Source organism: Mastacembelus armatus, chromosome 5 (genome assembly GCF_900324485.2).
Source record: "Mastacembelus armatus chromosome 5, fMasArm1.2, whole genome shotgun sequence".
Classification (NCBI taxonomy): Eukaryota; Metazoa; Chordata; class Actinopteri; order Synbranchiformes; family Mastacembelidae; genus Mastacembelus; species Mastacembelus armatus.
In genome coordinates this window covers 15,063,357-15,207,535 of record NC_046637.1, presented here as the reverse complement: position 1 = coordinate 15,207,535, position 144,179 = coordinate 15,063,357, and the positions used below count along the sequence as shown (strand labels likewise).

The 144,179-nt window shown below is 42.3% G+C and overlaps 3 protein-coding genes across 10 annotated transcripts; all 3 read left to right on the top strand.

Moving 5' to 3' along the window:
- The first annotated feature begins 60,710 nt into the window (after window positions 1-60,710).
- Window positions 60,711-97,853, top strand: LOC113130231 (helicase with zinc finger domain 2). 4 transcript variants are annotated; one of them, XM_026306681.1, is made up of 20 exons: window positions 60,711-60,813; window positions 62,067-63,467; window positions 64,983-65,166; window positions 65,781-65,888; window positions 83,975-84,489; window positions 84,580-85,218; window positions 85,440-86,232; window positions 86,353-86,428; window positions 89,482-89,974; window positions 90,104-90,189; window positions 90,334-90,459; window positions 90,550-90,705; window positions 90,789-90,933; window positions 91,021-91,149; window positions 94,298-94,490; window positions 95,425-95,571; window positions 95,728-95,949; window positions 96,065-96,221; window positions 96,576-96,743; window positions 96,842-97,853. In XM_026306681.1, exons 2-20 carry the CDS (start codon window positions 62,116-62,118, stop codon window positions 96,952-96,954), a joined length of 5,802 nt encoding a protein of 1,933 aa, XP_026162466.1. In that variant the 5' UTR covers window positions 60,711-60,813; window positions 62,067-62,115; the 3' UTR covers window positions 96,955-97,853. The 4 variants fall into 4 exon arrangements, with proteins under 4 accessions (XP_026162466.1, XP_026162464.1, XP_026162463.1 ...); XM_026306679.1 differs by having other exon boundaries at window positions 86,560-89,974; window positions 95,728-95,937; XM_026306678.1 differs by having other exon boundaries at window positions 86,560-89,974.
- A 1,365-nt stretch (window positions 97,854-99,218) lies between these two features.
- On the top strand, window positions 99,219-121,428 carry LOC113129873 (serine/threonine-protein kinase 35-like). 5 transcript variants are annotated; one of them, XR_003295654.2, is made up of 4 exons: window positions 99,219-99,877; window positions 101,146-101,887; window positions 105,127-105,171; window positions 116,886-120,120. XR_003295654.2 is itself a non-coding variant. In XM_026306053.2 (3 exons), exons 1-2 carry the CDS (start codon window positions 99,367-99,369, stop codon window positions 101,862-101,864), a joined length of 1,230 nt encoding a protein of 409 aa, XP_026161838.1. In that variant the 5' UTR covers window positions 99,219-99,366; the 3' UTR covers window positions 101,865-101,887; window positions 120,572-121,428. The 5 variants fall into 5 exon arrangements, 4 of the variants coding, with proteins under 4 accessions (XP_026161838.1, XP_026161839.1, XP_026161840.1 ...); XM_026306053.2 differs by lacking the exons at window positions 105,127-105,171; window positions 116,886-120,120 and adding an exon at window positions 120,572-121,428; XM_026306054.2 differs by lacking the exon at window positions 105,127-105,171.
- Window positions 121,429-121,679: 251 nt separating this feature from the next.
- On the top strand, window positions 121,680-127,520 carry LOC117152652 (uncharacterized). The gene is made up of 2 exons (XM_033325186.1): window positions 121,680-125,389; window positions 125,456-127,520. Exons 1-2 carry the CDS (start codon window positions 125,093-125,095, stop codon window positions 125,900-125,902), a joined length of 744 nt encoding a protein of 247 aa, XP_033181077.1. The 5' UTR covers window positions 121,680-125,092; the 3' UTR covers window positions 125,903-127,520.
- The last annotated feature ends 16,659 nt before the right edge of the window (window positions 127,521-144,179 follow it).

The window sequence follows — 144,179 nt, the reverse complement described above, 5'->3', positions numbered from 1 at the left end:
TCCTTCTTGCACTGTCACCTCCGCCCCATCTCTAAACTACCTTTCATTTCCAAAATACTAGAAAAAATAGTCGCCACTCAACTCCACTCCCATTTAATTCAAAACAACCTCTATGAACAATTCCAGTCCGGTTTCTGGCCCCGTCACAGTACAGAAACAGCTCTCATCAAAATCACAAACGACCTCCTCATGGCAGCTGATTCTGGTTTAGTCACTATCCTCATCCTCCTTGATGTGAGTGCAGCCTATTACTCACTCCATCCTCCTCAACAGATTATCTTCCATCAGCATCACTCACACCCTCCTCGACTCGTTTCACTCATATCTTTCAGGTCACATGTTCATCCAACTCAAAACTTTCAGATCCCAGCCCTCCCTCGTCACCATAGGTGTTCCCCAGGGCTCAGTCCTCAGTCCAAATTCAGAGTTGAGTTCAAAATCCTCCTCCATACATTCAAGGCCATACATAACTTTGCCCTAAATGTCAGACCTCCTCCATATCACCACCTCCTCCCTCTCCCTTAGATCCTCCTCCTCTATCCACCTCATCGTGCTCTCTGCTCACCTCAGCACCATGGAGAGCAGAGCTTTCAGTCGCTCTGTTCCCAAACTATGGAACTCACTACTCCGGACATCCGCAACATCAACTCTCTTCCATTATTCAAATTCAGACTCAAAACTCACCTGTTCAAAATATCATATTCCCTGTAACTGCACTGCTCCGTGTTTACTGTTCTTTTATTGTGTTTTATCATTGTTCCTTATTGTCTTTGTTTTGTAAAGCGACTGAGTTTTTTGACAGGCACTTCAAATAAAATGTATCATTATTATTATTATTATTATTATTATTATTACTCAGTTTTTGAAGACAGTCTGCTGAGGTGATTGGATCTTCCAGGTAGAGGTGTAGTTAAACAGTTACTTAAAACACATTAACTGCACACAGGCCCTCTGCATTTATCAAACTGTGTTACTTTTTAAAATCAGGTGGCTGCAACAGAGATGATTTAAGGGAGTGACTGTAAATGGGGTAGATATTTATTTCATCAGTTTTCTGTTTATTTTTTATGATTTAGATTACGTTGAAGGAAATCTGTTTTACTTTGAAAATCAGCGTCAATACAAAATTAAATTGACCATGATTTAGTGTGATAAAATAAAAGGTTGAAAACATCCCAGGAGTTGAATATTTTTTATTGTCATGGATAGTGTATGATCTGAACCAAATGGTACCTAATAATCCCAGTTGTCTGTCAAGAAGGGTTTTATGGTACCCAGAATTGAAGGCTGCATTTAGATCAAACACAGAAACTGATCTTTACTAAAGTTTATATTTTAACATTCTTAATCAGTGCCGCAGTCTTGTTTGAAGATAAACTGAATACTGTCCTCAAGACCATTTATATTTAAAAAGAAATTAGTCTGTAATTATTTAATATTGGAGGCAGTCTGATGATTTTTTTTTTTTTGCAAAGCAAACTCATTATTTTGAAATAGGAAGAGAGTGACTAACCCATGGTGGCAGTTAGTTTTTAAGCAGTGATAAACAAGACCTGAAAATGGTTGCTATTCCTATTGAAGAAAAAAGCTTGTCGGGAACACACAAACCAATGTTCAAATGTTGCTATAGTATAACCACTAATAAATTTATTTACAATGACAGATAAAGATTGACTTTATGACACCATCTAACATCTACTGCTGTACTGCAGGGACCGCAACAACAAGCCCTGGATCATGAGTGACATCAAGGGCCTTCTGAACAAGAAGAGGCCTTTAAAGATGGTGATCAGCAAAGCATAAGAGCATGCAGAGTGAACTCTGAGAACTCAGAGTGAACAGGAAGGCAAAGGAGCAGTACAGGAGGAAGTTGGAGCATAAATTGCAGATTAACAGCATGATGAAGGAGTGGGATGAGATGAAGATCATCACTGGCTGCAGCTCGAAGCATGGTACCACCAGGGGTGGTGTGGGGGATGTGAGGAGAGTGAACCAATTGAACAACTTCTTTAACAGGTTTGATCTCCCCAAATCATTCTCACCTCAGAACAATGCATCTCCCACCCACCCTACCACTCTGTCACTCTCCCCATGTCCCTGTATTCACAATCACGGTAGCACAGCTGAGCTGAGGAGGCTTCATCCCAGCAAAGTAGCGTGTCCAGATGGAGTATCCCCATGACTGCTGAAGGCCTGCGCGTTGGAGCTGAGACATCCTCTATAGTGCATCTTCAACCTGAGCTTGAAACAGGGCAGGGTCCCTCACCTGTGGAAAACATCCATTGCATCATCCCAGTCATGAAGAAACCACATCCCAGAGAACTGAATGACTTCAGGCCAGTCGCCCTCACTTTACACATGATGAAGACCATGGAGTGGCTGCTGCGCCACCCCCTGAAGCCACAGGTCTACCACGGCCTAGACCTTTGCAGTTTGCATACCATGAGAATGTGGGTGTGGAGGATGCCATCGGGTAAATGCTACACCGATCCCTTTCTCACTTGAACAGGGACAGTGGTGTGTTGAGAATTATTTTGAGAAACATTTTTGGACTTCTCCAGTACCTTCAACATCTTCCAGCCCCTGCTCCTCAGAGACAAACTGACAAAGATGGGAGTAGGCTCACACCTGGTGGCATGGATAGCGGACTACCTAGCAGGCAGACCTCAGTATGTATGACTGGGGGATTGCAGGTCTAACACTGTGGTCAGCAGCATGTGAGCACCAAAGGGGACCGTGCTCTCTCTGGTCCTGTTCACCCTGTACACACCATCCCACTTTGAATGGTGCAGCTCTCATCTCTAGAAATTTGGCCAAGTTTATTAGCCAACCTAAAGCCTGACAATCCAGAGTGGGGATCGGGACGCAGAGACTCAGTTTAAAAACGCCTCTGCAGTTTCCTTAGAGTCGTTGCCCTCCCTCATACCACATAGAGAACATATAAATCAAATAAATCAAAAGTTGGTAAAATTGATAAAAGAACACAAGATGAGTTATTCATAAAAACCTAATAATAATTAAGACTACTCCTCTTATTGAACAGAAAACAGAACAGTCAGATGTGGATTATTAAATATTAGGTCTCTTTCATCTAAATCTCTGTTAATAAATGATTTGATAACTGATCACCAAATTGACTTACTCTGTCTTACTGAAACCTTGTCATGATCCGCACTTTTGGACTTCCTGTTTCTTTTATTTTGGAAAGGATCATGACAGGATCTAGTTTTGTTTCATTTTTGTTCACTTTACTTTGACCTGATTAGTTGATTTGTCTCACCTGTTCCTTGTTTTGTCTTTCTGTTCATATACCTCTGTTGAGTCACTGTTTCCTTGCCAGGTCATCTGCCAATCACTGCCAATCACTGCCAATGATAAAGAGTTTTCTAGTTTGCCTTGCCTTCGTTGTTTCACATTTTGGATTTCCTTCCTGGGTTTTCGTTCTTGGATTTTCACCTTGTGTTAAGTGTTCTGGTTTTTTGTCTGTGCTCTCACCATGTCTTGTGTGCTCATATGTTCCAGTTTTGCCTTGTTACCTTGTCTATGTTAACTCCCTTCGTTCATGTCTTGTTCCCCTTGTGTTCCATGTTCATGCCTTGATTCCCCTTCATGTTCATGTTCCCCTTTTGGTCTGGTGCGTCCCCTCAGTGTGTGTGACCCAGACCCTCAAGCCTTGTTCCCTCTTATTTCATGTTCATGTTCCCCTTTTGGTCTGGTGCGTCCCCTCAGTGTGTGTGACCCAGATCCTCAAGCCTTGTTTCCCTTACTTCATGTTTGTGTTCCTTTTCATGTTTCATGTTCCCTTGATGTCTGGTGTGTTCCTGGTGTGTCTGAACCCCTGCCTCGTCTCCCTGTCCTTGTAGGCCTGTGTGACCCCAGTGTGTGTGTTCTAGGTCCCACGTCTTGTCCCCTCTGTGTTCCCGTGCTCACGTTTCTGGTATTACCTTGTTTTCTGTTATCTGTTTTTTTTTGGTTGAAGATCTCGTCTTCTGTTTATTCCTTGTTCTTGTTTTGGTTAAATAAAGTGTGGTTTCAGACCTTGAGTACCAGAGTGGGCGCATTATTGGTCCTAAACTAATTTTATAACCCAAATTGTGACAGAACGACCTGGCCACAGATTGAAACGAACCATGCCCTTTTTCCACCTCCCTGGTACAAGTTTTGCCCAGTAGTTTTTTTGGATCACCACCAAGTTTTCTTTACCACGTAGACAGACCCAGGAGTTTTTTTTCCCACCATGCCTTCCCAATGCCACAGACAAACCCCAGCCAAGGACTGTCTGAGGATGGGGTCCTTCCTTACCAGTCCTTTTCCTGTCTCGCCATGCTCACAGCATCACGTTCCCACCTTTGACCAGGTGCAAGCCAGGAGACAAGAGCCGCGATACGCCATAGGGTCCTGTTTAGAGGACCCCCTAGATAGTGAGTACTCATCAGACGGCTCCATGGATGATCCCTGGACCCCACCTGCTTCGCAGTCTCCAGCACCGCAGTCTCCAGCACTGCGACAGCCCGAATCTCCACCCTGGCCGCTTAAGAAGAAACGATGTCGACAACATCGAGCTGAAGTGGCACCCAATCCAATCTTGCCCTCAGAACCACAGCAAACGGAGCCCCCTCTTCCAAACACACAGCCAGCGGTTCCGTCTCACGTCCCCATAGCCCAAGTAACCCAGGCAGTCCGAATTTTGGCTAGGGTAATGCAAGATCCGGACAATTACACCCAAGCCATCTCTGCCTGCGAGCTACTCCTACAAGCCATGAAATCATCTCCACCCAACAACTGTAAAGACATCTTGCCCCAACTTCTCACGATAGTGTCATCACTCATCTCTCTAATACAGGAATGCCAGGAGCTATCCCCAGGCCGCAGCGGCAGCCAGTGGGGCCGGTGTCGTCCCCTTGGCCAGCGCCAGGGCCTTCTACCCTGAGATGTCCCGGGATCCACGTTGGCCGAAGGGTCTACCATTTGGACCGGCCTGGAGACCACGCCTGCTGGAGAGGCCGCCCGCCAGAGCGGTCTCGGACCCACGCCCGCCGGAGAGGCCGCCCACCAGAGCGGTCTCGGACCTTCGCCCGCCGGAGAGGCCGCCCGCCAGAGCGGTCTCGGACATTCGCCCGCCGGAGAGGCCGCCCGCCAGAGCGGTCTTGGACCCTTGTTTTTATTTGGAGAACCGAGTGGTTCCGAAATTTTGTTTTTGCTTTTCACCAGGACTTGGACTAAATAGACTCCTGATTTTCGTTTTGCCCGCCCTCTTTTCCAGACTTCCTGTCTGATTTAGTGCTTAGTTCAAATAAAGTCATTATAGTGGAAGATTATCACATTCATGTAAATGTTGAAAATAACAGTCTCAGCACTGCATTTAATTCTATATTAGATTCAATTGGTTTCACTCAAAATGTTAATAAACCCACCCACTGTTTTAATCACCCTTGATCTTGTTCTGACCTATGCTATCGAAATTGAACATTTAATAGTTTTCCCCCAAAATCCTGTTTTTGGATCATGCAGCATTTGGAAGAAAATTCCACTACAGCAGATGTTTATCTGACTATGCTGTTAATAAATTTAAGAAAATGATTCCATCTTGATTTACATCTATGCCAAGTACGAACATAGTGGAGATGCAGCTGTCTCAATCCCACTCCCTACCAAACTGATCATATTGTTGACAATGCTGTAGCCTCACTGCATGAAACAATTGATACTGTGGCCCCTCTGAAAAAGAAGTTAGTGAATCAGAGGATATTAGCCCCATGGTATGATTTACATATCCGTACCTTAAAGCAGACATCACGAAGGCTGGAAAGGAAGTGGCGTTCCACAAATTTAGAGGAAATTTTTCTAGCCTGGAAAAACAGTCTATTAACATTGTCAGGATCTGTGTTTTTGACTTCCTGTTTCTTTTATTTTGTAGGATCCTGACAGGAACTGATTTTTGTTTTATTTTGTTCACTTTTCTTTGACCTAATTAGTTATTGTTTTCACCTGTTCCTTGTTTGTTCCTTTTCCTTTATATGCCTTTGTTGATCCACAGTTTAGTTGCCAGGTTGTCTGTTAATGCATTGTTTTGAGTCCTGCTAAGACATCGTTTTGAGCCCTGTCGATACACTTTTGGAATTTTGATCATGGACTACCTTTTGTTCCCCAGGTTTAAGTTAAGTATTCTGCCTCTTTTTGTATTAGTTTTCTGGTCTTTTCCCATGTCCTCTGTTCATGTGTCTTTGTCTCGTGTCATGTTTCATGCCCTTGTGTTTCCCCAGTTGTGTGTGACCCAGACTACTCCATGCCTTGACTCCCTTCTTGTGTTCACGTGTCTGTGTGGTCTGGTGCGTCTCTCCAGGTGTGTGTGACCCAGACCCTCATGCCTTGTTCCCTGGTGTCCTTGTCTTCGTTCCATGTTCATGTTTCATGTCCTTGTGTTTCCATCCCCACTTAGCCAAGTGTTTTGTTTCCTGTTTTGCCTAGTTCAGTTAAGCAGTAACTCCAGCAGTGCCAAATTTCTCTGCATACAGAGCGACATTGTTACTTTAGCTTTCTAGGGATGTAGACAACCTGCTGTGTGGAGAGCAGATTCGATCTGAGTCTCAGACAGTCGGGTGTTTTGGCTTTATAATCAATGAGTAAGTAACCATAAGGGGCAGCTGTGGCATCGTTGAAAGCCTCTAAAAAGTATTTGGTGTTACCGGGATACATCTGACGGGCTATCAATGTTATCTGGAATTTGTCTCTGGGGTTCTTAAATAACACTAGGTAATTGGTGTTTAGACTAATTGTGCGACTGACCTTGCCCTGTATGAACAAATTCTGTACTAGATAGATACAACTAAGATTTCTATGATGTACATATTTTGTAAAAACATTTTGAACTTCCAAATTACCGCTGGCATCATTCATCAGATCATCAATAATCAGGAGGTTAATTTTGTCTGGAGGTAGGAGGGTGTCGTCCCCCAGTGATTCCGGCAGGCCATTGACAAAGTTTATATCTCTAATCTTTAGGAGCTGATTATACAGAGGCTGCCAGCATGAATATATATATACGATGTTATCAATTTTGTGTGAAATAAGCCACTGTGCATTTTCAATAATGTTTTTGACAAAAAAGGTTTTTCCACTATTCGACGGCCCGCTCACGATCATGCTGAACGGGTGTAAAAGATGGCTGTCAAACTCTATTTCAGAAGCCATAAGGTAATGTGGTAAAATCAGACAAGACCCTACGCTTGTTGTACACGACCCGGACTTTCTTCACAACAGTGTCGTTCTTCAAATGAAACTTGGTTTTATTCCTTTTGATGGTGTCTGCTACAGCTGTGAGATGTATGTTTGTTTTCTGGTCAGCTACAAATGCCTTGACAAGACCCACCAGTGACTCATGAGTCACAGCGGTCGCATTAGTAGAATTCAGTGTGACTCCTTTACATTTTACCTGTCTCTTGCCTCTATGTGTATGGTAAGCATAACACTTGGGACCCCCGGATACAAAGTTTGTGATGAAATCATCCTCCTCACCGCCCAGCTCATCTGTTAAATCCCCTAGGTAAGGACCTAAGGGAGGCATCCACTCCCCGGGTCTAGATGTAAAGATTACAGAATCTGTGTCACAATACAAGACCCTCTGTTGCAGCTTATCCAGTAATTCGTACAACATAAGCCTTGCATGAGCCGTCGTCACTGCACCTATGAAAACATTCACATCAGCCACCCTAGCGTCTCGGCCATCAGCATTTCTCCACTGCACCATAGCAATTTCATCAGAAATGAAGCAGAATTGTCTGACATCGATACAATCATTAAACATCAGCTCTGTGAACCTCTCAGGCTCTGTAATCAACTCACACGACCCCTGATTGGTTCTCATACTAAAACGCCCCCATAGGGAGTTTAAAAGTAACTTGTTACAGCTCCTGACTGCCTTGTTGACGGTTATCTTGTCAGGATCGAGTTTGATGTCTTCATGAATGAAATAGTCTTGTACATATTTCTGCTTTTCCTCCTCAGTTCTGACGTGCTTTGGATAGCCAGACGCTTCTTGCTTACATTTTAGAAATGTCTTGACATAGGCTTTAAAGAGAGTGTTGCTCTTTTTTGGAAAATGCCAGACCTCATCAATGCAAAGAACCCGATAGCCCTTTTCAATAGCTTTTTCAAGCTCAAAAGACACCCAGGTACCAGACAACTGCCTCTCACCGTCGCTGTGCATACACTCGGCATCCTGATTCAGAGCCTCAGCACATGTTCGGCAGAGAGGAAACATTAGTTTGTGGTGGCATCTGTAGGGCAAAACAGGATGGAAGAGCCCTCTAGGCGGCAAGACAGTGCATTTAACAAGACCAAAATAATTCTCAATACTGTCGAAATTACCCACAATCACCTCAGGGTGGCCTATTGGATAATCTTTCTTGGATTGAACAGTAGGATAAAGACTTGTGAAATCGTAGTAGTGGACTTTTTCCTCAGCTGCACAGTCTGTCACATGCAGGAGCTTCATAGCATTTGTCCTACCTCCAAAAAGGGCGTCCCTAGGATTCAGCCGTTCAGGTTTCTTGTAATTGGCTAGAAAGGCCTGAACAGCTGGATCTGATTGTGTCAACTGCTTCCACTCACACTCCCACATCACAACCACACATAGACCGTGTCGCTTCCTCAGAGCATCCACCTTGTTGATAAACTGTGCATAAACACCAGTATTATCGGCAGAGGCCTGTGGATAGCACTTTATACATCTATGATAGTAACACCCTGCAAATTCAAAACACGTGTTTGAAGCCTCATCAAACCCATCCACACAGTAACTTCCTACCTTATGCTCACCGCCTCTGAGTGCGTGTCTAATGACTCGCTTTTCAGAATAAGCCACAAATTCCAACCACTGGATAGATACATCTGAAAATGCTTTATTGCACTCCAGATACATTCCATCGTACGTGAGAGCAAGAGTATTGTAAGGCAGGAACAGCGTCTTAAACACACCCATACAGCTTGATGCCAGTGTAGTGAAAGCAAAAGGGTCTACCTGGGTGCACTGCATGAATGCATCGCGATAGATCTCGCAGGCCTTACGCAGCACATTAACATCATTGCGACAGTAACGGGCCATCTCAGCCTGCATGTCAAAGCGTGTGTCTTTAACAATATCGTACCAGCTCATGAATTTCACCTGTTCACTCTGGGACATTTGCTCATAACCATAGAATTTGGGCTCAGGGTAAGATCCTACATAAAACTCATTCTCTACAGTGTTGAATTTGTGTGGGAAGTAGCCCTTCCCTATTTCATTCTCAAAACCAAGAGCTGCAGGTGTTTTAGACAGACTCATAGGCAGGAAGCTGAAGGAATCAATCCACCGTTGACTATAGTCATTGTCATACATCAGAATTACTCTGCTCCCTTTCATAATCACAAAAGGAGTTATGCGCTGCCGTACAAAATATTCAAGCACTAGATAGTTGTCAAAACCCGAGGCATTGTGTGCTATAAAAGTATAACCTCTATATCTTTTACGGCGATAAGATCTGACAAACCCTTCCACACAATCAACACCTCTGAAACAAGACGGAAACGGATCCACCTCATCCATCACAGTGGCACATGCCATAACGGCTTCATGTTTACCATCCCAGTATCTAGTTTCAAAGTCGTACAGAATATATTTAGGAGGGAATGTCTCATCATCATCTTCTTTAGGCGGTGTAGGTTGTAAGAAACACATGTGTACCCCGTCTCCTATGAGGGCTCTACAGTGATCACATCGAGGCTTTATACATTTGTGCTTTTCGGCTTTTTGACGGTTGCGTCTGTATATCATACCACACTCATCACAGTAACGCATAGTGTCACAAGGTATGATACCGTGAACTGGGTCTTGTAATTTGTGGTTATCAAAACACTGCTGGGATTTACAGATTCGTTTACAGTCATCACATTTAACAGTAGGGCCTGGATGCTGTATGCATAGTGTAAAGCAAACATTACACAGGTGTTTACAACAATGTTTTAGCGGGGTTTCATATGTTTTATAACAATACTCACAAACATACGATGCTCCAAAAAAACCCCTAGGATTTGCTATCAAATGATAATGCTCATTATAAAGATACAGCCATATAGTCTCTGGATGAGGAGCCACGTGTGTCTGAAAACAGTCTGGTTGTTTTCTACCCCCACTATGATGGAAAATTATAATTTTCACCCCTAATTCTCTCTCAAATTTAGCAACATGGCTAAACGATACCTGCTGTGTGTGGTGAAGCCCTACTGATTTGTGTAGTTCTTTAGCATTGTGTAAGATTTCAGCATCTACCATAGAGGGATTTTTTGAACGAATAACACACATGCTGAAACATAAATTATTGTCTGCGCCGTCATTATTTGGTGTGTACAAATGACTACCCTTTCTTGCCAAAATTTCATCATAGGGAACACTACCGAGCTTCAACCTAGTGCCGCCGCTACGTTGCTGCGCCACACTCACAACAAACTCGAGGCCATCATCAGTCAGCGACTCATCATTACTCTGTATCACCTGACTTACCTCATCTGTAAAATGGTCAATGTCATAACCATTTTCTGACCTCAAAATAACTTGCACATCGTTAATCAATGATGGACCCCTCAATACAATGTTTAAGACACTGCCCTCTCGCGATACATCAATAGCTCTATTTATCACTTCAACCAACCTCTCCCTGATTAAAGCTGGCACACCCTGTGGATTGTCGTCTATGTCAATATCGCTGAAATTAATCGGTTGTCTTAGCTCCAAGGCATCATACATAGGAATGTTCCTAACACTGATGGATCCTGCTCCACACTGTGAACTATCGACTGCTGACCCAGCACAACAACCACTAGATGAAGGGAGCTGTGAGCTTGCTGTACCGACCAAACCAACACAACCATCAGAGCTGCTGCTGCTCTGATCAAGCACATCCACACTCTGTTCACTAGCTAATGATGCTGAGGCTAATGTTGTGACATCCACAGGTGTAGCTGTGGAAGCTGATGTTGTGGCTAATGTTGTGGCATCCACAGGTGAAGCTGTGGAAGCTGATGTTGTGGCTAATGTTGTGGCATCCACAGGTGAAGCTGTGGAAGCTGATGTTGTGGCTAATGTTGTGGCATCCACAGGTGGAGCTGTGGTAGCTGCTAAGACCCCCCGTTTAGCCAGAGAAGCCTGATGGTATTGTTTGATTTTTCTTTTGAGTTGCTCTGTTTTCATACGTGTATTTTCAGACCAATTGAGGAATTCAGATGATGATAGTACAATGTTACGATATTCAGAGTGTGGTGGTGATGGTGGGATGTTCAATAGTTGTCTGAAATAAGCATCTTTCTCACGAATCTCTGCAGCCCTGTGTTGGAATCTAGCATGTAATATGGGCCAGTTAGGGTATTCACTATCTGCAGACATGTTCAAATTAGGGTGTTCACTATGTGCAGACATGGTGTTGTCGTTCTGGTTGATGACCCTGTCCATTTTAAGAAATTATTGTGTTTTGTCTAAAAAAGTAGTCATTACTTTATGTGTATTGTTCATGTATGATAGGCATACAAAATATAAGCCTAACTGTGCACCCTCTGACCGAGTCTGCACTATCTCTCTATGTATACAATCAAGCTTTTTACCATTCTCTCTGAGAGTATCCCTGATGTCTGACAGCAGGTCTATACAGGGCTGTGCCAGAAAGAAAGTGTGTTCACCGGCACTAGGCTGTGATGCTATGTCGGTGTAAACAACAGCAGTATTTGTCTCAGATGAAGAAGTGTGTTCACCGGCACTAGGCTGTGATGCTATGTCTGTGTAAACACCAGCAGTATTTGTCTCAGATGAAGAAGAAGAAGAAGAAGATTCTGAGCTGGCAGCCCCACTGGTTGTAGCTGTATTTCGTAAGGAGGACAAATAATCATCTAGAATATCAAATAACTCTATACCAGCACCAAAACCACCACCATCGGCCGAGTCATGAGTGTCTGCTGCTGCTGCTGTATGTACAAAGTTATGTCCTGACCCACTGTATAACAGACTTGAAGATATCAAATCCACATCACCTTGAGTTGCTCCTGATGATGATGAATAGATGTCCTGCAGTTCGTGAGCTTGTGCAGCGTTCAGATTCTCCAGGAGCTGTGTTGCTTGAAAGGTCTCAGAAGCAGACTGTTTGTGCTCATCAGTACCGGGTGTTGTAGAGTATCTCAGTCTTTTAAAGCCCAGCAAATCTTCAAACACACACACACATATATATTTAAAAATACAGTATATAAATATATATATATATATATACACATTGTATTTAGATAGCATTGAAATACATTATTTCATCCTACCTCCATCATCATTATGCTGCTCACTGATGAATATTGTACTATTCAATGGTACCTGTGGCTCCCTCTGCTGGACACCTATGGATATTGCACGCTTCCTGGGTACCTGTGGCTCCCTCTGCCGGCCACCCCTAGTTGTTGTACGGTTCCTGGGTACCTGTGGCTCCCTCTGCTGGACACCCTTGGATGTTGCACGGTTCCTGGGTACCTGTGGCTCCCTCTGCTGGATACCTATGGGTATAGCACTGTTCCTGGGTACCTGTGGCCCCCTCTGCTGGACACCCCTGGATGTTGCACGCTTCCTGGGTACCTGCGGCTCCCTCTGCTGACCTGGTGGTGCAAGCGCTCCCTGTCGTGAGCTGATCGTTACAGCTGGGACGTGTCTTGTATGAACTCCACCCTCCTCTGTAGATTAACCCTCAAACGTTAAAAAACCAGTTAAACATCGAATGTTCTATATTAGCATTTTACCTACCTGCTAGCAGCTCTATGGGTCTTTTTTTTAGACTTTTTCTGGCCCGCTGACTCGTCGGTACATTTTCTGTAAAAATAAACACGTCATTAGGCGCCATTTTTTAAAAGGACGATCTTGTATTTTGGCCTAAATGCCTCGTATAACATCACATACAACGTCTATATTCACCTTAAAACGTCCCCGTTTTTACAACACTCTAGACTCACGACTACATAAAAGAAACATTTACAAAAATAATCTCTCACCTTTATTAACGTCATCAACCACATGCTCATTTACCAAACCCGTCACTGCATTTTCATCACCTGGCGAAAACACGTATTTCGTTTTTTTTTTTTCATTATCACTACATGTATTAATGTTAAGAACATTGCTAATGATTGAAAAGTAAAGAAAACTACACACCAGGTTTAGACAATGACTTGCTCTCGCGCAGGCTGGTTGCATCGTCACCTGTCAGATGTTAAGCTTTTTTTTCCAATTATGCCAACATTAATTTTCGTTCAATACAAAAGATACCACTCTCTCTATAATGCTAAAATGGTATATAGACAAGACTTACCTCTGTGAAAGATGAACATGATTCTCCGCTGTTTTACGCGATTCAGTGTAGCACAAACGGTGTGAACGACAATGCGGTCTGAATGCTAATGCATTGCTAACGGTAGCGAGGCACGCTCATACCTACCGACGTCACTATGACGTGGCACTAAAATGGCGTCTACGAGATTTTTAAAAAGGAGTAGCAGAAATTATTTTAATGGTTTATATGTTTTTTAATGTAAATTAGTAGGAGAAATTATGTAATGGTCTATAATTCCAACGGCAAGGTCACTCCCCTTTCGCCCTATACGTCACACACACACACCCAACAGCAAAACGAACTTTTACTTATCTTTAAAAAACACTCGCATTACTGCATCGTTATAGGTAACACCCTTCAGTCCTCCCTAATATTTTTTATTTTAAAATAAAAACTACACCCATTATTATCATGGGAGGCTACTTTTATTTACTTATTATTAAGGGAACATCATTTATTAGATTGACACCCTTTATTGGGCGTAGGCTATATTTAATAGGGTATTAAATACACTCATTTTAAACTACACCCATTATTAATATGGGAGGCTACTTTTATTTATTTATTATTAAGGGAGCATCATTTATTAGGGTTGAAACCCTTTATTGGGCGTAGGCTATATTTAATAGGGTATTAAATACACTCATTTTAAACTACACCCTTTATTAATATGGGAGGCAACTTTTATTTATTTATTTATTAAGGGAACCATCATTTATTAGGGGTAACGCCTTTAATTGGGCGTAGGCTATATTTTTAATAGGGAAACACCCTTTATTATGGGAGGGGCCCTTAATTATTAACTTCATATCAAATTATAGATCTTATCAGCAAAAGGGACCAGTATATTACTACTATCATGCAGCGTTTGGAAGAAAATTCCACTACAGCAGATGTTTATCCGACAACGCTGTTAATAACTTTAAGAAAATGATTCCATCTTTATTTACATCTATGCCAAGTATAAACATAGTGGAGGGCAGTTGCTTCAATCCCACTCCCTACCAAATTGATCATGTTGTTGACAGCGCTGTAACCTCACTGCGTGAAATGCTTGATTCTGTAGCCCCTCTGAAAAAGAAGTTAGTGAATCAGAGAAGACAAGCTCCATGGTATAATTTACATATTCGTACCTTAATTTAAAGCAGGCATCACGAAGGCTGGAAAGGAAGTGGCGTTCCACAAACTTAGAGGAAATTTTTCTAGCCTGGAAAAACAGTCTACTAACATATAAAAAAGCTCTCCGTAAAGCCAGAACTGCATACTATTCATCACTAATCGAGGAAAATAAGAACAATCCCAGGTTTCTTTTCAGCACTGTAGCCAGGCTGACAAAAAGTCACAGCTCTGTTGAGCCCAGTGTTCCCTTAGCTCTCAGCAGTGATGAATTTATGAGTTTCTTTACAAATAAAATCACAACTATTAGAGATAAAATTCAGCAGATGCTTCCTATACCTGCAATAAATGAATCTTCTACTACAGTAGCTCTTGAATCATCTGTAGGACCTCAGTTATGTTTAGACTGCTTCTCTCCCATAGATCTCTCTGAATTTACATCAGTAGTTGCTTCATCGAAATCATCAACGTGTCTCTTAGACCACATCCCAACTAGACTGCTTAAAGACACCCTGCCATTAATCAACTCATCTTTATTGGACTTGGTAAATTTATCTCTAGTATCAGGCTACGTACCACAGGCCTTTAAGACTGCAGTAATCAAACCTTTACTCAAAAAGCCTAGTCTTGATCCAGGAGCTAATTATAGACCAATATCCAACCTGCCATTTATTTCTAAAATCCTAGAAAAAGCTGTTGCTAAGCAGCTATCAGACCACTTACACAGGAATGAACTATTTGAAGATTTTCAATCAGGATTTAGAGCACATAGTACAGAAACAGCACTGTTGAAAGTTACCAACGATCTTCTCTTAGCCTCAGATAATGGACTTGTTTCGATACTTGTCCTCCTAGACCTTAGTGCAGCATTCGACACCATTGACCACAACATCTTATTACAGAGACTGGAGCATGTGATTGGTATCAGAGGAACAGCGTTAAAGTGGTTCCAATCCTATTTATCGGACAGATTCCAATTTGTTCATGTCCATGATGAACCTTCCACACGAACAAAAGTTAGTTATGGAGTTCCACAAGGCTCCATGCTAGGACCGATTCTGTTCACCCTGTACATGCTTCCTTTAGGATATGTCATTAGGAAGCACTCTATTAATTACCACTGCTATGCAGATGACACTCAGTTATATCTATCTATTAAACCTGTTAACACAAACCAGTTAACCAGACTTCAAGCCTGTCTAACTGACATAAAGGCCTGGATGACCAGTAACTTTTTACTTTTAAACTCGGAGAAAACAGAAGTCATTATATTTGGGCCAAAAAATCTCAGAAATAACTTTTCTCAAATAATAGCTACTCTAGATGGCATAACCCTGGCCTCTAGCACTACTGTAAAAAACCTTGGAGGTATTTTTGACCAGGACATGTCCTTTAACTCACACATAAAACAAATCTCTAGAACTGCATTCTTTCACCTGCGCAACATTTCCAAAATTAGGAACATCCTGTCTCAAAATGATGCAGAAAAACTAGTCCATGCATTTGTTACCTCAAGGCTAGATTACTGTAACTCATTACTATCTGGATGTCCCAATATCTCCATAAAAAGCCTCCAATTAATCCAGAATGCCACAGCCAGAGTCCTGACAGGAACTAGCAGGAAAGATCATATTTCTCCTATATTGGCTTCTCTTCATTGGCTCCCTGTAAAATATAGAATAGAATTTAAAATCCTTCTTCTCACATACAAATCCCTTCATAATCAAGCTCCTTCATACCTTAAAGACCTCATAGTACCATATTATCCCAATAGACCACTTCGCTCTTTGTTGTTTATTGTTGCTGTTCTTTTCTCTCTGCTCTATCCACTCACCCCAACCGGTCGAGGCAGATGGCCGCCCAAACTGAGCCCGGTTCTGCTGGAGGTTTTTTCTTCCGTTAAAGGGAGTTTTTTCCTCTCCACTGTCGCCAAGTGCTTGCTCATAAGGGAATTGTTGGGTTTTTAATTTTAAGTTTTTGTAAAGTGCCTTGAGATGATTTGTATTGTGATTTGGCGCTATACAAATAAAATTGAATTGAAAATTGAATTGAATTGAAGGGTGTGTGGGGTCACCCACAATTCTAGTGACTTTGTGGATGCAGCGTTGGTAGAGGGAAGACAGATCCTGATGATCTTCTCAGTTGTCCTAACTATCCGATGCACGGTCTTGCGATCCAAGATGGTGCAATTCCCAAACCAGGCAGTGATGCAGCTGCTCAGGATGCTCTTGATAGTCCCTCTGTAGAACATGGTGAGGATGGGGGGTGAGAGATGTGCTTTCATCAGCCTTTGCAGAAAGTATAGGCGCTGCTGGGCTTTCTTTGTTATGGAACTGGTGTTGAGCGACCATGAGGTTCTCCACCAAGTGAACACCAAGAAACTTGGTGCTCTTGACGATCTCCACAGAGGACGCGCCGATGTTCAGCGGAGAGTGGTCGCTTTGGGCTCTTCTAAAGTCAACAACCATCTCTTTTGTTTTGTCCACGTTCAGAGACAGGTTGTTGGCTCTGCACCAGTCTGTTAGTAGCTCCACCTCCTCTCTGTATGCTGACTCGTCGTTCTTGCTGATGAGACCCACTACAGTCATCGGCGAACTTGATGATGTGATTCGAGCTGTGCATTGCTACACAGTTGTGAGTCAGCAAAGTGAACAGCAATGGACTGAGCACACAGTCCTGTGGGGCCCCAGTGCTCAGTGTGGTGGTGTTGGAGATGCTGTTCCCGATCTGGACTGACTGAGGTCTCCCAGTCAGGACGTCCAGGATCCAGTTACAGAGGCAGGTGTTCAGCCGCAGCAGGTACAGCTTTCTAATCAAGTGCTGATTGTGTTGAATGCTAAGGACAGCATTTGAACATATGTGTCTTTATTGTCCAGGTGGGTGAGGGCCATATGGAGGGTGGTGGTGATGGCATCATCTGTTGAGCGGTTGGGGCGGTAAGCAAATTGCAGGGGGTCCAGTGAGGAGGGCAGCATGATGAGCCTCTCAAAGTTAGTTCAGTTATGTCTAGTCAGAGTTAAATATTTAACCCACAGTCAAGCCAAGCCTCACTGCCAGTTTGTCTGTCTTGTTACTTTACGTATGGTCAGCTTACCAGCTATTTCACAGCAAATTCATGTTATGTGTTGTATGTGTATGAACCTTGCCAGTCTTTGGATTATGAACCTGCTCTGCGTTTTGGGTACGCCTGTCTGTGAACTGATTCTTGGATTTTGACTTATTGCTAGTAATTGACCACGAGTTGCCTAACCCTGATCATCAATTAAAACACCTCTAAGTGTCAAGCTGTTGTTTGTACTGTGCATTTGGGTCCACCTCTGACATCAGCCCTTACAAGGTGAGATCGATTTTCAAGGGAAGGGCTAAGGGATGCAGAATAAACCAATCAGAGAAACGAATGATATGACGCAAGCAAAGCGACAGTGATACCAGTGAAAGGTGTGCGGTAGAGTAGAGACGGTAATGAATGACTGTTGTCGTTTGTCAGACTGTTGTAAAGACATGAGTATACACGGTGTTATCACCAGTTCCGTGCATATTTTTGAGCGGAGTAAACAGCAAAAGCCAGTTGTTGAAACATTTGCCGACTTGGGACTGGCACTGAGAAATGTTAAAAACAACTCGCATAAAGCCTGCCCCATTGCAGATAAGCTAAACAGCTATGATTGAACTGATGCTTTTGAATCTGGAGGAAAAGACCCCTATGCCTGGCCAGCCAGACCCATATTCTTTCACTAAGAAAGTAGTGGGTCTGGCTGGCCAGAGTACTAAAACCATACTGGTGGTCATTAAATTAATAAATCACATTTGTTGATAAAAGCAACAAAGGACTAATAAAACACAGATGAAACCAATACAAATAATGAAACATAAAGCCACCTATGATCAATCTAGGAGAAGAACAGGAACTCAGGCACAAAAATTAAAGTCCATAACCAGAAACAGAAAACCCACTCCATTACAGGGACATATCAATATTATTTAAATAAGTAGATGTATTTATTTTTAAACTTTCTAACTACTTCTAGCAAATCAGTCACAAACTCGGTATATTGTATTGTTGTTATTAAAAGTAGTATCAAACTTTTTACGTTAACAAAAAATGGTTGAAAACATTAACAATTACATCTTCAATCTCAATAATTGTATTTCCATTCTTAATACATGTTGGAAAATACCTGTTGTTAGAATAAGGGCATTGTAAATTGCTAACTGTGTTATGAGAATTGTCATTTTGCAGATTTATGTAAAGGGTGTAACCAGGCATGTCATAGTTGAGGAAACCCAGATTTTCTGTGCAAATCACCAAGACATGTAAATGTATGGATGTGAACTTTGTATGAACTCTGAAGTTAACCTATGTTTCAACTCTCCCCTATTGTGTAAAGTGAGACGGTGCCTGGAAGTCATGTAACCACCTCCAGATATAAATTAAAGTGTTCTGAGCGGGCTCGAGGCTGCAGCCGGAGATAGCAACAAGTTTGTATCTCCTAATAGTCACGAGCTCAACCTAGAACAAAGAAAAGAAAGTCTCTGTGTAAATGTTTGATTAGAACCAACATTTATTGGTGTTTCCGCCCGGTTTCCAATACAGCATCAACGGTGAAGAGGAGGACGAGGACGCTGGAAAACTGCGCGCAGTCGGTCCCATAGGGGATCGAGGAAAATCCACCCTCGTGAATTCGACGGGAGGTCGGTGTCTACTCGCCTGAAAAGATCCTCTTCACTTCTGCTGCTTGACGGAAGCCGGACAAGAGACGTATCTGCAGAAATAGGTGAGCTGCGTTGACTTCTATGTCTGGGACATAGCAGTGTCAGGGACACTAGAAAGCAGCTGCAGAGTTCGTCAGGGACGAAACCTATGTCAGGGACATAGTAGTGTCAGGGACACTAGAAAGCAGCTGTAAGTTCGTCAGGGACGAAACCTATGTCAGGGACATAGCAGTGTCAGGGACACTAGAAAGCAGCTGTAAGTTCGTCAGGGATGAAACCTATGTCAGGGACATAGCAGTGTCAGGGACACTAGAAAGCAGCTGTAAGTTCGTCAGGGACGAAACCTATGTCAGGGACATAGTAGTGTCAGGGACACTTGAAAAGTAAAAGCGCTATTCGTCAGGGACGAAAAGAAAAGTATCAGGGATACTGAAACACATGTGAGTGAATGAGAGCGTGTGAGTGAATGAGAACGTGTGATTGATGGTAGTTGACGGACTATTGTCGGCTGAATAGAGCAGCGTCACTACCTATAAAAACTGTGTATTTTGTTGGGCACAAGTAAAAATTGAAAAGTTGAGTGTGGTGGACGGCTGTATCCGCAGGTACTTAGCACCTGTAGAAGCTTGATACAGTGGACGATCCCCGCGCTGTTGTGACTGATCGTTTGCTTGTGCCAAAGTTGCAACTATGGGAAAGGGAAACAGTAAACCCCAATTAATAGGGGATCCTAAATTTATGAACACTTATTCTCCTGGATCAGCGAGATATTTAGGAGAATGGAAGAAAAAGTATGAGTTTCCTGGAAAATTGGAAACCTGCGCATGCGATAAATTGGTAACTCAGTTAAAAGCAGAAATGGCCATAGTAGAACCTAGGAAAATTGATAAATTTAAACTGCAGCTCATTGAGGCAGTAAAGTGGCAAGAGCAAGCTGAAAAGAGAAGAGATAAAAGTCCCTCATAGCAGCCCTCTAAGAGGACCCAGCTGATTTTGTAGGGCGCCCACAAGCGTTAATTCAACAAGAAGAAGCAGCGGCTGCTGCAGCTGCTGCGGCTGCCGCACCTGTGACGGGGGCAGCGAAGGCAGCCGCGATCCCGCCTCCTACGGCTGGACCTGCCCTAATCAGTCCTAGCCACACTAGATCAGGAAATCTGTATGGTCCTTTAATTGATGAGGTCCAAGGACTGGCAGAGGCCATGTCAAAATTAAGCCCGTTTAGGGACCTCCAGGGCGATGGGGCCCCGTCCTGATCCGCCGCCCTGGCCACCATTGACTGACCCAGCCAGCATCTTTCCAGCCATAGAGGTGCCTAATCCTCATTTTGGAGTAGGGAATGATAACAGGCCCCTTCTCCTGGTAAGGAGACCGTGGTCTTGTAAGGAGCTGGAGGATGCAGTAAAAGGGCTAGGGGACCCCTTTGCTAATGTTCGTCAATGGATTGTAAATCTGCAGCAACTTAGACAAACTTACAATTTGGACGGGCAGGAGATTGACTCAGTGTGCAGGAAAGCTTTAGGACACAGATATGGAGGAGTGAGGGGAGGATATACAGGGCGGACTCCAGCGGGGGAGGTTTTGCCCCCTGGAGACCCAGTCTTAGACAACCAAGTTGCATTACTGACAGATAGAGTAAAAAATGCATTTGTTAAACCTCCTGATTACCAGGCTATTGCCCAATGTAAACAAAAAGAAGGTGAGGATGTGCAGGACTATAGAGGACGGCTAGAGGAAGTGTTTAAAGCAAACAGTGGTTTGGACCCCTCTGACACTGTCGCTTCCCCCTATCAGCAACAACTGAAACAGGCCTTGCTGAGTGGGTTTCTTCCGTCCATCACTCACCACATCCGAAAGCTAAATATTAATACACCCACAGATGGAGTGACTCAAATAATGAATTATGCACAGCATGCCCAAGACTTACAGAAACATAAATCAGAACAACAATCAAAAGCTGCAGTGTTTGCACTACTGGATGTCATGAGTGACAGGGGAGGAGGAGGTCCTTCACAGTACAACAGGAGAGGATTCAGAGGAAGAGGCAGAGGCAGAACCAGAGCTCAGGGAGAGATGAAGGCAGACGATCAGAAGAGTATAGGAGACCAGGACCCTTTAACCCCCAAGCATGACTAGGCCCTACTGTAGATGAAATGCTGGACCTTGAAGAAATTGTAGACACTTATTATAATGCAGAAGGGAATAAGGTAATGCCCATTAGAATGCTAAAAATTAACGGAGTGAAAATAAAGTTTTTGTGTGACACAGGAGCAGATAGAACAGTTTTGAGGGATAAAGTTCCTGGAGTGACAAGAGGTGATAAAAATATTTTTGTAAAATCAGCAAATGGACAGGTCACCCCTTGCAATTTCTCCCAAAGTTTTATGATTGAGGATGAGGCATCTGGCTTTCAGGAAAAGGTAATGGCAGTTTTGTGTCCTAACTGTCCTGTGAACTTATTGGGCAGAGATTTGTTGAGTAAGTTAAAAATATCTCTAGTACCTACTATAAACGGGATGGCAGCCATAGGCCCGGGGGAGGAGATCCCCTCTTATGTAGTGCTGAAACAAGGGGCGCCACATTACTGGTGGTCCCTAGATCTGCCCATGCCTGACCCTGGACGCACAGGAGAGCAGCTCCTGCGCCTGCTGCCTGATCCTCAACCACCACACTCAGAAAGCCTCTCCCCAGAGCAGATGCATGTCACTCTCTATTGTAAACATACCCCAGGTCCAGATTTTGACTATGTACGGAAATTTGAGAAGTTAGGGCCACAGAGAATAACGCTTAAGACCCTTTATACTGATAGGGAAGGAAAGGCAGTCTGCTCTGTTAAGTCTTCCTCCAGAAGCTAAGCGCCTCATGAAGGGATGGTCACCTGATCCTCATTTGTCAGTGTCTAAGACGAATGACATGCAGTGGGAGGAGTTGAAGCAGTTTTTGAATAAAGCTGAGAGTATTTGTGATTGGCATGAAGAAGAAGGAGGCTGGTTTAGTAACAGTGTGGGAAGCTGTTTTTACAAAAACTTAAATTGGGTTGTAACGGCCACTCCCCGTGCTCACATGGGGGAGGATGACCGAGAATGAGTGTTACTTCTGGAGGAGTTAGATCCGTGTTTGGCTGAGGTGCCTGACAGTTTCTGGTCTCGTAGCAAAACTGATGTAGGCCTAATGACCACAGCTCCAGAAGTTATTATTAAGGCCAAATCTGATTATAGACCTAGGATAAAGCAGTATCCCCTTAAACCAGACGCGCTTCAGGGAATCAGGCCTGTGGTACAAGAGATGCTTGATGCAGGGATCCTGGTGAGGGCACCAGAGGCTCAGTGTAACACCCCTATATTCCCAGTGAAAAAGGCTGATGGGAGGAGTTGGAGGATGATCCAAGACTTAAGGGAAATAAATAAAGCAGTTGAAAGTAGGGCCCCGTGTGTCCCAGATCCTCACACTCTGCTGAACCATATAAAACCTGAAATGAAGTGGTTCACGGTTGTGGATCTCAGTAATGCTTTTTTCTCTATCCCAGTACATCCAGACTCACAGGGATGGTTTGGGTTCACCTTTGAGGGAAAGAAACTCACCTACACCAGGTTGCCACAGGGTTATGTTGATAGCCCCACTATATTTGCATCAGAATTGGAAAATTGCTTATCTACATTCCATGTGCCCTCACATAGCCAAATTTTGACCTATGTGGATGATATCTTAATTACATCAGACACTCAGCAGCACAACAAAGACACGGCGATAGCACTGTTCAAACATTTAGAAAGAACAGGTAACAAAGCATCTCCAAAAAAGCTACAGTGGGCTGCCTCTGAAGTTGTATTCCTGGGTCATAAACTAACACCAGAAGGCAGAGCCCTGACTGAATCCAGGAAAGCAGCTGTTCAACAAGCCTGTAAGCCTATCACTAAGCAACAGATGATGCAATTCTTAGGGCTGTGTAACTATTGTCGACAGTGGATTCCAGATTATGCTCAAGTAACACAACCACTGTTAGATCTGATTTATGAAACACCGATGGCCATGAAGCAGGAAATAAAGTGGACTCCAGAAGGTGAGAAGGCTTTCTGTGAGTTAAAAGCACAGTTAGTGACCACACCTGTCTTGAGTCTTCCAGATTATAGTAAACCCCGTAGTGATTTGAAAGATGTAGCCTTAGCTGAAGGGGAAGTGTGGTTTGTAGATGGTTCTTGTTTTAAAAATGACAAAGGAGAAAATATGTGTGGGTTCGCAGTAGTGTCACTACAGGATGTCTGTGCAGCAGGGCAACTTCCTTCACATTTCTCAGCACAAGCTGCAGAAATAATAGCCTTAACGCAAGCATGCAGGCTAGCAGAGGGGAAGAGTGTTACAATTTATACAGACAGCCAGTATGCTTTCTCAACTCTTCATTTCTTTGCTGCACAATGGGCTCGCAGAGGAATGAAGACAGCTGGAGGACAGTCAGTCAGACATGCCCCACTCTTAAAAGAGTTATTACAAGCTGTCATGTTACCAAAACAACTTGCTGTCTGTAAATGTAATGCACATATGAGGAATATAGATCCAGTGTCCCAAGGAAACAATAGAGCAGATGCTATAGCAAAAGCAGCAGCGCAGGGACAGTTTGGAAAATGTAACCTATACCTCATGGAAGAAGTGAAACAGCCTATAGACCATGAAGTGCTTTCAGACATGCAGAAAAGAGCCCCACCGGCTGAACAGCAGCTTTGGCTCAAAGAAGGAGCCATAATAGAGCAAGACCTTTTTAAGATTAAAGACAAACTTTGCCTGCCTAGAAGTCTTTATCATACGGCAGCTATTTTGACACATGGGCCTTGCCATGTGTCAACAGGAGGGATGGTATATGCAGTGGAAAAGTATTTTCACGCACCAGGTTTCAATAACTACTCAAAAAATTTTTGTAAATCCTGTTTGACTTGCTGTAAACACAACCCACAGGGAAAACTCAGACCAAAGAGAGGGAGATTCCCCAATCCGGACTATCCATTCCAAGTTATTCACATGGATTTTATAGAGTTGTCACAATGTCAGACATACAAGTACTGTCTTGTTTTGATAGATGCATACTCTAAGTGGGTTGAGATTGTGCCTAGCAAAAGTGCCGATGCACTGACGGTGGCTAAAGCGCTGTGTAAAAGTATAATCCCAGATCATGGAATCCCACAGCGAGTCTACAGTGATAATGGTCCACATTTTGTAAATGAAGTAGTTACGCAGATGTCTAAACATCTGGGTTTTGAATTGAAAAACCACTGTTCATGCCACCCCCAAAGTGCAGGCCTGGTAGAAAGAACTAATGGCACTATAAAGATGAGACTGAGGAAAACTATGGAGCAAACGGGAAGGACTTGGGTGGAATGTCTCCCCCTGGTGAAAATGTATATGAGGGTCACGCCAACAGACAGAGGCCTGACCCCGTTTGAAATCCTTTATGGAAGATCTTTTACACTTCCCATTTGTGAAAATGTGTGTGAAAAACCTCAAAGAGAAACTACTCTAGCTGAATGGATGAGCAAGATGTTGCAAACTAGAGAAGTTATGAGTGCAAATAATCTGCCAAGAGATGTTTTGTCTCCACAGGTGCAGAGAGTCAAACCTGGTGACCAAGTTCTGATAAAGGTCATCAAGAGGAAGACCTGGTCCACTCCCAAGTGGGAGGGGCCCTATACAGTGATCCTGACCACTCCCACTCCAGTGAAGATTCAGGAGAGACCTACGTGGATTCATCAGAGCCACTGCAAGATACTACAGCCACTAGGAGCCGAGTAAGGTGGAAGTCAGCCAGTATCAAAACCCTTGGCTGCCGAAGAGACCATCTGATCCTTACTCCCAGCTATGGCTCTCCATTGGCTGATTCTGTGTCTAGGGACACTAAGTATTGTCTGTTATGTAAGCACAGAGGTGACTGTAAATACCACTTGCTCCCTGGTCGAACGCCTAATACAGCGAGCGTTGGGCCCAGTGGAGCAACAGGTGGATCAGCTATACCCTCTCCTCACAGCCATGGACCACTCTGATGAAGACGATGATGAACAGGCTGTGTAAATACTGATTATGTGTAACTGTTTGTGCTCTGATAGAGGACCAGAGGTGGTCGCCCAGGAGCCTGGGGGCCGGTTGGGAATTTTTCCTTTACAGAAGGTTTTCGCCCAACCCCTCACAGAGCCTTGCTTCTCCAAATCTTGTTTAGTCATAATGACAAGTTTCCAGAAAATCCCAAAAGGAAGATGGAAAACTCTGATACTATGGTGAAAATGACAAACAGGAGGGAAATGTTAGAATAAGGGCATTGTAAATTGCTAACTGTGTTATGAGAATTGTCATTTTGCAGTCAGATTTATGTAAAGGGTGTAACCAGGCATGTCATAGTTGAGGAAACCCAGATTTTCTGTGCAAATCACCAAGACATGTAAATGTATGGATGTGAACTTTGTATGAACTCTGAAGTTAACCTATGTTTCAACTCTCCCCTATTGTGTAAAGTGAGACGGTGCCTGGAAGTCATGTAACCACCTCCAGATATAAATTAAAGTGTTCTGAGCGGGCTCGAGGCTGCAGCCGGAGATAGCAACAAGTTTGTATCTCCTAATAGTCACGAGCTCAACCTAGAACAAAGAAAAGAAAGTCTCTGTGTAAATGTTTGATTAGAACCAACACCTGTTAATACTTTATTACCCTCCAAGTACCCTTAATATTATATTTATATTTTTGCAACAACTCATTAATGCGAATTTTTAGATTTCTTATACTGTTCCTCCTTTACCTTTGTTCGAAATTTGATATTCATCCATCCATCCATCCATCTTCTATACCCGCTTTTTCCTGAAAGCCAGGGTCACGGGGATCTGCTGGAGCCTATCCCAATTTGATATTCATATATAAGTTATTATTTTTTTACTGTTATGGATTGCAGTAATAGGAATTTCGTTGGACCCAAGGTTGCTAGACAGAGACTTTATCTTGAATGCTGAAGGAACTAAGTTCAACTCAGGAATGCAGGAACAGAACAGGAAACTCAGGAATGCAGGAGAAACAGGAACTGGGGTATTGGGCATGGGATCAGGGAAGCTGGAGACTGGCGACGAGGAACTGGGAATAGAGACAGAGAAACAGGAGAGAGTGGCCCTCTCACAACAGGACGGAAGGCACCTAATTCAGGGACCAGGAAGGTACCATGTAAAGCAGAAGCGTGTGGCCACGAACTGAGATTTGGCAGGTAACTGGTCGCAGCTCACAGCACTAAGAGACGGAACACAACTCGCAGTCATGCAGTAGGAGGACACGGACATAGTACGACAGTAACAGTTGCAGGGACACAGTACAATCTGGCAATGAGGTGAAGAGCAGTGCCGGAACATATAGCTCTCTCCTACTGGCAACAAGGCACAGGAGAAATCAATGAAAAACAGGGAGCGCTGCCAGAGTGCTGATCAACCTGGAGCTAAACCAGGCAAGACAGAATCTACAAACTAAAATTAACAGTCCAACAAAGGAGGTCCAATAATAGGCCAATAGACTGTAACAAGAGTATGGGGCTGTTCAAGAGGACGACCCCTCAGGTGAACTGGAGTCCAGGGCGGCACCAGGGGATGGCCACTCAGGCGAACTGGAGTTTGGGGTGGTTTTGGAGGATGGCCCCTCGGGAGATCAGGAGTCTGGGGCAATTCCAGAGGATGGCCCCTCAGGAGAGCAGGGATCCAGGGCCGATGTGGAGAACGGGTCCTCAGTGGGCAGCAGGGTCAGCAGGACCAACTGACCCACTGGGGAGAAAACAAGGATCAGGAGATGCAGTGACAACGGTGGGATCAGCCAACCCACTGGGAAGACTTGGAACAGGAGCGCTGGTATCGTCAGCCAGCCCACTGGGAGGACCAGAAACAGGAGTGGGGACCTCAGTGGGAAGGCCGTCTTCGACACACTGGGGCCCAGGAAGAAGGGAAGGAGCTTGGAGCTTGGGCAGAGTCTCAGACTGGGGAGCTGGAGACTAAGTCGTGCTTCTCTGGCGATGGAGTTGTCGTCGTTGAGGCTGAGGGACTGGAGACTCTGGCAGGCTAGCTGAAGACTCTGGCAGACTAGCTGGAGACTGTAGCATGTACATCTCCTTGAGCTTGTCTGTGTAGGCTGTTACAGAAAGATCTAAGAAAAAATAAAGTTACAACTGAAACTCTGTCAACTGATGTCATTGAATAAAGCATGAGTTACCACTAATTTAGTAATTTAGGAGAAACAATTAAAATACAGTATATAACTTTAAGTAAAAAATGTAACAAGAGGGGAAAAGAAGAAGGTTAATTTGACCGGACATAACTAAGGAAGGCCTTATCACACGAGTGCAGTTGTATGGGCAAAGTGGAATGAATAGAAACAGACATATCTTGGTACCAAGGACACAGGAGAAGCTCACCCTTTTGCATCCTCTAATGATGTAAGGGTTTAACATAAAGATGTTTCCAGTTATCATCAGCAAACTTTTGCACTTGGCAGGACTTTGTAAGACAAGGCAAGGCAAGTTTATTTATATGCCACAATTCATACACAGAGACTGGCGCTATCACTGTAAATTGCTTTACAGAAATAAAAGACAAGTTAAAAGTACATATGCAAAAATCAAAACAGGAAACAGCAACTAGTAAAAAATTAACTTGAAATTGTGAACGTGTCTGTTTATTGGAAATTAGCAGAGGAGAAATTCTTCTGGTTCACACACAAGTTTTAATTGAAATTCCAAACTCTTGTACAAGGACCCCTTCCTAGTCAGAAAATCACAGTCTGCAAGCAGTTAGCTGCAACCAGCTTCGCAGGAAAGAGATGCAAAACAAAGGAAAACATGACATTATATGTTAGCCAAAAATCACATCTTATTGGTTAACTACAGGTGGGGGTTTTCCCAGTTTAGACTTGATTCCCCTTCGTTGGTGCTCAGACTCAGTCCTGGGCTCTTGGCACTTGTCTCCTCCAATCCCTGGGGGCCAGTGCCCTGTTGTGAGAATCTAGGAAGTTAGAAGCCTCAGTCTTATCTGTCATTCCTACAGTCTTATCTGTCCCTCCCTTATTTGGAGTTATTCATCACTCGGCAGTGTCAAGGTACAGTCTCTTGAGTCACAACACATTCTTAACCCGCTATTCATATCTACATCTACATATGTATATTACTATGCAATATTAGTGTGAGTGTAAGCAGTGTGTTCCCTCTGCAGAAACCTACACTCTTTTCAATACCTTGTGTGTCTCTTCACACCATGGAGACAATGCTTTTAACCTTCTTTCTTTAGTGTGTCAGGTTTGTATAACTCTTTGCAACCATGTGTGCATATACAATATTTAACAAGCTAAATGGACTGTAACTGCTAATAATATTTTCCCAACAAAATAAAATTAAAGAAGTGCAGATAAAATACTCTAGATAAAACACTTTCAGTTGACATATGCCAAGCAGAAGGCCTGTCCCTGATTTTCTCAGAGTCCAAGATGGTTCGTATAGAACCAACATGTCAGAAATGTACTGTGGTGCTGAGCCATGAAGAGACTTATACACACGCAGTGCTGTTTTAAAGTGTATTCTCTGAGCGACAGTAAGCCAGTGCAGAGATCTGAGAACAGGAGTAATGTGGACTATTTCAGTCTTGTCACTGTTTATTTGGAGAGAGTTGCTTTGCATCCACAAAGTGGTCTGTTCAATGCAGTGACACAGCGAATCGACTGGTCCATATTCATCTGCCATGAGTGATATGTAAATCTGAGGACACATTTTCGCTGCGTATTAATTCGCCTAAAGGAAACATATAAAGACTGAACAAAGGGGGTCCCAAGATGCACCCTTGGGGGAATCCACATGTCAACGCCATTTGGTCTGAGACACAGTTACCAATTTCAATGAAGTACTTCCTGTCTTCAAGAGATGTTATCTGCGTTGTGCAGTTTATTGCTTGTTTAATACCCAGTTTAATACCCTGAACCTTGTCATTAAAAAATTGACTGATTGATTGATAGTTTAGTGCAAACTTATTGCATTTAGATGGTGAAATTAGTTCTGATAGCAATGGAGACAGAGGGTTTGTTAATCGATTCACTGTAGCAAACAAGACGTGAGTTGTTACTGCTGTTGTTGAATATTTCAGAAAAATACATTTCTTTTTTTCTACGTAGAGTTTCATTGAACACACACATCTGCTTAAAAATGTCATAACGAATCTGGAACTTTGATTTACACCACTTTCGTTCGGCCTTCCGTCACTCCCTTTTCTGTGCCCCATCATTTCTCCATGGCGCCTTTTGCCTGTTCCATCCATCCATCCATTTTCTATACCCACTTTTTCCTGGATCAGGGTCACACTGATCTCTGGAGCGTCTCCCAGCAATCTCTCGGGTGGAAGGAAGGGGTACACCCTGGACAGGTCACCAGTCCATCGCAGGGCCACATATAAACACACAAAGACAGACAACCTCGGGCAATTTTAGAGTCACCAATCAACCTAACATGCATGTTTTTGGACTGTGGGAGGAAACCGGAGTACCCGGAGTAAACCCACGCAAGCACAGGGAGAACATGCAAACTCCACACAGAAAGGCCGGGATGCGAACCCACGACCTTCTTGCTGTGAGGCAACAGTGCTAACCAGCCACCATGCTGCCCCTTTTGCCTGTTCTTGATCACTTTATCTTTAACAGGAGCAATCACATTCATGACATTTAGAACACTTGTGTATATGAATTCAACAAATCTTCAACATGAGAAAAAGTGGTATTTTCAAACCTAATCATCTCAGTAAACAGTGTCCTGGTGTTGCCATTTCTGTGTCTTTTCCCAACAAATGTAGGTCCAGCTGCATCTTTGGGAATTATAGACAAATTAAAAAAGACACAAAAATGATCAGACAAATCAACATCAATCACAGTGACATTTGAAATGTTAAAACCCTTAGTGATGACTAGGTCCAGAGTGTGACCTCTCGTATGGGTCGACTCACTAACATGATGTAGGTTTTGAGGACAGCAGAAAGTTCTTTGGCATTTCTGTCACAGACCTTATCAACGTGAACATTAAAATCACCTGTAATAACTAAACAGTCAAACTCTGTGAGGACAACTGAAAGCATCTCAGTACAATCATCAATAAAATTTTGGCAACATTTGGGAGGTTTGTAAATGATTATGTAGAGTACAGAGGAAGATAATTTTAGCTTCATTTTAAAAGATAAATACTCAAATGATGAAAACTCCCCAAATGACAGCCTGTGGGTAACAATATTATCCCCCAAAAAGGCACAGATGCCCCCACCCTTTTTGTTTTCTTGTGTTTCTGACGGAAATATAAAATTAGGTGGGGTGTATTCAATAAGAACTGTATTTCCTGTCCTGCTATCTAACCAAGTCTCTATTAAAAACATAAAATCAAGATTGTAAGAGGAAATAAAATTACTGATTAAAAATTATTTGTTATATAAAGATCTGATATTGAGCACTGCAAGTTTAACTAACGGGTGCTCCGCGGAAAGACAGGTGTGAGTGTTGGCCAAGCAAGGTGGTAGAGGTGGTGGAGTTTTAATTGATCGAGGGACAGAGGTTGTGCTCCTGGGTGGCAAAAGGGGTGGTGTTGGCTGGAGCAATGGCTCCAGCACTACTGATAATACTGAAGGTATTATTTGTATAGCGCCAAATCACAATACAAATCATCAAGGCACTTTACAAAAACTAAAACTAAAAACCCAACAAATTCCTTATGAGCAAGAACTTGGCGACAGTGGAGAGGAAAAACTCCCTTTAACAGAAGAAAAAACCTCCAGCAGAACGGGGCTCAGTTTGGGCGGCCATCTGCCTCGACCTGTTGGGGTGAGTGGATAGAGCAGAGAGAAAAGAACAGCAACAATAAAAAACAAACAAACAAACAGACACTGCAAGTTGGTGGGGCCAGTAACTGCACATCAGCGATATACAGCTTCAGGACCAGGGACACCTGCAAAAGGTATAGAGAGAGAGAACAGAGAGAGAGGGAGCACAAACTAGGGGAGAGAGAGAGCACAAGGTTAGTGACATTCAATGGTGGAATATACACGTGAGGTGGGAGGAGAGGAAGAGAGGGGAAGGGAAGGGATGGGGGGGTTAGGGTAGGGGAGCTCAGTGCACCGATGGTCCTCGGGCAGTCTAGGCCTATAGCAGCATAACTAAGGGATGGTTCAGGTTTACCTGAAGCCAGCCCTAACTATACGCTTTGTCAAAGAGGAAGGTTTTAAGTCTAGCCTTAAAAGTATAGAGTGTCTGCCTAATGAACCCAGGCTGGGAGCTGGTTCCACAGGAGAGGAGCTTGATAGCTAAAGGCTCTGCCTCCCATTCTGCTTTTAGAAATTCTGGGAACCACAAGTAGACCTGCACTCTGAGAGCGAAGTGGTCTATTGGGATAATATGGTACTATGAGGTCTTTAAGGTATGAAGGAGCTTGATCATGAAGGGATTTGTATGTGTGGAGAAGGATTTTAAATTCTATTCTGTATTTTACAGGGAGCCAATGAAGAGAAGCTAATATAGGAGAAATATGATCTCTCTTGCTAGTTCCTGTCAGGACTCTGGCTGCGGCATTGTGGATTAACTGGAGGCTTTTTATGGAGATACTGGGACATCCAGATAGTAATGAGTTACAGTAATCTAGCCTTGAGGTAACAAATGCATGGACTAGTTTTACTCCATCATTTTGAGACAGGATGTTCCTAATTTTGGCAATGTTGCGCAGGTGAAAGAAGGCATTTCTAGAGATTTGTTTTATGTGTGAGTTAAAGGACATGTCCTGGTCAAAAATAACTCCAAGGTTTTTCACAGTAGTGCTGGAGGCCAAGGCTATGCCATCTAAAGTAGCTATAATTTTAGAAAAGGTTCTGAGGTTTTTAACCCCAAATACAATAAATTCTGTTTTCTCTGAATTTAAAAGTAGAAAGTTACTGGTCAACCAGGCCTTTATATCAGTTAGACAGGCTTGAAGTCTGGTTAACTGGTTTGTGTTAACAGGTTTAATAGATAGGTACATCTGAGTGTCATCTGCATAGCTTCCTAATGACATTCCTAAAGGAAGCATGTACAGCAAGGGTGTCAAACTCATTTTCACCAAGGGCCACATCAGCATAATGGCTGTCCTCAAAGGGCCAGATGTAACTTATAAATGTAACTAAATGTAACCGAATGTAATGTAAAATAAATGTAACTACTCCTTAATGTTAAATAACTTATTCAAGTTACAAGCATAACAGTTGCACAGAAAAAATATGTTTGCTCGTTCCTCTGTTATAAATCCTTTTAATTTGTCAGGTTATGAAACCCAGATAACTCCATCAATCAAGGATCAAACTTTCCAAGTGAATAAAGAAAAATAAAATCAAACACAAGTTATGACATTAACTTTGTTCAAACGTTCAACAGCTCCTCAGTGACAGAGAGATCCGACTTCACCCCTCTAATAAAAATTGATAACTGCGCTGTATCCGTGTTATCTGTGCTTTCATCACCAGCTAATGAAAAAGCTGTGTAGCTGCGTCTCCTCGGCCAGCTGTGTTGCAAGGCTTTCTGCTAGTTCCGTAACTCGGTCCGCGATGGTGTTTCTTGATAAACTGACATTTTTAAAAGTCTGTATCTGGTCGGTACACACCTGCTCACAGACCTTCAGCATGCACTGCTTCAAAAACGCTCCCTCTGAAAAAGACTTAGAAGCGTGGGCGATTTCTTCAGCCACAATAAAGCTAGCTTTCACTGCCGCATTGTTTTTGGCTGTGGATTTCGTGAACACACTCTGCTGCGACCGCAGTTTGCCTTTTAATTCTTGGGCAAGTTGTTGCTTTTCTTGAAGGCTAGCTTTGGCATACTTAGCACCATGTTTGGTGTCAAAATGCCGGCGCAGATTATACTCTTTGACAACCGACACCGCCTATGTTGCACCCTTGGACAGACAAGACTGAATCAGACTTCGTCTCCCTTTTTTCCTTTTCTCTGCAACGTTTTATTCTCCTGATTCACTGTTGGAGTTTTTCTTTAGCGTTACACACAGTTCTTACCCACACACTGCTAATACATGCACTGCACTCTCTCGCTCTCTGCGCATACTAAAAAAAATGACGTCATCAAAATCCCTGACCTCTTAGCCGTAAAATAAATCTGAAAAATATTTAAACTAATTGCAAAATAGTAATTAAATTGATTATGTTCCCCTCGTAAAACTTAGCTTATACATTGTCAAAGCAAAGAATTTCTAACATATTTCCAGGTCGCAACACTACTACTAAATAGGAATACCCCACTAAAAAAAAAATGTTACCGATTATTTTTTTTTTCCATAACAGAATCAACAATGTTTTAACAATTAGACAATTGGTGGAAGGTGGGTGAACTGGTAAGTATTTTCATACACATCACACATTATAGAGTGGTTGGATCACATCCATCCATCCATCCATTTTCTATACCCGCTTTTTCCTGGGTTGGATCACAGTGTCTCTTGTGGAATGCAGACGCACCTATGGGGACTTCACATAAGATAAAGGAAGTAACTGCCTTAGTTTGTTCAAGCGACCCCCACTCAGAACACATAGAAGACAGTTGGCAATAACAACTCCATATAAGGTAATATCATAAATTCCTTTTGGTGGGGCGCTGCCCAACAGTTTAAACATTGTATAGTTTCCATCTATTGTTTAGATCTCTCTGCCTGCGTGTGTGAGTGGATCTCCGGAGACGTCTCTGTACTTTTACAATAAACCGGTGTGTCGATTCCTAACTTCCATTCCGTCCTTCTTTTATCCCTACATTAATGAACCCGGGGAAAGTCATAAGGTAAGGTTTTCCAACAATTTGGAGGCTCGTCCGGTCTTTGAGAGGGAATGAATTGGAGTGACGAACCGTCCGAAAGACCACATTGACAGTTTCTCAGGCGCCACACAAAAGGTAAGGCAGAAACCTATTATATTAAATTCTGCTGAATTGAATACCACTAAAATGGATACTGTCGATGTGTATTTCGGATTGGTTATAAATTCTGACAGATTGAAAGTTATAAATCGAACGTAAAATATATAAAGAAAATACAATAAAAGGGAAAGTAAACTCCGGGCGTGTACGATCGGCGGAGTATTTAAGTATTTAACTCTCGGATTGTGGTGAATCCCACCCAGTACTCGACGGGGGCTGGGTAAAAACTGGATTGAAACACCCGGGAGCTGGGGAGACCCCGAAAAAGAAATTCTTCAGCCATGTTCGATTGGGGAGAATAGAGTGAGTGAATATCTCAGCCTTGTTCGATAGGGAGATATGAGTATGAATCTGAAATTGTGTGAATGGCAAGTAATATTGCATTTTTTGATGTAGTTATTGTTATTAGACAAAGGGTCTAAAGTGTCTCTAACCGTATGAATATTATGGAATAAGATGCATAAATTGTTATAAGGTGTATAAGTATAATATCTGTTATAACAAGAATATAGACATATGTATGATATTAACTATCAACTGAGTGACGAGGTAAGTATGAACAGGAAGTGTCTCTGAGGGGACCTTGATTCAGACTGAGCAGAGAAGCAGGAAGTAGAGGTGTAGTGATTCAAAGGTTGCTCCTCCCACTATTTGGCTCCCTCTAGTGGCGCCGAGCAGACTTGCAGGAGACGCTGCTGACACCCGCAGGAGGCGGGAGGTACTGCAACAGGAATTGGAAAATTGCGCCATCTGGTGGAGGAAACACCGAATTAGAACTAAATACAAATAAATAAAGAAAAGATCAAAATGGATGGAGAATTTGATCATGAGATGAATAATGACAGATGGGGCCCACCAGAAAAATGGGTCAATCTGGGGATTCAAGTTGAATCTATTTTAAAGGCAAGGAAGACTGGGATGTGGAGAACAGAGGACCGAGCTGTGCGGGACCGAGGTCCCAGAATGATGTGTTGATGTTCCCCTTGATGGCCACCGGAGGTGGGTTTAAATACCAGCCTTACGGGTTGGGGGATGTGCAGGCTTTGGTGGATCAACTTCCCCCAGTGGCAGAGGGGGGAGGCCTGTGGCTCGGCAAATTGGACTCGCTGACCGCAGGACAGAGACTAGCTCTTGGGGATTTTAGAGCCGTGATTCAGAGATGCCTGACCAGCATGGATGCAAGAGATATAGAGAAGGCTGCGGGAACCCTCCGCAGACCAGATGAAGAGCTGTTCGCCCGGTGGGCTGGTGACCTGAGCAAGGCAATCCGCGAAAAATATCCGCTGCCAAATTCAGCAGCGGTCCCAAAGGTGACTTGGAACATTAAAGACAACCCCAGAGTCTTCTTAGACCAGAGTAAAGAGTTGTGGATCCGACAGACAGGGTGTCACCCAGGTAAATCGGGTCCCGAAAGGGAGTGGTACCGACAGGCAGTATTGGAGGGGGTCCCAGAAAAGGTCAAAACGGCCATGATTGATAATCCAGATTTGCAGGGGGCTGATTCAGTGGTGTGGGAGAGACATTTGGTGCATCACCTCACCCGTGTCCAGCAGCAGATGCTGAAGGAAGGAGAGCAAAATCAGGAGCTCCAGACCCAGCTGCTGAAGCTCCAGTTAGCGGAAGCAAGGCAGAAGGTCAATGCCGAAAAGAAAAAAAAGAAAAAAGAGGAGGCCAAGAAGGTTATGTGGCAGTGGGGCGTGGATGCTCCGGATACTCCTGATCTGTTCCCAGTACCTCCTTGGGAGCCGCAACATTACTCTCCAGGAAATAGGGGAGGATACAAGGGAGCTCCGAGGGGAGGCCGTGGGTGGAGAGGACGCGGTGGTCGTGGGGGCCCACCTGGTAGGGACTCAGCCCTATGTTTCCTCTGCAACGGAAACGATCATTGGATCAAGGACTGTCCATACAGGGGCTGTATGGCTCGAGACCGAGCTCAAGGAGGGCAGGGAGTGCACCTGCAACGTGGTAGGGGTGGTCCCACACCGGCTCACAACATGCCTGTGATGGATTGGGGTCCTCCATCCAGTTAGGAGGACTCCTACAAAGAATGACACACCCCGCCGAGAGGTCTGGACAGCGGAACGAACACGGCAGATCCACTGCTGTCCATGAAGGTGAACCATACGAATCTGTCGTTTTTGGTCGACACAGGGACTACGTGTTCTACTCTAAACACCACCCCTGCTTCCACCTTGTTGAACCATAAGACCACCATCATGGGCTTCTTGGGGGAGAAATGGACTCTGCCAGTAACTCGACCTCTGCTCACTCAGGTGGGCAGTCAGCAGGTACGCCACCCCTACATTTATTCACCTGACACTCCTGTCAACCTCCTCGGCCGGGACTTATTGATTAAGCTTGGGGCCACTATTCTGTGTGCCCCAAGCTTACTGTCACTCTGCCAGATGGCCTGCGACTACCATGTTGGACACATTTAGACGGGACACAAAAACAATGCTTGTTGAAGCCGCTGGCGGACGAGGTAGCCGACATCTACTGGGCTAGGTTGTGCCCGGAGAGTCCGGGACACAAGGGAATATGGTCCGCGTATCAGTCTTGGCGCCAGGGCACAGGTATGTACTGATGTGTGTGTATGCGTATTCAGGGTGGCCAGAAGCGGGGCCCGCCAAAAGGGAAGATGGTAAAACGGTTATTAAATGTTCGATAAATTATTACATCCCCAACCATGGTTTCCCAGAGAACATTAGATCAGATAATGGGACACATTTCAAGAATCAGGATTTGCAGAAGGTGGAGGCCATGATGGGGTTGAAACATGGGTTTGGAACGGTGTATCATCCACAGTCTCAAGGAAAGGTGGAAAGGATGAATCAAACTGTAAAAACCAAATTGGCAAAAATCTGTGCACAGACCAAATTGAACTGGGTTGATGCATTGCCATTGGCACTCATGTCCATTCGCTGTTCTGTTAACCAATCGACTGGGTTTACCCCTTTCGAACTCCAAACGGAGACCTTTTCCAGGGCCCCACACCACTGGCCCAGTAACCATTGTAGAGAATGAGGGTCTGTCAGCCAAAGCATATTTTAACTTTCTTCAAGCTCTCGTTTCAGCTTTCTCACATCGGGTGGCGGACCAGCACGGCGACAGAACACCAACTTCACCCGACGCCGACTGGGTGCTGTTGAAGGTGATCAAAAGGAAGTGGGCAGAGCCACGGTGGACAGGACCCTACCAGGTGACAGAAAGAACATCACACGCAGTGAGGTTAAAGGGAGAAGGAGACACCTGGTATCACTGGTCGCAGTGTGCACCAGGAGAACCGCCATCCAGATCTTTGACCGAGGTCCAGGAGGACCTGCAACAACATACCTCTGTCTAGGCTGAGGCAGAGAAGGACCCTCCTCAGAAAGGGGCAGAATAATCCCCGGGGAGCGAGTCAGGTACTGAGGTAGTCCACCCCCAGTCCAAAGAAAGAAGAAGCTGTCCGAGAGGGAGGGTGTGAAAAAGAGCGCCCCTCTCCAACAAGAGGTGTGCCAAGCCTCCAGCCGACGAATCAGAGCGCAGAGGGAGGCAACGTCGAGGGATTGTTGGTTGTGATTTTGAGTGGTAGTTTTAGCCTTGATTTATTTAGTTTATTGTGTATGCTTAGCCATTATTAGATAGTTTAGTTAACAATTAGGGAGTTAAAGCGGAGATGTTTGGATTTGGGAAGGTATTGGGGGTCCTTACGACCCTGACTGTAATGATTGTTGTTTTGTGTTTGGTTAGTGGAAAAATCTCATTATGTCTGTAGTAGTTTCTATTGCTGTCTTTGTAGGGGTCTTAGTCACCTGTGGGTGCTGCTTCATTCCATGCCTGCGTTCCCTCGCAGTTAGGCTTATATCGTCTACTATAGAGAAACACGACCCGAAAGCTCTGATGCCTTTATTGGCCCAGGGCTCAGATGATGACAGTGATGACCTAGACGGGGTACAGCTCCGAGAGATGTGATCTCCTAAGGGAGATCAAGAGAGGGATAGCATAATTCCATTTTGTTTAGATGGGCTCTTAGGAGAGCCCAAAAGGGGGACTTGTGGAATGCAGATGCACCTATGGGGACTTCACATAAGATAAAGGAAGTAACTGGCCTGAGTTTGCTCAAGCGACCCCCACTCAGAACACATAGAAGACAGTTGGCAATAACAACTCCATATAAGGTAATATCATAAATTCCTTTTGGTGGGGCGCTGCCCAACAGTTTAAACATTGTATAGTTTCCATCTATTGTTTAGATCTCTCTGCATGCGTGTGTGAGTGGATCTCCGGAGACGTCTCTGTACTTTTACAATAAACCGGTGTGTCGATTCCTAACTTCCATTCCGTCCTCCTTCTTCTTGTTGCTACTGTTCAAAGCCAGGACTTACTACTCTTATAGTATTCCACCCCTGTACTTATCACTTAAATAACTGTACAGGTCACCTGTAAACACTAATGTTTTCACTACCACATCACCGTGAACTATAACCAATGCCCAAATTTAACACTAAACTAACATAAAATATTATCTAAGTGTTTTGTTAATGATAAAAGGATACATAAATGATGAGCTGCTGGAGGGTTCACAGTTGACTTCTGGAGGCCTTCCCACACTGATAAGGGCAGGTTTTCAGCTGCTGAAAGGTCGGCTGGCCAAGCTGATCATAGGTGTAGACACATCTGGGCTGTCTGACTCTCTTCGGCCTGTCCCTCCACGTCTTTGCTTCATGCTCATCCTCTGTGTCAACCACCTGAGTTTCCTCCTCTCTCTCCATGCTGTCTCCCTGCTCAGCGTGTTCCTCTTCAGAGTGTTCTGCAGGTGCTTCTGTCCTCTCAGACACATCCCTGGGTGTTTCTATCCTCGGCTGGAACTCTTCTGCCTCTACATTGAGGGGTTGGCTGGCATGTCTTACAGCTGTCTGCAAGTAACATTCTCCCTCACTAGAGCTATCTGTATCTGTTGACCGAGCATCACACTTATCTTTACGATTTCTTCTCACTGTTTGTTTTGCTTGGCTTTGGTTGCTTTTCAGGCTAGGTTGCCGAAACTCTGAACCTTCCACCAAGTAAGGGCATGGCAGGAGTAGGTTACGATGCAGCACACGTTTTCTCCCTGACCCTAACAATGATTCGACCACGTAGACAGGACTATCAGGGCCTTTTTTTTCCTTAACCACATGAACTGCATCTTCCCAATAACTGTGCAGTTTCCTGGGACCACCTCTGGGAGTGAGATTCCTCACCAGCAGGTGGTCACCTGGCTTCAGGACTGAACTCCATGTTCGTTGATTGTAGTTTTTGTTAATGATAAAAGGGGCACTTCCGGGCACTTTTCTTCATATTTTGTATTGCTGTGGTATAAGCTTCTTGCATGACCTCTCTCCACTTCTCTGCATAGCCCGCCTGTGACTCGTGCCGTTCTTCTCTTTGGGAACCTTAGGTCGATAGGTAACGTTGGCTCACGGCCAAAGAGGAGGAAAAATGGTGAGAACCCTGTGGCTTCATTCACCGTAGAGTTATAAGCATGAACCACTTTATTGAGGTGCTCTTTCCACCTAGATTTCTGAGACTCCTCGAGTGTGCACAACATACCAAGCTGTGTCCTATTGAAGCATTCCGCAGGGTTAGATTGCGGGTGATATGGAAAGGTACGTGAACGGCGAATACCACAGTAATCTTGGAGCTTGCGAAACAGTGTGTTTTCAAACTCTTTTCCCTGATCATGATGTATCTTGGAGGGGAAACCAAAGCGCATGATGAAGTCATCAAAGGGCTTTCTGGCTGCAGTCTTCCCAGACTTATCTTTGGTCGCATATGCCTGCGCATATTTTGTGAAATGGTCTACAACCACAAGTATGTATTCTTCACTGCCCTTACACTTGTTTAAGTGGAGGTAGTCAATTGAAATCAGCTCAAAAGGTGCGGAGGTCTCAATGCTCTGAATAGGTGTTCTGGTTATCCTATTAGGTTTTTTTCTCTTGATGCAATGACACACTTGTGTGACATAGTGTTCCATGTCTTGTCTCATCTTAGGCCAAAAGAAGCGTTCCCTTGCAAGGGCCACCATTCGATCTGTACCTAAGTGTCCCATTTCCTCATGTAAGTTTTTGTAGATAATACGTTTCAGGGATTCGGGAACAACCAGCTGTTTTCTTGTGACTCTCTCTCTTCTGAGGATGCCATCCTCATCAATCTGCAGATGAGGCCATTCCCTGAGCATCTGTTGGACAGTTCTGTTTTCTGCCTTTTTTTCTTTATGTTTTAGGAAGGTGTGTGTTCTTTTCAGGGTCAAAGTTCTGCTTATGACAAGGTCTGCACTTTGAGCTACTCTGATGCCTTCTGATGAAAATGGCTGGATAAGCTCTGAAACATTGCAACCCTCTGGTAGAGCATCTATATTACAGGTGACAGCAGAAATACAATTAACCTCCCCTGTTTTATCTATCTCTAGGGCTGTCATGATGCATTCAGTGACATCCTGTTGGCATTCCTCTGTGCACTCACGCATGATCTCTTCGATGGGCCTTGGTCGTCGTGACAGGAAATCTGCATCTCAGTTTACTACTTCAGGTCTGTATTTTAGGGTGAACCAATAATCCGCCAACTCTGACACCCAGCGGTGTCCAGCTGCATTCAGTTTCGCAGACTTAGTTACATAGGTCAGTGGATTATTGTCACTATATACAGTGAAATGAGGTGCATGAAATAGATAATCCCGAAAGCATTCTGTCACGGCCCACTTTAGCGCGAGGAATTCTAGCTTGCCAGAATGTAGCTTGTAGTTAAGTTCTACTGCTGTCAATGTCCGTGACCCATAGGCAATGACTCTAAGAACACCTTCTTGACGCTGATACAAAACTGCACCCAGGCCCTCTTCTGAGGCATCCACATGGAGGACAAAGGGCCTCTCTAGATCTGGATATGCCATTACCGGCAGTTTGGTCAGCTGATCTACAATCTGGTTCAGTATCTCTTGAAGGGTTGCCATCCACTGGACCGGGTGGGACGGTGGCAGCTGGCCAGATCCCCCGTTTTTCTTCAGCCCTGACTTCGGCTTTGCTAACAACTCATAAAGGGGCTTAGCTATCCAGGAAAAGTTTTGTATATAGGCTCTGTAATAACTGAGGAAGCCCATTAACTTTCTCACCTCTCTCACAGTTGTTGGTCTCTCATGTTTCAATGCTTGAACAGCTTCCACCTCTTTGGGATTCATTTTGTATCCATCTGCAGAGATTACTCGACCCACATAGCAGACTTCACTTTTGAAGAAGTCACATTTTTTTGGTCTTAGTTTAATACCACATTCTCTTTGGCGATGTAGGACCTGTCTTACATGCTGGATGTGTTGTTGGAAGCTGGGGCTGAACACCAGGACATCATCCAGGTACGGGACACAGGTTTCATCCCGGAGGCCTCCCAGGCATCCCTCCATGTAGCGCTGAAACGCGGCCGGGGCATTAGTCAGCCCAAATGGGATCCTAACCCATTCATAAAGTCCCCAGGGTGTTATGAATGCTGTGCAAGGTCTGCTTTTCTCACTCATGAAGCCCTGGTGATAGGCTTTTCCCTGATCCAACACTGTGAACCAGGAGTTGCTCCCGAGGTTCTCCAAGATCTCCTGTATCCTGGGGATTGGATGACGGTCAGGGACTGTCTTCCCATTCAGCAGCCTGTAGTCTATGCACAAGCGAAGACCCCCATCTTTCTTCCTTACGCACACAACAGGCGAGGAATATGAAGAACATGACTTCTGGATCCAACCTCGTTTAAGTAGGTCCTGAATATGTGCTTTTACTTCTTGATAAAGGTGTCTAGGAATTGCATTATATGTTCTTTGCACAGGCACATTGTCCTTTAATTGTATGTCCATCTCCAAATCTTTAATGCATCCTGTATCCCAGTCATCCTTCGCAAAAACATCACATTCCTCTCTGAGCATCAGCTGTACCTGTTGCCGCTCGTCATCAGGCAGGTGGCTCAGGTCCACAGGTGGATCCCAGGGCTCCGCCTTTTGCATTGGACTGGACAGCTGCGCAGGTAAGGTGTCACTCTTGTCTGGTATCTGGGGTTTCTGACCCCCTGCGTGCTTTGTCTGCAGTGGGTATGTGGCATCAACGCCGTACAGCCAGCCAAGCGTAGTACGGCTGCCAAGTGAAATATTATTGTCAGTCATATTTTCAACAGTCACTTCTATTTTACCCTTCTCTTCTTCAGGTAGTTGGATTAACTGTTCCCGAATGACTAGACCTGTTGGCCATGGTGCTTCATGGATTGGCTCCAGCACTACCTGTGACCTACTACCTGTATTCAGCCGGCCACATTGTATTGTCGTCACCATATTTCTAGGGATGGTCACGGACTGTCTGCCCACTCTGGCGATGTGCGGTTGACTTTCAGGTTTTTGCTTCTTTAGAACAGACAGAACAGCTCTTGCAGTTTTGCGTCCTACCTCTAGTGCTGAGCATAATCTTTTCACCATGGGACCGGATAGGGTATAGTCTCTGGCTATGCCATTTGTCAGTGCTAGCTCTTCAATTACATTGAAGCCAATGATGGGACGCTCAATGTCACTGTTGGAGACCAGGATCGGGACCAGGACAGGTCTATCACTCATTCCAGCTACCGCATCCTTAGACAGAGTGAATTCAATATCCATCCAACCTTCATATGGGATTTCTGTGCCATTGGCAGCTGAGAGCTCCAGTGCTCCTTCATCAAGTAGCTCCTTCACTGGTCTCACCTCTGCGTCAGGTAGGTGCTTCTTTTTCCTGTTCATTCCCACTATTGATATCTGTGAGCCAGTGTCCCAGAGTATCGTAGTGTCAACTCCTCCTAGACAGGCTCGGACTAGACATCTCTTTCCAATCAGCTTGGCTGTCTGCCTCTGCTTCCCTGTGAGTGGTACGCTTGAACTGAACAGATCCACCTGGTCTTCTGTGGGGTGAAGCTCAATTTCTATCTTATTCGTGCTGGCTGAGGCATTCTTCTGCACTACCAGACTTTTGTTTCTGCACACTTGTTCTGCACTACCACACAACTGACACTGCTGACAATGTCGGACATTTACAGTGTTTGGCTGTGGTCGATACTTTCGGGTTGGCTGTTCACTCATCCTCCTGGGTTGGGACGTAGGGGTCTGTTGAAGGCTTGCTATTTGGCTAGCAAGGTTCTGAATAGCTTCACATATTGCTTTATTACCTTGGTCAACCATTTCCATCAGTGTGTCACGTCTGTTTGTCTCACCGTGCTTGGTCTTATTGTTTGATTTGTGTATTTGGCTTTCTTGACCTTTTTCCTCATTTTCTTCACCAATTGCTGCTATTCTAATCATCTTTGCTTTTGATGTAGCTGATAACTTGCTCTTTCTCTCCATTTCTAGATTGTATGCAGCTGTCATTTTCTCCAATAGGACTTCATCTTTAACTTTTGGATCTTGTAAATATGACTTGATATCTGCACGGATGGTGTCATTATGGAGACCAGTGAGGACTGTTTGGAGAAGCTGATTTTGAATTAACTCTGCCCCATACTTCAAACCAGACTTGACTCTGTCTGACGCAAAGACAGTTTGTTGTCTTAGGTCCATAGCTCGCACCAAGAACTGGATTGGAGTTTCTTTTGGTTCTTGAACAGCACGTGTGAGGGAGTGGTACAGTTCTGTAGCATCCTTCTCAATGTAATGAGTCCGTAGTATCTGTCTGAGGGCATGCAATGTCAGATCAACTCTGCTTTCAAGATAACTCTTCAGTTTTGTTCCTGGAGCTATTGCCTGAATTACAGCTTCAACTACTTATTCTTCATCATATCCCTTTTTCAGTGCCCTTTGTATTTGTCTTTCCAAACTATTGCCAATTTATCCTTTTGATTTGGTTCTCCAATTTGTCCAATTATTTTCAAATCTCTTCGATATAATGGTTGAGCAAAAACAACACCTTGGCCTGGGACAGAGACAGCTTCAGCAACTTTCAAAACAGGAACACTGTCTCCTTGTTCATTCACTTTACTGGGTGCCGTTACAATTTTGTCCACCCGGTGGTGCCCATGCCCTATTTGCTGAGGTTGGGGATAATCACCATCATCCTTTTTCTCTTTTAGTTCGTCAATTTTAGCATTAAGTTGCAGTAACACAGACATTCCCTCATCTTCCCGTGAAGTAATTTCTTCGCCCTCTAAATACTGAAGAATGAGCCTCCTTAGCTTACGAGGTGAGTCCTTGTCACTTTTATCCACAGGTAGGCCCAATGTCATTCAACTCCAATGTCGACAACGTTAGCAACTTCTCTTCTATCTCCGACAGAACATTTTCCCACTCAGACGACATCTGCTGTGTTTTAGACATGGTTAGGAACTTTTACCTTCACTGCTTTATTTGTAGCACCGCCGTTTTTGCGACGTCGGTATGCTTTGCTAGCCGTTGGCTCCGGGCTAATCACTGGTCACTCGTCCTTTTTCGTTATGTTACAAACTCCAACCGGGCGGAAACACCAAGTTTTAAGTTGCACCCTTGGACAGACAAGACTGAATCAGACTTCGTCTCCCTTTTTTCCTTTTCTCTGCAACGTTTTATTCTCCTGATTCACTGTTGGAGTTTTTCTTTAGCGTTACACACAGATCTTACCCACACACTGCTAATACATCCACTGCGCTCTCTCGCTCTCTGCGCATACTAAAAAAAATGACTTCATCAAAATGATTACCCCTGACCTCTTAGCCGTAAAACAAATCTGAAAAATATTTAAACTAATTGCAAAATAGTAATTAAATTCATTATGTTCCCCTCGTAAAACTTAACTTATACATTGTCAAAGCAAAGAATTTCTAACATATTTCCAGGTCGCAACACCTAGTAACACAAAAGACATACCGGTCTTTCTCCTTGAAGCACAAACAAGTATTCGCCTTCCCATCTTTCTTGAAACAGTCTTCTATCTCCATCAACTTTTCTCTTTCTGGACATTTTGGGGTCATTATTTAACTCTCAATTCCACTTGTTGGCATTGACGTGGAAACACTGCTGTGTAGAGGTGGGGAGCCGTTACCTCGCGGGTATCACAGTCGACAGGCATTGTGGGAAATGTAGTTTTTGGTCAAAGCACGCTTTTGACCTATTTTTTTAGACACTCAGACCTTTTATGCTCTCGCGGGCCACATTAAATGATGTGGCGGGCCTTGAGTTTGACACATGATGTACAGGGTGAACAGAATCGGTCCTAGCACAGAACCTCGTGGAACTCCATAACTAACTTTTGTTCATGTGGAAGGTTCATCATGGACATGAACAAACTGGAATCTGTCCGATAAATAGGATTAGAACCATTTTAACTCTGTTCCTCTGATACCAGTCATATGCTCCAGTCTCTGTAATAAGATGTTGTGGTCAATAGTGTTGAATGCAGCACTAAGGTCTAGGAGAACAAGTATAGAAACAAGTCCATTATCTGAGGCTAAGAGAAGATCATTGGTGACTTTTAACAGTGCTGTTTCTGTATTATGATGTGCTCTAAATCCTGATTGAAAATATTCAAATAGTTCATTCCTGTGTAAGTGGTCTGCTAGCTGCTTAGCAACAGCTTTTTCAAGGATTTTAGAAATAAATGGTAGGTTGGATATTAGTCTATAATTAGCCAAGACTCCTGGATCAAGACTGAGCTTTTCGAGTAAGGGTTTGATTACTGCACTCTTAAAGGCCTGTGGTACGTAGCCTGATACTAGAGATAAATTTACTAAGTCTAATAAAGATAAGTTAATTAATGGCAGGGTGTCTTTAAGCAGTCTAGTCGGGATGGGGTCTAAGAGACACTGATGATTTCGATGAAGCAACTACTGATGTAAATTCAGAGAGATCTATGGGAGAGAAGCAGTCTAAACATAACTGAGGTCTTACAGATGATTCAAGAGCTACTGTAGTAGAAGATTCATTTATTGCAGGTATAGGAAGCATCTGCTGAACTTTATCTCTAATAAATCGGGGATGTCTTGTATGTCTTGGACACTCGGTGTAAAGAAACTCAAATTCATCACTGCTGAGAGCTAAGGGAACACTGGGCTCAACAGAGCTGTGACTTTTTGTCAGCCGGGCTACAGTGCTGAAAAGAAACCTGGGATTGTTCTTATTTTCCTCTATTAGTGATGAATAGTATGCAGTTCTGGCTTTACGGAGAGCTTTTGTATATGTTTGTCAGGATTCGGGAAATTATTATTTAATTTTAGGACCAATGAGTACGCCCACTCTGGTACTCCGTGGTTCAAAACAAGACTTTATTTAAATCAGGACCAAAACAGCGTAGACTCATCATAACTAACAGCGCCGACGATTTTATAAAAGCATTGTGTGAAATAGCTCTCAACGTGTTGAGGGGCCATATTCCACTCAGTGACCAGCAGTATAAGCAGCTGAAAAAGCGGAAATCTGTCATCAGACGCATAGCAGATAGAAAATTGACTAGTTTTAGAAAAAGAAAGCTCATCAATCAGTCTGGTGGTTTTCTACTCCCCTTACTAGGAGCCGCTTTACCCTTTATAATCAGCCTTATTAATAACAGAAGATAGATATGGAGCATACACACAAAATGTATCTGGTGCCACACAATCAACTGGAAATGCTAAAGCAGCAGCAGCAGCAGAGCAACAAGACCATAAGACAGACGGCACAGAATGAGCTCGACAGGGAAATGTCACGTGTTACAATTACCAGACACTGATGTTCACGAGAAAGCTAAAAAGTATACAGCTATTCTACAGAGATATTTATCACTGGTGAAACAGGGGGAGCGTGAAAAGAATGTACTGACACTGTCTCTACCACCATCACCACCACCACCACCAGGAATTGCTGCTGGTGATGCAGGTAATGAGGGTAGTGTGAAAGATTTGGTTGTGCAGGATGTATTGAATCATATCCCCCACAGACAGAGGAAAAATGCAGAACACATTTTGTCAGCCCTGGCCAGGGCTGGAGATGCAGTTTCATGGACGGACCAGGGTGAGCTCACTATCAATAAGCAGACAATTAGGGGCACGCATGTATTTGATTTGATTAAAAGAGTTACAGCCCCGTACCGGGTGTCTGCAAGCATGGTGCCACAGGGATGGACTCAATTTTTAAAAACACTGGCAAACCTAAATGTACCATTATCTGCTGTAACAAACACTCAGGCCCGTAGAGATATTGAAGAGATTAAATCTGGTAAGAACTATAGTCCTCCTCCTCCTCCACACCACAAACACAGTCACCACCATCATCATCATATCATTTCCAGTAAAGCAAAAAAAAGCAGCCCTGACATACTTGTACATAGATCTAGGAGGGGTGCTCAACACAAAACTAACCGTACATTCTGGGCACAATACTAATTTTTGCTGTGACTTTTTTTTTTTAAAAATAACTTTATGTCTATGACATTATTGAATGTAGTATATGAATGTTTATTGATCTGATGAATTTATTTGTACAATGATTATTTTCATGCATTATGAATAACAAAACACACACACACACACACAGTACAATGATTATTTTCATGCGTTATGAATAACAAAAAGTATTTTTACTTTTTCTTTTTTTAAATAACTTTATATATGTATGACATTATTGAATGTTTATTGATCTGATGAATTTATTTGTACAATGATTATTTTCATGCATTATGAATAATAAAACACACTATGGCAACATGTATATTGAAATGTCTTTTTTATTACTAATATTTTATACGTGTCATAATTGCACATTGTACACATGTAAAATGTTGCTGTACAGGTACAGGACTGATTCTATTGACAAAGCGTAAAACCATGGCATCATTGCGGGTAAGATCAGAGCTATATTTGTCGATAAATTTTTTGTAAGAAATCCTCTTTTGTACATGCCAGAGAAAAAATACACAGTGTTGCCCGCACATTATGGAGAGGGGCGACTGTACCTGGGCGTGTGAGTATAACACTCTGCGGGCATTTTTAATGAGAAAGTTGGATATATATGTTTGAAATTTATCTGGAGCATTGCCATAACTGTCAAAAAACCAGGCCTGATGATCGACTGTGAAATATACGGCCAACCAGTGCTCGCCTGGCAGGTAAGATGGGTCTGTGTTGACGACCAAGGCAGCAGGTCGTCGTGAAATTTTGAGTTTGGCCAGCTGATCGCACGGTAACACACCCAGAAAATGAACATTTTTACTAATTATCCTTCTGATGACACAAGTCAACTCAATTGTGCTCATATCCTGCTGCTGCTGCTGTGACTCAATAGTAGTCCACCAACACCTGTCTGCTGTTTGATATCTCGATGACTGAATCAAACACTGCATAACAGATCATGTTAACGGTGCGTGGGAGAGTCGTTCGGAACCTCACTTCCATCCTCACATTCCCGGTCTTGATCAGGGACACATTACTACCACCACCGCCGTCTGGTTCAAGGTTGAAACAATACAGAGTGTAACCGTTTCCAAATGCTTCTCTTGAAATGGCTAAGGGCCTGTCTTTAAGATGTCTGCCTGTGGCTTGTATCATTTGATAATATTCCCTGACATACTGTCTTCTGGGAAAGTGTGGCTGCAGCGGCTTTGCTGGGTACGTGTGTCCGTCAACATAGAGACTGACAAACTCTGCATCCAAATGTTCAAAATTAAACGGATTTCTGGCATAGCTTCCTGTGTACGATTCGTTGTCGACGAATGTTACCACGATAAATTTCGGCACCTGCCCTATGTAGAGATTCTCCTGGTTGTAGACTCTTGTTCCTGCAGGGACTGAGAGTGTTTTCAAGGTCACTCTGTCTACAGCATATTTTACGTTACTATGTTGAAGTACACGCCCATGTGCCAGCCTTAGAGCTGGAGAGATTGAGACTTTCTTCACAAAAAGGCTGGCTGTCAGGATTTTCACGGCATATTGGGTATTAGGCGCTGCCATTAGACAGAATTCATCTTTTGAACGTATAAATTTCATAGAGATGTCGATACCGTTAAGCAACAATTTCTCCTGAAAGAACAGATCAGCGTGTATGGGAGCTATTAATTCCACAATCCTGCTGTTTTCTGTATATGTGCCCCTAGTGTTCAGTCCTGTATTGTTCCCATCCAGGGCCACGGCGTTCATGTGGCCGGGCGTGTCCACAGCAAATAGTGCAGTACCAAACTGTGTGGCCAGGCTATCCGGGCCATAATTAATTAAACATTCTATAATTCCTCTGTAGGGATAAGTATTAGACGCTTGGGTAATTAACCTATCTCCGAGCATTACATCAACCTGGGAGAATAACGTACAGCCTGGGTAATTAACCAGCCCCACATCCGCGCCGTTTGCAATATTGGTTCCGTCTGGATTTGTGATCTTTATACGCAGATACAAATGGGTGTCGTTCAAATCCAAATAGTCTTCTCCACTTGCGCTTATGAAAAATTCCAGCGGCCCTGAATCGGTGAGGGCTGATACCGGCGGTATTTCAACATAGCTGGATCTCTCAATGGATGTCTGTGTGCATGGAACTGTGAAGAGGTCGAGTTCTGATTTTACACACTCGGCTGATTGTTTGTGGATGAGCGACATGTTTTAAAATATGTCTTGATGCGTAGCTCTGTGCTTCTGTCCGCTTGTTTTCTTTCTGACGGTGGTACAGCGTCTACCGGACTTTTTAACCTCATTCTTCTTCTTCTTCTTAGCTCTGTATTTCACAGCGAGAACCCCTGGTGGTCTCTTAATCCCCCTGCTTGTGTAGACACTCACCCCGCCCCCCTCCTGCTGCTGCTGCGGCCCGTTCATAATTCTGCGGCTGACCTTTGACACCACCTCTCCCGCAATATTTGCTGCAGCCGTTTTAAGGTGCGGTCTTGCAATAGCGAAACCGCTTTTAAATAACGGGACAGCCATCCTGAAAAGGCTACGAAACAGACCTCCCAGGCCGTTTCCATATTGCATTCGTGAGCCTATAAACCCTGGTAAATCGCCACCTGCTTGTGCGTTGTAATATCTGAGAAGTCTCTCACTATTGTCAGAGTTGTAAGGCACGCGCATCGCCATCTTTTCTGTCTATTTCACAACCCTACAGGTCTGAAGTGAAGTTTTACTACTGCCTTCCCATAGAGAAATGAGATATATTCGTTTTGGTCGTCCTTTAATGTTATCTGTATAGTGTCTAACACTGGGTTTGTCAGCTGTACGTAGTGTGGCTTGTCAAAAGACAATGTGCGTATTTTGGCATTGCTGGCCCCTGATATGTTGACGCATCTGAGTAAGGGCACATATGAAACCCCAACCAACTGATAATCTATGATGTCTGAATATATGAAAATATTATATAGTCCTGCATGTATGTCTGCTGCGTATGGGGCTATAAATGACTTATTATTATTAGGAATAGTCACTTGTTTGTCCGCCTCAAATCCTAGTATTTCAGCGAGGCGTCCTTTAAATCTCACAACAGTCCCCGCTGTGCCTGTTATGGAAATTCTGTCGGTATGGTTATTATACCACATTTTTAGGCCCACCGCATGCGATAATTGTGTCCTACATGCAGTATTGAATTCATGGACGAGTGCATCTATGGTCTCATAGTGAGCCATAGGTATTGATATTTTAACATGTTCGGTACTCTGTCTCTCTTTTATCCATACTTCTGCATCGTCTTGGAGAAAGCGGAGCCATGTAGCCGGATATTGCACCTCGCTGATCCCTACCTCGTAAGGTCCATCTAAATATATGGTCTTGGCCAGTTTTGTTCTATAGTTCCATATTTTATTGTTTGGATAGATGTGGGGTGATGCGTTGCTGGGGAGCGTTATATAAAAACCACTATTTCTCTTATTCATTCTCTCTCTCTCTCGTCTTCACCCTTAGTTAGTTATGTCTCTTTTGAGAGTTTAACTCTTTCTCCCTGCTTTTTGAATCCCTCTTTTCTCACTACATTATATATCCACGACGTCTTTTGCAGCTACCCATGTATTAAATTTTTCAGGCCAGCCCACCCATTTAACCAGCATTTTTTTCCCACGTTTGGCCAATATTTTCTCTATTTTATAGGGTTTGTTTTTATTTATGATTACAGGCTGCAACTCTTTATGATAAAACGATCCTCTCACAACCTCCCCAGCCAGGTCACACAATTTGTATACAGTAGGCACCGTGGACAGTCGCTCTTTGATGGTGAAATATTCATCCGTGAAAGTTTGCTTATAGCCTTTGCTAAACAATCCTCTGTGCTTTGAAATTCTAACTGTGTCGCCCACGTTGAATCTAGCACGGGTTGTTTCAACCTGTGGCTGGTACAGCGTTTTACGCACCAGCATCTCATTGTTTTTATCCACACTAGCGGGTGTTCTTTTTATTGACCTGTGATATGAATTATTATATGCTAAGAGCATATCATCAATACAGTCAATGTATCTCTGTGAATTGACAGCTGTCAAATAACGCCACATTTTGCTCTTCAGCGTGCGGTTAAAACGTTTCGACCACACTGGCTTTAGTCTCATTCATGGTAGAGAAATGTTTAATGTTATATTCTTTCATCAGCGTCTTAAAGTGTTTATTATAAAATTCTCCACCGTAGTCCGTTTGTAGCTTTACAGGTACACGTCCTTCAGATAATATGTCCCTGAATGCCTTGGTGACAGCAAGGCCCGATTTTGTCTTAAGGCATCTGACCCATGCATACTTTGAAAACACATCGATACATGTCAAAAGATATCTAATATCATCATTTGCAGATGAGTATTCGCTCATGTCGACGATGTCTGCTTGAAACTGTTTATCAATACCGGGGACCAACACTCTTCTTCTGCTAAAATTCTTAAATGCAGGGGCATGTAGAGTATACGCGTCTTGGGAAATTAGAAATTTTTTAACATCAGATAATGCAGGACTTACTCCTGTTTGCTCCTTCACGGCTTCACGAAGCTTGTTAATACCGGCTAAGCTTCCAGGATTGGCCGGATCATAATATATTTTATCCATCAATCGTTCCATGGTGGGTGTCGATAAAACAATAATGCTTTTCTTCTCAGTACTTGATTTTTATTCATATAAACACTAGGTATACTGTCGTGCAATGATATGAATATGGAAAAACTCAGAATGATTTAATGACGAAAACATACAGCTTGTTTATAAAATTCTTGATATAGAATGAAAACATACACTTGTTGAAGTTTTAATACAGAATGATTTAATGATGATGATGAAAAAGCATACAGGTTTGATGAAGTTTATAAAACTCTTGATACAGAATGATGAAAACATGCAGCTTGTTGTTGAAGTTTATAAAACTCTTGATACAGAATGATGAAAACATGCAGCTTGTTGAAGTGGGTCAATCATTGATACAGAATGAATTAATCATGATGATGGTCATAATGGTGTTTTTTAAAAAACAGACAAAGAATGCTGTATTATCACTCACTCACTCACTCACTCACTCATGACCGGGCCTCCATGTATCGACAAGTACAGCCAGCTGTTTCTGTCGGTTAGTTTTGTCGACCATCCATATTGGCTCTATGGCGCTACGGTTTTTCTCAGATTTTAAGGTGTGCAAGATGACTTCAGCTGCTCCTCGAATTCTAGCATCGTCAGCCTCGATGCCACCAGACTTGAGGAATGCAGAAAGCGCAGGAATAAAGCGCTCCGTCCACAATCTCCTCAGCAGTAGGCCGAAGCGTCTCGCCAGGAACCCCGTGGGGAATTCCCACAAACAGTCGTGGCCATCCTGAGACGGGGCATCTATCTCGCACGCGTAGCACCATTCTTCACGGTCTTCCCAGCACAGCCCAAGCGCTCGAGATGCCAGATGTTGAATGGCAGTTTGGAGCAGCTCCACAAAGGCATCGTCTGGGTTTCCGGGTTCATCGGCCATTTTTTCTGGTGTTGTGTTTCCGGGGTGAGTGGGCATGTCTTCATCAGTACTTCCGGGTTGACCATAGGTGGCTTTGTACAGTTGTAGTCGTTCTGATGCTGTCAGCGGTCCGTCGATTTCTGGTTTTTTGACAAAAATACACTCTGTCAAGTCATAGAATGGTGATTGAAAAAAAAATACCAGATACGTACATACATGCATGCATACAAGCAAACAAACACATCGTCACATACCGTAGAGCATTACAGCGTCTGTTCCGCTGCTGCTTGATTCGGAGCCATGTTGTTGTCACCAGTTTCAGAATCATTAAAAGATAAACGCCTTCTAACACCTTCAAATTCCCTACCGACATTGTCCTGCATGATCGCATCGTCAATCTTCCTAAACACCCCCTGCATGCCCACCCAATCGCACCACTGAATGAACATCCACTCTGTGAAATACCGAGAACAGGCGATGTGAGTCACGGGGTACGGGTGGTCTGGACGTTCTGTTTTCAGGTCTTCAGCGGAGATGCGTGTACGGTCACTGCAGACTCTTAAAAATATAAACTCATCAGGCGGAGCCTCATATCGGTCTGCTAACACCCTGTACAGGCCAGGACCGTCAATGCTCGACCATTGCATCACATAGACACGATCATCCGGCACTTTACAATTCAGGTCCCTGCACACCACATCACGGAACAGCCACCAGTCTCTCACACCCATCTTGTGAGAACGCCCGAGACCCCATTCCTCCTCACTTGCAACCTCTATCGCCCACATCTGCACCACCCCCCCACTATATTTTACCTTATAGTTGTACCCCCCACCCCCTTCGTATAGACGCTCACACGGGGGCGCTTGCTCCCCCACCACACGTCTATGTTCAACGTTGTGTGCAGCCGGAGCTGGAGGTGTCTGGCCCTCATAAGACATACCTAACTTCCCTCCACGACCCGCACCGCGGCAGTACAATGTGAACTCGCTGGCACTGCTGTCTCCTGAGCTGGAACCGTAACCCCCCGAACCGCTACCCACGCCACTGCTGCTGCTGCTGCTGCGGCTGCTGCTGGGGCTACTGGGGTCGCTATCACCGGACCTCGGCGTATCGTAGCTGTAGGTATCTCTTGTCACATCCATCGTCGATGTTGACACGTCTAGTGAGATTCACACTATGACCAGAGCATCAATATCCCTTATGTACTGACCCAGGTCACTCCCCTTTCACCCTATACGTCACACACACACACTCACAGCAAAACGAACTTTTACTTATCTTTAAAAAACACTCGCATTACTGCATCGTTATAGGTAACACCCTTCAGTCCTCCCTAATATTTTTTATTTTAAAATAAAAACTACACCCATTATTATCATGGAAGGCTACTTTTATTTATTTATTATTAAGGGAACATCATTTATTAGATTGACACCCTTTATTGGGCGTAGGCTATATTTAATAGGGTATTAAATATACTCATTTTAAACTACACCCATTATTAATATGGGAGGCTACTTTTATTTATTTATTATTAAAGGAGCATCATTTATTAGGGTTGAAACCCTTTATTGGGCGTAGGCTATATTTAATAGGGTATTAAATACACTCATTTTAAACTACACCCTTTATTAATATGGGAGGCAACTTTTATTTATTTATTTATTAAGGGAGCCATCATTTATTAGGGGTAACGCCTTTAATTGGGCGTAGGCTATATTTTTAATAGGGAAACACCCTTTATTATGGAAGGGGCCCTTAATTATTAACTTCATATCAAATTATAGATCTTATCAGCAAAAGGGACCAGTATATTACTACTCATGATCCATCATTTTAAATTCAAAAGTTATTAAAGAATGATCTGACAAAACAGGATTTGGGGGAAAAACTATTAGATGTTCAATTTTGATGCCATAGGTCAGAACAAGATCAAGGGTGTGATTGAAACAGTGGGTGGGTTTATTAACATTTTGAATGAAACCAATTGAATCTAATATAGAATTAATGCAATGCTGAGGCCATTATTTTCAACATCTACATGAATGTTAAAATCTCCCACTATAATGACTTTATCTGATCTAAGCACTAAATCAGACAGGAAGTCAGGGAATTCAGTTAAAAACTCTGAGTAAGGGACAATGACAAGTAGAACTGGTTTTTGTGTTTTACAGTTTGGATGTGAGGCTCTCAAATGAGTTATAACTGTTCTGAGGATAAAAGTTTAATAATAAGTTTGAGTGGAAGATTGCAGCTACTCCTCCACCTCGACCTGTGCTTCGAGGAACATGATAATTTTTATGACTGAGGGGGGTTGATTCATTCAGACTGACATATTCATCCTGCTGTAACCAGGTTTCAGTAAGATAAAGTAGGTCAATTTGGTGATCAGTTATCAAATCATTTACTAACAAAGATTTAGATGAAAGGGACCTAATATTTAATAGTCCACATTTGACAGTTCTGTTTTTCTGTTCAATAAGAGGAGTGGTCTTAATTTTTATTAAGTTTTTATGAATAACTCCTCTTCTGTTAACTTCTGATTTATTTGATTTATATGTTCGAGGGGCAGACACAGTCTCTATGTGGTTTGAAGGGGGCGGCGGCTCTAAGGAAACCGCAGAGAGGCGTTTTAGACTGAGTCTCTGCATCCCGGTCCCCACCCTGGATTGTCAGGCTTTAGGTCTGCTAATAAACTCGGCCAAATTTCTAGAGATGAGAGCTGCACCATTCAAAGTGGGATGGATGCCGTCTCTCGCTACCAGACCGGGTTTTCCCCAGAAATTGGCCCAATTGTCTATGAAGCCCACATCGTTTGCTGGACACCACCTAGACAGCCAACGACGGAACGACGACATGCGGCTGGTCAGATTAGGGAGGGGTCCAGAGAAAACTACGGAGTCCGACATTAATTTAGCAAAGTTACACACCGACTCAACATTAATTTTAGTGACCTCCGATTGGCGTAATCGGGTGTCATTGCTGCCGACGTGAATAATAATTTTCCCATATTTACGATTAGCCTTAGCCAGCAGCTTCAGATTTGACTCGATGTCGCCCGCTCTGGACCCAGGAATACATTTGACGATGGTCGCTGGTGTCTCTATTTTCACGTTCCTGACTATGGAATCGCCAATTATCAGAGTCGGTTTCTCAGCGGGTGTGTCGCTGAGCGGGGAAAATCTATTAGAAACGTGAACGATGAGCCGTGGGCTTCTGCTTAGGAGTACGTTTCCGTCGGACCGTCGCCCAGGCTAATTCTCCGGGCTGCTCCGGAGCTGCCCTTGGACCGCTAACAGACCCTGAGCTCGGAGGCTCCACACCAGCTAACGGGGCTAGGCTAGCTGGCTTTTGTTCGAAGGTGCGGAGCCGCGCTTCCAAATCAGTGATCCTCGCCTCCAAGGCTAACAGAACCTTACACTTATTACAGGTATCATTATCGCTAAAGGAGGCAGAGGAATAACTAAACATGTGGCACACCGAGCAGGAAAGAGAGAGAGAGGGAGAGGCCATGTTAGCTAAGCTAACTAGCTAGCTAAGCTAACCGGTAGGCTAACGAACGCTAGGTCAGGAAATAGCACTAAATACCGGTCAACATAGAAAGGTACTTGACTAGTACCGGAATGTAGCAGTTAATGAATTGTTTAGAGTTTAGTTAGTTTTTAGGTGTGTTAAACTATAGCTAGTCTGTTGCTAATCTGTAGACGAACTATGCAACACACACAACACGATACGCTTGCAAGACAAAGTGATTCGCTTACCCGGAGAGCAACACCAACACAGGACACAAGACAGGATATCCCTCCCTTCTCACATACTCTTTACCCTCCTGCCATCTGGTAAACGGTACTGAAGCATTTGGGCCCTCACAACCAGACTGTGCAATAGTTTCTTCCACCATGCCATCAGACTCCTCAATACTCAGAAACTGGACTGGAACACATACAGATACACACACACAACTGAGCATCCTCTATCCTCTCTGCTATTTTTTTGCAAGTTTTTGCACGTTTATGCTGCTACTAATAGGCTACTCATTATATTATACTGTACATAGGCTGCTACCCTTATGTTTACACTTATGTTTATATTATTTCAGCTACTTGTATTGTACTTTTGTATTCTTTGCACTATTGTCACTAGGTTCACATTTAAACAGAACTGTGTACTGGTCGGCGCTGCACTGGGACTTACTGTGTCCTTCTGACTGTCCCAGTAGTCATTGTACTGTCTTGTACTGTCTTGTTCCCTCCTCACTGGACCCACTGCAATTTTCTTACTGCCCCAATCACTCAATAGATGATGCCATCACCACCTCCCTCCATATGGCCCTCACCCACCTGGACAATAAAAACACATATGTTCAAATGCTGTTCATAGACTTCAGCATTCAAGACAATCATTCATCAGCACCTGATTGGAAAGCTGAACCTGCTGGGCCTGAACACCTCCCTCCCATTCAACACAATACAAGTTGTACAGTGGTGCTTAATTAGTTGTGCTGAGCCTTTGAGTGCTACAGTTACAGTGGATAATGAATGCTGAACCACATAAATGAAACAGCTGAGATCCACATGAGACCTTGGACTTTTTAACACTCAGTACACATACAAATAACAACCAGGGTTTAACAGTTGCACAACAAAAACAAAATCATGACACATCACGCCTTAGAAACCATCATCTCTTGAGAAACAAGCAGCACAACTGAAACCTGCTTTTTAAAATCCAAACAATAACAAATTGACTCATTAAACCAGGTAATAGCTGAGGGAGTATGTTGACACACCTGTGGGTGGAAGGTTTTCATTTCAAAGGGGCATGAGCCATAAAACACCTTTTTGAAACTATCAAAGACTACTTATGCAGAAATGATATGTTTATTTTGTATTACAGGGTAGTAAATACAGTTGTGCTCACAAATTTACAAATTTACAAATTTTTTGCACAAATCTGTCCAACACAATTTGAGAAATACTGGTCATTTTTCAACGCTATAATGGGTCACACTGAAAATGTTTTCTTCTTTATAAAGAAAGTGGCCAGATAGTATATTACTAATTGCAGTTGCCATTGTCATTTAAAAAAAGACAGACACAGGTTCTGCATGTTAAGTTACATTTCCATTAAATAACCAATATTTCTCAAATTGTCCAATTCTCAAACAGTACATTTTGCTCTGTTCTGTGGAAACACAATCAACCTACCAGACCTGTAAAAATGGCAGATTTCTGAGTTTCAGTAGATAAATGAAATATAATATAGTAATTGGTGAGCTGCATGGGCAGTGTATATTTTGTTACCTTTAAATTGAGCTGGGCTAGCATCCCATACTTCCAGTCTTTGTACTATGTTAGACTAGCCTGTTGTTAGTTATAGCTTAATTTAAGAGTGATTGCAATCTTCTCCTCCAACTCTCAGCGGCAAAAGGAATAAATGTACTTTCCAGAATGTTGAGCTGCTCTTTTAGAATTTTTGTTCTGGTTGATTCATTGAAACCTGTTGAAACCAACTAGCCTGTTGTTAGTTATAGCTTAATTTAAGAGTGATTGCAATCTTCTCCTCCAACTCTCAGCGGCAAAATGAATAAATGTACTTTCCAGAATGTTGAGCTGCTCTTTTAGAATTTTTGTTCTGGTTGATTCATTGAAACCTGTTTCAAAATGGTATGTGTACCACATGCCTTAAATACTCTAAACACTGCCTGTCTTACTCCTGCATAATGTGAAATACACATATGCTGGAGTTTTTTCTTTCTGAATATTTTGCCCAAAAATCTGGGTTTGATATAATGACCATTTAAAGGATATAATGCTACTTATACAAAAGTAGCATGAGACAATTTTAGTTGAGATTACTAGAAGGTTTAGTAATATATCTATATGAAAACCTAAATGTCAGCCACTGTATGTTAAAATAGAACCAGTAATTCTCTTCTTCAACTGACTGTCCCTGATGACAGAGTCTGTTTACATCACTCGTGGAATGCAGTATGCCTTGTATTGCCAGACACTGCACAACAGTTTCAGTAGAACGTAGGAAACCAAAACACCACCCTTTACTGTGGATGTGGTAGCTGATCAGTGTAACCATGTCTTCTTCTCGTCTATATGTCTTGATCTGAAACATTCAGTTGGGGGGGGGGCCTCAATAAATTTGTCAGTGGTGATACTGATACTTAGAGTCTCAAAGACCACCCAGCTTACAGTTTCAAATGTGACATACCATTTTCCTGATAAGGTTGCAGAAGACTTGGAAAGTTGCATCTAAATGTGAAATGTTTACAGATCTGCGTTTGCTACTGTGGAAATATGGCAGCGCAACATGGCTGCAAAATGGACCAGCTGCCTAAGTAAATTTTAAGGCTCATTCTAAAAAAATGCAATGCTTGGTATTTTCTGATGATTACTCACTAATGACAACATATTTATCAATACTATAGTCTATTACTGAATTGATCACTCTAAATATTACACATTGAACCTTTAAGACCTGAAGAAGGCTCAATATTAAACAGTATATCTGATATTCAGAAATATTAAATGCAGGTAAAACATGTCTGAGTACAAACAGGATGTGACTGATGTAGGTCAGTGGCAGGTTAAACAGTATAGTTTCCTGGAACACAAAGTTTCCACCTTTTTGCAGATTCAGCATCTCAGCAGTCAGCTGTGTTTTAAGTTTTAATGTTTCTTGCTCCACAGAAATCACACCTTCTGTCATTCTTTTAGTTATGTTTCATTTTCTCTCATGTGAATCTCTCACCTCCTTCCTTTATTTTACAGGAAGTCCATGCTGCCAAGGTATGCAGGAACAAGGTGGGGCAGGCTGAGTTCTCTGGCTGAAGATGTTTTCTATACTCCAGAGTGGGAGGCTACTTTTTAGTCTCCTATGGGTCAGGTTTTCCTCTTGTTCAGCACTCACCAATATCATCCTACAGTGCACCTTTAAAGACCCAAACGAGTAGTTAATCAGCACTGATTCATGTTCCTCATTTGTCTGTTTTTTGGTAAATGACACATTTGGAATTGCAATTACACATTCTAATAGCACAGCCAAATACAGCTAAAATACATGGTAATTCTCAGTCAAACAATGTGTGTGTTTGGGTTCTCTTGTGTGCGTAAGAGGAAGCTATAAATTCAAATCTTTCAATATAAAAGAAAAGGTTACCTAAAGAGCTGTAATTGAAGAATCAAGCTAACTCAAGGTGAGTTCTCTGATCAAAAAGAAAACCGATTTCTCACCAGCTGTATAAAGGAATCAGATCATTTACTTTCCAAAATGGTCAAATTTGCGCTGTAACGTTTTTGGTTTTTTGTAAAATAATCATTTCTCACACTGAATGATGAAATGTATTTTGGATCTGCTTCAATAAAGTTATAGATGCTTACAGTGTAATATTTAAATCCAGGACCTGCTGTCTTTTTCCATCAGTTTCCAAAAGTAAATAGCCTAATACGTATTTGTAAGAATCAAAACAACTATAGGTCAGTCTAAGGCTGATCAACGCACAAATTGCTAATTAAAACAATTTAGCAATAGGCTACAGGAAGAACACAAAGGATTTCGTGAAAAATGCTTAAGAAATGGCTTTATCAGGAAGCTACTGTTGAAGCTACTGTTGATTCAATGTTTGAATCTGTAAGGGGTGAACGTGGAGATATACAGAGCGCACGCTTATCATTTTTTTCTAACGCTGACGTAAATTATGGGAAACGAAACTGAAGTCAGACAGGCCAAAGCGTCTACTTAACACCCCGCGAGGCTTGACAGTCTCCAGTTGTGCTGCGGTCCAGGAAATGGTTGTTCTTTTCACTCCGAAACCTCCGAGCGGTGAGTCCACATCAGCCAAGTTTCAGCGTCAAATAACATAGGGCTTCAGTACATCAGCGCAATAATCCAACTTTTCTGAAAGGCAGCACATTTCAGGCTAATTATTATTATAAGTATTATTTAACTACTGTTGTTATTATTTCTTCTTTTCTTGCCCTTTTTAGTGCAGTACTACTGCAATAATAGCTGTCAAAATGACCCCTCAATGTACCTAGGTTTTCATTTATTTTATTAGTTTTTAGTTTTGGTTTCAGGGTGAAATAGGTCATTTGACCCATGATTTACGTGGCTGGGTTTGTCCTAGTATTGTGTTAAATTGCTCAACTGCGCAATCTCCTGGATTTAAGATGCAAGCAACTCACCAATGAATTTAAATAATGTTTCATATCAATTGTCGGAATCGTGCTTAATAGATAGATAGATAGATAGATAGATAGATAGATAGATAGATAGAATGCTGTTCAACTCAGTGGATGCTAAAGACATTCAAATGTTTAAAGTGTTCAAAGTTCAATCACAAAAAGGACAAATATTTGTACAGTTCATGATCCCAATTTAAACCTGCCATTAACCTGTGATTTTTATTTGATTTATATTTGGAAAAGGAAAACAGGCATTACTGAAAAATATACATGTAGACTATCCATTCATTCTAAGCTGGAGGTGGCCTGGCTGTAGTTATCTGATCTTAGATTAGAAGAATGGATATGTTCGATTGTGATTTGGTGCTATAGAAAATAAATGTGAAAACATTTCCCAGCCAGTTGAAAGGTCACTTGACTAGCCCTGCAAACCTTCACAGTAGCAATAGTGGTGAGAATTTTTTTTCACTGTGAAATATTTTAATGATGAATGAATTCCATCCATGAGATTACTTTCTTTTACCATAATCTCTGTAACCTCATGCCTCTCATAAGTGTATACTGAGAACTAGTTATAGTGCAGGCTGAAATGAAATATTTTAGCAGGGTGTAGATGTAAAAACTTGTGCAATGCACGTCATTGTCCAGCTAATGAGCCTAGACGCAGATGACGTGTTGAAGAGATGTAAATGGGGCCTTTTCTTGCAACAACCTAATCCTAACCATCACATTTTGTCATTCATTACTTTGTAGATCTTGAATGCCAACTCAAACTATTCTACATGTGTGTTTACAAATATTTGCTAGAAATATTAATGACTCATAATGACTTTCGTAATGGAAATAATTGAGTACTCACTATGCTGTTTTCTCTACTGTTTTCTTTGTCAGACACATTCAGGCATTTAGTTGCTGACTTCAGCATTATGAAAGTACCACAATGTCAGCAAGTGGGTCCAGCCTGACTCCTCTCTCATCAAGACATGACCTCAAACTTGTATGTCCTCAATGCTGTGTCAAAGAGAAAGAAATCACATATACGTTAAAATCAGTCCACCACCATTGTGCACGTAGTGTTCTACTATGCAAAGAAAAAGGAAAAACCAAATGGAGGCCTGTTTCAAGACGGCCCAGGTTTCCAAATCCAAGTCAGTATGCAGTGTGTTCCTACTTTGTGGAGGACTCTGGTTGCACATACCACAAGAACCGATGCACCTTTGCCAAAAGTGATGAGGAAGCTGCAGTGTGGAACTTTGTAAAGCATCACAAATTAGACCACATGCTCCTCTGTAATATTATAGCTCAGTCTGAGAAAGAACCTGACCAGCCTAACACCAGGGAGTCTCTGGGTGGCCTCTCAGCAATATTAGATTTGAAGGCCTTGTGTGATCTGTGCTCTACCAAAGACAAGGAAATATCATACACAGTTAAGTCATTTAGTCACAGGTGTAGTAGAAATCTGCTTTTAGCCAAAGCCAAAGGCTCTGACGAATGGAGGCCTGTCTGTGAGCGGCCTACACATGGAAACTTTGGTAAAGATGTAATTTACAGAGTGTGTCACTTCTTTGTTGAGGGCTCTGGTTGTACACAGCATGGGCAGCGGTGCACTTTTGCCAGAAGCTATGAAGAGGCTTTAGTATGGAACTATGCTAGAGACAACAAAATTGATAGAGAGGAGCTAATCAGACTTATAACAGAGTCTGAGTCTATTCTGTTAACACCAGAAAGTGCTGCGCAAAGCATATTCCAAAGGTTTTCAGGTGAATTCATTGAGTTCTGTAAAGACTGCTTTCATGATCGTCCACTTAAACTAACAGGCAAAAGATGGAATGCCACTTGCTCAGCAGATGCTGCACACGCATGGGACCCAGTCTTGGTACATCATGTATCAGAGAACAGCAAAAAACACATCTACAGCCAGGTGCGCCCTCTTCCTCAAAACTGTCCATTTACATACTGCAGCCATGTCAAGCAGGGCATGCCCTGCTGGCATGCAGCCAGCCATTGCCAGTTTGCCCAGAGTGAGGTGGAGATGGCGGTGTGGAAAGCAGAACACAGCGGGCTGTCTGTTCGACCTCATCTTCTACAGTGGAGTCAGCCGGAGCAGAGAGAGCCCAGACACGTCACCATGTACTGTAAAGTTTGCCTCCTGGTCCTGTCCTCTCCAGAAAGTTTCTATAAGCACTGCTCCTCTTTAGAGCACGCCCAGTTACTCTCTGAGAGCACAACCATCAAGTGGAGAGGACGACAACCTCCGCACAACCGCAGAGCTGAGTTTTGGCTGTGTGAGAGGTAAACAGCACTACTTCTATTTACATGTTTTACAGCCATATTGTGGATCTGTATTGGCTCTTTAACATTTTTCTAGCTCATTTTTCTGTTTTATCTTTTCAAGATAAGGTTATGCTAATAATTATACACTCTTAAAGGCATATATCTAATTGCAGTATATTGAACATTAATATATTGTTTTATTTTTAACAAACTCTTAGTACTTTCTGAAAATAGCTAGACACTGTAGTTTGTTGAAAAACAGATGTCAAATATAAACTATAAACTTGTTTTGGGTTTTCCCTACAGAGGGAAGTGTAGACCTGCTAAAACCAAATACAAAGCTATCATTGGTTTTAATAAGCAAGTAAAAGGAGCTTTTTCATTTTCAGTTGGAGACACATATCACAGTGAAAAATAATTAAATATTTGACCTATGTAATTTGATGTGGGCAGCATGGTGGCTGAGCACTTGCCTTTCTGTGTGGAGTTTGCATGTTCTCCCTGTGCTTGCGTGGCTTTATTCTGGGTAGTCTGCTTTCCTCACACATTCCAAAAACATACATATTAGGTTGATTGGTGACTCTAAATTGCCCATAGGAGTGAGTGTGAGTGTGTGTGGTTGTTTGTCTCTGTGTGTCTATATGTGGCCCTGTGATGGACTGGTGACCTATGTGGGGTGTACCCTTGCCTTCCACCCAAAAGAGAGCTGGGATAGAATCCAGCTCTTCCCTGTGACCCTGGTTAACGAATAAGCGGGTATAGATAATAGATGGATGGATGATTTGATGTGACTTAATTTAGGCATTTCAAGTCTTCCATGCTAGCTACTTAAACTTCCAGGAACATCTGAAACACAATATAAGTAGTATAAATTGGAAAAAAACATTTAGATGTATTTCTATGAAGATTCTTAGTCTTCATAGAAGATAAGGATATACATATTTTGGACAGACAGAATAGATGGTGTCAGAGAAGTAGTACCTGTTCAAGTGGAAAAACCCTCAGACATAACTTGTCAACCTACCACGTTGCACTTGCATGTGGTCCCAGCAAGCAAAGGAACTTTTCACATGCCCTTCAGGGAGGACACAGTTTGTGGATCAGAGGGGTCACAAGTCAACCATTAGACCTTAACGACCCTTTGCTGACTGCCATATAGGCACAGACATAGTCCACTTAATGAACCTTTTCAGGCCAGGTGTGAAGTGAAGCCATCTCAGGAGTATGGGTCTAACGACTCTCGTCCCATTTACATTGTTCAGCTGACAAGACTAATCAGGCTACGGCTTCAGTGAAACAAACCTGAAAGATAAATTTGAAATCTCTACCTGCTTCCCCTTAGACTGAAGAAGCCACTTGTTGAAATGGTGTTGAAATGTTTTGACTTAACTACTAGAAGTCCAATTGCCATTACTCGGCTTCTAAATTTGGATGTATTTTATGTATGCATTTTACTGTTTCACAGTTCCAAAATAGCAAATTAACAAACATATGCTTTTGTATGGTTCTGTTAAAATTACTCTTTCATCCTAGACCACAAACGTGTGAGTATTGCAACAAATGTCCAAAAGCTCATTCTGTGGAAGAACTGCAGGAGTGGATGATGCGTGCTACAGAAGAGAAGAAGATCAAACAAAACATTGACACCCAGGGTCTCATGTCCTATAATGAAAGGCTCTTGGAGCAATACCAAAACAGTAGCAACAAAGTGCCAATTGTGAGTAACCTAAATTGTAGTTTTGTTTTTTTTTTAATTGTGGTGAAGATTATTTATTTGAAAGGATATTACAGTGGCTTGTTTGACTCTGAGGCACACCATATTCCCTTATAGACTCTGAATGCTACCTCTACTGCAAGCACACCTTCCCAGTCTTTCTCCAGGTTACAATAAACATTTTTATTGCCTTAAAGAATAAACTACAAGACTGTCTGACCTGCAAAGACAATAAGTACAATCTGCAATGCATTTGCACTCAGAAATAAAAATGGAAAATAACAGGAATAGGTGTTTCAGTCAAGTGTACGTGGTGATTCATAGTCTGTAACAGAAATGTATAAAGATCTCTCAGTGGATTTGGAGCTAATGGGTTGTGGGTAAATATTAGCTTAGCAAAGACGAATTGGTTTCTGCATACCAAAGACTTTCTAGATTTTGTACTTCAGGTATCAAATCTAGATAGCATTAGTAGGTATAATACACAGAAACTTTTGAAATTTTCAACCTATATCAAACACAAACTTTATTTGACAAAACATATATACTGTATATTCTTCATTATTTCACCAGTATTAATCACAATATTTCAATTCTTGGCTTCCAATTTTGAACAGATCTCTGAACAAGTTGACGATGTCAGCATTTCTTGTGATGAAGATTTAACTGTGGAGTCTGAACAGATCGATGCAACAGTGAAATGGAGCTTCCACGTTGAAACAGAGGTAATATGTTTAAGTGTGAGTATTACAAGATGGCATTAGAGCTTTCTTGTGTTTCTTGCTGAAATACAGAGCTTGACCTTGCTGATATTTTCCATGTATTATAGCACATCAAATAAACATTTTAAGCTTCTTTAGATGTTTATGGCTGTAAATGTACATGACAACCCTTTGTGCCCTAAACCTTTACAGCATTTCTAATAATAGTTTAATAATAGGGGGGGGGCTTGACCTACAGAATTTGGAGAATGCAGCAGGTATCTACACTGAATAAGTGTACCTATGGGTATAGTTGCACAAGGGACCCAATTATTTATGAATGGTATATGTGACGCCAATATTTCAAAAAGACATATTCAGAGGCCCCAATTAGGGCCCCAATATTGATGGCTGGAAACCCCCAAAAGGAGGAGACTTGTACCAGGTTGTAACAAGGTTGAACACATTGCACAGTAGTTGTTAGGCCCCGAGTCCTAGTTTCCTGTTTGCATTTTATTTTGGTCAATTTCCTGGGTTCCTTTCCTGTTAGTTCGAGGTAGCTTTGTGTTTTGTTTGGTCATCAGTTAGATTGTGTTCACCTGTGTTTAATTGGTTCTTCAGTTCTGTCTATATATGCTCCTGGTTTTCCTTTGTTCCCTGCTGGAACATTAGTTAGTAACGCTACTGATGCCTATGTTAGTCACATTTGTTCGTGTTCGCGAGTTTTCTGTTTCCCTGTCTGCCTGTCTGCCTGCCGAGTGGCGGAAGGTACCTTTTGTGTTTGCCTGAGCCCTGGACGATCCAGGGAGAAATAAAGCCTGCCTGTTTGTCCTGCATTTGGGTCCTCACCACTCCTTTTTGCACCGCCGACACCTGGGGGCATAACAGTAGTCGGTGTATCTCTGGGGATCGCCCAGGTTTATTTGTAAATGTTGCAAGTGCATAATGAGCAGCAGCATAAAAACAGTGAGGGTATTCAAAGACTCCAGAACAGGACTGAACAACCTAGTCCCTGTTACTTTCTGTTCTATTCTTTTAGACTTTGCTCATCTTTAGACTTAACTGTGATAACAGTTTTCTGTTATCTGGGCTTTGGTAACTGTCTCTGCCTAAATTTGTGTGTGTTCGTATGTGTCTGTGTGTACATTTGTGTGCTATTATGTCTTTGTGTGTTTGTATGTCTGTGTATGTGGTAAATGGTAAACTGTCTCAAAGTATGTGTATTTGTTTGCGTGTGATCACCTTTCTTCTTCACATAGTATACTCTCAACACTTCCAAAAGTTTATATTCAACTGGCGAGGTCTTTTAATTTTGATAGCCTATTCTAACTCGAAGTGCCAGTCAAAAGTCTTTAGTTAAACCCTCTCCCTTCTTCAGTTTTGCTTTTAGACAGGTTAAATTTTTCAGCTTAGCAACCCCATCCTCTTCTGTCAGGAGAATTTTAACTTTAGTTTGTAAAGCAATAAATCCAGAGGCTGCTGAGATTATTCTCTTCATGTAAAGAGATGTACCAGTGGTCAGTTAATAAAGTAGTTTATCTTGACACAGTACAATGTATTTACAGCACCCAAATAAAGTTATTTTAGGCAATTATTTCACAACTTCTGTTATATGTGGTCTGGACCTTGGGGACCTCAATGGTGGGTACAGCTATGAACCAGTGTGTTTTGGTCTCAAGGTTAACAGTCCCAGTCAGTCTTGCTAGGTTCAGTAGTTTCCACAAACTAAAAGTTAGACTTCAGTCAACATACTGCATATACTGCATACATGCAAAGAAATCCACCTGACATTTACAACTACAATGATAACAAAAAGTCCAGATTTGGAACAGTCCTTACTTACCATATTTAATTTAGTTTAATCATTATTTAATCAGGAAATATCATTGAGATCAAGACTTCTTTTGCAAGAAAGACCTGAGAACAAAGTGATATGTAAATACAAAATACAGAGCACATGTTAAAAATAACAATACAAGTCATTCACCCAAATGATATACTGCAGCACTGATTGAAACAAGTATTAAAAGTAAAAGTAAAAAGTAAAATCACAAGTATTATTTGTCATGAGTCCCTCTGGGGACGTCCTGCCAGAGGACTCTTATTTTGTGTGGCCATCCTGTTTCCCCTGTTCTGGTCTCTGGCAGCTTTATGTTGGTAATTTGTGTTCATGAGTTTCACCTGTCCCCGTTATGTTCACCTGTGTTCTATCACCTTTTGTGTTCTCCCTATTTATACCTCCCTTGTTCCTTTGTTTAGTTGCAGAAGCATTAGTCGTGGTTGGTTTCTGTGATAGTTACCGTTAGAGTTGATGTGAGTTGTGTTAGTGAGTTTTTATGACGACCGTCCCATCCCGTCATTCCTTAGTTCCTCTCATCCGGTTCCTTAAGTTTGTGTATATTGTTTGCCCTGGAAATCCCAGGAGAGAATAAAGCTTGTGTTGTCCTGCATTTGGGTCCTACCTTCTCTACCGCACCTCCACTCCGACACCGCAGTTCCTGACAGAATGCTTCTGCCAGAAACGGACCCAGCAGAACCGAGCAAGGAGTGGTTCCGGGAGCCGCCCCTGAGAGACACTGTCTCCGTATGTGTCTTGGTTATGCCTCGGACTACACTCTGGCCCTCATGGTTTGTGACCAACAGCGGCGGATCTTGCGGCAAATGCCGCCCGTCGTCCCTAAGAGGAGTGTGGAGAGGGCGTTTCACTTCTTCTCCCTCCTGCATGCTCGGCTGGAGGAAGGCAAAGAGCGGCATTTCACTTTCGAGGAAGTTAAGACCCGGTGCCTCGCAGCCCTTCTTTCTCCTCCGCCAGAGTTCCAGCTCCCGGCGTTCCAGTAGCCAGAGTCCCAGTCTCGGACACCGGTTCTTCCTTCGCCAGCTCCTATTCCTCAGCGGCTGTCCCCAGCGCAGGCACGCGCCATCTGGCAGGGGCTGAAAGCCAAGCCCCTGGCTCCCTGGGATCTGGCCCCCGTCTCTGCCGGCGGCACACCCGCGGCTGCCCAGCCCGAGACGGTGTCGGAGCAGGACGGCCGTGTCTCCAGTTCGGCAGTCCGAGCCCAGTCGCCTCTCGCCGCTGGAGCTCCCAGTCACCACCTCGCCGCTGCAGCCGCAACCTGAACCTCCGTGCGCCTCTGTTGGGGTTCCACCCCGGATCCCTCCACCTCAGGGTGCCGACGACAGCGTCCCCACTGAGGCTCCCCCAGGGATCCAGCAGCCTCAGTGCGCCGACGATGGCATCCCCGCTGAGGTTCCCCTCTCACCTCTTCCAAGTTCCCCGAGCCCAAGTCTCCCGAGCCCTCAGCGTGCCGACGACAACGTCCCCACTGAGGGCCTCTCCCAGTGCCTGGACCCTCAGTGCACCGACGCTCACGTCCCCACTGAGGTTCCATCCCGGGTCCCCCAGCCTCAGAGCGCTGATGACAGCGTCCCCGCTGAGGCTCTACCAGGGATCCGAGCTCCTCAGTATGCTGGCGTGGTCGCCCCCGCTGAGGTTTTCCCCAGGATTCTGTACCCTCAGCGGGGACGGTTACGTCGGCACACTGAGGGTACAGGTTCCCGCTGAGGCTCTCCCAGGGATCCGAGCTCCTCAGTGTGCCGACGTGACCGTCCCCGCTGAGGTACCGCCCTGGATCCTGAAGCCTCAGTGCGCCGACGACGACGTCCCCGCTGAGGCACCCATCCAGATTCCTGGATCTCGGTGCGTTGGCGGTGACGTCCCCACTGAGGTCCCAGCCAAGTTTCCCAAGTCTCCGCCCCCGCGCCCTCAGTGTGCCGAAGACGACGTCCCCACTGAGGGCCTATCTCAACCTCCGGACCCTCAGTGCGCCGACAAAGACGTCCCCGCTGATGTTTCCGTCCAGGATCCCGAGCCTCAGTGTGCCGACGAGGACGTCCCTGCTGAGGTCTCGGTCCTGGTCCCTGAGCCTCAGCGCGCCGACGACGGCGTCCTCGCTGGGGTCCCAGTCCGGGTTCCCCCGCCGGAGCAGCCAGAGCTTCCTGAGCCGCAGCAGCGGCAGCAGCCAGACCTTCCCGAGCCGCAGTAGCGGCAGCAGCCAGAGCTTCCCGAGCCGCAGAAGCCGCAGCAGCCAGAGCTTCCCGAGCCGCCGCAGCAGCCCACTCCCGGCGTCCCTACGGAAACCCCAGTGCGGCCCCTGGAACCTGAGTGCCAGCCTGTCCCCGTCCAGCCTGTCCCTGTCCAGCCGGTTCCCGTCCAGCCTGTTCCTGTCCAGCCCGTTCCCGTCCCTTGGGCGTCGCAGAGGAGGTGCCCGCACCGAGGCCCGGTCACCAGCTCCAGCCCCTGAGTCCATTCCGGCGGGACCGGAACCCGAACCAGAGCTTCCGGGCCCGCCTCCGCTGCCGCAGGTCCAGCAGCAGCAGCACCCGGCCGGCCCTCCGGACCTTCCCCAGTCTTCTCCAGCCCAGTCGTCTCGCTTCAGACCCACGCCTGCCTGCGAGGCCGTCCCACGGAAGCATTAGTCGTGGTTGGTTTCTGTGATAGTTACCGTTAGAGTTGATGTGAGTTGTGTTAGTGAGTTTTTATGACGACCATCCCATCCGGTCATTCCTTAGTCCTACCGTCTCATCCGGTTCCTAGTCGTGGGCAAGTGAAGCCTCATGAAGCACTGAGGCTTTCCTGACAATTGTGCCGAAAAAGATTCAAAGCTTCGAGACTTCAGTGACGGTGACATCTGGTGGACAACTGAAGCCATAGCAACCTCTAAAGAGCACGACTGAAGCACTGGCAATCCCATGACAGCAATAAAAGTTCAGACCTCTTGAGATCAAAATGATCCCAAACTTTAGAACGTCGCTTATTGGTGGGACTCGCTGTGAAACTTGCCAAAATACACTCACTCTCACTCTCCAAATCCTGAAGCAGAATGATGCATCTTATATAGCTGGTATGGCACCAAACCACTCAAATCTGTCAAACCTGTCAAGCTGTCATTGGCTCAGAATGCATTGAAACTCCATGAGCCAATGACACACACTGAAAGACTATGAGCCAATGAAAAGCTTTGAAACATTTTGAAGCAATGAAGCGCAAAGCAAAACAGTGATGTGACACTGGTGTTTTGATACAAGCTCCGACACAGCGTTTCGAATCACTCCGCTTCAGGAAGAGTGACACAATCTCCAAAGCCTCGGTATCATTTGCCCATCACTACCGGTTCCTTAAGTATATTGTTTGTCCTGGAAATCCCAGGAGAGAATAAAGCCTGTGTTGTCCTGCATTTGGGTCCTACCTTCTCTACCGCACCTCCACTTTGACACCGCAGTTCCTGACATTATTGGTGACATGAGTCTCATTACTATCTGGATGTCCTAATATCTTAATAAAAAGCCTCCAATTAATCCAGAATGCCGCAGCCAGAGTCCTGACAGGAACTAGCAAGAGAGATCATATTTCTCCTATATTGGCTTCTCTTCATTGGCTCCCTGTAAAATATAGAATAGAATTTAAAATCCTTCTTCTCACATACAAATCCCTTCATAATCAAGCTCCTTCATACCTTAAAGACCTCATAGTACCATATTATCCCAATAGACCACTTCGCTCTCAGAGTGTAGGCCTACTTGTGGTTCCCAGAGTTCTCAAAAGCAGAATGGGAGGCAGAGCCTTTAGCTATCAAGCTCCTCTCCTGTGGAACCAGCTCTCAGCCTGGGTTCAGGAGGCAGACACTCTCTGTACTTTTAAGGCTAGACTTAAAACCTTCCTCTTTGACAAAGCATATAGTTAGGGCTGGCTTCAGGCAACCCTGAACCATCCCTTAGTTAGTTATGCTGCTATAGGCCTAGACTGCCCGAGGACCATCGGTGCACTGAGCTCCCCTACCCTAACCCCCCCCTTCTCTCCCACCTCATGTATATTCCACCATTGAATGTTACTAACCTTGTGCTCTCTCTCTCCCCTAGTTTGTGCTCTCTCCCTCCCTCTCTCTCTCTCTCTCTCTGTACCTTCTGCAGGTGTCCCTGGTCCTGGAGCTGTTTATCGCTGATGTGCAGTTACTGGCCCCACCAACTTGCAGTGTCTATTTGTTGTTTATTGTTGCTGTTCTTTTCTCTCTGCTCTATCCACTCACCCCAACCGGTCGAGGCAGATGGCCGCCCAAACTGAGCCCGGTTCTGCTGGAGGTTTTTTTCTTCCGTTAAAGGGAGTTTTTTCCTCTCCACTGTCGCCAAGTGCTTGCTCATAAGGGAATTGTTGGGTTTTTAGTTTTAGTTTTTGTAAAGTGCCTTGAGATGATTTGTATTGTGATTTGGCGCTATACAAATAAAATTGAATTGAATTGAATTGAATGAGTAAATCTGTCTCTGTCCTGTTGTGTTTTTTCACACAGAATTGAGCTGGTTTGAAGTTAGTATTTAACTAAATAGTCTTAATGATGTTACACTGGTTTTGGCAGAGGTCTACTGGAGCAAGTGCTAAAGTTGGTATATATCTTAACACTAACGTTAGGTAGCTAGTTAGCTAACCTGTGGTTGGTAACGTTAGCTTAGTCTGTGGTCCAGTGGTGACTGTTGTTGCTTCAGTTCAGGGTGTTACCACTGCTGCTGCATAAGGTCTCAAAAATGTGCTAACACAAAATATGCAGCAGCCTCAACACCAGTGTTAAGTTAATGCTCAAGTTTTTTTACTCATCGATCCTGCCTGCTGCTCCTGCTGTGTATTTGCTCCAGCAAACCTCTACCAAAACCATTTTAACAATATTAAGCTGGTTAAAACCTAAAATTAACTTCATATCAGCCCAATCCTGTGTGGAAAAACTGTAATAGAGACAGACTTGCTGTTTGGGAGCTGCAGCTGAATTCATGCTGGACTACAGTATTGCTAGGCCTCAAGAGTCATCAGTGGCAAACCGTTTTGTCATGTAAATAAACCATGTTGCTGTCTGTAATTACATGTTAGATATCCATTTCTCCGTGTCAACCACAATGACCACAATAACATTTTTATTAGTAGAACCTTTACTTGATATTTACAGCATAGTATTCAGAGTGAACGGCGAGGCATGAGCTGTACTGTTGGCTCCTTAATATGCAAATTATTTGCAGAATATGTAGTAACCAGAGCGGTAGAGAAAACAGAGTGACGACACTTCCATAGGATGCCGTGGACAGAAATGGCAGCAATATTTCTGGCCAGATTCTGGGTTATGGAGACTCTCGATAGTTCCAAACATTACCCAATGCGGCGTTAGACCTTGTTCATTTCTATTGCTGCTTGAGATGCAATTACAATGGTGAGTTGATTAAATGATGCATTTTTCCAATGATCAAATGTATATCCTATATAAGATGCCCCTTTATACAATAGATACTGTTATTTTTTTTGCATATGATCAGCGTAGTGATTAATCCTTATTTTATTTTTTATAACTGAAGAGCAGAGATGATGTCTTTGCTACGATCAACTTAGCTATGAAATATTTTGACCGGTTGGGGTGGGTGGATAGAGGAGAGAGAAAAGAGCAGCAACAATAAACAAAAAAATAGACACTGCAAGTTGGTGGGGCCAGTAACTGCACATCACCAATATACAGCTACAGGACCAGGGACACCTGCAGAAGATACAGAGAGAGAGAGAGGGCAAAGGCAAAGGCAAATTTATTTATTTGTATAGCACCTTTCATACACTACGCAATTCAAAGTGCTTTACAAGGCATATAATTACATTAAAAGCATTGAAAAGAGCATTTAAAAATAAAGACATTTAACATAAAATAAATTTAAATCAAGTAAAGTAAATTAAAATAAAACATAAAAGCACATTAAGAAAACAAAGATAACAATTATTCGAAGGCAGCAGTAAACAACAGAGTTTTCAGTCCAGATTTGAATGAGCTGACAGTTTGAGCAGACCTCAGGTGTTCAGGAAGTTTGTTCCACAAGTGAGGAGCATAGTAACTAAATGCTGCTTCACTTTGTTTGGTTCTGGTTCTGGGAACACACAATAGACCTGTCCCAGATGACCTGAGGGGTCTGGAAACCTCATAGAGAACTAATATATCTTGGATATATTTTGGTCCACAACCATTTAGTGCTTTATAAACTAGCAATAAAATTTTAAAATCTATCCTTTGACTAACGGGAAGCCAGTGTAGTGATCTGAGAACTGGTGTGATATGGTCCAGTTTCTTGGTGTTTGTAAGGACTCTGGCAGCAGCATTCTGGATTAGCTGCAGCTGCCTGATTGACTTTTTGCTAAGACCTGTGAACAAGCCATTACAATAATCTAACCTACTGAAGATAAATGCGTGAACAAGTTTTTCTGCATCTTGTGTAGAAAGAAAACCTTTTATTCTAGCAATGTTTTTCAGGTGGTAATAGGAAGATTTAGTGATGGATTTTATGTGGTTGTTAAAATTCAGGTCTGAGTCAATGATTACACCAAGGTTTCTGGCTTGATTTGTAGCTTTCAATGACATGGAGTCAAGGTGAGCAATGACCTTTGACCTTTCACTTTTGGGGCCAAAAACAATCACTTCTGTCTTGTCTGTATTGAGCTGGAGAAAATTCTGGCACATCCATTCTTTGACTTGATTAATACACTCACATAATGAAATTACAGGACTATAATCATGAGATGATACTGATATATAAAGTTGGGTGTCATCTGCATAGGTATGGTAGTCAATGTTGTAGTATTCCATAATCTGAGCAAGGGGCAGCATGTAGATATTGAATAAGAGAGGACCAAGAATAGACCCCTGAGGAACCCCACATTTCATTTTTGTTTGCTCAGACTCATAGTTACCAAGTGAGACAAAATAGTCTCTATCTTGTAAGTAAGATTTTAGCCAATTTAACACTGAGCCAGTAACTCCCACCCAAGCTTCTAGTCTATGAAGCAGCACATCATGATCAACTGTGTCAAATGCAGCACTGAGATCCAGTAGTACTAAAACAGAGTTTTGGATTCGTCATTATTTAAATGTAAATCATTTAAAATTTTAATAAGTGCAGTCAGTGCTGTGGTGTGTGCGAAATCCAGACTGAAGTGCATTAAAAAGATTGTTTTGCACCATAAATCTGTGAATTTGTTGAGAAACTACTTTTTCAATTATTTTTCCCAGAAATGGAAGATTTGATATTGGCCTGTAGTTACTTACTGCTGAAGCATCTAGATTAGGCTTTTTAAGAAGAGGTTTTATAACAGCAGTTTTTAAGGCCTGGGGAAACTGCCCTGACTGAAGAGAACTACTGACAATCTGCAATACATCTGGAGCTAAGCTGTTAAAAACATTTTTAAAAAAAATTTGTTGGTAAAATATCAAGGCAGCATGATGTAGATTTTAATTGTAGAAGCGTTTCTGTCAGAGCTCTGTGATCAAGGAGATCAAAATGTTCTAGATTCGCTGGAGAACAAGGAGGCACAGGTGATAGTCATGTTCCTAGGACTGCAGCTAGAGATAGTTTGTCTTATCTTTAATATTTTGTCTGTGAAAAAGGCTGCAAAATCATTGCATGACTTTTTGGACAGCAGTTCAGAAGGAAGAGAGGGTGCTGGGTTTGTGAGTCTGTCTACAACAGAAAACAATGCGCGGGCATTATTGCTGTTTCTATTGATAACCTCTGAGAAAAATGATTGCCTTGCATTTTTTAGTTTTTGGTTATAGTGTTGAAGACTCTCTTTGTATAAGTCGAAATGAACCTGGAGTTTGGTTTTTCGCCACCTGCGTTCTGCTTGTCTGCATATTCTTTTCTGAATTTTAACCACTGTGGCTTTTCTCCAAGGTGACTTTGACTTTTTTCTTGCTGACAATACCTTGGTCCTAATTGGGGCAATGGAATCAATAACAGTCATAACAGGGCAGAGAGAGAGAGAGCACAAACTGTGTAAAGAAATAAGAAAAAGCTTTCCATTTTCCAAACATAACATCAAACCAGCCCATAAGTACTGGAGAAAATGTAGCTGGAATGGATTTTCAGCTCCTGTTGAGCAAATGTTCAGGTCCAGTCATACTCCTTGTCAGTCTGGTATTGGCGGTGAACTGCTGAGTGATCTGCTGATCTTGCCATAATTCGTAACTCACCCACATGATTATTAAAATCACAGTGAAGAGAATAAATGTGCATAACGTGATCTTCAGGTTAGACTCCTTCTTGCTCAGAGGATGCACTTGTGCATGATTCTCCATTGTTGGGCACCAGATGTCGCTTTTGTCACCTTCCTGTATTCACCTTCCTTGATTTTTATTGGAGCTCAAAGTAGAGCCTTGCCCAATAATCAGCACTTCTCCCCCCTCAGCAAGGTGAACACTTCAGGTGACAAATTTGACACTTTGTGCCTTGTTGATCATCTTCCACAGTAGCTGTTTCCTTGTCTGGGTGGGGGTTGTTGTCCAGTGTTGGAATTCTCTTAAAGTGGCTGGCGTGGACCCACGAAGCACATCCCTCCACCTTTATTGCCATATTCATAGTCAGCAGCACCTGATGTGGTCCGGTGAATCGTCTCTGCTTCCAGTGTTTCCTCCGATGGTCCTTGATGAGCACGTAGTCACCTGGTTTGAGATCTGCAGGGCTAGACAGGACTGCTTTCTCGTGTGGACGAAGGGCTGAAAGAGAGGCAAAAAGCTTTGCACAATAGTCTTAACATTACATCTTTATGACTTCTGGCATATTGACAGTTCAATGAAATCAATCATCCAGTGTTGAAAAGGGTCATCAGGTGGGGAATGGCTTTGCAATGGCATTTTAATGGCACCAGATGCATTATGTGCTGTACAAATTATACATCTTCTGCAGCACTCAGCTGCATATGTTGAAAAACCCATGTAGGTATTAACATATGTGCACATCCCTCCTTTGGATGCATGATCTTTACCATGAGCAAGCTTTGCAAAGAGATGAAAATAAGCAAGGCAAACAAAGTTTGTTGTCTGAGCCAAGCCATATCCCTTTTTGAAAATTTTCTCCACAACTTTTTTTCAGATTTGCTTCCTAGTGACTGCATGATTGACAAGTCAGCCGGTAGGTTGAGTTGATGTGAAAGAGAAAGCTGAGTGAAGTGAAACATCTGACCCGTTGTGGCTGCAGCTTTTGCAGCAGCATCTGCTGCTGAATTTCCTGTAGAAATGGGATCTTTTTTGTTAGTGTGAGCTTCACATTTCATAACTGATATTGGTTTAGGCAACAGGATGGCATCTAACAGAGCGGCAACAAGAGCATGATCTGCAATAGGTGTTCCAGCTGATGTGAGGAAACCCCTCTGTCTCCAGAGACAACCATAATCATGGACACCACCAAAAGCATAACATGGGTCAGTGTAAATGTTTACTGTTTTGTCTTTGGGCAATTTACAGGCTTCAGACAGATGAGAAGGCAATTTGCAGAAATCACACTATGTTTTGTGACAACTGCAAACCCTACTTGATTTCTGCCTGTTTTGACATCACAGGAAGCAGAGCCATCAACAAATAACTCCATGTCTGCATTCAAGATTGGTGTGTCTGCAAGATCAGGTCTGGGAGTACAGATGGTTTCCAACACCTCAGTGCAGTTATGAGCATCTCCATCATTTTCTGTGGGAAGAAGTGTTGCAGGGTTTAACACGTTACACCTTTTAACAGTGAAGTTAGGCATTTCAAGCAAAATAGTGTGATATCTTAACCACCGCTGTGTTGACAAGTGTGCAGTTTTCTGTGTATGCAATATGTGTGCAACAGCATGCGGAACCATCAATGTCGGATCAGAATAGCCAACAAAATCGTGTGATGCTAGAATGGCTTACTCTGCTGCAGTGACGGCTCCTAGACAGAGGAAGGCCTGTTTCTACTGGATCCACCTTTGACGAAAAATAAGCAACAGGTCGTAATTTACCTCCGTGAGGTTGACATAAAACCAAAGTCATGTAACTGTCCTTCTGGTCGACAAACAGAGTGAAGGTTAAGTTAGGATTAAGCAGACCCAGTGTGGGAGATACAGTGCTGAAAACTGAAAGTGTTGCCTTTAAATCCAGAAAGGCTTTTTTTCCTTCAGGAATCCATGTGATTTTGTCACGTGCAGAGAGTGCACCATGCACCATAGCAGACAAGGGGAGCTTCATGCAGCAAGTAATTTGGTACTCACTGCCTGCAAAATGATGTCATGCCACGAAAACTCATCATTTGTTTTTTTGTGATTGACTTAGGAACATTTTGAATTGCAGCAATACTTTTTTTGTATTGTATTTGTATTTGTATACTTTTTTCCTTCCTTCTGGGGTGATGACGTGACCCAGATATGTCACCTGTCACTTTTGGGGACATCTGGTCCAGGTATAAATTTTTCCTTTAAATGAAAAGGCAAACCAGTACTGGCTGTCCCTGTGTACTGCGACAGAAAAGAAAGCATGGCCAAATCTACTACTGAAAAATGAGTTGAATTTGGTGGTACCAGGGACAAGATGGTTTGAGGATTACTTACTTCTGGCGCTTGGGGCTGTATGGCTACATTCACCGCCTGTAAAATCTTGCACCTGGCGCCATTCAGTTGGTTGACCTTGGTCTCTTATTTTTTTAACTGGAAAAATGGGGAGACTGGAGAATTATCACATGGAATTATTATGCCAGCTTTTAACAAAGAATTGAACACAGGCTTTATACCATCAATGGCTTCCAGTTTTAAAGGGTACTGTTTTTTACATGGCCTGTACCCAGAGAGATTTTGGAATTTGCTCGAGCTCTGGTGGTAAACTAGTTTCTGTGATGGTAAAGGCTGCAGCGGTAGCAGTGTTCTGACTATTGATGAGCTCAACTGTTCGATAAACTTGTACAACTGATGTAAATTGTGTACGATGTACATCACCCTTCTTGCTATACTCTGTTCTAGGATCTGATGCTGTTGGTTGAATGTCCTCGAGGAACAGCAAGCTCTAAAACCAGCGGCTCAGGTCTTTCCAACTCCAGTCAGCAGGTTTTGCCAGTGGGTAGTGTGGAGTATTTCCTGTAAAAAGTTCTTTCTGAGTAGGGGAGAGTAGAACAAGCAACAGCAGCAGTCTTTGTCCAATAGACATATGTCAAATGTATCACTTCCTTATTTTCTACATACCACTGCCGTTCATACTCTTCTGGTCCTACATCTACATTTGCTGTGCAGTGTAGTGATTTATGCTTGTGTACTCTGAGTGTGCAAGGTCTATGAGTTGTTCAATTCAATTTTAATTCAATTTATTTGTATAGTACCAAATCACAATACAAATCATCTCAAGGCACTTTACAAAAACAAAAAACCCAATAAATCCCTTATGAGCAAGCACTTGGCGACAGTGGAGAGGAAAAACTCCCTGTAACGGAAGAAAAAACCTCCAGTAGAACCGGCCGGCCATCTACCTCGACCAGTTGGTGTGAGTGGATAGAGGAGAGAGAAAAGAACAGCAACAATAAACAACAAATAGACACTGCAGGTTGGTGGTGCCAGTAACTGCACATCAGTAATATACAGCTCCAGGATCAGGGACACCTGCAGAAGGTACAGAGAGAGAGGACAGAGAGAGAGAGAGCACAAACTAGGGGAGAGAGAGAGCACAAGGTATAGTGACATTCAATGGTGGAATATACATGTGAGGGGGGAGGAGAGGGGAAGGGAGGGGAGGGTTAGGGTAGGGGAGCTCAGTGCACTGATGGTCCTCGGGCAGTCTAGGCCTATAGCAGCATAACTAAGAGATGGTTCAGGGTAACCTGAAACCAGCCCTAACTACACGCTTTGTCAAAAAGGAAGGTTTTAAGTCTAGCCTTAAAAGTACAGAGAGTGTCTGCCTCCTGAACCCACACTGGGAGCTGGTTCCACAGGAGAGGAGCTTGATAGCTAAAGGCTCTGCCTCCCATTCTGCTTTTGGAAACTCTGGGGAACCACAAGTAGACCTGCACTCTGAGAGCGAAGTGGTCTATTGGGATAATATGGTAATATGAGGTTTTTGAGGTATGAAGGAGCTTAATCATGAAGGGATTTGTATGTGAGAAGAAGGATTTTAAATTCTATTCTGCATTTTACAGGAAGCCAATGAAGAGAAGCTAATATAGGAGAAATATGATCCCTCTTGATAGTTCCTGTCAGGACTCTGGCTGCAGCATTCTGGATTAACCAGAGGCTTCTTATGGAGATACTGGGACATCCAGAGTTACAGTAATCTAGCCTTGAGGTAACAAATCCATAGACTAGTTTTTCTGCATCATTTTAAGACAGGATGTTCCTAATTTTATTTTCCTAATTTTAATAGATAGATACAGCTGAGTGTAATTAATACAGTGCTTCCTAATGACATAGCCTAAAGGAAGCATGTACAGTGTGAAAAGAATCGGTCCTAGCACAGAGCCTTGTGGATCTCCATAACTAACTTTTGTGCATGTGGAAGGCTCATCATGGACATGACGAAACTGGAATCTGTCCGATAAAAAGGATTGGAACCACTTTAATTCTGTTCCTCTGATACCAGTCACATGCTCCAATCTCTGTAATAAGATGTTGTGTTCAATAGTGTCGAATGCAGCACTAAGGTCTGGCAGGACAAGTATAGAAACAAGTCCATTATCTGAGGCTAAGAGAAGATCGTTGGTGACTTTTAACAGTGCTGTTTCAGTACTATGATGTGCTCTAAATCCTGATTGAAAATCTTCAAATAGTTCATTCCTGTGTAAGTGGTCTGATAGCTGCTTAGCAACAGCTTTTTCTAGGATTTTAGAAAAAAAAATGGTAGGTTGGTTATTGGTCTATAATTAGCCAAGACTCCTGGATCAAGACTAGGCTTTTTGAGTAAGGGTTTGATTACTGCAGCCTGATACTAGAGATAAATTTACCAAGTCTAATAAAGATGAGTTAATTAATGGCAGGGTGTCGTTAAACAGTCTAGTCGGGATGGGGTCTAAGAGGTACCTCTTATTTTCCTCTATTAGTGATGAATAGTATGCAGTTCTGGCTTTACGGAGAGCTTTTTTACAGTGGGTACGGAAAGTATTCAGACCCCTTTAAATTTTTCACTCTTTGTGTCATTGCAGCCATTTGCCAAAATCAAAAAAGTTAATTTTATTTCTCATTAATGTACACTCAGCACCCCATCTTGACAGAAAAAAACAGAAATGTAGAAATTTTTGCAAATTTATTAAAAAAGAAAAACTGAAATATCACATGGTCATAAATATTCAGACCCTGTGCTCAGTATTGAGTAGAAGCACCCTTTTGAGCTAGTACAGCCATGAGTCTTCTTGGGAATGATGCAACAAGTTTTTCACACCTGGATTTGGGGATCCTCTGCCATTCTTCCTTGCAGATCCTCTCCAGTTCTGTCAGGTTGGATGGTGAACGTTGGTAGACAGCCATTTTCAGGTCTCTCCAGAGATGCTCAATTGGGTTTAGGTCAGGGCTCTGGCTGGGCCAGTCAAGAACGGTCACAGAGTTGTTCCGAAGCCACTGCTTTGTTATTTTAACTGTGTGCTTAGGGTCATTGTCCTGTTGAAAGGTGAACCTTCGGCCCAGTCTGAGGTCCTGAGCACTCTGGAAGAGGTTTTCTTCCAGGATATCTCTGTACTTGGCCGCATTCATCTTTCCTTCAATTGCAACCGGTCGTCCTGTCCCTGCAGCTGAAAAACACCCCCACAACATGAGGAGGATCAGAAGAAATGGACAGCATGTGAGTTAAATATGAGTGTCACTGCCAAGTGTCTGAATACTTATGACCATGTGATATTTCAGTTTTTCTTTTTTAATAAATTTGCAAAAATTTCTACATTTCTGTTTTTTTCTATCAAGATGGGGTGCTGAGTGTACATTAATGAGAAATAAAATGAACTTTTTTGATGTTGGCAAATGGCTGCAATGACACAAAGAGTGAAAAATTTAAAGGGGTCTGAATACTTTTCGCACCCACTGTATATGCAAATTATGAATGGACATTAACCATCTGAGTGAGCTGCGTTGTATATTCCTGATCTACCTGTGTCAGGACATTTATTCCATTAGGAATGGTCTGTTGATTGTAACACTATGCCAAATTGACACATCAAATCTCTGCCCAATAAATTTACAGGACAATTTTGTGACATAATGAATGAGTGTTTGGTGGTCTGTTTCCCCAAAGTGCATTTGAGAGGAACAGAGCAGCTTTCCAAAACAGGTTTTCCACTAGCACCTACTGTGAGACAAAACCTACCATTCATTTTAGGCGCATGCGGTAGTGAGTCAGTTTTCAGTACAGAGCTTGTAGCTCCTGAATCAACCAGAAATGTCACTTCAATGATTATCAGTAGAAAGACACAGTTCTGGGAATATCTTATATTTGTCAGAATCACAGTAAATGGAAAAATTTAGCATGGCCATAGCACTGAACATGCTGCAAGTATGTGAGATCAGCTTTTTGTTGCTGTCTCTGTTTTCTTTGTTCTTCATTTCGCCTCTGTATTTCTTCTGCGTGCTGCAGAATGTCCCCAATTGTGCAGGTTTTCCAAGTGAAACAGGGCCATTTTACTGCCTCAGTAACCTCAGGTTTCATCCTGTTTAAAAAGGCATCCTTCAGGTGGACTTCATAGTACCCATTTGGTTGCCTCCCAGCCCAACTTCGGGTAGAACATGACCGCTGGATGTCATAAGCTTCAGTAAGTTGCAAGAAGAGCTCCCATAGATTTTTCTGAATTCTGATGTATTATGCTGATCATACTCATATCTTGTCTGAGTGGGAATTTTGCTTGCACCCCCTGTACCAATTGAATGATGACATCTCCGTATAAGGCATTGTCCACATGTCCCTAGTCTTGTTGTTTCAAGCGAAAGATGAGGTTTGTGTTGGTGAAAAGAACTGATTTTTTTTTTTTACTCACATCCCAGTTGGAAGATGTTGTCCCCAACTTCTATCATGGGAAGCATCTTTTGTTTCCTCTTCTTCACCAGAGGAGTGGCTCTGCCCTTTGGATCTGGTCAGCATGGTGTGTCATTTCACACTTTCAGAGCCAGTCTCCGGGGGAGGTGCTTCAGATGTGTTGTTTCCTGGTGCCTCATACCTCAGTGGGGGAATGCTGGCTGGAGCCTCCCTTTCTGTGTGTTGTCTCTGTAGTGAAGCTTGGTTATGATGTGGAGAAGGTGGGGGAGTAGAGTCCAAATCTGGATCCACCTTATGTAACTCAGATAAAACAGGATACAGAGATTTAGTGTCAGAACAATTTTTTTGGTCTATATAATATATGTTCTGGTTCTGTTTGTTTTTGTTTAGACTTTTTGTCTCCATCTTCATACTGCCTTCTACTCATCTTAATCTCCCTCACATGACATTCTTCTTTCCACATGCAATACGCTTTCCGGTCAACTTTGAACACCTTGTGCTTCTTTAATTCTCTTTTGGACTTTCTCTTTTGTTGCTCTGCATTCTCTCTTTCCTTCTTTTCAAGTTTATCTTTTAATTGCGCTAGTTGTCGACTACTCAGACTACCTTCTACAGGAAACCCCAGCTCCCACCATAGGGTTAGTTGCTTGCAACTTCCGTTGTAATTTTTTCTCATTTCTTCACATAACATAAAGTTGGTAGACAGGACCCTGGCCAGGCATTTGCTTCTCTCTTAGCTCTCTCACTACTAAACCCTTTTCTCTAGTAGCTGGTTTGTCGTGTTATCTTTCCTCGTGCGACCCAGACTATCTCACTGCGCTCCATACAACAGTAATCAATAAGACAATAGTCTCTACCAAGGTGACATCACGTCAACTACTTCAACCACATAGTGAGTTAGCGCTCTCTCTTTAATTACAGAGTTTTGCCACTCTGTTTTCTCTATCATTCTGGTAGTAACCATGTCCCTTAGCCCCACCCCTCAGGGCCCTCCCTTCCACGCTGAAACAGTGACAGTGAAGTGAAACTGAAAAAAAACTTGACATTAAAAATATGGACAATTCACTGAAAATCACAGGGTTGGCATTGAAAAAAAACTTAGATCAACAAAAATTGAAAATTTTTTCAGTATTAATTTTCAATGCTGATGTTTTATTTTTCAATACAAATGTTTCAATGCCAATATTTTATCTTTCTGTTATGATTTTGTTCCACTGTCACTATGATTTAGTCTTTTCTAAGTCTTGTCTGTTAAGGATGAATGAAAGATAAAACATTTTTTCCTTTGGTTCATTTTCCCATTGTATTCCTAATTACACAGAGACAGCTTAAGCATGTGGCACTGCTGAAGCAAGAACCGGGAGCGTCATTCACACTTGATGCTACCAGTTTGGTGCCCTTGGTCTATTTCCCAGGTGAACACTTTCGCAGAGAAGATGTGACCTACGAGATTACTGTGTCTTTCACAGCTATCAACCCTGGCCTATATGAACAGTGGTTAGTGCTAGATTTTGACATGAGACCAGTGCTCTTGAAGAAACTCAGAGTAAGAGTAGGCCAACTGTTACTAGATGACATGGAACAACCAACTGTGAACTATGGCACCACCTCTCCAAATCTTGAGCGTTGGCATCGAGGGAACAGGGTTATCATCCCATGTTCATACAGGACAGAAGAACAGGAGAAGCTTGTAAAGGAATACAATACTCCTCAGGTTAGATCTCTGAATAAACTCTCCCACAACAGCCAAACCTCTCTCAGTAAAGATAACTACAAAGAAAGAATGCACCATTTCCTGTACAATGAGGAATTGGCAGAAGACAATGTTGTTTCAAGGTAATATGTTTATCTGCATCATTTTATTTCTAATGTTTGGAATTAACATATTTTACAACACAATTTTCAATCTTTCTTTATGTACTTTAGGCTAAATATTTGTGGAGAAATTACAACACTGGATACATTGAAGAGTACACAGTATGACACAATGACAGCTCGCTGTGGACAACTATTCTGTGCCATCTCTGTTCCTTACAACCTGACACCAGACAGCCCTGAGGGACTAGTTCTAAAAAGGAGCATCCAGTTTGCTCTCATAGCCCGTATATCTAAAAGTGGTCAAAGCTCCAAGGTCTATGAAGCCATTGTTCTCCAAGACAAAACAAGTGAGAGCATAATGTATTTGCAGCTCTCTAAACAATGCTGCTCTGATCTTACACTCAAAAGTAATGCATCATATCAAATGGAGGTACAGTTTCAACTGAATCGTTACAAATTCTGTACCATGCACAAGGCCATAGACCTCCTTCCTGATACAAACAGAGTGCTACCAGACCTTTATGACTGTGATGTTCCTGTGAATAACATCCAGTATAAGAACCTGAATGTAAAACAGCAGTCAGCAATTAACTTTATCACTGGATCCTCCAATGTTCAAAATTCTGTGGCACCACTTCTCATTTATGGACCATTTGGGACTGGGAAGACATTCACCCTTGCTAAAGCAGCCAGAGAGCTTTGTAAGGAGCCTCACAACAAAGTGCTTATTTGCACTCTCACAAACAGGTAATACACAGGATCTACTACTGGTACATACTATACATACAGTACAGTACATATAGACATAGTATTGGAAATCTATAACCCATTTAATAGTTTTTACAGACATGTACTTCCCAAATAATTTAACTTGTTACTTCCAGTTCATTAATCTAAGCAAAGCCATACTTTTTAGTAAAGTTTTAACAACACTAAGGTTTATGTCATTGACTGTTGTTTTCTTTCAGTTCTGCAGATCTGTATGTCCGAGATCACTTTCATCCATTCATCAAGAAAAACAATGAAATTAAGCCAGTTCGAATAAAAGTTAACAATCGTGGGATTGCTTTGTCTGCCACAGATGAAATCACTTTGAAATACTGTCTTCTTTCAGATGATGGACAGTATTTTCTACCACCTACAAAAGCAGCCCTAGATCATCACAAAATAATTGTAACCACCACAACAATGGCAAGACGTTTCCATGATCTGAAGCTCCCAGAAGGATACTTTACCCACATTCTTATTGATGAAGCCTCTCAAATGCTAGAATGTGAAGCCCTGATGGCCCTTGGTCTTGCTGGGCCAAATGCTAGAGTTGTTTTAGCTGGAGATCACATGCAAATGGGACCCAAGCTTTTCTCAGTGGAAGATCATCAGCGTTCAAATCACACACTCCTTAATCGCTTGTTCCACTACTATCAAGGCCAAAAGTGTGATGCTGCATTTAACAGTAGAATCATTTTCAGTGAGAACTACCGCTCAACCAAAGAAATTGTGGAGTTTATCTCTACCCATTTCTATGGTGAGAGGAATATGATTAAAGTTACTGGAAATATTCCAGCTCCTGCCAATGAACAGGCCCTAATGTTTCACCATGTTAGGGGAGAATGTCTCTTGGATACTGAATCTATGTCTTGGTATAACAAAGATGTGGTTGCCAAAGTGGCTGAAGTTGTGAAAGACATTCTTAAACAATGGCCATTGACCTGGGGACACAAGGACGAAAGCTTGATATGCATCTTATCAGAGGGATTTCAGGTAAATAAAATTTTGACATCAGTGAAAATTGTGAAATAATGAAATTTTTTGTTTGAATATATTAGCATTAGCATAGTTAGATCAAAGTTGTAATATGTGAATTGTCTCAATTGTTTCTAGATTCGGAAAATTAGGACAGCGCTTAAGAAAAGAAATCTGGCTGGAGTCCATGTTGAGACTCTTGCAAATGTGCAAGGTAATTTTGATTTATATTTACATCAACAAGTCTGCATGATTGTACTAGCATATTAGACAAAGTATTGTTAAATACTTGTCAGACTATTCAAACATTTCACAAACAAAAAATTTTCTTGCATATGTCAACAGGAAGACAGTTCAGGGCAGTCATAATGACAGCTGTGCAAACACGTGAGAACCTAACAACATCTTACCTATCTGGTCTGGAGCTCTTCAATGATCCCCGTGTTTTAAACACTGCAATGACTAGGGCTCAGTCCCAGGTAGTTGTGGTTGGAGATGCTGCTGCACTGTGTTGCTTTGGGAAGTGCTCAGGAATCTGGCAGAGCTACATAAAGCACTGCATCACTAACAGCAGCGTTACACCACAACATTTCACTAAAGATTTCTTTGAAAAAGATCTTATGGAAACTGCAAAGTTTCAAAAGTCTGAACATGTGGATGAGAAAAACACTATGAATGATGCAATTCTGCAAGAGCTGAAAAATGAATATGAACAGCTAAAGATAGAATATTGTTCTGATGAAGACAGCCTGGAATTTGAAGACTTAGATCACCTCAGTTTAAGATCATCAAACTATATTGCTGGTGCTGACACAGTCCTTTCAGAGTTATGTGAAAAACAACCCGAGGTGTACCAACGAGGAAAATTGGTCAGGGAGTCATATAACAGAGGTTATGTCATACCGTTTCATAAACCCACTAGACATATAACAATCAAGGGAAGGGCAAACTTGGGTAAGACCTTCACTGGCGATGAAGTGGTCTTACAAAAAGAAAGAGTGATCAGCATCACCAAGGAAATTGAATCTGCCCGTGTTCTTGTGTGCTTTCTTGAGGATGAGGATCATAGCAAACCAAGACATTCTGAAGACAAATTTGTCAAAAGGATGATGATTCCCCTTAAAAAATCTGAGCCCAAGGTACGCATACTGATCAGCAAGACAAGACGTAACTTCATTCCAATATGGGAGCAAATTGATGGGCAGTGGGTGATTGTTGGATGTGAACATCTTAATGAAAAGCTCAAACAAAACAATGTATTTATGGTACAAGTGATTGGATGGAAAGAAAATTGTTCTTTTCCACTGGGCAAAGTCATAAAGATTCTTCCAGTGGGAAAATCTTTGGACGATGAACTAAAAATCCTGAATGAAGAATTTAAAGTTGCACCCAGTACATATAATTTAGACAGAGCTTTTTTGTTGGCAGATGAGGTTGGGACACAACGAGAGGACTTACGTAAGGTAATGACTTTCACTGTTGATTCAAAAGACACAAGAGACTTGGATGATGCCATCAGTGTCAGGGAAATTGGGGACCAATATGAGTTGGGAATCCATATTGCAGATGTGGCCAGCTTTGTGAGTCCAGGTAGTAAATTAGATAAGGATGCCAAACAAAAAGGGGCTACATATTATTGTGGTAATCGAAAACCCATTTATATGTTCCCTGAAAATTTGAGCACTGAACATTTCAGTCTTCTGCCCAATGAAGACCGCAAGGTGGTTTCATTAATGTTCAAAGTAAGCAAGCAAACAAATGAGATCATTGGAAAGCACAAATTCCAGCTGTCAGTGATAAATTCAAATGAGCAGTTGTCTTATGACAAGGCAGGGGAGTGGATCACAGAAAGATATGGAGTGAGGCCCAATTTTAGTGATATAAAAGACTGTGTCACAATGGCATATTGTTTTGCAAAATCTCAAAGAAAGATTAGACTTAACAAAGATTGGGCCTATGCTCAGCCTGATGCAAAGAGATTCCCTGGAAATCGCAAGGCCCAACTAATGATTGAAGAACTCAGTGTGTTATTCAATGCTCTTGTATCTGAGACTTTGATTGGTTCAGAACAAACCCAGTATTGCACACCCCTTCGCTGTCAGGCTAAACCAAGTCTAGATAAGGTAGAAGAACTGAAGGAGACATATGCAGAATTAATGCCATTGTCTTTCCTTGTGCGACACAAAGTTGACCATGATGAGCAAGTGCGAAGTGGTGGAAACTTCCGCATGCTCAAAAAAGTGTGGAAAAATATCCAGGCAGCTGCCAGAAGCAATGATACAGACAACATGGTGGACCTAGTTGCTGCAGATGACATCCATCCTCTGCTGCAGCCAGTGGTTAATAAGTTCAGAAGATGCTGTAGTAAAACTTACATGATCTGTTCCAGTTCTTCTCCCAAAGAAAATATTGGGCATTATTCTCTGAATGTTAACTCTTACACACAAGCATCCTCACCGATACGGCGGTACATGGACATCGTCTTGCAAAGACTTTTACACTCTGTTATATCTAATGAGAATGTCTACTACACTCCTACAGAGATTACAACTTTGTGCAGTCAGTTTGAGGATAAGATCAGGGTTGCCAAGGAGTATGAAATAAAAGCTGAAGAGATCTCTTATGCAGTGAGCAGGGCAAAACAAAGTGCTTCAATGCTAGGCTTTGTAGCTCATGTGGATCCTGAAAAAAATAGTTTTGCTGTGTCATTTCCTTTTGACAGGAACATATTTACAGAGTTTTTACCAATTATGTACAAGGATTTAAAATTAGAAGACCAACCATTTTATGATGAAAAAAATCAGTGCATCATTCTTGGCTGGAAAAGGCGAATATATGCAGCTGACATCATGCAAATTCACCAAGAGTTGAAGACACTCCCAGACTGTGGTTGCTGCACTGAGATTTCACTGGAAATATGGAAATCCATTATTGAAGCAATTGACACAGAAAACTGGGATCATGCAAAGCAACTCATAATGAACACTAAGACAAAGCAAGTGGAAAACCAAAGTGTTATGACACTTTCATCTGAGCTACCTCAGTTCACAACTAATTTATGCACCTCTGAGGAGCAAAAGGTATTGGAGCATGAGGTTAACATCAACCTCCGGTTGCAGCCAGGTGACACCCTTCAGGTTCAAATGACATCAGAGATAAAAAGAGGTTATCACGTGCCTGCTGTTCAACTGGTGCACGTTAAGCCAAAGTTTGAGATTTGTGTGAACCATGTCCACAGCCCTGTAACATGCTTCTCTGAATCTGCAGGTGATCCATCAAGATGTTATTATAGTGACACTACAGAATATATAAGGATCTGGAAACCATTGTGTGAGATGGAATCTGCTGCCACTGCAGTGGCTGAAAGTGATAGCATAATCATTGAGAACCTTGTGGTACACTTCACTCGAACGCATGAAGACACACTGTCAGGAAACATCTTCTTACCTCAGACATGGATCAGTGAATGGGCCCTTGAATGTAATCTTTCAAAGTGCTTTCTTTGCATACGGAAGAGAGGTCTAGAGTTGAAGTCAACTGTGAACAATCTGGAAGATTCTGCACAGATGGACCCAGAATGGTATACATGGGTAGCCCATGGTGTGACATGCAGAGTAGAAGAACAGAAAAATACTACAAATGATGGAAGTAAAATAGAGTTCTATGTCAATCATCTGCCAATGGAAGAAATTCCTAAATGTGTCTTTGAGAAAAACACATGTTTCACTGTTGAAATAATCCCAAAGCTCCTGCCTGACATGTAAGTTAAAGTGGCTCTTATTTAGATCTTACCAATTTTTTTTTTCATACTCTGGTTGCAGCCATAGTTTTCATCGAACATTTGTGCCTCTTATATATACAATTTGTATATACATATTATGTTTTTCAGCCGGAAAGAAAACGCTGTGATCAGCATTACGTCTGCAAGTGTTATTGTCAAGGCTATAGCACTTGGACACCATATTCCAAAAGAAGGTAGATATATGACTCAAATGTAAATAGTTATTATGAGTCACACATAAAATTCAACAGTCCTTTGTTTGATTCAGTTTCTTGCAAAAATGTTCTATAATATATCATGTAATTTAAAAACTTTTTCTCTTATTTTTATCTTTATAGTAAAAACAGGGTGGCACCCAGTAAGAAACAAGCTACCAAATGGACTGCCAAACCTTAACCAGAGGCAGCGTCAGGCTGTGGATAAAGCTCTAAATAATACCTTCACACTCATACAGGGACCACCTGGTAAGAGTTATAACTTGGTCTTTACTCATGTACTCATTCTAATGCCTCATATTTTGCCAAGGCTTCAGCCATTGTCCATTTGTCTCTTAGGAACTGGAAAGACAGTAGTAGGCGTAAACATTGTGTACTATTTCTTTGAGTTCAACTCAAAGAACCAAAGGAAATTTGTTGACCCCCAGGATGAGAAAAAGAAACAAGTTATTCTCTACTGCGGCCCATCCAACAAGTCTGTTGATGTTGTTGCAGGCAAGTTACTTTGTGTGTTTGATAAAATTTCAAGTACATTTTCCTGTTATGACAACCTATGTTGTGTTATGTCTTTTACACAGAGTACCTACTGAAGTCTGGGGACAGCCCAAAGTGTCTCAGAGTCTACAGCCAGCGAGTGGAGATGCTGGATTACCCTTATCCAGACTGCACTGTTCAGTTTTCCCGGCGGACACTACGTAACGATTGTTCCAGTCCAGAAATCAGGTTGCAATCACGTCTGCTGATGACAAACAGTTTATCAAAAATTCTTAATATTATTCATTAACACTGGTATACATTACCTAATCTTAGGAGCATCACTCTACATCACCGCATGCGACAGGACCAAAATCCTTTTTCCAGTCATATAAGAGCTTTTGACAAACGCATTCAACTAGCTCTTAAGAAAGAAGAAGAACTAACTGCTGAAGAGGTGAAAGAGTAAGTTCACACACACACACACAAATCTTACAACTGCATGTCAATCAAAACTCACATTTGTGGAAATTCCCATTCATTCAGTTCATGGTATATCAGAGGTGCAACTGGACTTGATCTTGTTTTTGACTCCCCTTTCAAACTATTGCTCTTCCGTGGTCAAGATGTAGACTATGTATATACACAGATGTAGCGATTCAAAGTGTTATACTTTTTTACCATGGTATGTTTGCAGTACTCTAATGGTGAATCTATGAAAAGATTCTATTGTCCACTTAAAACTGTGCTTCCTTAATGTAACAAACTGATCAATAATCGATTCAGACACTAAGACAATCTATTTCCACTGATAGAAATGCTAGACTATGTGCAGATTATGTATTAGGCACACACGTGTGAATTTTGACTGTTTGACATATAGTGGGTACGGAAAGTATTCAGACCCCTTTAAATTTTTCACTCTTTGTGTCATTGCAGCCATTTGCCAAAATCAAAAAAGTTAATTTTATTTCTCATTAATGTACACTCAGCACCCCATCTTGACAGAAAAAAACAAATGTAGAAATTTTTGCAAATTTATTAAAAAAGAAAAACTGAAATATCACATGGTCATAAGTATTCAGACCCTGTGCTCAGTATTGAGTAGAAGCACCCTTTTGAGCTAGTACAGCCATGAGTCTTCTTGGGAATGATGCAACAAGTTTTTCACACCTGGATTTGGGGATCCTCTGCCATTCTTCCTTGTAGATCCTCTCCTGTTCTGACAGGTTGGATGGTGAATGTTGGTGGACAGCCATTTTCAGGTCTCTCCAGAGATGCTCAATTGGGTCTAGGTCAGGGCTCTGGCTGGGCCAGTCAAGAACGGTCACAGAGTTGTTCTGAAGCCACTGCTTTGTTATTTTAACTGTGTGCTTAGGGTCATTGTCCTGTTGAAAGGTGAACCTTCGGCCCAGTCTGAGGTCCTGAGCACTCTGGAAGAGGTTTTCTTCCAGGATATCTCTGTACTTGGCCGCATTCATCTTTCCTTCAATTGCAACCAGTCATCCTGTCCCTGCAGCACCCCCACAACATGATGCTCCCACCACCATGTTTCACTGTAGGGATTGTATTGGGCAGGTGATGAGCAGTGCCTGGTTTTCTCAACACATACTGCTTAGCCAAAAAGTTCAATCTTGGTCTCATCAGACCAGAGAATCTTATTTCTCATAGTCTGGGAGTCCTTCATGTTTTTTTTGGCAAACTCTATGCGGGCTTTCATGTGTCTTGCACTGAGGAGAGGCTTCCATCGGCCACTCTGCCATAAATCCCCGACTGGTGGAGGGCTGCAGTGATAGTTGACTTTGTGGAACTTTCTCCCATCTCCCTACTGCATCTCTGGAGCTCAGCCACAGTGATCTTTGGGTTCTTCTTTACCTCTCTCACCAAGGCTCTTCTCCCACGATTGCTCAGTTTGGCTGGACGGTTTTTGGCAAATGGCTGCAATGACAGAAAGGAGTGAAAAATTTAAAGGGGTCTGAATACTTTCCGTACCCACTGTATAAACAGACACAAGCTACACAGCAAATCACCAGTGTTAAATCAACTCTGAATGTGTTAATTTAACAAAACAATTAATATATAAACACTTTTTAGATTGGACTTAACACGGGAGATTTTACTACACTGTGCTGTACAGTATGTGCTTATATTGTGCCATGTATCTGTCTTTATTTTTTATATTGCATTCTATCTTTTGTGTTCATCCTTTGGCTGTGTAAAATAAAAGTAAAGTAAAATATAGCGAATTCCCCAAAACAAACTATTCAGCAGAAATCTGGGGATGGGGGTTGTCCCCATAGTGATGGTTTTCACCTAAAGGTGTTACATCTGAATGAAAACTTACAGCTTTGTTTTGTTTCCATTGTGTACTGCAATATGCTACTGACTGTCTCTTAGAAATTACATACCATCCATGCATTATCAATGCCTGCTTATTCCTATTTAGGGTCACAGGGATTTGCTGGAGCCTATCATAGCTCTCTTCGGTCATGTGTTACTATCTCAGAGCCTGTCCCTGCTCTTTAGATTTTGTCACTTTACTTTATTATTTTTAGAAATTTCACTTGACTTCATGAAGACAATCAGCCAACACATCCATTCATTTATTATCTATACCTGCTTATTCCCATTTAGAGTTACAGGGGTCGGCTGGACCCTATCCCAGCTATCTTCAGGCAAAAGGCAGGGGTACACTCTGGACAGGTCGCCAGTGCGTCACAGGGTCACATGTAGAAGAAGAACCACTCACACTCACTCCTATGGGCAATTTAGAATGACCAATCAAAATATTAAAATAAAGTAAAACACGATCTACACACATAATTGCAGTTTACAGCAAACCATGACCACAGGGCCTTTTCTTTACTTCAATTTCTAAGTATTTATGGTCTGTGCATGTGCAGGGTGCTGTAAATGTGAGTGTCAGCTGAGTGCCATCTACAGACATTGTAGTGTAATACATCCTGTGTTGCAGGACAAATGACGAACAGTCACTGTAAAAGTTGCAACTGACTGTGAGAGTGTGACACTTCGAACTGCTGTCTTCAAAGGAGTCTTTGTTGACATCAGTAACATTTTTAGCGTGTGTGATGTCAATAATTAACATTGGAAATTAAAAACAATCTAATATATTTATCATATAAATATATGGCTTAACACATATAATAGCCACATATGGCTTAACACACATATATAAATATATTTACCTGTCTTTCACCTGAAGAAAGCCAAGATAGGCTTCAGCAGATCCCCGTGACCCTAAATAGGAATAAGTGGGTATAGATAATGAATGAATGTGTAAAATATAAATGCTTAAAAGTGGTTTGCTGCAATTGGCATAACCAATATCAGAGAAATCATATCATACCGAGATTTTAGTACCTTACTGACAAGTGCAGACAATGAAAATTCTAAGACTGTGTTTGTATTGTATATTTGATTCTCTAAATGGTGAAAATCTAAGGAACCTCTCTTGCAATGCTTCTCATTTTGATAATCCTGCATATCAGTTATGCAGTAGAATACAAAAGCACAAGGTTATGATATAGTCCAAAGGTTTAATCAATAGAAGCCTAATCCTATCTATCCTGTGTTTTTTTTTTTCTCTTCCTAGGTACAAAAAACTTCTCAGAGATGCTCGGACATATGAGCTTGAACGGCATGACATCATACTGTGCACATGTACACAGTCTTCTAGCCCCATCTTAAATAAGACTGTCAGTGCCCGTCAGATTCTCATTGATGAATGTGCAATGGCCACTGAACCCCAGGCCTTGATTCCATTAGTCTGCAATAAGCCAGAAAAGGTGTGCTTTTCATTTATTGGCCAATATACAGCTCATACTTTCTATTAACATTGTCTTTAATGTGACCTTTATCCAAATGATAAATGTTTAATGGTTAATGAAAATACTATCCTTAGTGTGAAGCACATTTTTATAATAACTTTTTTATAATTTCAAAGCACAATGTTATGATGTGGGGTGAAAGGATGAAAGCGCAGGACCCAAATGCAGGATGCAGAGTACTTTTATTTACTCCTGGATACACCAGAATACTCTCCATACACACAAAAATTCAGCCATCAAGGCAACTCCGGCACTCATCGTCGAAACTCTATACCTACCCACTGTACACCAGAAAAACTGCCACTTGGCAGGCAAATAAACTTTCTCCTTCTCTAACATAGTCAACATTAATCCTCCAGAAGAGAGCAAAGGAAATCAGGAGGTATATATACATTAGGAACAAAAGACTAATTAAACGCAGGTGAAACAAATTCTACTAACGAAACATAAAGCTACCTAGAAACATAACTAGACGAAGGAGGAAACCAGAAACCAAAATAAAAGTCCAAAACCGGAAAGAGAAAACCCACACCATGACACACAATCATTTTAATGTCACAATATCCTTTTTATTAGCCTAATACTTAGCAAACATGTAATGATATCACATTGTTTTTGATGACCTACAAATATGTCCTGTAGTGCTTCCACCAGATTTTTCACTACCTAAGAAATTTCTAAATATAACAAAGTCAAAATACAGATTTGGTGGTTGCTGTCTGAACAGACTACATAGTTGCCTTTGTATGACTGGTTATCTTTACTTCTGACTTTTTAAATTTCAGGAGTTTTGGAAAAAGTGTTTGAATCATTGCTTAGAAATACCCACTTGATGTTAAGAAGTGTAATTATTATTATGATTCAATGCAGTGTCTTACAATATCACTTTCAGATTGTTTTGATTGGTGACCACAAACAGTTACGACCCATTGTGAAGAATGAAAAAGTGAGGAAGTTGGGGATGGCCAAGTCTCTGTTTGAACGCTACTATACAATCCATAAGAAAAGAGCAGTAATGCTGGATACCCAGTACAGAATGGTAAGAACAAGAAATATACACTATAATTACAGACAATATTATAATGTATATATATTATTTGTATATTATTACTTATTGTAGCAACAGTACTTAGCAAATGTCTGTGTTTTGCATGTTAAATTGTAATCAACAACTATTTTTTATGTACCTTCATAGCACAAAGACATATGTGAGTTCCCTTCAAATGAATATTATGAAGGAAAGCTGAAAACTTATGTGGAGCAGCCAAGCAGTGTCCTGCGTGTTGACAATAGGACATTGCCAATTGTTTTTGGGAATGTCAAAGGAAAGACCATCAGTCTGATTGTCAACACACCCAAGGGCAATGAGAACTCTAAAGCCAACAAGGAAGAAAGAAACAAAGTGGTAGCGTATTGGGTATCCTTGAGGTTCCTTGTTGATCTTAAAAGTAAAAATAAAATATAAAATTAAATGTTATTATATGGTCATTAGCCTGATAGTATTTCCTGGTTTGGGTTTGTTTCTTTTACAGATTAGCATTGCAGAGAATCTGGTGAAGATGGCCAAAATCGAACAACAAAGTATTGTGATTCTGTCACCTTATAATGCCCAAGTAACAGAAATAAGAGATGAGCTGAAGAAGAAGAAAATGGATGAAATCACTGTTACCACCATTACTAAAAGCCAAGGTGGCAATAGATCCCCTCCTGGAATTAAAGTAGCAACACCCCAATACAGAACTGATCCTTTCAGAGTATTATATGTGTTAAGCCATAAGCAGCATTTTTATACTGTAGCTTGTCTGCAAATATGACTTCATGCCCTGCTGGATACTTTAAATCAGTAGTGTATTGTATTTTATTAGCACATCTCTTGAATTTGAAATCATAATCTTTAGAGTAGTAAATGAAAATTCATGTAATGGAATAATAAGAATATTTCACTAATTGCCAGTTGCATGACTCAGTCTGGTATTTCAATGTATATCAGAAGACTATTAGGAAAGACTATCATCATGTGACATACAATATTTTGTCTAATAGGAAGTGAATGGCGTTATGTCATCATATCTACGGTGTGTTCTTTACCAAGTGAAGAGATTAAGAGAGACGCAGACAGAGCTTGGCTGTCCAAACATCTGGGCTTTGTCGGTGACCCCAACCAGATAAATGTGGGCATCACCAGGGCCAAGGAGGGACTGTGCATTATTGGTGAGAATCTGCAGCCTCTCTCTTTTTTTTAGTCTATGCTTGATGCTCAAACTTCCTGCTGTATATATCTTAACTTTAATCTTTCTGTCTTCTTAAAGGGAACCAAGAGTTGCTCAAATGCAGCACAGCTTGGAGAAAGCTCCTGAAGCACTACCATCTTCACAATGCTGTCACAGATGCAGATAAGATTAGAGTGCATTGTGTCACATAAAGAATCCCCACTATGTTTTTTGGAGACTTATTTCTAAAAGCAGCAGATCAGAGCCCCTCCACAACAGCATAACTTAAAAGAAATACATTGCATTGCAATGCATTGTTTACATGCATTGAATAACATTTCTCTATCTTTTTTCAGTTTTATAGCATATTATAGGTTTTGATATTTTATTGACATGGTTGTACTATGACTCATGTACAACTTTAACAGGTCTAAATTTGTAAATAACAAATTCCTCAAGTTGTACATGAACTGTATCTAGTGTTTTATTTTAGATTTGCCCTTTAAAAATATAAACTTGCAGGTTGTTTTTTGGTTTAGTATTGATGAGAGGTTCTAAGTTATGATAAACATTTTATTACAGTGCTAATCTTAACTGTGCACAGATAACAGAGTTTAATTTGTGTTGTTTGGATCTCTTAATTCATTATGTTTGGTTGACAAGTAGAGAATACCACTGTATGAAATGACCTCATGTGAGGCATTGTGCCTATTTACTGATAAATGAGTCAGAATTTATTTTTATGGCAGGACAGAGTTCTGTAGTTTTTTATATTTGGATTTTCTTAATATGTTGTTGATACATTTTATCCTCTTAGTGTGACTTGTGTAGCCAAGTATGGTGACCCATACTCGGTATTTGTGCATTTAACCCATCCCAAAATGCACACACACGGCAGTGAACACACACACACCGTGAACACAAACCCGGAGCAGTGGGGGAGTTGCATGCCCCAGTTGCTCCCCACCGGGTTGCTCCCCAACGGGTTGCTCCCCACAGCAATTATTTTTAGCAATTATATATTTTTTTACATTACTACTTTTCTACATTAGCTAATTTAAGCAAATTTGTGTACAAATGTAGAAAGAACATAAAAAACTATTTATCGGTGGTTTTACGTTTGTCTTGGACCTGTTGAATGAGTTTTTTTTTGTTTGTTTGTTTTGTTTCAAGTTTGTGTAGGGATGGGATTGAAGCTGACTTATGTACAATATTAACCCACCAAATACGCCATTAATGTGAATTTGATTGTGGCTTTCTTTTTTGACTTTCTGAATAGTAAAAATATGTTTTTATGGTAAAATATCATTCATTTAAATTGGTTTCCAATTTTAAGTATGCGAAATTAATATTTGTGTATTTCCAGCACTGAGATCACAATCCCAAAGTAATGAAAGTTTTTCCTCCTGTTACTTCTGCAGTAGTAACATTTCAGTGCTTTGCCATAGTAATGGATTCAAGTCATATCAAATGGGTTTTATTGTTGTTTCAGCCAGGTAGTTTATATATACAATGCACAGTGAAGCAAAAGCAATGGTTTCTATTCTGAAACAGATGAGAAATCAATTCCAAAGGTTAAACACTCCATGCAGATAAGCCTAAGAAATGAACAGTTATTTAATAAATAATCATTAAATATAATTAAAATATTTTTAATTTAAACTAAATTAGTTAGTTTTGCTATTCTCCAATGAACTTGTTTGCAGCTCACCTCCGCGTGCAGACGCCCTAACACTTGCACTTGCAGGGGTGCAAAAAGGGAAAAACTAACAACTACAACGACAATGAAGTAGCAAAACATTTAATTAAGTACACTTACACAAAATAGACTCTTTGTGGCAGCATGGTGGATGAGTGGCATCGCACTGCAAGAAGGTCGTGTGTTCGCAACCCGGCCTTTCTGTATGGAGTTTGCATGTTCTCTCCGTGCTTGCGTGTGTTTACTCTGGGTACTCCGGTTTCCTCCCAAAAACAAATTGCCCATGTGAGTGTGTGTGGTTGTGTGTCTATATGTGATGGACTGGTGACCTGTCCAGAGTGTACCCCTGCCTTCCACCCGAAAGAGATCCCGACAACAGTCACCTTGAGAGGAGTCAAACATGGTTGTATTGTGAAGTAAACCGGACGTTTCAGTGTTGTGCATCGAGAAATGACAACAATAATACAGTTAATGAAATTGGTGATGATTACAAGGCAGAAAAACGACTGCCGTGTTATGTTCAGGCTAGCTACCGGTGTCATTCAAACTTCAGCAGCATCATATTGAATAACTTTTGTTAATGAAGTTGACGTTGACGGAGTGCCCCTCGTTTAATTGACAATTGTGATCATAAAAAACACAGACAATCGAAACAAACTGTGTTTAATTTTATTTCATTTCATACACCTGTTTAACACATTGAGCGCACACATTGCTGGCTTTAATTTGAAAGCATTGACCAGAAACGCGCTTATGTGGGTGGCGAGCTTTACTCATCTTTCTTTCCATTCATCCCTCCCTTTTCCGACTAAGTTACGTTGCTCCTCAAGTTCCTTTACAGTTTTCACTATTGAAATAGAGTGAGAGTGATGGACGGGGCCATTTTTGAGAACACGACTGTTTTTTGTTTACCGTTTGATTTGTGATGGATGTAAGCGGACGTAGGGATATAATTATTGGTGACAACTGGCGGAGACGCGCGAGGAGTGTGCGAGCCTGCTGCGGATATCACACCGGAGCACGAACTAACGAGTTCAGCGTGCTGCGGTGTCTCAGCGTGGGAAACACGGAAGAAGACCATGACATGGAGGGTGACACCGGCCTCTTCAAGCAGGACAATCTGGAGCGAAGGGTCATGGCGCCCCGCTACAGCCTGCTGCGAGAGGTGGGAAGAGGCACATACGGTGTGGTGTACGAAGCGGTGGCTCGGAGGTCCGGTGCTAAAGTTGCCGTGAAGAAACTGCGATGCGACGCTCCGGAAAACGTGGAACTCGCCTTGCAGGAGTTTTGGGCCCTTGCAAGCCTGGAGAAGCGGCATCAAAATGTCGTCACATTGGAGGAATGTGTGCTGCAGAGGAATGGCATGGCACAGAAGATGAGTCATGGAAACAAACGGTCCAAACAGTACCTGCGTCTGGTGGAGACCTCGTTAAAAGGTAAGTCTTACTTAGCTTTTTAACGTTAACGTTAAAAAGGTAAGTCTTACTTAGCTTTTTAACGTTAACGTAACGTTATCTGCTTGAGCTGAGTCACTCTACCAGACAGAACTAACGTTAACTAACTACAGTGAAATGAGTGCTGTCTTCCGGTTTGGATTAATTAAAAAGCAACCTCCTATTTTAACTGATTTGGTGGGGGAATGAGTTTTTGTAGTCACCATACCTGTCAGACACAATGTGGAATTGAAAAGATTTTGTAATGTAGTTTAGTTTTGACTTCCTTATCCAGTAAGTTATAAGGTAGCTCCAGGAATTTAGGTGCTAGTTTCCTTTAAATTAGGATATATAGTAAAACGTTATGCTCAAATAATCGATCATTATGGCTTCTCAATGAGTAGTTTTAGTGAGTGTCTTTAATAGTTACATAACACTTTTGATTTAGTTAACCCAGAGGAAGATTTTTAATCTTGTGCTTTTTGTCGCGTCATTTGCTGTGTTAAGCTATGTAAATTGTGGCTAGCTGTCAGCAGCCATAGAAGACTGTAACGTTATCTCTCGTCTCTGATTTTCAATTTGTAGGGCTACCTTTGTTTTATTACATTTCATAAAAGTAGAGTGGTTGTCGCCATGATACAGAGTCACTGGGGGATGGGCCTGTTTTGTAAAGGGAGCTCCTAAGGTTGAGACGCACTAAAATGGAGTGCGCTGCGTTTGCTCTCTGTACAAAGGTGTTTTCCACATTCCATTGACAGTCACTGCAGTTTTGCCAATTCTACCACACTTGAAATAGTTTGGTTTTTCAGTGAAGTCTGCCTTTGTGTGCCGTGCTGGTTCCCTTGTGCTTAGCTAGTGCAGGTTTAATTACATCATGGTACTGTTGCGAAAGAGAGTGAACATATCCCTTAACTGTCACTCCAATCTAATGTGAAGGATCTGTGGTTCCTTCATATTACCCCATATGGAGTGGGTCTATCAATGCAAGCGGATTGTCTATCCCTAATCAATACTTTTCCTAACATTTTTTTCACTTTCAGTGGCTGATTAATACATTTTTTCTGTACCTCTTATTTGGCACATGGCAATGGAGTCATTTCAGCGTGGTATAATATTGTAATGCTTATTCACATATCGGTAGCTGGTGGCCCAATATAGTCTCAGGGACCTGTGAAAATCATCAATAAAATATGTTAGGTTTTTTCAAAATATATCTTTATTTACTTGTCATGTTACTTGGAGCATTATGTCACTGTGTGTGTCCATTGCAGGCGAGAGAGTGCTCAGTCCTCCAGACGAGCCTTGTTACCTCTGGTTTGTCATGGAGTTTTGTGAAGGTGGAGACCTCAACCAGTTCATCCTGTCTCGGCAGCCTGACCAGCGAACCAACAACAGCTTTATGCTTCAGCTGACCAGTGCTGTTGCTTTCCTGCACAAAAACAACATTGTCCACAGAGACCTCAAACCTGACAATATCCTCATCTCTGAGAGGTCGGGAGCTCCGGTCCTCAAGGTTGCAGACTTTGGTCTGAGTAAAGTTTGTGCTGGTTTAGCAATTGCCAGTGATGGCAAAGAAGGCGAAGACAAAAACAAAAATGTCAACGTCAACAAGTATTGGTTGTCTTCAGCATGTGGCTCAGACTTTTATATGGCTCCTGAGGTGTGGGAGGGCCACTATACAGCCAAGGCTGATATATTTGCTCTAGGCATTATCATCTGGGCTATGTTGGAGAGAATTACATTCATTGATGCTGAGTCTAAGCGAGAGCTGCTGGGATCTTATGTGAGGCAAGGAGCAGACATTGTGCCAGTTGGTGAGGCACTGCTAGAGAACCCAAAGATGGTACTGAACATACCACAGAAACATAGGTCATGCATGTCTGATGGAGTCAGGAAGCTACTTCGGGACATGCTGGCTGTCAACCCTCAGGATCGGCCAGATGCTTTTGAGCTGCAGGCCAGAATGGATCAGGTTATGTGTGCTGCATGACCTTCGACCAGATTGTTTTACAGGTATTTATGTCTTTATCCCAATATAATGACCCATGATATTTTCCACTATGTTAACATAAAATGCACATACTACTATGTTCATTGTGTATCTGTGAGTTGGGATACCATAACGTGCTTCTATCATGTCCATAATTAGCCTGAAGCATGGGTTTTCAACACCATAAGGGTGCAGATCTTGGAATGTTGGGAGATTAAAAAAAATACACCCCAGAATCTGTAATCTTTTGTGCATGAACTGAGGTAGATGTTAGCTTGTAAGTGGCATTTTCCTTGGCTCCATGGGTTCTGTGGAGCTACAGCAAGCCCTTATGGCCGGAGGTGATATATCGATATACACTACTCACAAAAAGTTAGGGATATTTGACTTTTTCAGAATTTCAGAATGCACCTAAAATGCACTATAACCTTTACAGCTGAACTTAATTTGACCTTGTCTAAACTTTTGAATGCACATGTCCAACTGTTCAATGTTTCAGTACTTATTGCATAACATGGTGTTCTCTAACAAGGTGATTAACCACAAAAATCACAACAAGTGTCTGATCCATGACCATCGACCACTAAATGTTCTGGTTCAATGACAGTTCGTATTTAAACAGTCCTCTTCATCATGCTGTTCACATTTGACATCATGAGACCAAGACGACACCTAACAATTGACAAGTTATTGAGACATTGAAATTTTTTGTTGTGGTATACCCACCACTGTTATTAGCTTTTGTTTCAATAAATTGTTTGAGATGAAGAAATTACCATTGCATACTTCTACTTAAATGCCCTACTTTCATGATATAATATCACTGTAGTATGAACTTTTAACATTTTCCATAAATTTCACCTGAAAGTCAAATATCCCTAACTTTTTGTGAGTAGTGTATATCTAAATGTTGTTGTTTTTTTTGTTGTTTTTGCACAGCCTTACTCTGAAGTACTCTCAACATGATTACTGTATCTCAACATTATTTCATTTTTTATACTGATATTTTTGATATGCCAAAGGCAAAAACTCCAAACAATTTAAATATCCCAAAAACATGCATATCACTGCTGCTGACATACACATTGCAATTTGGCCGTAGCCTTATTCTTTAAACAATATCTGATGCACAATGCATAGTGACTATGCAATTACTCTGTGAAACTGCATGGCTGCAATAAATTCTCATGTTCTGATATGTAGCAAACAAGTCCAGTCAGGAATCAAGGCATTTCTTAAGATAAGAAACCTTTATTTGTCCCACAATGGGGAAATTGCATTGTTGCAACAACAAAGTACAAGTACACAGCAGAGTGCCAGAAGTCAGTCTGCAGACCCTCACCCATTTATTCTTTTCTCCATCCCCCACTCAGCTTCCGGCGCCTTCACCAAGTACTCAACTGAATATTTGTCTTCTAAACATGTAACTGACTTTAGTTTCAGTGGATGGATGTGTTCACACAGTTACACTCTGAAGCTGTTGCCTTGATGAATATTTTGAGGCTTTTTGCAGAGTGTTTGATGCTGAGTTGTGATTTATGGTGTGGTAGAGTTTAGTAATAAAAAGACTTTGGAAAATTATTTGTCTAAGTTAGACTATCTACAATAAGTGCCAGTATGAGCAAGAGGAATAACTGTAGCAAGCAATGAAATGTATAAGGCTAAATTAAAAATGAAAGATAAGTTCTTTATTACTGTTTTTGGACGCTTTTCAGCAGATGGGAACATCAGCTCACTGAACACCAGTGGTAACAGCCTGCTTGTCGCAGGAGGGGTCCTCATGTGTTCCACGACAACGCTTAGCTGGTCGCAGATGTGCCTGCCTATAAATTGGCCAAATGTACAGTGAAATGGGCTGATGCCGATAAATTAAAATGTGTAAAAAAAAACCGGCTAATTAATCGGCTCGGCCGATCGATCAGTCGACCTCTACTATAAAGGTACAGGTGTGCAAATATGCATAGTGATTATTGTACAGTGGTTATTTCTGCCGATCAGAGTTCATGAGAGTGACAGCTTGGGGGAAGATACTGACTCTGTGCCGGGTGGTTTTGGCATACAGTGCTCTGTAGCACCTACCAGAGAGAAGGAGTCTGATCAGTTTCTGTCCAGGGTGTGAGGGGTCTGCAGAGATCCTCCCTCCCCGTTTCGTGACCACCTAATGATCCTCTCTGCGGAGCGGTTTGTCCATCGTCTGTTCCTGTCTGGTTTGGTGGCCAATCCAAACCAGACAGTGAATGAAGTGCAAATGACACAGTATCATGGCAGTGTAGAAGGTTACCAGGTTAAACAACCTGCGCTGCCGTAGGTAGTACAGTCTTTGCTGGGCAATCTTCTGGATGTATTCACGTATTTCAAGTCCTGTGAAATTGTGGATCCCAGAAACCTGAAGGGTTTCACAGTGGTGTAGAGGATGGAGAGAGGGCCTCCTGTCAGTCAGGAAGTTGGTGATCCACTGACAAGTGGATGTGGATACTGTGAGCTGGGTGAGCTTCTGGTAGATTTCAGGGATGATGGTATTGAATGCCAAGCTGAAATCCACAAAAGGGATCCTTGCATACATCCCTGTGGAGTCTGTATGTCAGGAGCTCTGTAACAGCTCGTTACATGCTGTGAAGGAGGGTATAGATCCCTCAAGAGAAATAATAACCTAGCAGTTACTGCACTAACACTAGCTGTCAGACAGGCTGTTTCATTTCCCTATTTGTACAATTTGAAGTGCTGATCAGAGAGAATTTTTAGACGTTTGTGTCAGAAGAAGCCAATAGAAATCCTGTTAGACAATAACTTGTTTACTGACATGATTGTTTTCATGTGAAGTCCTTTATTACACTGGCACTGCATGGATAGGCCTATTAGAACAACTGTCTTTTTATTAATCTAATTTATTATTTATTTATTTATTTATTTTTTTACCTATTCTATCTAGCTGGTTGGCATACAGTATTGAGGATCTGGATGCCTTTTGAGCCAACAGTTGCTTTCCCAAGAGGTGATAGAGAAGAGAGAAAAAAACAGACAACAAAAAACAACTGCAGTGATTCATATACAATTTAGATAATCTCAATGCTTATACTATGTCAGCAACACAATGTAAGACGTTAGTTGTTGGTAATAACAGTGCAATATAATATTAACAATAATGTTTATAGTACCTGCTAATAATACAATTTACAGTGTCAGCGATGGTACACATTTGACAATTAGGACAAAATATGTGTATGTGAATGTGTTAATGAGTATATGTGTGCATTTGTTACAGAATGTTACACACCAAGAGCAGGAGGCCACCACTCCTTCCCGACTGGTAGGGAGGCACGTGCCCATGTTTAATTCCATAGGGTCATGTGTGATATACTCAGCTGAATGCTTAATAGGGGAAATGGTTGTTCTTTCTTTATTTAATTTTATTTGATTAGCTGAGAATATACTAGATTTGTTGCCATGTTTAGTGTTCTCTAGGTGTAATCTTTGAATTTGAACTGTCTTTTTCGTTTATTTCCTTTAATTCAAATTTTAACCCTTGTGCACTTTTCAAATTCACTACCCTTTTGTTATGTTTAGGATGAAAACATCCACTAAAATAAACTGCTGTAAAAATATATTAGATACATGTTTTTTTCAACTTTTTTGCATAAATCTGTTTAAATCTCAAAACTACTAAATGTTACATATTTTCAATATAAAAAGTGATTGTGGACTGGATATTTCTTTGATGCATGAATGATTTTGATACTTTTTTTTTTTTTTTGACTAATTGATTTTTTTCTGACTAATTTACAGTTCATGGATGTTTTTGCCCCATTGACTGCAATTATAACAACATTTTGTGACTGCACAGCCATGACACTATATAATCATGTATTCTTGATGGTTGGTGGTTTTCCTTGTTAGAAAGAGGTAAAATTTATGATTTTTACTGTTGACAACCAAGTCGCCCCATGAACCTTTTACATAGGCTTGTGCATAGAAAGCTTAGTTGTGTGTGCGTGTGTGCGTGTGTGTGTGTGCGACTGCGACTGCACGCGCGCAGTCAATCGGGCAAAAACATCCATGGACAGTAAATTAGTCAGAAACTATTAAAATCCGATGCTCAGTGTTGTTACTAATCTTTGTCATGTCCAAGACTGTGATGGAGGTAAGAAAATATCCCCCCCGCTATAGAGTGCCTGCTATATCCACCACTATTTAATCACTAAGAAATAATCTAGATGGGAATATGAGAAATGAACTAGTGAGAAGAATTCATATTCCCTAACATTCGGGTGATGAGAACGCCAACCATTGCAGAGACCAAAATCACTCATGTATTGTTTTTGAATGTCTATAGACTGTCAGATAGGGTGATTTACTGCTGTACTGAGCCTGTCAGCCTTTGGTCTGTTATAAGTGTTGTCTTAGAGAGCAGAGTGTGAGGAGATCAACATGTGGTCCATCTCTGCTGGTGATGATTAAGTCCTTTAATATTGAGGTGTTAACTATTACAAATCTGCCTTCTGAATCTGTTGAGAAAAAAGTCAGTGTCTAAAGCAAAGATAAAATATGTCAAGGAGGATTGTAATGATTTGCATTAAACGTAGTACAACAACGCCTACAACAATCGATTTAATCGATTTACCAGATTTTTTTCAAAAGAATATAGAGGTCTGTTTTACATTTTATTGTCAAATTAATTAACTTTAAATGCATTTTATAAACATAAAATAAAAAAATCGAAGTTTTTACATGTAATGCTATTGAAACAGATCTTAAATTCTATTACATTAAAAAAATGTGCTTGTTTACTAGAACTTCACACTTAAAGCACAAGTAAGTAGCACATTAAGCCTAATGAAGCGAGATTCTTTCAGACATGCAGTTCGTTACGTAAATTCTTAACAAATAGACTCAGAGGATGAACTTCTGTAAGATTATATAGAAGTTTTACTTGTAAGGAGTAACAGTTATGCAGCACCTTAGTACAGCGTGAGGGTCACTGGCTGCTTTCAGCCCAACACATCAGTTTTAAGGGTAACATAAAAGGGACGTGATTTCCCACAGAAAGACATCTGGGCCCTTACCGAATAGTCAAGGTTAGCGCAAACTGTTCCCACTGAGAGAGCGAAAATTATATTTCCACAATACACAATAGGTCCTATTCAGAAGTGTTTCAGTTATACTAACGTGAGGTGGATTAGGTCACATTAGGGTAACATTTTAACACTCCTGAACAGTGGTCAACTTTTGTCAGCCAAGATTACTTTTCATGTCAGACAACAAGCAAAGATCTACTGTATCTTTTTAGAAGTTTAAAAAATGAAATCCCATTTAGAGGATGAATTGTGGAAGAATGCTTTATCTTTTTAACTAGCAAAATTATTAATATAATTAATTATAATATATATATATATATATATATATATATATATATTATAGAAAAGCATAAATCTTAATATTATATATATATATATATATATATAATATTAATTAATATATTAATATAATATAATTCTTAACCAAAATTTTCGCCAAATGTGACAGCTGATATACAAATATAGAACACAGTATCTAAAACTTATATACAAATATTAATCACTGCACTCTATATTGGCTTCCAACAAAAACTGAAGCAGGTCCAGAAAAAATTACATGCAAAACTTTAAAAGACCAATTAATCTGCAGTTTTTAGAAATTGTGGGAGTAAAGCTGAATGTGAAATGCATGAAAGGTTTTCAAGATTTTGAAAATATTTTAAATGGAATCAATCAACACAATGAAAACCATGGTACTGAGAAATCCCACTGTCCCTGAATGCATCATCTCAAAAAAAAAAAAAAAAAAAAAAAAGCAAAGGCATGAATAGGGATGGCCATTATTAAGATTCTAATGATACTACTACTCTTATAAGTCCGGTACAGACAGGTGGAGTGAAGTGCTGACATAGGTGACATAGGTTTTCTGTGCGAATAGCGAAAATATATTACAATAGATGGATATTTGACCACATGGGCTAAAAGTGCACATTTAACGTGACTACTTTAACCTTCTGGGATCTGAGGGGGTTTTGGGGCCCTGGACAAATTTTGACATGTCCTGACATTTGTGCTTTTTTCAGTGTCTTTTAAACATATTAATGTCTAAAGTCTGATAACACTGTAATCAGCACAAAATGGGCTACTATAATATGTGAGCAGCAGATTTATACATGATTGTGTTTTTGAGAAAACATTGTTTATGCATGGTTAGTGAAAAACTACAATTTTTTAGTCACTGAAATAAGACCATAAAACAGTCTTGTGAACATTGGTTCACAAGACTTTGGAGACCTGCATGTTGTTGCCAAGTGTTTACTTCACAATGATGTGAAAGTCATCTTGTTCACACATTCACAGTAAACAATACACTGATTTAAATTTTCTAAGACACTTTTTGTCCAGAAAGGCCATATGCAAGAGGGTGTGTCTGAGGATGAATAGTCATGTGATTTAACTGAGAACACAAAAGACGCACTGAACGATCAGACAAAGACGCGCATAATGAGCCTTTCAGTCAATGTAGCTGAGAGGGGTGACATAAGTGACATGGCCAGAGCCTCTTCCAAGCGTGGGGATGGGACCAGAAATGAAGATGGATTTACCACAGTTGCTTAGGAGGTTGTGGAGAGAGATAAAATCCTTTTTAGTCAGTTCGGACCGATGGAATGACGTGTCACATGTTCCAATATGTCTTCCAACATGTTCCAATATGTATAGAGTCAAGCTCAACAGGGTCTTCTTTCCCCGCTGATTCTGCCAAGCCCGTTCCCTTGGCTGTGGTTTCGCTAGATAGTAGGTAGGGACAGTGGGAATTTCAACCACTGCACTAATGTGCAGCACAATACATAATTAAATAAATATAAATCTAAATTTAATCTTATATAAGTAAGATTAAATAAAAAATGATGATTTGTTTTCGACTTGAATTGATTCATTTCAAAGAAAACATTTCAAGCTTTCTAGCCATATAATTCTTATTTTTATGAGCCAAGTATTCGCTGAGATTCTGGTTGTTTTATTTACGTGTCTGTGAAGAGAAATGACAGAGACAGAAAAGACAGACAGCGCACCCTGTTGGCTTTCTTTATTTAAAAAAAAAGCACAATGTTTTGTTGTAATTATGATGGTATACAACTAAAACTAGACCCTTTGCAGATTTGAATGATATATTCTTTTATCTGTACGATCAGAATTGACGGAGTAATTTAAGTTTTTTTCGGCGTTATCAGGAGAAGATGCATCTAAACGCCCGGTGCGTTCGTCGACCCCAGAGGGTAAATACCATTAACAGCCCCCTTAATGTTGGAGCTTATCGATATTGTGTTCTTCCAAAATTTTGCCCCAGGACTCGTTTAATACCGGGTCTCGGTACCCATCCAAGATGGCGACACAAGATGGCGATTGACACAGCCAGCCACGCACCAACACCAACATTACCTGACAGTACCATCTCTGACAACGCCAATCTACTACTCCGACTAGCAAACAATGAAATTACTAAATTACAACTAGAAATACACTGCCTCTCTCATGATCTCCAACAGAAAGACTCTATACTGACTAGCTTCATGGACATCGCCCTCGAACAATCGAGGAAGATCTCCTCACTTACCCTCACTCTCCAGTACACGACCCCATGGGACCCGTCAACCTGTCCACGACCCTCCTCCTCTTCAACACCATGTCATTGGGCCTCCTGGACCGAGGTCGCAGTCCGTGGGCGGAAAAGACATCACCCCGGATCTCCGCATCCTTCCGTGGACCTCTCCAATCGGTTCGCTCCTCCATCCTCTGCCACTCTGGACTTACAGTGGGTACGGAAAGTATTCAGACCCCTTTAAATTTTTCACTCTTTGTGTCATTGCAGCCATTTGCCAAAATCAAAAAAGTTCATTTTATTTCTCATTAATGTACACTCAGCACCCCATCTTGACAGAAAAAAACAGAAATGTAGAAATTTTTGCAAATTTATTAAAAAAGAAAAACTGAAATATCACATGGTCATAAGTATTCAGACCCTTTGCAGTGACACTCATATTTAACTCACATGCTGTCCATTTCTTCTGGTCCTCCTTGAGATGGCTCTGCTCCTTCATTGGAGTCCAGCTGTGTATAATTAAACTGATTGGACTTGATTAGGAAAGGCACACACCTGTCTATATAAGACCTTACAGCTCACAGTGCATGTCAGAGCAAAGGAGAATCATGAGGTCGAAGGAACTGCTCAAGGAGCTCAGAGACAGAATTGTGGCAAGGCACAGATCTGGCCAAGGTTACAAAAGAATTTCTGCAGCACTCAAGGTTCCTAAGAGCACAGTGGCCTCCATAATCCTCAAATGGAAAAAGTTTGGGACGACCAGAACTCTTCCTAGACCTGGCCGTCCAGACAAACTGAGCAATCGTGGGCGAAGAGCCCTGGTGAAAGAGGTAAAGAAGAACCCAAAGATCACTGTGGCTGAAAACCTGAATAGAGTTAGCCAAAAAAAACATGAAGGACTCCCAGACTATGAGAAATAAGATTCTCTGGTCTGATGAGACCAAGATTGAACTTTTTAGAGTTAATTGTAAGCGGTATGTGTGGAGAAAACCAGGCACTGCTCATCACCTGCCCAAAACAATTCCTAAAGTGAAACGTGGTGGGAGCATCATGTTGTGGGGGTGTTTTTCAGCTGCAGGGACAGGATGACTGGTTGCAATTGAAGGAAAGATGAATGTGGCCAAGTACAGAGATATCCTGGAAGAAAACCTCTTCCAGAGTGCTCAGGACCTCAGACTGGGCCGAAGGTTCACCTTTCAACAGGACAATGACCCTAAGCACACAGCTAAAATAACAAAGGAGTGGCTTCGGAACAACTCTGTGACCGTTCTTGACTGGCCCAGCCAGAGCCCTGACCTAAACTCAATTGAGCATCTCTGGAGAGACCTGAAAATGGCTGTCCACCAACGTTCACCATCCAACCTGACAGAACTGGAGAGGATCTGCAAGGAAGAATGGCAGAGGATCCCCAAATCCAGGTGTGAAAAACTTGTTGCATCATTCCCAAGAAGACTCGTGGCTGTACTATCTCAAAAGGGTGCTTCTACTCAATACTGAGCACAGGGTCTGAATACTTATGACCATGTGATATTTCAGTTTTTCTTTTTTAATAAATTTGCAAAAATTTCTACATTTGTTTTTTTCTGTCAAGATGGGGTGCTGAGTGTACATTAATGAGAACTAAAATGAACTTTTTTGATTTTGGCAAATGGCTGCAATGACGCAAAGAGTGAAAAATTTAAAGGGGTCTGAATACTTTCTGTACCCACTGTACATACTGCTTCACCCACTTCGGTATCCCAGCAACCCCCGATACCCGCTGATGATGCTCAGCGCCATCTCCTGCTGTCGCTCCCCTCTGACGACGCCTGCCGCCCCCGCTTTTGCCCGAGTGCTCCTCGCGGAGCCCGGTTCCCCCAGCGGAAAAGGGGCTCCATCCCACCCAGCCACTACATCTGTGCGCTGTAGGATTCTCTGCGATGCCATGTTCAGGCACACCCATGGGCTCCCTAGCTACGGACCAACCGACCTGCCGCCACCACCTTTCACCTCAGCCCCTGACGTCACAGCCCCGCCTCCCCACCAGCCAGCACGTCGTCACGGCTCCAATGGCTAACGACTGGCGTCTTCTTCTTGTCCCCTTTTTCCCCCAACCACCCCCCAACCACGTTAATCATTGGATACTCAATTATAAGGAATGTACACTTTTTCAACACCACTACTCACTGTTTCCCTGGAGCCAAAGCCTCGGACATCTTTGACATGCTTCCTGGATTACTGCCAACACTTCTGTCTTCCATCGTTAGAGTGATTATACATATTGGAACATGTGACACGTCATTCCATTGGTCCGAACTGACTAAAAAGAATTCTATCTCTCTCCTCAACCTCCTAAGCAACTGTGGTAAGTCCATCTTAATTTCTGGTCCCATCCCCACGCTTGGAAGAGGCTCCGGCCACTTCAGTAGAATCCTCAGCCTGAACACCTGGCTCAAGTCTGTCTCACTGTCATACAATCTCCAATTTATCAACAATTTCAATCTCTTCTGGAACCGGCCTGCCTTCTTTGCAGGAGATGGTGTGCATCCTAACCGCCTGGGCTCCCATATGCTTTCTACCAACATTCAACATGCTGTTCACTGTACCCCGCATGCTTACACTGGACATGCTGTTCATTCTGTCCCACGACTGACTACCGGACTCCATTCAACCAATCCCCTCCATCTGGTCAGCCTCCCAACCTCGGCCAAGGAAATCAGGTCCACGCCTGATCAACCACTCTGTGCTAGTTAACCTCCCCAGAAACATGGACTCTACACCCTCCCATAACACCCGGTTTGGACTACTGAATGTTCGTTCCCTCACACAAAAAGCTTCTTTTATTTTTGATGTTATACTCAATCATAACCTGGACATCCTGTGCTTAACTAAAACCTGGCAGCAGCTGAACTTAATCAGTCTGTTCCTCCTGGTTTTACATATCTCAGCCATCCACGCCAATCGGGACGCGGTGGCGGCCTTGCTATACTGTTCAACCTCAAATACAAAATATCCATTCACCCCACTATCACCTCCAGTCGAAGCTCTCACAGTTCGTATTCACGGTCACACACCAATCTTCTTGGTCACCATCTATCGCCCACCTAAACCCAACCCGATATTCCTGGACGAACTGTCTGACCTCCTTGCTAACCTCATCTCACTGTCACCTAACGTAATTCGTTTTGGCTATTTCAATATCCACTTTGACAATCCCAACAACACGGCAACAAAGGACTTCATTTCCTGTCTGGACAGCTTTGGGCTCCAACAATACATCACCTCCTCCACACATTCTCATGGTCACATTCTTGACTTAGTTTGCTGTTCTGGTGTCACTGCTTGGTCATGTTCTATCCTCGACACTTTCTTTTCCGATCACAAACTAGTCTGTTTTAACTCCACACTACTTCTCTTTAAAACCCACCTCTCCCACACCATCACTTTCCGCAACATAAAGAACATCGACCTCTCCTCCTTCACAGCTGCACTTAATAATCTTCCATGTATTAATCACTCTCCCTCCCTCCCCGACATGTTATCCAATTTTAACAGTGAGTTACGTAATCTACTAGACACATTCGCCCCACTCAAAACTAGATCCGTCTCCTTCACACACTCTGCTCCATGGTACACACCTGAACACCACCTCCTCAAAACCCAATCCCGCCACCTTGAGTGTCTCTCCAAAAAAAAACGGTTTATCCATCCATATCCACAGACTTATATCTAAACCACATGCTGAAATATAAGCAAACCATTATTCAAACAAAACTGCCCACTACACCTCACTCATTGTATCTGCCTCCAGTTCCACGTTCTCTTTTTTCCACCGTCAAAAATCTATTGCGTCCTCTCGATACTCTTTTCTCCTGCTCACTTTCCACCACCTTGTGCAATAACTTCATGGACTTCTTATCAAAAATCAAAAACATATATCAGCAACTCCCCCCCATCTGCGATACTCCGAACTGCTATCACTGTGCCTTACCCCGTCCACCCATATCTTCACTGTTTTCCAGTTTTACCACTCCACCAAGTACTGTTATCTCTTCCTTGATCCTCAATTCTAACCCTTCTACTTGTAAACTTGACCCCCTACCAACCAATCTCAAAGTCAAACTCTGTCTCCCATCCCTCCTTCCCCGTCTTACCCACGTTATTCACACTTCCCTCAATTCTGGCATTATACCCCCCTCAGTCAAGACAGCCATCATCACACTCGTTCTAAAAAAAACCTGGTCTAGATCCTGCATACTTAAATAACTTCCGACCCATCTCTAATCTTCCCTTCCTCTCCAAAATTGTTGAAAAAATTGTCCACCACCAGGTCCATAATCATCTCTCCACCAATAACCTATATGCACAGCTCCAAATCTGGTTTCCGCCAACTCCATAGCACCGAAACTGCCCTGGTCAAAATCACCAACGATCTCCTGTCAGCCTCGGACTCTGGCCTTCTTTCAGTACTCATCCTCCTTGATCTAACTGCAGCATTCAACACCATCTCCCACATCCTCCTCCATCTCCTTGCCTCCATTGGCATAGCCGACACCGTTCTCGCATTGTTCACATCTTACCTGTCAGACCGTATCCAGTCCGTCCACCTTCAGAGCTTTCATTCCCAGTCCTCAACTGTCAGCTATGGCGTGCCTCAGGGCTTTGTCCTGGGGCCCCTCCTTTTCATTATCTATCTCCTTCCCCTTGGGAATATCTTTAGGCAATATAACATCAATTTCCACTGCTATGCGGACGACACTCAGCTCTACTTCTCTGCAGCCCCATCTACCTCCCTCCCCCCTCCATCGCTCCTTACCTACCTACTCAACATCAAAACCTGGTTCACCCACAATTTCCTGAAACTCACCCCCAACAAAACTGAAATTCTTGTTGTAGGCACCCGATCCACAATATCCAAAACCGGCACCTTCTCTGTACAAATCGATAACAACACTGTCCTCCCTTCCCCCCAAGTCAAGAGCCTGGGTGTCATTCTCGACAGCACTCTTTCCTTTTCTCAGCATATCAATACCACTACCCGGTCGGCCTACTTCCATCTTCGTAACATCAATCGTATCCGTTCATCACTCACCTCTGACAGCACTGCCATACTTTTTTATGCCCTTGACACCTCTTGTTTAGATTACTGTAACTCAGTCTTTACTGGTTTACCTCTCAAATCACTTCACAAACTCCAACTTGTCCAGAACTCTGCTGCCCGGATCATTACCAGAACCCCATCCTCACACCATATCACTCCTGTTCTCAAACAACTTCACTGGCTCCCCGTGTCCTTCCGTATAAACTATAAAATCCTCCTTCTCACCTACAAAGCCCTCCACTCTCTAGCCCCACCATACATCACTGATCTCCTACATATCTACTCTCCGCCTCGTACACTCCGCTCCTCTGGTTCGATTCTCCTCTGCACATCCACGGCTCGCCTGTCCACCATGGGTTCTAGATCCTTCAGCCACACTGCACCCCGCCTTTGGAACGCAGCATAGTGCTGAAAATTTGATTGGCACACCATTGACCCAATCAGTTAAATATTCATCTTATGGCAAACATATTTGCAACAGTGGTCTGATCGACTTTGAATGTCGTAAAGATTGACCTGTCGATCGCGATTGTCGTTGCTAGACATGATCCTGGTGAGCTGCATGTAGGAACGCAATTGTCTGAACACAAGCCTAGACTTTTTAAACAATCCTTAGTTGGTACCAATGGGGCCAAACTGTGAATGAGTTATAGTAATCTAGCCTGGAAATAACAAATGCATCGACTAGTTTTTCTTCATTTTCAGGCAGGATGTTCATAATTTTTGCATAGGTGAAAGAAGGCGGTTAGAGATTAGTTTTATGTATGAGTTCAAGGAAACATCCTGGTCAACAATAATGCCAAGGTTTGTGGGCTGTGGCCAAATCTATGCCATCTAAGGTAGTTATATTGTTAGATGAGCTATTTCAGAAGTTTTAAGGCCCAAGTACAATAACTTTTCTCTGAATATAAAAGTAGAAAGTTGCTGGTCATCCAGACCTTTATGTCCTTAAGACATGCTTGGAATGTGGTTAACTCAATTGAATTTATTTTCAATTTTATTTGTATAGCGCCAAATCACAATACAAATCATCTCAAGGTACTTTACTAAAACTAAAAACCCAACAAATCCCTTATAAGCAAGCACTTGATGACAGTGGAGAGGAAAAACTCCCTTTAAAGGAAGAAAAAATCTCCAGCAGAACCGGGCTCAGTTTGGGTGGCCTCAACCGGTTGGGGTGAGTGGATAGAGCAGAGAGAAAAGAACAGATGATTCAAAAGCTACTGTAGTAGAGGCAGAATTTTATCTCTAATAGATGTGATTTTATTTGTAAAGAAACTCATAAATTCATCACTGCTGAGAGCTAAGGGAACACTGGGCTCAACAGAGCTGTGACTTCTTGCCAGCCTGGCTACAGAGCAGAAAAGAAACCTGGGATTGTTCTTATTTTCCTCTATTAGTGATGAATAGTATACAGTTCTGGCTTTACAGAGAGCTTTTTAATATGTTAATAGACTGTTTTTCCAGGCTAGAAAAATTTCCTCTAAATTTGTGGAACGCCACTTCCTTTCCAGTCTTCATGATAACTGGTTTGTTTAATCAGCTTTCACAGATTAAAAAAATATCTGAGTGTCATCTACACAGCAATGGTAATTAATACAATGCTTCCTAATAACATTGCCTAAAGAAAGTATATATAAGGTGAAGAGAATTGGTCTTAGCTCAGAACCTAGTGGTACTCCATAATGAACTTTTTTGTGTGTGTTCAAGGTTCATCATGAGCATGAACAAATTGGAATCTGTCAGATAAGTAATTTAGCGCTGTTCCTTGTTCCCTATACTTTGCAAAAGGTTTAGGCACTAAAAATACACATTAACTTCATACTTCACTTCATAATGCAGTGAATGGAACAAAACCTAAATCTAATCTGTTATTTGCAGCTTTCCCCTCTACCCTTAAAGCAGCACCAGTTCTCTTTGATTCGACATGCACACAGTTTCTCCTGGTACTTTGCAGCACCTTGGAGAAGGTAGTTCAGTTCTTCTGTAGGTTCAGGCTGTCCCAGCGTTTCTGTCTTTTCATATGATCCCAGACTGACTCCACACCGCATAGATCTGGGGTGTTTGGTGGTCAGACCATCTGCTGCAGGACTCCTGGTTCTTCTTGCCTCTGAAAATTGTTTTTCATGAACTCTACTGCATTCTTTATGGACTTGTTGTCCTGCACAATCAACCTGGAATCAGTCAGACACCTGGTGATGGTGTTGTGTGATAAGAATGTAAAACACGTAAAGTGCCTTAAACTTCTCCACAGAGAGGGAGGGAGGGAGAGAGCAGACACACTCTATGATCTCACTTTTGTTTCTAACATCTTGGTCTTCTTCCTGTAGATGTTTTCTACCTGAAGCTGCTACATGAGAGATGGTCTCCCTATATTAATCAGAAGACTGTGAAGGAAAGGAAGAGCAAAAGAAAGCAATTACTCCTGCAGTCTGAATGTGTGGATTTTCTTCTTTACACTAAGGTCATCTGCTTATTCTGAGTGTTCTTGCCTTGCCCTGTTCAGTGTCTGCAATGTGTCCATAGCCACACCTTCATTAAAGAGTAGGTCTGGAAAATTTACCCTGACAAAAATATGACGTGACGTGATGTGGAAAACCAAGGGCAAGGCATCGGTTGCCTTAAAACTAAACTTGAGCTTTAGCATTAGTGCATTGTGTGTGTGCACGTGTGTGCCTATAGGGAAGATGGTGTTCATGCCTGGCACTTTGATAATATTTAATGAATACACTGTAATGTCAGATACACACTGCTACTAAAAACCTCACATTTCCTGTGATGGAGTATTTTCCTCTTTGATCTTGTGTTCAAGTGCCTGTCATTACAACAGTGCTCTAGCAACAATCGGTATGCCATTTGTCTCTTGTAGGATTTAACTGCTTTATGCAGAAGATCACATCACTTCCATTTTGTCCCTTGTTGAATATTTCCAAACTTCTGCTGGTTTACATAGAGGTATGCTGCAAAGGAATGCAACAAACAGCTATTAGGAGTGGGTGGTCTATGAAATTCTGTATCTGTCCAGATTGTATCCCACCATCGCCCAATGTCTGCTGGATTTGGTTCCAGCTCTCCTGTGACCCTGGATGTACCAGAATAAGTGGTAGACAATGGATGAAGTTTTGATATATATCATGTTGTAATCAATTTTCCAGAGACTGACTACTGATGGCACAAATTCTGTAAATTCAGTATTGTCATACAGTGGTCCCACTCTTTGATTAGCATTTTCTGCAATGCCTTGCTGCAACCAGAGCAGGATAGTATAGTATAATTTCTGACAAATTTCTATTGACCATCCATGTTAATCTCTGAATAATTCTTAATATTTATAATATAGGCTTTGTTTTCCTAATTGTATGATCATATTCTGATTCTGTGTTCATGAGTTCATTTGGTTAGCCTGCAGGCAGTGCTGCTCTCCAGTACAGGCTAGAGGTGTTCACTGGAAACTCAGGTCACTTCAAATAAATGCCAAAACATACCCACATATTTCCACGCTTTATTTTACCAGAAGTTGGCAATACTTAGTGCACTAAATGTGAGCAGAAGATTTCACATGAAGATATGGTGTATTTTCAATTAGTAGAGTTTCTCACAGACAAGTTGGATGTAATTTTCTCTTGGCCGGAATGGAATAGCTGGGAAAGTAAATTGTAGTTTAAAAATTGACGTCAACATTCATTACAAACTTAAATGTGAAGACATCTTTCTGCTCTATTATTTTAGTCCATCCTTTTGCCATTGACTAGAAATCACAAGGAGAATATTTAGCAAAGTGTCATGTAAATTCAACCCTATGCACACTTGCACCCTTCTCTTCCCCTGAAATTCTGTCTGCCCATGGTGCCTTGAAATTGTTAGTTGGGTGACTATGGCTCAAGATTTATTTGACTTGACCTTTCAAATGCATTATACATGGTGTAGTTACAGATGAGGAGGATAAGGAGCTATATGGTTTTCCAAAATTTCCAGGAGATAATTGGAATATGACATGGATTAGCATTATTCTTACATTAGCTGTTTTTGTGATACCATCTATGCTGAGCGTACTTGTCTTTAATAGGAACTGAAGACTTTAACAAGTGCCATTCATGTTAAAGCAGCAGAGCCACAGATCAGTTTCATACTATTTAGGGTGCATTACAGGTTTGAAACATAAGTGTTGTAGATTCATTCAGGCCCCTATAATGTGTAATTATGTGATTATGCCACTAATCATAAGTGGAATGTGAAAAATACATTTAAAATTATCTTGACATTTGTCCATTGACTCACAGCATCGCATGGTTTTGAAACGAAATGTTGGAAGACTGCAGAATTTGAATGAATACTCAAGTCTGTTACGTGTTTAACTAAACTGGGACCCTGAATCCATTTCTTTTGAATTGTACTACCTCATGTTTCAGCAGATTTCGACCTTGTCTTCACTGAGCCGTTATGTTACTGACAAAGACATTCCTCAGTTAGACACAAAACCTGTCAGATTCCAAAGTAACAGCTTTTTGTATTGAATGTGATTATTGAATTTGAGTTTTTGCAGGTTTCCTGTTAGTGATAATGTGTTTATAAAGTATTGGATTGGCTTGAAATAAGCAGCACAGCTGTTGCCTTCTGCCAGTGGCTTGACTGTTTGTTTCTGTTCTATTGATGCATTGTGAGAAATAGTTTACACTGATAACAGATGTTTACACATCATTAGCTCACCATAAGCCATGATGTACTTTTGTTTATTGAACTTTTGTGAAAAACATACCTCTGTTTCTCTATTGTATGAATATTTGATTGTACTGGGAAGAAATTATATCTTGAACCGGAGATGAGCTAATGGTAGAGCCAAGCTGATCATTCAACAGATTTTTCTTTTTTTTTTTTATTTGTGATGAATTGTTTTTATTTTTACTTTAATTTAGAGAATTGTAATTAAATTATCACAATATTTAAGTAAAGCCTTAAAATATCCCCTTCCCCCTTTGTCCAAAAAGCTGCTTTGGGATGCTTTTCTTTTTGTGCTGGGGATAATGTACCTGTCAATGTGTGCAGGAACACCTTGTTTGACTAAACTCTAATGACTAATAGGTTACTTGTTACACATGCAACATTCTTCTATGCAACTTTGCCTCTGTGGAAAATTCTACAAGAGGTCAGATTTTTCTTTTTTTCCTTCTTTTTTTTTTTGTTGTTCTCTGCTCCTCATCCTGACAAGAACTGCACTAGACAGGTGGATGACTTGATCCTTTCATTTCTTGTTGATGTACATGTTAAGTAAAGCCATTGCTTCTTGAATGGAAAACTTTTTTTTTTTAAATTGCTAACTTTGTACATATCAGAGATCAGTGTCAATAAAGTCTGGAAATATGGCTAATATGTGTGACTTCGTCCAGAGGTTTGTAGAGGTGAATTGTACAAAGTGTCTAGATACTTAAGTAGTTTGGATACCTTTTTACGAAATGGTATCATTCTTACTGTGAGCAACTCTAATGAAAGTCTACAACCAGCCATTCTACACTCCATGGTGTGAAGATGGTAGTAGAATTATTGTAATTATTAGATTCCACAAACCGTCACTTCCTAGCCCATTGATTTCTCACTTTTTTTTTTTTTTTTTTAAGGCTCAGTAATTTCTAAAAATGTATGAAAGTGGCAGAAATAATCTTTTACAAAACATTTTAATTGTTTCTCCTGCAACTGTGGTAAACGTCCTGGCTCTTCTCCAAGTTCACGAAGTTAGGCCCCTCATTATTACCTATTGTTGCTATCTGATGAAGATCCATATCAATGAATATCCTAATTTCATTCATGGCAGTACAAACTAAGTCAATGGCTAGGGCAGCAGCAAAGTGGGCCACAGCTGAAACTAGACACAACTGCTGTTTATTCCTGTGTGACAAGAGGCAGAAATCAATGTAAAATGTTACATCCACAGAGACCACAGAAAGTATGTAACGATGCTCATGTTTCTCTGTTTAAAATCAACCATCTATTCATCATCACTACCTGCTTATTCCTATTTAAGGTCACAGGGATCTCCTGGAGCCTATCCCAGCTCTCTTCTGATGAAAGGCAGGGGTACACCCTGGACAAGTCACCAGTCACATCACAGGGCCATACATATAGGTAACCACACACTCACTCCTATGGGTAATTTAGAATCACCAATCAATGTATATGTTTTAGGACTGTGGGAAGAGCAAACCCTTACTGCACTCGCTTACATGTGGGGTCTGCAGTAACCATATGCCACAGACACAGAAAAGCTGCATAAATAAGCAATTTGTTTGTTTCGTTGTTTGTTCACATAGTTTGTTTCTTCTCCCCCTTCTCTTCCTTCGCGGAGTTGCAAAGTCCATCTCATTCAGTAAGGAAGTGAAGTGAAGCGACAGTACCTTAGTCAGATAAATCACTTTGCTCTGTGAGTAGCTCTTATAGAAGGTGAATCAAATCCATACTTCTTTTGGTTCCGGTGTCGAATTCAGCGGAGTTGTTTGGATGATCTGGATTCTGAATCTGCCATTTTTATCCGTTGAAGACCAGGCGGTGGTGACTGGGACTGAAGCATAGCTGGACAGCAAACCAGGAAATGGAATGGAAACCAAGCGAACCACAGAAAACACTGCCAGTCAGCTGACTAGGAGAACGAGTCACCCATGGCCAAGATTGGGCATTCTGAATAGTCAGAAGAGTTGGATCAAGATGCAAATTAGAATCTTAGCAAATACTTGCATTCGGCTGGTAGGTCTGCTACCACTGCTAATTGATGACGGACTGGTCTCAGGTCCGGTGCCGACTTGAATCACAGTCCTTTGTGCAGGTAGATTGAATAATTGAGTGCACGCCTATGGCAAGCCGTTTGAGCATAAATTAGATATCCTTTATCAGATGTTCATTTCACATACTAGTTCAGTCTTTGTCAGAACTAGTTTGACGTTTGATTGCACTAGTTGGACATGTGATTGCACTAGTTGAACAAGAACCCTTACTAGTCACGCTTTCTCAGCAACTAGTGGCATTTCTGTCCAGCTAGTTCCAAGAAAAGCCAGTCACTGCACTAGTAGGACCAAAGTCCCAACTAGTCAGCTTTTTGATGTACTAGTGGCCCTCTGGATGACACTAGTAAGGCTAAAAGTCCTACTAGTTAACTAGTGTGCTGAAAGAAATGTGACAAGTTTACTAGTCAAGCATGAGTTTGGCTCACTAGTGACCAGAATTTGTCTGCACTAGTTCACTAGTGAGAGCCTAAATCCTCACTAGTGAACTAGTGAGGGCCAGCATGCACACTAGTTAACTAGTTAAGACCTCTAGGCCTTACTAGTTAACTAGTGAGGCTAAATAATTCATACTAGTTAACTAGTGAGGTTAAAACCACACTAGTTGAACTAGTGAAAGCCCAAATGCTCACTAGTGAACTACTCAAAGTTTGCTTTACTTTACTAGTTAACTAGTGGGCTCGAAATCTTTAGTAGTTGACTAGTGAAAGCCAAGTCAATCACTAGTAAAGTAGTTACACTAAATGCTAATGAAGAGGCAAGGAAGTGACATAAACCTAACCTTCCTATTGGCTCTCCTGGAGTTCAATCAAACCAAAATTTAAATTAACTCTGTAAAGCCTGGCTTGCTCCTCTGCTTCGTTGAACATTTTTTAAAAGAAATACCAGGAGAGGAAATATCACTCTCCAATTTAAAGTAAAATGTGATGGAGGTGGCAAGAGTTAAAAATTAAGTTTGTTTACAAGGAACCATGTATAAAAATATACTATATTGTTGCTGATTAGTGGCAATAATCCATCTAAAATACTATGTAATAATGTTGAAAATTAAAAAAAATATATATAGCCGGGAGCGGCGATGAGCGGCCCTCAGCGAACCACCGGCGTGAGCGACCCCCGGCCGGCGAGAGGTCGAACCGCTCCTCCCGGGCGAAGCGGCTCACCGGGAGCCCTTCGGACGAGAGCGGGACTCAGAGCCGGAAACCCGAGGCAGGGGATTTTTTCCGGTCAACGTCTGTCTAACGGACAGACACCGAAACACTTTTCATCTCCACGGTAATCAAAGCAGCAGTTGTAAACACAGACACACATATCCAGATGTACCGAGACACAAAAACGGACAGACACTAGCCTATGGCAAATTAGATATCCTTGATCAAGGGCAAGGATATCTTCCTTGATATCAGATGTCAAGGATATCTGATATCAGATATCAAGGTCAAGGATATCTGACATCAGATATCAGTTTGCGCAAACTACTAGTTGTATGTGCCACTAGTAGCACTAGATATCCTGATATCAGATATCCTTGACCTAGGCAGATATCCTTAATATGTGATATCAATATCAAGGATATTGAACGTCTTTGGAGTGATGTTTTCCAGCAGGTTGTGCGCTACTTCTACATGCTTTTTTATTCATTTGAAGAAGAACAAATATTGAACCCTGATGATAACACTCAGATAGTTTACAAGCCAGAAGTCCAAAGGCAACTTGATTTCTTCAGACACGCTTGGAACAACCACAAAATCAGATCAGCTAACAACCATACACCAACACAAATTTGGATGGAGGGCATGCTAGTCACCACTGAGCAGGAGTCAACACCTCTCAACAATGTCTTTGGAGATGACCCTTACAGCCAAGAAAATCTAGAAGCTGGCTTGGCAAGACATGGCATACAGCTCACCCAAACAGTGAAGACCCTGAACAAGCAGTGACTCTGTCACAACCACTCAATGACCTGAACTCTGAACAACAGCAGGGGCTTCACAATGTAATTGATGGAATAACAGACTTAAAGGACAGGTATCTGGTGTGCACTAGAGAGCTGCAAAACATTCTTCAAAGAATATAAACTTTTTTCACAGCAGTCATTCTGACATGAAATGGCAGGTCACATTAAGTCAAGCTCTATGTAAACGAAATACTAAAATAATGTTATTAATAATGCTAATGTTTCCTTACTATTTCATGTCAAAATGGCTACTGTGGGAAAACCTCTATTTTGAATACTAGATGTGCAAAAAAAAAAAAAAATCCATATTGTAAATGTCATGTATTTGGATTAGATAGTACAAACGGAGTGAAAGTATACCCTAATGAGGTATCCTGTGTTGCTACTATAAACCTCCCAGAAATGGGCTACACCTTTCCAAATCCCACACACTCTCTTATGGTTTGGGAAAGCATCTGATGCAGTTCTTCCTCCTGTGTGACACCCCTTGGCAGGAACAAGCACATCATGCAGGCTGATGCATAGGGAAAACGATGCTGGCCATCCTCCTGTTCATAGAAGTCAATGCAGGGCTTCCTAAGAAAGCCCAGGGCAGGAACTTCATCTGCTCCAGTGGTGAAAATCAGTAGGTCTTCAAATCTCAGTTCAGTCACTTTGTCTGCCAGGAAAAAAGTAGGTCAATATTTGAATTAATTTCTAAAATCTAATGTCTAACTTTACAAGATGAAGACTGTATGTATTTTATGCCAGCCATCAAAACACAGCTGTCTTTAGAGTACACTTTTTGAAAAAGATTTTGATGATGGCAAAATCTGAGTGCACCAACTGTTTTAAAAGCTTTTCTTCGTTGGCATAAGGTAATTTAGCATTTACCTAAATTGGTAAACATCCCATAATGACATTTAGTATTGTTCCTTTAACAGTAGATTTTATGTGGACCTTTTTACTTGCGTAGTGCACAGTTGAATTAAGATTTCATAATTCAGTCCAAGGTTTTCTTGAAGAAATAAAATGTACCTTCAATCATGTTGAGAACCATGTAAAGTAGGCAGGGGGACACAGAGGTAAGTGAAGTCACACCGAGGTTTTATTAACACAGGAATACACAGACTGGAACAAACGAAAAACAAAGAAAACAGGACTTGGAGAAAAGAAACTTAGCTTTAGCTCGCGGGAGTACGGTCCATGTCGTGTTTACGAGATCGGACAATGCGGGGAATGAGGAGAGTGCTTATATGTGTGGCTGTGGTAATGAGGTGCAGGTGATCGCGGTGAGGACTCAGGTGAAAAGGATTGTCGTGATTGTCTGATGGGGGAGTCTGACCAAACCGTGACAGTACCCCCCTCTCCACGGCCCGCTCCTGAGGGCCGAACCCCCTCTCCATGGCCCCCTCCTGAGGGCTGATAGAGGCGTTGTGGCGGTCCAAGGTCCGGAACCATTCCTGTGGAGACTGTGGAGAGCGTGGGGACCATGGTAGCAGCTGTTGCTGCGGTGGCGGCGGCTCTGGGAACCGTGATAGCGGCTGCTGCTGCTGCGGCGTCGGTGGCTCTGGGGGACCGTAGTAGCCCGGAAGGCTGGGTCCGCTCGGGAAGCTCCAGCGGCGGCGTCTGCTGCTGCGGCTGCTGGGTCTGTTCGGGAAACTCGGGAAATGGAGGCGGCGACTCAGGGAACTCTGGCGGCGGCTGCTGTGGCGGTGACTCCGGAAACTGGCGGAGGCCGCTGTGGCTCAGGACACTCAGGTAGCAGCTGCGGCTGTGATCCGGATGACCCCGAAGACCCCAGCCCAGAGGACTCCGAAAGCAATGGCATCAGATGGCTGCGGCTCGTGAACCCGAACGAGAACCTCTGCGGGGACGTCTTCGTTGGCGCACCGAGGCTCGAGAACCTGGACGGGTACCTCAGTGGGGACACTGTCGTCGGTACACTGAGGGTCCAGGATGCTGGGGGAAACCTCAGCGGGAACGGCCACGTTGGCACACCGAGGCGCTTGGATCCTTGGCGAGGCCTCAGCCGGGATGCTGTCGTAGGTGTGCTGAGGATCGGAAGACTTGGACTCTGGAGACTTGGGCTCAGGAGACGCTGGGGAATCTGGAGACTTGGGCTCAGGAGATGCTGGGGACTCTGGAGACTTGGGCTCAGGAGACGCTGGGGAATCTGGAGACTTGGGCTCAGGAGATGCTGGGGACTCTGGAGACTTGGGCTCAGGAGACGCTGGGGACACTGGAGACGTGGGCGTTGGCGGCGAGGGAGACTGCAGTGGAGGCGAGGGAGACGGCGGTGGTAGTGGATTCCGTCGAGGCAACCCACCAGGCCGGACTCCTTAGTTTGTCTCCTCCGACAGCGGCGACTCTGTCGCGGTGGAGAAGATGGCTGTGGAGAAGAGGGCGGTGGAGAAGACGGCGGTGGAGAAGACGGCTGTGGCAGGAGGAACTGCGAGTCGGACCGGGAAGTAGATGGCTGGAAGGCCGGCCGCTGAAACAGGGAACAGGAGTCACATATTTCCCAGGCTTCGTGGATGGGAGTGAACAGATCCAGGCACTGCTCCAAGACCGACCGGACAGTGGCCAGGCGGGAGAGGATCTGGTCTGCCCCCTCCTTAATCACGTAGCTGGGCGGATCTGAGAAGATCAGGTTCGTCGCTGCACAGACTTCAAAGATGTCCCTGTAGCACAGGACGTTTTGAATGATGCGTGATAGGATCTGTAATGTCCGGGAAATCAGTCGTTCCTCCTCCGTGGTGTCCACCAACTCGGGAACGGGACCAGGAGTACACATCCTGTGATTCAGTAGTGGTCCGATCTTCTGTAACGTAGGCAGGCGGACACAGAGGTAAGTGAAGTCACACCGAGGTTTTATTAACACAGGAATACACAGACTGGAACAAACGGAAAACAAAGGAAACAGGACTTGGAAAAAAGAAACTTAGCTTTAGCTCGCGGGAGTACGGTCCACGTACTGTAAAAAATATTGTAAAAAATATATCAATTATTAAACATTCAATTTGATATATTCCCTATGTACATGGCAACCTACCTAATAAATTGACAATGAAACAATAAATAAATGTTTTTATGTTGAGTATTTTGTGGTACTTGCAACTGTAACTCATATTTAATTTGTGTATGTGTTCACCTGAGAAAGATGTAGTCCTTCACCACATATGCATAGATTTTTGGTATTTCATCAGCTGTGGCACTAAATATGCCCGGGGCACCACATTCAGCTATCCAATCCCCCAAGTCTTGCTGGAGTGCACTCACTTCCTCTGCAGTCTTGCACTGTTGAATCTTAGAGAGAAATATGAGTAAGAACAATATAGCTGGAGTCATGTAATGATGTAGAAATTATAAAGCCTATTTAATACTTCTGATAGCTTTGACAAGTAAAATGCTTTGTCTGTTTACAAGTCCAAAAAATATAGATATGACAATAATTAAGCACCCTTTTGACTTTGCTTTACACATCTGGGTCTGGTAGTACATGCCATTCAAACTGGTCCAGTGGAGGCTCCTGACCACACATCAGTTGGAAGAGGCTAGGATCCAGGGCTTTGATACCTGGACCTCCATGTGCAATTGAACAAGCAATGAGGTTTCCACCTTTGAAATATTTACGCTGATCTGGTGCTCCTTGGTCATAACTAAGAAAGACCTGGCCAGCCTTTCCCTCAAATATGCCAAAAGAGGTTTGCACCTCTATCATTAAGAGTCTCAAATAAATCAGAAAACAGAACATGAAACAGAAAAGAAACATGAAATAGAACAAACTATTTCATACTGTAGAGTTCACCTGGGGAAAAAATAATACACAAACTTGATTTAAGAACTGTAACAGGTTATTCAATGTATTCACACTTGAAAAACTCCCACTGTGGTCCCCCCATATCATCTGCATCTTCCCCTACAAACTCAACTTGTGAGTGTGTCCAACAGAAAGTGACTCTCGAGATTGCTTTTATGGCACTCTCCAGAAGCTTTCTCCTCCTGACACAAATGGTGGACACCAGGTCATCAGATAAATGATCCTGTTGGCCATCAAATTTAACTGAACTGCACCAATTCTGTCAAGAGGAGTGGTCAAAGAGTCAACCAGAAGCTTACCAGAAGCTTGTGGATGGCTACCAAAAGCGCCTAATTGAAGTGAAAATGGCTAAGGTACATGTAACCAAATATTAGCACTGCTGTATGTATATTTTTGTGATCACTTTTTTCTGTTAACCCATAATAAAGTCATAAAAGAACCAAACTTCATGAATGTTTTTTGTGACAAAGAAGTATCTGTTCCAATCACTCTATCAGAGAAAAATCAGAGTTGTAGAAATAACGGGAAACTCAAGAGAGCCATGATATTATGTTCTTTACAAGTGTTTGTAAACTTTTGACCACTACTGTATGTACAACAGAAATTACTGCAAGTCTAATGATCTTGGAAATTTCTTGAAAACATACAATATCTGTAGCTTTTCATTTTGAGTATGTTAAATGCATAATTAACAAATACTGAAAAACTAAAATTTCCAACTATTCTTTACTGAAACAAACCTACCGATGGAGGACCCTAATGTATATTCCACCATTGAATGTTACTAACCTTGTGCTCTCTCTCTCCCCTAGTTTGTGCTCTCTCCCTCTCTCTCTGTTCTCTCTGTACCTTCTGCAGGTGTCCCTGGTCCTGGAGCTGTATATTGCTGATGTGCAGTTACTGGTCCCACCAACCTGCAGTGTCTATTTGTTGTTTATTGTTGCTGTTCTTTTCTCTCTGCTCTATCCACTCACCCCAACTGGTCGAGGCAGATGGCCGCCCAAACTGAGCCCGGTTCTGCTGGAGGTTTTTTCTTCCGTTAAAGGGAGTTTTTCCTCTCCACTGTCGCCAAGTGCTTGCTCATAAGGGAATTGTTGGGTTTTTAGTTTTAGTTTTTGTAACATGCCTTGAGATGATTTGTATTGTGATTTGGCGCTATACAAATAAAATTGAATTGAATTGAATATACAAAATATATTATTTTAATGTTAAAAGGAGAAGACTTGGAACTTACAAGAGAATTACTGTTAGATGTAACCAATGGCATAGGAGCAGGGGATGTCACTTGATGGACAGAGGGTGAGGCGAAAAGGACTGAGAGCTGATGGTCCAGTGGATTGGGCTGGATCTACATAAATGCATGGGGGGGTAGTGGGTGAGGCTGCAGGTCTAATAGCTGTCGAAGCGCTGGGTGTGAACATCAGTGGTGAAGATGATGAAGAAGCAGACAGAGATTCTGAAACTGTCTCAGGCACCACTTGTGGAGGTGTTTCAGGTAGAGTTTGAGTTGTTTCGGGTTCTGAGATCTTGACAAAAATGAATTACCTGATTAATAACAATTGTCAGTATATTAATATTCAAGAGTTTGACCCAAAACAACAAAAACTCACCTCTAAAGGTAGTGTAATATTGCTGTGGGGAATAATATCAATGTATTTACCTGAATTGTTGTCAGAGCCCTGGACTTATCAGCTCTTGCAAGATGAAATCCAATTGCATTAAGGCTAACTGTGGGAAAGCTTCGGCAGATGTAATTATTAAACTCTGTTAGGGTCCAAGAAAGTTGTACTTAACTTCTATGTGAGTCTGCCCCTTCCAAATCATGACTTGGCATCCCTGAACAAAAGAAAAGAAAGAAATGCTGACAATATACTGACACATTTTTGGCTTACTAGTTTATTGTTTAGATTCATCCTTTTTGTCTTTATATGCTATGAAAAACATACACTGCTATAGGTATGTGCTGAGAAAATAATGTAAATATTCTACTTTACCTTATGATAAAATATTTTTTTAGGTTTTTCCTTTCCACTTTCCACATGTCCTGCTTACTATATGTATAGATGAGTGTGAGCAGAGTGAAACTGTGACTTTATAGTACTTTTAGTATTTAATGTATGTTGACTGATGTCAGATAAAGTCAAATTTATAATATGATATGCATTCTGATGTTCTTATCTTGCTGCAAAAAAGTGGAGCACAACAATTGTTTTGGGTTGTTTTCTATATTGCACATTGGCTATATAGCTATAAATGAACTTCATATCCTGGACTTGCAAATGAACTGTAATGTTGATGGGTATGCATTTTATGTGTAAATAAATGAACAAACCTCAAGTGCATTCACACATTCAAACCCAATACAGTGTGTACGTTACCTAAGCCCATTTTGGATAATTTACTACATTCTGCATGAGGTGGAAGGGCAGTCTGATCAGCATTTGGCCAAAGGAATAGCTTTGCTTTCCAAATTCCTGTTGTCATATTTGCAGATGTATGGGTATCTGTGAAAAAACAGAATGAACCTTCTGTACATTAATCCTCCACCTAAAATTATGAGAACACTTATGAGAACAATTAAAAATCACCACATGATTAAGGCTTTCTCATGTCTCCTCAGCCATAGACATAGATTAGTGCAATCAACTTATCATTTGACTTTTCATGATGGCGCTAGTGTCTCGTATTTAATAAATAATAAAATAAATATTCATGTTGTAATAAGTATATGACGAACTTCTCCAAAACGTAATTAAACACTACATTAATGGATACAAAGTGTGTATTAAAAAAACTTAAGCTATTAAGCTACCTTAATAAATATAATCATTCTACCACATTGAGTTTTCGTTTAATTTCTGTAGGCTAACGTTATATAGTGTCCAGGATCCAGCTATTGCTAACTAGCTAATAGTTCTGACTCCAACATGAAGTGAAAAGACTGTAGTTATGCACGTTTGCAGTGAAGGAAAAGATCATTTTGAAATGAACGCGGTTTATCTAGCTTTAGCTAAAACTTAATGCTAACGTTCATGAAGGCCAGTAACAGTTAGCTAGCTTTACCTGTCATCGGACCTGCTCTTCTTCACCCCCGAAATGTGTTTCTTGTTGCAGTCAACATGTTATCTACATTTATCTGTGCTGCCAATTACTGTCTTGCAACATCAAGTGCTTTCGAAACACGATTAATTACTTAATTAAAATTACTTTCTGTTGCAGCTTCGTTCCAGCTCATGGCACCACAAAGAGCAGTCACTGACAATACGTCCGGATGTTTGCTTCCACCTTGTGGTTATATTTGGTTGTGTAAAAAAAATTGAATTGAATCATCCTTTAGTGTAAAATTAAATTTGCAACATGTTGATTTTAAAGTGCCACTAGTAGCACTAGTGGCTGCATGTTTTACTTTACATGTTTACTAGCGAGGGCCAAATGTTCACTAGTTAGGGGCTTTTGACCTTACAAGTTAACTAGTGACATAGAGAGAGAGTCAATAGTTGACTAGTCAACATAAAATGCCAACTAGTCAACTAGTTAATGTTTATTGGTTCTTACTAGTTCACTAGTGAGATTCAAATATTTACAAGTTTACTAGTAAATACCAAAATGTCTACTAGTTCCACTAGTGGGGATTATTTTAGCCTTACTTGACCAACATGACCAAGACCAACATGTTAAACAAATATCTCACTAGTTGCACATAGTCGCTCACTAGTGCCAATAAATGCTAAACTAGCTAAACAAAAGGCACAACATGTAGGAAAAATGTGACACGTTCAGTCATAGTCTGAACATGTCTGATACAGACTTTCACTACTGAGACAAAATGTTTTCCACTACTTAACTAGTGAGGAGAACATCATTGTCACTAGTCAACTAGTTACTCCATTTGGACCTTACTAGCTCACAGATTGTGTGTTTAATTAGTTAACAAGTAAGGCCAAAATGATCCCCACCTGTGGAACTAGTGGACATTTTGTTATTAACTAGTAAACTAGTAAACATTTGAATCTCACTAGTTCACTAGTGAGCCAAACTCATGCTTGACGAGTAAACTTGTCACAGTTCTTTCAGCACACTAGTTAACTAGTAGGACTTTTAGCCTTACTAGTGAGGTCCAGAGGGCCACTAGTACATCAAAAAGCTGACTAGTTGGGACTTTGGCCCTACTAGTGCAGTGACTGGCATTGATAGTAAGGTTTTTCTTGGAACTAGCTGAACAGAAATGCCACTAGTTACTGAGAAACTAGTAAGGGTTCTTGTTCAACTAGTGCAATCACATGTCCAACTAGTGCAATCAAACGTCAAACTAGTTCTGACAAAGACTGAACTAGTATGTGAAATGAACATCTGATATCAAGGATATCTAATTTATGCTCAAATGGCTTGCCATACACGCCCACCTAATCTCTTTCCTTGCGTGGGGACACACACACAAGCAGAGTACACATACCCTGAATGAGGTTGAGGAAAAGAATGTAAATTCCATCAGTCTGAGAGGATTGTGACAATAGCCTGGCTGACATAGTGTACAGGAACATCTGTGCTGAGTATGATCTAGAGTATGATCTAGATGATCTAGAGAGCACCCCATCTTGACAGAAAAAAACAGAAATGTAGAAATTTTTGCAAATTTATTAAAAAAGAAAAACTGAAATATCACATGGTCATAAGTATTCAGACCCTTTGCAGTGACACTCATATTTAACTCACATGCTGTCCATTTCTTCTGATTCTCCTTGAGATGGTTCTGCTCCTTCATTGGAGTCCAGCTGTGTTTAATTAAACTGATTGGACTTGATTAGGAAAGGCACACACCTGTCTATATAAGACCTTACAGCTCACAGTGCATGTCAGAGCAAATGAGAATCATGAGGTCAAAGGAACTGCCCAAGGAGCTCAGAGACAGAATTGTGGCAAGGCACAGATCTGGCCAAGGTTACAAAAGAATTTCTGCAGCACTCAAGGTTCCTAAGAGCACAGTGGCCTCCATAATCCTCAAATGGAAAATGTTTGGGACGACCAGAACTCTTCCTAGACCTGGCCGTCCAGCCAAACTGAGCAATCGTGGGAGAAGAGCCTTGGTGAGAGAGGTAAAGAAGAACCCAAAGATCACTGTGGCTGAGCTCCAGAGATGCAATAGGGAGATGGGAGAAAGTTCCACAAAGTCAACTATCACTGCAGCCCTCCTCCAGTTGGGGCTTTATGGCAGAATGGCCCGACGGAAGCCTCTCCTCAATGCAAGACACATGAAAGCCCGCATAGAGTTAGCCAAAAAAAACATGAAGGACTCCCAGACTATGAGAAATAAGATTCTCTGGTCTGATGAGACCAAGATTGAACTTTTTGGCGTTAATTCTAAGCGGTATGTGTGTGGAGAAAACCAGGCACTGCTCATCACCTGCCCAATACAATCCCTACAGTGAAACATGGTGGTGGGAGCATCATGTTGTGGGGGTGTTTTTCAGCTGCAGGGACAGGACGACTGGTTGCAATTGAAGGAAAGATGAATGCGGCCAAGTACGGAGATATCCTGGAAGAAAGCCTCTTCCAGAGTGCTCAGGACCTCAGACTGGGCCGAAGGTTCACCTTTCAACAGGACAATGACCCTAAGCACACAGCTAAAATAACAAAGGAGTGGCTTTGTGACCGTTCTTGACTGGCCCAGCCAGAGCCCTGACCTAAACCCAATTGAGCATCTCTGGAGAGACCTGAAAATGGCTGTCTACCAACGTTCACCATCCAACCTGACAGAACTGGAGAGGATCTGCAAGGAAGAATGGCAGAGGATCATCAAATCCAGGTGTGAAAAACTTGTTGCATCATTCCCAAGAAGACTCATGGCTGTACTAGCTCAAAAGGGTGTTTCTACTCAATACTGAGCACAGGGTCTGAATACTTATGACCATGTGATATTTCAGTTTTTCTTTTTTAATAAATTTGCAAAAATTTCTACATTTCTGGTTTTTTTTGTCAAGATGGGGTGCTGAGTGTACATTAATGAGAAATAAAATGAACTTTTTTGATTTTGGCAAATGGCTGCAATAACACAAAGAGTGAAAAATTTAAAGGGGTCTGAATACTTTCCGTACCCACTGTACATAGACTATCACAGACTGAAATGTTGAAAGGAGAAGCAACAGCAGCAGTGATAACACAGTGAATCTGTTTATATGAAACTACAGGTGCAGACACCACATGAAGCAGGTAATGTTGGTAGTCAGATTTCGTTTAACTTCAAAAGAGAAAACATTAAAATCACCACACAACCGGGGTGAAGAAAAAGTTAAAAAAAGCAGAATATCTTTTAGGAAATCTACATTCTCCATTAAATATAGATACTGATACTCTGATCATCTGGTCAGAGTATATCAATTATTTAGTGTAGGTGAAATATTATGCAGTCTTTTAAATACCAAGCAAGCATCATTGGTTCTCAGGTTCCCTTGACTCCACTGATATAATCCAAACTTGGTCCAAATACTGGTTGGAACTCTGATTGTTTGGCATTCAACACTGTTTGACAGAGGTAGTTGCCAACAAGAGTCCAGGAGAAGGGTTAGCAAAATAATAATGTCAATCTTTCCCAAATCCCTATAGACTATCATGATTTAAATGGGACATAAGGTGCAAATACAACTGTAATGCGTTTTTCCCATATATTTGGGTGTTTCCTGTGCCTAGTGATCCACAGTGTGTCAGCTGACCACCCAGTATTGTTCTTGTAGGCTGGCTTAGTCAGACACCAGTGGTCAGAATGCCTCATTTTTGATTTAGCCTCCGTTCTATGTCACAGATGGGCTTGTGACCATAGTCAGGCCCTGTATCTCTCATATGGCCCTGCCCATAATGAAGCAGCGAAAGCTAGATGAATTCACTTCCTAAGGTGTTCTTTTGCTACACATTGTTGGAGTCATTAGCAGAACAGGTACCAAACTAAAGCCAATGCCATTGGCTGTTTAACACAAGTCAGTGTAACTCACTACATCAACCCTTAGACTCCAAAGAACCAAAGGCTTCATGGCTTTATGTTGTTTTTCTTAAATATTTTTATTGGCTTTTGTTTGTTTTTACATTACAAAACAAATAATGAACAGTTAGACCTCAGTAACATAGGTCATAAATTGGTTGATTTATGATTTGGAAGCGCGGCTCTGCACCTTTGAACAAAAGCTAGCTAGTCTAGCCCCGTTAGCAGGTGTGGAGCCACCAAGCTCAGGGTCAGGACCTGTTAGCTGTCTAAGGGCAGCTCTGGAGCAGACCGGAGAATTAGCCTGGGTGACTGTCCGACGGAAGCATACTCCTAAGCAGAAGCTCACGGCTCATCACTTGCCTGTTCACATTTCTAACAGATTTTCCCTGCTCAGAGACACACCCGCTGAGAAACCGACTCTGATAATTGGCGATTCCATAGTCAGAAACACGAAGCTAGAGACACCAGTGACCATAGTCAAATGTATTCTTGGTGCCAGAGCGGGCGACATTGAGTCAAACTTGAAGCTGCTGGCTAAGGCTCATCGTGAATATTGTAAGATTGTTATTCACGTCAGCAGCAATGACTAGGGCTCATCATCATACTGAGCCACAAGGTCAGTTTGTCTAAACTTCAGTTTGTACAGCGTGAAGTGATTTTCCTTGGTCATGTGATTACTGCACCTTCCTAAACCTCAAACAAGGAAGCAGATGATGTCATTTTGGGAATGTGCTCCTACTGCAGGAATTTCATTCCTAATTATGCTGTTCTGGAAGCTCCATTGAGCTCACTAATCCATCCATCACTTCAGCCACATGACACTGTTACCTGGACACCTGATGCAGAAAAGGCGTTTGTAGACATGAAACTGGCTTTACAAACTGCTCCAACACTTGGACTTCCTGATCCCATTCAGGATCAGGACTGTGCAGACTGTTGACGAGAAAAACTGTTGTATGACATCCGTGCTTTTACAGCAGCAGGGTGAAAAACTTAGGCCTGTTGCTTACTTCTCATCTAAACTGGATCCTGTTGCTGCTGGTCTCCCTTGCTGTCTTCGTGTGTAGCAGCAGCAGAAAAGGCAGTTGTAACATCACATGACATTCTGATCTCACTCTGTTGGTTCCACATGCCGTTTCACTGATCCTGTTAGAACAGAAAACCTCTCACCTGTCCACTGCCAGGTGGCTAAGACACAACACTGTTCTTCTTCATCATCACAGTGAAACATTGTACTGTTTTGAATCCTGAAACTCTCCTTCAGACTTCTGATGATGGAGAGCCTCATAACTGTGTTGCTATCCTCCAACAGGTCTGCTCACCATGACCAGACCTCAAAGAGACCCCACTAACCAATCCTGACCTCATTCTGTTTACAGGATGGTTCAGCTTTCAGAGATTCTGACACTGGTACTGGTCATGTTGGTTATGCTGCCTGCTCTGAACATGCTGTTTTGACGTCTGGTCCATTACCACCACACTCAGGCGGCTGAGTTAGTGGCTCTCACAGAAGCATGTGAATTGGCAGAGGACAAATCTGTGACGATTTGGGTAGATTCTAGATATGTGTTTGGCATAACACATGACTATGCCCTTTGGCATCACAGGAACCTTTTAAAATCTGATGGAAAACCTATTTTTCATCATGATAAAGTTGCTGATCTTCTTGATGCGTTGCTGTTGCCTAAACAAATAGCTGTCTGCAAAGGTGCAGCTCACACTAGGAGTCATGACTCTGTTTCCAGAGGCAACCGCAAAGCTGATGCAGCTGCAACGGCCACAGCTTTGAGACCACTCCCACTTGACACTATCAGTTTGTCTGCTGACTCTTCACTTCTCTCCCTCTCAGCTCTGCAAAGTTTCTCTTCACCACAGGAGAGAAAAGCCTGGAAAGCAGCTTATGCTGAGTCCAGGGATCAAGTTTGGTGGGGACCTAATGGGAAACCTTGTCTTCCAAAAGCCCTACCATTGGTGGTCATTGAACTAACTTTTGTTCGTGTGGAAGGTTCATCAACCTTCCACACGAACAAAAGTCTGTCCGATAAATAGGATTGGAACCATTTTAATGCTGTTCCTCTGATACCAGTCACATGCTCCAGTCTCTGTAATAAGATGTTGTGGTCAATAGTGTCGAATGCAGCACTAAGGACAAGTATAGAAACAAGTCCATTATCTGAGGCTAAGAGAAGGTTGTTGGTGACTTTTAACAGTGCTGTTTCTGTACTATGATGTGCTCTAAATCCTGATTGAAAATTTTCAAATAGTTCACTTCTGTGTAAGTGGTCAGATAGCTGCTTAGCAACAGCTTTTTCAAGGATTTTAGAAATAAATGGTAGGTTGGATATTGGTCTATAATTATCCAAGACTCCTGGATCAAGACTGAGCTTTTTGAGTAAGGGTTTGATTACTGCAGTCTTAAAGGCCTGTGGTACGTAGCCTGATACTAGAGATAAATTTACTAAGTCTAATAAAGATGAGTTAATTAATGGCAGGGTGTCTTTAAGCAGTCTAGTCGGGATGGGGTCTAAGAAACACGTTGAGATGAAGCAACTACTGATGTAAATTCAGAGAGATCTATGGGAGAGAAGCAGTCTAGACATAACTGAGGTCTTACAGATGATTTAAGAGCTACTGTAGTAGAAGATTCATTTATTGCAGGTAAAGGAAGTATCTGATGAATTTTATTTCTAATAGTTGTGATTTTATTTGTAAAGAAACTCATAAATTCATCACTGTTGAGAGCTAAGGGAACACTGGGCTCAGCAGAGCTGTGACTTTTTGTCAGCCTGGCTACAGAGCTGAAAAGAGAACTGGGATTGTTCTTATTTTCCTCTATTAGTGATGAATATTATGCAGTTCTGGCTTTACAGAGAGCTTTTTAATATGTTAATAGGCTAGAAAAATTTCCTCTAAATTTGTGGAACACCACTTCCTTTCCAGCCTTCATGATGCCTGCTTTAAAGTACGAATATGTAAATTATACCACGGGGCAAACTTCTTTTTCAGAGGGGCCACAGTATCAAGCGTTTTATGCAGTAAGGCTACAGCACAACAATATGATCAATTTGGTAGGGAGTGGGATTGAGGCAGCTGCCCTCCACTGTGTTCGTACTTGGCATAAATGTAAATAAAGATGGAATCATTTTCTTAAATTTATTAACAGCGTAGTCAGATTAACATCTGCTGTGGTGGAATTTTCTTCCAAACGCTGCATGATCCATCATCTTAAATTCAAAAGTTATTAAAGAATGATCTGACAAAACAGAATTTTGGGGAAAAACTATTAAATGTTCAATTTCGATGCCATAGGTCAGAACAAGATCAAGGGTCTGATTGAAAAAGTGGCTGGGTTTGTTAACATTTTGAGTGAAACTAATTGAATCTAATACTGAATGCAGTGCTGAGACTGTGTACATGAATGTTAAAATCTCCCACTATAATGACTTTATCTGAACTAAGCACTAAATCAGACAGGTCTGGAAATTCAGTTAAAAACTGAAGGGGCAGGTGGACGGTACACAATGACAATTGTGGTAGAAATTTCTTTAAGTTTGAGAGTTGCTAATTCTCAGAATTCAACCACAAGTGTGATGAATCATCTCAAGTTTAATCACGGGCCCGGAGAGGACGTCCTTGTAGAAGTCCTCTGCAGTCTGTGTTACAAGAGCAGTTTATATACCGTACTTTGGACTAATCCTGAACAGACCCCCACATTGTTTGTTCAGGTACTATCTTCAGTCTTCTTACCATCAAAGAAACAAATTGTTGGCAGTCATTTACAACCTTCCTACCCTAAAACACTAAACCAATAAAACAGACAGAACCACATACCATGAAAGGGTCAAGCAAACATTCAACCCCCACATTGGTTTAAGTTAGTGACCATTTGCTCTGTTGTAAAATCCTCACACAAGTAGAACTGGTCTTTGTGTTTTCCAGTTTGGATGTGAGAGACTAAGAGTGAGGCTCTCAAATGAGTGTTCTGAGAATGAAAGTTTAATATGTTTGAGTGGAAGATTGCAGCTACTCCTCCACCTCGACCTGTGCTTCGAGGAACATGATAATTTTTATGACTGAGGGGGGTTGATTCATTCAGACTGACATATTCATCCTGCTGTAGCCAGGTTTCAATGAGACAGAGTAAGCAATTTAGTGATCAGTTATCAAATCATTTACAAACAGAGATTTAGACGAAAGAGACCTAATATTTAATAATCCACATCTGACTGTTCTGTTTTTCTGTTCAATAAGAGGAGTGGTCTTAATTTTTATTAGGTTTTTATAACTTGTTAAATTCTGATTTATTTGATTTATATGTTCGAGGGGCAGACACAATCTCTATGTGGTATGAGGGGCTCTAAGGAAACTGTGGAGAGGCGTTTTAGACTAAGTCTCTGCATCCCGGTCCCCACTCTGGATTGTCAGACTTTGGGTTGGCTAATAAACTCGGCCAAATTTCTAGAGATGAGAGCTGCACCATTCAAAGTGGGATGGATGCCGTCTCTCGCTACCAGACCAGGTTTTCCCCAGAAAGTGGCCCAATTGTCTATGAAGCCCACATCGTTTGCTGGACACCACCTAGACAGCCAGGAACGGAACGATGACATGTGACTAAACATGTCATCGCTGGTCAGATTGGGGAGGGGTCCAGAGAAAACTATGGAGTCCGACATTAATTTAGCAAAGTTACACACCGACTCAACATTAAATTTAGTGACCTCCGATTGGCGTAATCGGGTGTCATTGCTACCGACGTGAATAACAATTTTTCCATATTTACTTAGCCAGGAGCTTCAAATTTGACTCAATGTCGCCCGCTCTGGCCTCAGGATTACATTTGACTATCGTTGCTGGTGTTTCTAGCTTCATGTTTCTGACTATGGAATCGCCAATTATCAGAGTCGGTTTCTCAGCAGATGTGTTGCTGAGCAGGGAAAATCTATTTGAAACGTGAACAGGCAGGTGATGAGCCGTGGGCTTCTGCTTAAGAGTATGTCTCTGTTGGACTGTCACCCAGGCTAATTCTCCGGGCTGCTCCGGAGCTGCCCTTGGACCGCTAACAGACCCTGAGCTTGGTGGCTCCACACCAGCTAACGGGGCTAGACTAGCTGGCTTTTGTTCAAAGGTGCGGATCCACGCTTCCAAATCAGTGATCCTCGCCTTCAAAGCTGGCAGAACCTTACACTTATTACAGGTATCATTATCGCTAAAGGAGGCAGAGGAATAACTAAACATGTGGCACACCGAGCAGGAAAGAGAGAGCGAGGGAGAAGCCATGTTACTAGTGTGGGAACTTTTATTACATTACAGCTTAAGGTATAAGGTAGTATTAGATTACTTTTATCATATTATAGATTAAACTTTAATGCATTATTACAGTATACTCATGAAGCATTTTGGTATGTGTGAAACAGTAGCAGTTTAGACATGAACTTGTTTTTCAGTAATTGCAAGGTTTCTTACAGGGCAAGAAGTGAACTAGACATAACATCAGATAGGATGTGCCTGTTGCTTTTGTTGTTGTACTCTGTCTTATAGGGCAGGTTGACCTCTGCCAGGAGGCATAGTAACAGTGATATCTCAGGACATCCCATCGTTCTCAACCTATGGGAGAAGAACACGCCAGCTTCCTGAAGATTGCACATTTCATTCTGTAATATTATCACTGGGTCGAGGGAAGAATAGTCAGTCAGACTTCGTGCCCTGACAAAGACTGTTATTGGCTAGGGAAAGTTTGACCCAGAGCTCTGTAACTGCTTTATTCAGTGTGTTTTAATAAACGGCTAATTTGAGACCACATTTATCTCCTCCGTTTTATCAATCAAACGAACACGCGGAACTGAGGGAGGACATTCCAGTTCCAACAATTTGGTGATCCCGACATGATTGATGACGGAGGACTGGTCGGTAAAACAGACGGACGACTGCTTTTGACACCGGACCCGGGTCGTTCTTAAAGGTAAGCAGACGCCTGTTTTCTTTCAAAAGTCTGCTGTTGAACAATCTAAATTGAATGGTGTCGAAGACAAATCACACATCTAAATTTTAAAACACTGAATAAATTAGTAAAAACCTGCGTGAATAAGTAAGTAAAGAGATAAAAAGAATAAAAGTAAAAGTATACAAAAGTAAAAGTGAAATATAAGAAAAAAAGTGATGTGAATTTAAAAAAAAAAGGGAGACTAAATTACAGAGATAAGACAATTTGGTTGAATTAATAATTCGAGTATAGTGTAGTATCCTCAGCGTGGTTGCTGCCTAATTTGACGGGAGAAGGAAACCACTGGGTTAAAATCCCCGACGGGGATGGGATCTGCCTAAAATTCAGTTACAGGACTGTAAGGGTGGAGTCCATTCCTGTAGACGTACAGGATAAAGTCTTGAGGAAGGGTGCCTCTGGGGAATATTGGTTCGCCCCCTAAAGACCCTCATTGAACACGTTAAAAGCATAGTATCTACGGCTCCATAAGAGCCGGTAAGTGGTGAGGTAAGGTAAAGGTATAAGAGAATATAAAGACAAAAAGCAGGTTTACTTTTACTTTTTGGTAAGTATAAATAAGTTGTTGTTGTTTTGTTTTCTGGTGTATATGTATATGTACAGTTTGTGTTGTGTAAAGTGCCAGTGTCCTGAGTACGAAAAGCCACCTGAGATCATTTGTGGAAACCTAACGGTGCTAACAAAGCAGTGGTCTCGTGGTCGAGAGAAGTAGTACTCAGTTGGACCGGTTGCTCGGGTGTACTCCATACAAACCGGTTGGCTGTCACTGCTGTATATAATGGATGATGAAAGGATTAGAGAATGTGGAGGAGAAGGAGGCTGGTATGTCACTCTTAGGTGGCAATGGGTAAAGGCACGTAATCAGTTAATGAGTGGTATTCCTGAACAGGAACGGAAAAAGCAGAAAGGTAAGTATCAGCAGAAATACGAGGAAGTGATTAGTAAGTATGGATTGCATGACGAGGATATGGAGGATTTGGCTGCTCTCCTGATGCAGGAGGATCAGAAAGCATTGAGGAAAGTGGTGTAACTGAAGAAGAAACCCGTAAGTGGAATGATGGCGAAGAGGAAGTGGAAGAAGGAAGTGGAGGGAAAAGAAGTTCACAGACTGATGGTGCATAACATAGCACTTGCTGTGAGAGCGATGCAGGCTCGGACAGCACTATATGATAAGAAGGATGCAGATAAGTGTGAGAAGGACAAAGAGAAAATGGAGGCTCGCCTATATCCACCCCTGCCTAACGCACCCCCTCCACCGCCTCATGTGCAGGCCCCAGTGTGGCGGATAAAGGGAGGAGAGTTAGATGTGGAGGAAGAAAAGGAAGACACGGGGGACCTATTGAGAGACTTATTGCAGTGGAAGGTAGATGCAGGGAAGCAGACATCCACACTGCTAGGGGCAGAAGGGTGACGAAGAGGGAGTGAGAGTAAGTTTAGTTTAAGGGACGAGGAAAAAGTAAGTCAGAAGAATTTGGAGCCATTTCAGGTGAGACAGGACAGGGAACGTAAGGAGAGACGGGACCAATGGGATAAAGAGGGAGAAACGTTGATTGACCTAGGGATAGATCAGGAAGAGGTAGTGGAGAGTGAGAATGAGAAAGGTGGTCTGGGGGTCACACTGACAGGTCAACTGCAGGTGCACGAGCCACAGCAAGATTCCAGATATCTGTTGAGAAGCCATGCCCCATCCCCAGCCATACAAGCGCCCCTCTTGGTGAAAGGGGGCAGACACCAGTACAAACCATGGTCATTTGTGGACATGAATGGAATAGTGGAAAAACTCCCACACCCTGCAGAGGGAGGAGGTAAGTGGTTGAATAAGTTTGAGCAGCTCACACAGGAACAAAAGGTGGCCTTAGGTGACTGGAGAGCTCTAATGGGACAGGTACTCTCAGTTTGGGACGTCAATCAAATTGAAGAAAGTGCCAGATGCACACAACTACCAGACCACACCCCATTCATTGTTTTTGCCACTCCAATTGGGAAAGCAATGCGTGCAAAGTTCCCGGCCCCGACGGGGGCTATGCACGCCCCTAAGGCAGGCGAGAAGCCAGCCACATATCTCAATCGGTGTAAGGAGGAATGGGTTAACTCCGTTGGACTGCATCCACATTCAGACAAAATCCAGGAGGAACTTTTCCGGAAGGCTGTGATGGGAGGAACCCCCAAGTCCGTGAGAGACAGCATGGCAGATAACCCTGATATACCTGGGAGTAACTCAGCTGTATGGGAGAGGCATTTCCTCCATCACCTGCAGAGGGCGCAGGATAAGGAGGATCAAGAGAATTTGGAGGTCGAGGACCTGAAAAAGCAATTGTTAAAGCTACAGCTGGGAAAAGCCAGGCAGGAGGTTAATCAGGAGAAACAGAAAGACAAAAAGGCCAAGCAGTTAGTGCAACAACCTACTCCAGTGGCCAGCGACACTCCTGACCTCTTCCCAGTCCCTCCTTGGGTTCCCTCACCACACCACCACCCTCCACCAGTGAATTATCCAGTGAATTATGGGTACGCACCACGTGGGAGATGCGGGGGAGGATATGGGGGCGCACGAAGAGGATGGTTCATGGGCGGAACAGGACGAGGCAGTGGGCTGGTCTGCTACGGCTGTGGCCAACCAGGACACATGATTAGAGAGTGTCCTATGTATTACCAACGTCCTCCAGGTGCCCCTCAGAGAGGAAACAGGGGTCGTGGGCGTGGAGGCCCACCCAGAGGTCCACATCAGGCTCCTAACCCGACTATGGCACCACCTAGTCCAGCAGGACAATATCCCTTCTTCCAAGAGGAGGGGAACCTGTATTGACGAGGCCCACAGAGAAGACCTGACATTGGGAGGGCAGACCCAATGATCACAATCCAGGTCGAGGACAAACAGCTGCCCTTTTTGGTGGACACAGGGGCCACATACTCCACCTTAACCACCAAGGTGGAGGTTACGGATATGTCATCACAAGCTGTTGAGCTAGTAGGTTTCTCTGGGGTAACGACAAAACTGCCACTCACCGTTCCACTTCGTGTCTCAGTGGCAACACAGACTCACACACATCAGTTCGTCTGTTCTGAACACTCCCCCACTAACCTGCTGGGAAGAGACTTACTTATTAAGATGGGAGCATCAGTTCTGTGCTCCCCGGAGGGAGTGGTCATGACTTTTCCCAATGGTGATTCGCATAACTGCTCTGTGAACGGACTGATGAGTAGTGGACAGTGGCTATTAGCAGAAGACAGGGCCACACGGGCACCCCACCCTGGGGCGGATATATATTGGGGTTTACTACGACCTGAAACCCCCAAAGGGGGTGGACTATTCTCCCTGTTCTCGTCCTGGAAGCCCTGGATCTCTCTAATCGCGCCCTACGCTCCTCCAACGGATCCCCTGCATGTCACTCTTTTCTATGATCGAAATCAGACGGATTGGTATCAGTCCATTTTTGACTCCAAGTTGGAGGGTAAAATTTGGGATATTAAAACCACCTCAATTTTGGTGGGAACAGAGGGTGTGGTTGGAGTGGTGGAGCTCACTGAGGACCAAAAGGTATGGTATGAAATGGGACGTGAAGCCTGCCCACATGTGTCTCTCTTGCTGCATCCCGAACATCAGGCTAAAGATTTGGGCCCAATGACTAAAACCCTGCTGTCGGCCATGGTCTGGACTCCCACTCAGTTGCCTGACGTGTTGTTCTCTCTATCCCACAACACTTACAAATTTAATCGTGAAGCCAGAGATCAGGTCTTATTGGAACATCAAACAATCACTCGACATCATGGCAGAGAAAAATCTGACCATGAGGCCGCCCCTCATATGTTACAGGGACTGCCCATCTCATTGTGGTCAACTGGTCCCACAGACGTGGGTTTCTGCCATGAGTTGGAGCCTATCTCCTTCTTGGTTAAAGACACATTTCCCATCTGGCAACCTCAGTATCCGCATAAACCTGTTGCTGAGGAAGGCATAGCTGAAACGATTGACGGTTTAAAGCGTGCTGGAGTATTGGAGCCTTCCACTGAGGCCTGGAACACCCCAATACTCCTGGTAGAAAAACAGGGGACAGGTAAGTTTCGGATGGCACATGATTTGCGGAGAATTTATGCGATAGTGACGACACCAACTGTCCCCGTTCCAAATC

What these genes read in the sequence shown, in the direction of transcription:
- LOC113130231 (XM_026306678.1), top strand. Translation starts at nt 62,116, where the DNA reads ATGTCAGCAAGTGGGTCCAGCCTGACTCCTCTCTCATCAAGACATGAC. An exon ending in ACAAAGTGGTAGCGTATTGG is followed by an intron (nt 95,950 to 96,064) that starts GTATCCTTGAGG and finishes TTTCTTTTACAG; the next exon opens with ATTAGCATTGCAGAGAATCT. An exon ending in CACCATTACTAAAAGCCAAG is followed by an intron (nt 96,222 to 96,575) that starts GTGGCAATAGAT and finishes TTTGTCTAATAG; the next exon opens with GAAGTGAATGGCGTTATGTC.
- LOC113129873 (XM_026306053.2), top strand. Translation starts at nt 99,367, where the DNA reads ATGGATGTAAGCGGACGTAGGGATATAATTATTGGTGACAACTGGCGG. An exon ending in GGTGGAGACCTCGTTAAAAG is followed by an intron (nt 99,878 to 101,145) that starts GTAAGTCTTACT and finishes TGTCCATTGCAG; the next exon opens with GCGAGAGAGTGCTCAGTCCT.
- LOC117152652 (XM_033325186.1), top strand. Translation starts at nt 125,093, where the DNA reads ATGGCTGCGGCTCGTGAACCCGAACGAGAACCTCTGCGGGGACGTCTT. An exon ending in TGGAGACTTGGGCTCAGGAG is followed by an intron (nt 125,390 to 125,455) that starts ATGCTGGGGACT and finishes TGGGCTCAGGAG; the next exon opens with ATGCTGGGGACTCTGGAGAC.